This window comes from Dermacentor variabilis, chromosome 9, assembly GCF_050947875.1.
Source record: "Dermacentor variabilis isolate Ectoservices chromosome 9, ASM5094787v1, whole genome shotgun sequence".
Lineage (NCBI taxonomy): Eukaryota > Metazoa > Arthropoda > Arachnida > Ixodida > Ixodidae > Dermacentor > Dermacentor variabilis.
Genome location: NC_134576.1, coordinates 27,065,566 through 27,209,744, shown reverse-complemented (window position 1 = coordinate 27,209,744; position 144,179 = coordinate 27,065,566). Strand labels below are relative to the sequence as shown.

Genomic DNA, 144,179 nt, shown 5'->3' with positions numbered 1-144,179 from the left:
CGCAAAAAGACAAAGGTGACGCGTAGCACTCATGTGTGTTTCCGTTTTTACTTCAGTACGTTTTCTTGAGCTGCTGGTAATTGTGGTCAACACTTTTTCTCTTTGTGGCCGTAAGAAATAACGTGTAATTTAGGACATTGTAGAATAAATCTAATTTTTCATTTATTTTACATCAGAACATCACTGGACAGATAGATATGAAAACAGGTATATTAATAGAACTGCTTATGCGCACAAGGTTAAGAAAACTAGGAGCATCTCTTTTCCTCCAGGTGTTAATAACTGCTTAGAAGTCATTTTCCCGGGCTATAGATAAGCTTCCGCTTGCCATGGATCGCACGCGTACGTGGAAACCTTTGAAAGCAAGGCAAGGGAAGTAAATAAATACGCACATCTTTCTGTATAATAGGCACCGGTGGCCAAGTTACGGAACTCCCCGACCCTGTCAGTAACTTTGTTTTGAATTATTCATGGCATGTATTCTTGCACAAATTTGTGACACGCAATAGCATCCAGATGGGTGCGCAGTGTGTATGAGGCATCACGGTAGGTGTGCATTACGTCATAGTGTCCCAATACTGTGAAGTTGTCATTAAAGAGATGTGCGAATTTTTGAAAATACAGGTGCAATCAAATGATTTTTTATGCAAAAAGGAACTGTAAAGTCAGATATTGGTTGAAGAATCGTAGCTGAGTCACAAAATCTTTCTCGCCGGAAAATCGTTTATTCTTATTTAAGTCTAACCTTTGTTTTGTTTTTTTCTATGAATAAGGTCTGCGATGTTATCTGCGCAAAACCACAGTTTTATTATGAGGCACGTCGTAATGCGGGACTCCGGAATAATTCAGGTCACCAGTGGATCTTCAACGTGCCCCTAAGGCAGGAAACAGAGGCGTTTTTGCATTTAACCCCTATCAAAATGCGGCCGCCGCGGCCGGGATTTGAAGAGCGATCCAGAACGCCCTGCAGTGTGCGCCTATGTGAGTACGGTGTGGGAGATCACTTCCAAATAATGTTTATTCTAGCCAGACGACTATTTCGGTTCAGGTAACTGCAGAATATTAGTACATGACCAGCCAGTGGCACCGTATACACTCTGAAACAGCACTCACCATGACACAACATGTACACGCCCTCCCCCTACCCCTCACACACACAACACACACACAAAACCTACGCAGCACGCACGACTGTTTCTTTCAAAAATGTAGAAGCCTATACAGAATAGTGCACTGACGAGCTTCACTTTATTATTGCAGATATGAAGTAAGCTAGACGATGTGTAAACGTCAGGTTATATGAAGCATAGAAAGGAGACACGATCAGAATGACTATTGCTACGTTTTAAAGGAACAACAGGTTGGTCCCCACTGGTTCAGCTACAAGTGCAACTTGCACCCTCGCACTATCTTGGCCGTTTTCTTGGTTGTTTTTATGTGTGTCACCTATTCATGACAATATCAACAGCTCGTTTGTGCAACTATGGTTGAAACATTTTGTTAAACCATGCAGGCAGTTATAACTTGATAAAAAACGAATATGCATTTTCTCTGGTTACTTCCTCTTTTAGAACTCTTCTAAACGTATCTTACTGTTGACTTTAGGGCTCATCTTCAAAGTGAGGAATTGAAGCTGATCAGTGGAGAAGGGATACAACGACTTGATTACTTCTTGGGCTCAATTCTGAACTCAACCTGAACATTGCAGTCTGTCACTCAAGTACAGTTCTTCGTGTAATGCATATCAATAGACCAAATTGTGCTATTATGCTCCATGCGCGTTTTTATTTCTCGAATTAAAAAAAAAGGTCGCAGTTTTGCCCCAAAGGCTAAGCATCGGCGGCGACAGCCAATTAGTAGATAGCTATACGAAATAAGGATACTAGTTTTAGCGGCAGCATAAACTAGAAAACATTCGCTTATTAACTTAATCAACAACCGTTGTGTCAGGGCCACAAGCAAACATGAAGACATCACACTGGATGAGCGCGGACACTCGCTGTTAGAACGCCGGTGGCAGCAAGCGCAGCAACAGCAACGAGCTACGTGACATTCGCGCGATCTATCAATTCAACGCAAGAGCGGTGAGACCACAGCGCGCCTAAAGGCATGCGCCGTCAGGAGATCGCTTTCAAGATAGGCATGCAGTGGCGCGCGCGAAGTCCGCTCCCGCGCTGCCTCCGCCGGTGGACGTTGCACTCGGTCGCGAAATCATCATCAGCAGTAGCAGCAGCAGCAGCAGTAGCCTGGGTACGCCCACTGCAGGGCAAAGGGCTCTCCCATACTTGTCCAACTACCCCGGTCATGTGCTAATTGTGGTCATGGTGTCACTGCAAACTTCATAATCTCATCCGCCCACCTAACTTTCGGCCGCCCCCTGCTACGCTTCCCTTTCCTTGGAATCCAGTCCGTAACCCTTAATTACCATCGGTTATCCTCCCTCCTTATTACATGTCCTGCCCATGCCCATTTTTTCTTGATTTCAACTAAGATGTCATTAACGCGAAAGGGCGTAGGTTTGGGCATGTTGGTATTCCCTAACTTTTACGTTTTTAGCGCACGAAAATGAACGAATAACGATCAGGACGATCATTAGCTCACGTTTGTTCCCTCTATTGCACAGGGTAGAAAATGGTCCTGATAATTTAAAACAGTGGACACATTACGTTAGCTGTACAATATTAGTTACGTGATACAATGACACATGCTGCCTTTAACTTTCTTTTACTAAATTAGTTGCTGCAGTTCAATTTATGCAAGTTTTGACCGTTTATTTCTGATGTTTGCAATCCGCCATTCATACAGTCAGTTTTTCTTAGTCAAAGTACGGAAGTGAGGCTAGCAGACAACATGCGAGCAATCCTTCGTGGCCAAGAGCATGATGACAGCATATTATCGCTGTTCGGATACTAGCACCTGCCACGCTGTGCTCTTAAAATGCCCACATATTACACAAAGCCACGCAGTCGGTGTTCCGGCTAACTATTTTCAAAATGAAACGACTTAGCCAATGGACAGGCAAAATCATTTCCCGACGGTAACGCACTAAAACGCTCAAACCGCAGCTAACGAAGCAACAAAATCAATACTGTATACTATGTACCTTCATATGCGGTGGATTCATATGCCAGCATCAAACCAAATAAAATCTTAGACAACATAAAAATGGCGCGCCTTCGAATCATTTCAATAAACTAAACACTTGATCGTAACTAAGAGGTAATGTCGCTGAGTCAGCTTTGTTGGGAACTCACACATGCTTTTTTTTTCTCCCAGCCACAGCAAAAACGAAGGACATTCCGAAACGGCAAGAATAGACAATAATACATTTGTAAAGCCCACTGTGTATCCCTTACGGGTGCTGTAACAAAAATTTAAAGCTAAATTTAATACCCAAATCCCATGTTAGCTCACAAAGTGTAATGTACGCTGAAATAGCGGAAGACGTAGTTGCTAAATTTCTCACTGTCCGCCTGAATTTTCTTTGCCGGCTACAATGTAGTCCTGTTCTATGTCATGAACAAGCGGCAACTATAGGGTAAAAGAACACGTCGTGCACTGTTTGCAATGTACTTGAAAAAAAAAAGCACTCACCTATTAAGATTTTCAAAAACAGGAACGGAGCAGTGCCGGCATGCGTTTAGTTCAGTAGCCACCATCTTGATTATGACACAGGGCATCAAAGCAGTACCGCAAACACCGAGTTTTGTGTGATATATGCGAAAAATGGCGTGTATGAATAGAAAAAAACTAAAATATTATTTCATAGTTTTATCTACAGTTGCACTTATTTGAGACGGTCATATTTTAGTTTTGACTCTATTTACGGACTACAGATCAAGAAGAACCAAAATTTGCTTTTCTTTTAACAGGTCTTGCGTCATAGAGCCTTCACACCAGATTTCTTTTGTGGTAGAGAAAATATCTGTAAATTTTCTTTAAACTGACAGCTTTTTTTACAGTGTAGAATGGTGCCTTGGTGTTCATAAGGAGGCAGTGCTTGGCTGGCCAACATAAAGGACCCTTCATGCCATCTAGCACAGTGGAGCCTCAGACTGCAAGAGTTCCGCATCAATGTTATATTGTCGCGTTGTAGTGACGCCGAAGAACAGAGAGTACTCGCGGACAACTTTATGGGACTATGAAGGGAAAGCTACAGGCGCTGGCTGCTGCATGTTTTACCGCACCAAGTAGTCTGGCAGCGTTGACAGTGCTTTCGATTGCTCGGAACAGACGCTGTTTCCCCGCGCGACGGCTTCGAGTTTGCCCAGACACGGAAGGCAAAAGCAGCAAGAAAATTTTCGAGCACACTTAAGCTTCGCCTTTAAGAGTGCAACGCAATAGCAAACAAAGATCTCCGGCTGCTTCTCACGCTTCTGAGCAAGTGGAGCCTATGTCACCGTAAATTTTACCGGAAAACGCTGGCCGCGAACCCTATGGACGAAGGCGGCCTTTGTGGTAGAAGCGCGGCCTCTTTCTTGGGCCGCGATGCGATGGAGGCGAGCGCCAGTTGGAGGCATTAATGAACCGGGCGCGCCGCTCCGTAGCCCGTAAGACACGTGCGAGCCGGCGCGCGCAAATGGCGGGCGCCGCGGCTGGTCTGTGATTGGTAGAAAAGGTCGAAAATGATTTTTTTTTAACTTTTCGTGCAACAGAATTGTGTTTTCCCGTACATTCAAATTACTATCCCAGAGCTATCATGTCTTTAGGTTGCGCGTAAGTCATAGTTTACAATTTTTCAACGTATTTTGGCTTGTGAAATTCAATTAGTTCAATCAATTCCTTGCGTCACATAGAGGACCTTGGTATGGGTGGTACGAAAATATTTTTACCGAAACGACGTCCGACACCAGACACCCACGCCGGACTTTCTGCGACACGAGCTTCTCAACGGTGTCACCTTAATAAGCGAACTTTTACACTCATTGATTTCTTCCGTCTTATTTAACTGGTGCTAATAAGGTGTCTATGTTTTCGCTTCCCCCCCCCCCCCAGCCTAAACTAGCGCGCAATAAAACGTGGGACTCTTCAGAAGTACTGTTACTTGTACACGCTTTTCCTCTATAGCTTTCGTTTCATAGCCACAGAAAGTTGTCCGCGAGTATAGCATAACCGTGAATCACGAAACACACTCTTTTTCGAGCGAATATGTGCCAAGAAAAATAGGCTACACTCGAAGCACAACGATACCGGCGAGCGCAGTGGGCAATCGTCGTAATATCTCTGGGACAAGCGCGTCGCCTTTTAAACATATGACTCGTCCAACGTTCCAGCGAAATTGCTCCTGCATGCTTACCGTCCACGAAGTGGTGCACAATTAGTGTCACGCATACAGTCAGATTAGGAAAGGTTCGGGGACAACAGACGGTGGACAGAACTATCGATAGCATTCGAGAAACTTCTGATACACGTAGGCGTCTCTTGCACCGAACCGGTCACCAAAGAAAGACAAAGTATGCGTGTCAATGGCCCTATTTTAAGAGCGTCGTCCCCATGCTAGATAGAACACGAGAACGAAAAACAAAAGCGCACTTGCTAAACAAAAAATTACGAAGAAAAAACTATGTCCCGATGTTTCCTAGCGCTGGCAGAACGGCTTAAAGCGCACAACGTGGACTACTTAAAGTAGGCAGGCCGTGCCAACTACTGGTTGGGCCTTCAGCAGTGCGGCCAGAGGTTCTTGACGCCCTTCACGGTGACATGATACACGGGCATCTCGAAGTTTTCCGTACGCTCGCGAGAGTAGAGTCACCACCGGTGAGGCCAGCAGGATTGCTACAGGCGGTCAAGCGTCTTTGTCCGCCATTTTAGCAGATCGCGATAGACTTGTTGGGGTGCTTTCTGACGTCAAAATCCGCATACAAGTTGATCTTCGCGGTCACGGACTTCCAGTACGCCGAAAGCACCGCCCTGTACAAAGGCAGTGCGAGTGAAGTAGCGACATTTTTCGTTGAGAACATCCTGTGGCGGCCCGGTGCGCCAGAATTCATCATTACCGCCGGAGCAAGAGCTTATACCGCTGAACTTGCTCAAGCCTTCCCATGATACGGCCGGATAAGTCACCGAGAGTACGACCCCGTACCACCCACTGATGAGTGGCCCAATGGAATGCCTGAAGAAGACGCTAGCATACATGATAATGTTACGGGGTTAAAAACAGACGTGTATTTACAGAATTTTTGCAATAAATATAGCAGCTGACAAGATCGTAGACAGCGCGCCAAGATCAGAACATCGCCTTCTTCCGATGATGATTAAAACGTCTTCTTCGTTAACATGTCACATGACCCCCGGCGGCTGAAGCACCGGCTCCGTGCTGGTTAGGAGGCGGGCGAGTGATACAACTTAAGACGTGCGACGTGGACAACGTCGGAGCGATGCTGAGCCCCGGTTGGCTCAAGAGGGGCGATTTCGTACGTGCCGTCAGCTACTTGACGTAAGACACGGTACGGGCCGGAGTAGCGTGAAAGTAACTTCTCCGAGAGGCCAACGCATCGCAACGGCGACCAAAGGAGCACCAGGGTGCCCGGTGTGTAATGGGCGTCACGATGGCGGGAGTCGTATAAGCGCCGCTGATTGTTTTGGGACTCCACAAGTCGACGTCGAGCAATATGGCGTGCTTCTTGTGCTTTGAGAATGGCTTCACGGGCGTACTCGGATGCGGAATTCGGACTAGCAGGCAGAACGGTCTCGAAAAGTAATGTGGGGTCGCGCCCAAACAAGAGGAAGAATGGAGAGAAGCCTGCGGTATCATGGCGAGACGAATTATAGGTGAAAGTAACGAACGGCAGCGCAACGTCCCAGCCACGATGGTCATCGGAGACATACATGGACAGCATGTCAGTAAGGGTGAGGTTAAGGCGCTCGGTTAGACCGTTCATTTGTGGATGATAAGCAGTCGCAAGTTTGTGTTTTGTCGTGCACGAGTGTAGAATGTCATTGACAACTTTAGAAAGAAAGTTGCGGCCTCGGTCGGTGAGGAGCTGTCGAGGGGCGCCGTGGTGAAGGATGTCGTTTTCTAGGAGGAAGTCGGCGACATCGGTTGCACAGCTTGTCGGAAGAGCCTGTGTGATTGCACATCGGATGGCGTAGTCTGTTGTTACAGCAATCCACTTGTTTCCCGAAGCACACGGGAAACAAGATCAACACCTACACGGAAGAATGGTTCTGGTGGTACATCAAGTGGTTGAAGGCGACCAGCAGGGAGTGTAGTCGGTTTTTTGCGTCGTTGACAAAGATCACAAGCGGCGACATAACGGCAGACGTCACAGTATAGACCGGGCTAAAAGAAGCGCCAACGAACGCGGTCATAAGTCCGTGACACGCCAAGGTGACCTGCAGTCGGTATATCATGAAGCTGGGCGAGAACAGTCTGACGCAGACGTTCAGGCACAACGAACAGTAGGGCGGGGCTGTCCGGGCGCATGTTAGAGCGGTACAACATACCATCTAGAAGTTCAAACATGCGAAGGGAAGGATCGGGCGTAGTTGAAGTGAGCCGTTGAATAAGGTGTTGCAAGGAGGCGTCCCAACGTTGTTCGGCTCCAATGTCGCGAACCGCAGCCAGAGAGAGAACGGTGACAGGTATGGCCGGCCGCAGAAATGTCAGGAGGGTCGACAGGATGGCGCGACAAGCAGTCCGCATCTTGATGTAACCGGCCGGTCTTGTATACGAATGAACAGTTGTGTTCTTGGAGGCGCAAAGCTCAGCGGTCAAGGTGCCCTGAAGGATCTTTGAGGGACGAAAGCCCACACAGAGCGTGGTTATCAGTGATGACTGTGAATTGGCGGCCGTACAAATAGGGGCGGAATTTACCCACAGCCCAAACGAGAGCCAAATACTTGCGTTCGGTAATAGAATAATTGCTCCACGAAGAGGAAAGATGGAAGCTGGCCGAGGCAATAACACGTTCTCGCCCTTGTTGTTTCTGTGCAAAGATAGCTCCAATACCGCGGCCACTGGCATCGGTACGGACTTCTGTTGAAGCTGACGCGTCAAAGTGAGCAAGAATGGGCTGGGACGCAAGCAGCCCAATCCGCTCGGTGAAAGCACCAGCTTGCTCAGGGCCCCAAATGAATGAAGCGTCTTTCTTGTGGAGCTGATGGAGAGGGTACGCAACGCTCGCAAAGTTTCGGACAAACCGACGGAAGTAGGAGCGAAGGCGCAAGAAGCGGCGAACATCCTTGGCACATATTGGCACGGGAAAGTCTTTGACTGCCCATATTTTATCGTGATCAGGGCGTACACCAGAAGAGTCGACGAGATGCCCGAGCACCGAAATTTCACGAAGACCGAAGTGGCACTTCGAAAAATTTAGGTGTAGCCTCGCCTGACGGAAAACAGATAGGATCGTCGACAGGCGCTCGAGGTGTGTCGCAAAAGTCGGAGAAAAAACAACCACGTCGTCCAGGTAACAGATGCAGATAGACCACTTGAAAAACGTGTAGGAGGGCGTCCATCATTCGTCCAAATGTGGGCGGGGCATTACATAAACCGAAAGGCATCACTTTGAACTGATACAGGCCATCGGGAGTAATAAAAGCTATCTTGTCGCGGTCCATGTCATCGACGGCAATTTACCAGTAGTCGTAGCGAAAGTCGATGGACGAAAAATATTGTACTCCATGCAGGCAATCCAGGGCGTCGTCAATGCGTCGTGGCGGATAGAGGTCTTTCTTTGTTACCTTGTTGAGGTGTCGATAATCGACGCAATATCGCCAACTGTTGTCCTTCTTTTTAACTAGTACAAGAGGGGATGCCCATTGGCTGCAAGAAGGTCGATAATGTCTCGAGAAAGCATCTTGTCAACTTCGTGTTGGATGATATGTCGCTCAGTAGACGAGACGCGGTAGGTTCACCGATGGATCGGGCTCGCATCACCAGTGTTAATTCGATGTTCTACGACAGATGTTTCTCCTAGAGGGCGTTCTCCGACGTCGAAAATGTCCCAGTATAAGGAAAGGAGGCAAAGTAGTTCTTGAGCACGCTGGGGAGGAAGGTAGGGAGCAATCATTTTTGCTAGTGCATTCAAGTCATAAGGGACTGGCGGCGAAGCAAGAGTTGAACACGAGGAGCTGTCATAAGTTAAAGCAGAAATGTGGTAGTCTCTGGCTGGAGTTATTTACGCCAGGGATATTGCGCGCGGAATACTTGTGTACAGAGTCCAAAGTTCACAAGCTGAAGGTAGGACGTGTTGTGCGAAATGGTAACGACGGTGTGAGGAAAAGCGACGTTATGCGACAGCAGGACTTCCGGATTAGGACATACGAGGTAGTCACCGTCTGGTACAGGTGGAACGGGGGAGGCACCTATGTAGGTAACGGCAGTGTGAGGGAGGCGAATATGCTCTGTGGAACATAGCCGTATCGGAGCACTATCGGCAGGGTCAATAGCGGCAGGTAGAGCGAGTTGCACAACGCTAGCAGAACAGTCTTTCAAAGCGAAAGCTGTAGACAGAAAGTGAAGGCCCAGGATGAGGTCGTGAGAGCCCAGTGCTCTAGTACATAAAATAAAACAGAAGCATAATGTCCGGCGACACTCACGCGAGCCGGACACACGCCAATAACAGCTGGTGTTCCACCGTCGGCGACCTGGACCACAGGCGAAAGGGCAGGAGTGAGGACTTTCTTGAGACGATTCCGAAGCTGAGCATTCATCACAGATACGTGTGCGCCAGTATCAATTAGAGCCGGAACAGGTACACCATCCACGTTTACGTTAATGAGGTTCAGATGTTTGGGCAAGGTCAAAAGACGATTTTTGCGTCGGGTCGGTTTGGCAGCATCAACTCCAGGTACTGCACCCCTTAGTTTTCCGAAAGTGTGCGCCGGAAAGAGCTAGGGGACGGTGATCGGTGAGATGGGGGCGATCGGGAGAACCGGCGACGTGGCAAAGGAGAGCGGCTAGAGCGTGTAGGACGAGAATTGTCACCAGAATTTGTTGGCTGCGTTTGCGGGGCGAACCGAGGAGCAGCATGAGGGCCGTGGGATGGCTGATAGGACCAGGGGGTCGAATTCCACGAAGACCGGCAGTGACGTGAAATATGGCCGATACGGCCACAAGTGAAGCATATAGGCCTGTCGTCTGCAGTACGCCATTCCGCCGGGTTGTGATACCGCGTTGGACCATTCAGGCTGCGGGTGTGTATGACTAATATGGATGTGATAGTTCAAGTGGCGGATGAGTTCTATAGAGATTTGTAGAGTACCAGTGGCACCCACGACAATAATGGAAGAGAAAATAATCTAGAGGAATTCGAAATCCCACAGGTAATGCCGGAAGAAGTAAAGAAAGCCTTGGGAGATATGCAAAGGGGGAAGGCAGCTGGGGAGGATCAGGTAACAGCAGATTTGTTGAAGGATGGTGGACAGATTGTTTTAGAGAAACTTGCCACCCTGTATACACAATGCCTCATGATCTCGAGCGTACCGGAATCTTGGAAGAACACTAACATAATTCTAATCCATAAGAAAGGGGACGCCACAGACATGAAAAATTATAGACCGATCAGCTTACTGTCAGTTGCCTACAAACTTTTTACTAAGGTAATCGCAAATAGAATCAGGAACACCTTAGACTTCTGTCAAGCAAATGACCAGGCAGGATCCCGTAAAGGCTACTCAACAATAGACCATATTCACACTATCAATCAGGTCATACAGAAATGTGCGGAATATAACGAACCCTTATATATAGCTTTCATTGATTACGAGAAAGCGTTTGATTCTGTCGAAACCTCACGAGTCATGGAGGCATTACGGAACCAGGGTGTAGACGAGCCATATGTAAAAATACTGAAGGATTAGTACATGACCGGGGTTGTTGGAGAAGTATGGGAGAGGCCTTTGCCCTGCAGTGTGCGTAACCAGGCTGATGATGATGATGATGATGATGATGATGATGATGATGACAAAAATGCTGAACGGAGTGTAGTCAGGCCGATTAACTTATCAGACGATGGTCAAGCCAACGTTGGCCAATTCTTGACGCACGACGGACAGTATCAATGAGACGGTCGCCTGGCAATTGTAGGGGCCATGGGTTGGGGTCGTGACAGGAGATGCAGCTTCTATTTCACGTTGGAGGACATGGAGGATGTCATCAGAGCGATTGGGTGTGGGCGGATTGCGGAGGTTTTCGCAGGTGGACGTAGCAGCCGTGTAGGGAAGATGGGGAAATGGCTGGGCAATGCGGCGTCTCTTGGCTTCTTCAAACCTCCGGCATTCGGTAATGATGGCTTGCACAGTGGAAGAATTCTTGAAGACAAGTAGATGGAAGGCATCATCTGCTATGCCCTTAATGACATGTGCAACCTTATCAGGTTCCGACATCTTCGGATCCACTTTACGGCCTAGAGCGAGCGCGTCCTGGATGTACGTGAGATAGGATTCAGTGCACGTCAGGAAACGCGAAGCGAGGTCTTTTTGGGCGGCGCGCTGACGTCCAACAGGCTTGCCAAACAAATCTTTGAGTTTCTCTTTACAAATGACCCAGCTGGTAAGCTGGTTCGTCGGGGGTCTGAAACCAGACGGGTGCCGTGCCCACGAGGTAAAATTTGAGATTCGCGAGCATGACAGTCTGGTTCCAGTGGTTGTTGGCGCTCACCCGCTCATATTGTTAAAGCCAGTCTTCAACATTAGTGTGGTCGGTGCCATAAAAGCTTCCTGGGTCGCAGGGTTGTGCTAGAATGACGGTGGGCGTGGGTGCCGACGAGCCCGAAGCATCCTCGCCTTGAGCTGGCACTGTAGATGCAGCCAAGGAGCGCGCGCTGCGTAAACCCGTCTTGATAATGATCCCGCAACCTCCACCAAAAATGTTACGGGCTTAAAAACAGTGAGACGTGTATTTACAGAATATTTACAATAATTATAGCAGCTGACAAGATGGAAGACAGCGCGCGAACGCCAGAACATCATCTTCTTCCAACGATGATTAAAACACCTTCTTTGTCAGCGTGTCACAATAGCAATCTACAATCGTGGTCAAGATACGCGGCCCACGGCTCCGGGCGCAGGAGCGGCTGCGGGGCCAGACCGCGCCGCTATCTCCGTCAGCGCATGCTGCGAGGGTGCAACGAATGATGGGAAACTTCGCCTTCGCGCGGCCAACTTACGCGCTTCATGAATTTCAAATGCGGTGTTCGGCTGTTTCGCAGCTGACGGTCAGTTGGAAAGAGGGTTCGTCAGTGCGCGCTTGCCTTCCTCCTCGCACCTGTTGCATATACATGCACCGGCTCCGGCAGACGCGCGTTCGGCCGTTCGGCTGAGTGCACGGCGCGTATGCCTGGCAGTGTCCTATTCGGATTCAGGCTTCATGTTTACATCTGGCTCGCGCCCGCGTGTGTCGCGCTTCCGTGCCTGACGCTTGAGCGTACGGCGCACGTGCATGCAGGCTCTTAACGAAAGACGCCATGGCAAGGCCTTGGCGAATAGGAGCAGCAAGCAAAGAACCACCACTTTGTTGGTGTATACTACGCCCGTCCTGTCTAGTGTTACATTCTTGTATAAGGCGAAAGCGTTACTAGGCCCACATTGCAGAAACCGTCCGAACCTGCCAGCCGTGCCAAGAACTACGTCAGCACGGTAAACGAAGCAAAATGGAAGCGCCCCCTTGTGCACTGACCATCAGCAGTGAAACAGCTGACCGCCGCACTTCAAATTTATCAAGCGCGTGCCTTGTGCGCAGAAGAGTGAGGCCGAAGTTTGTCGGCATTCGATGCACCCTCGCAGCAGGCGCCCGATGGAGATAGTAGCAATAGGAGCGCCGCCGTGTGAGCCCTCAGCCGCTCCTGCACCCGGAGACGTTGGCCGCGTATTTTTGACCGCGATTGTACTTCCACATTGAACACAAGACGTGTCATGCCATGCTTCCGTATGTGACCTTCGCTAAAAAGACGGCAGCACAAGAGAGAACCGAGGTGACTCGGGAACACGGCAGCGATGCTAGCCGCCATGCTGCCGCGTGCCACCCACGATAACAACCTTCCCTTCCCCGCTGAACTTCACCATGCTGAAGAAGGCGGACATCTTGCCCGCGTGCGAGTGAAGAACCAGCAAATAATCAATAGCTGCGCTACAATGTTCTTCGACGCTGCATGGAGCACCATCATGGCGACGTGTTTGGGTTTGGACAATAATGCGCCAACGTGGACTATGTCAAAAGGTACTGTGATCTCATTTCGGACAATACAAGATCCTTCAAGGTAATGGCACACTTGACTACGAGGTCTTGCCAGACGGTATTAAACAGACACATCGGCGCCGCGCGCGACCTGAAGTCAGCCACACTGTATGTCTCAGGCCATTCCAGGCGCACTGACGAACTTTGGAACCTTAGTTCTGTTATCTTAAAGGCGAAAGCCTTATATATCCACGAAGGGAAAAATCCCGCGAGTGTCCGGCGTTAACATCGCATGGCAACAAAACTCACGTGACGAAGTGGTGACGTCAGGTTCCCATCGACGGACCTGCTGCGCCTCGCACTGCGTCATCCCACGGTGAATGGCCACGGCGCCGGACGGACGGCGGACCCAAGAAACCGACCTGGCTTACTCCCATAAGTATACTAAGATGGATGAAAGGGAATTAAAATTGGTACAAATTACAGCAACGTGTATTAACGTGAATCAATGTTAGTTGAGGTATATTAAGGTAGAATAAAGTCGAACACGGTTCGTACAAATTTGAGCACGGTTGATTAAGGTGCAGTCTTAATTCAAGGTGATAAATTCGAAAAATCATAATGCTTTCGCATTCAAATCAGGTAAAGATGGTCAAGAGACTCAATTTTTCTTACTACATATTCTTTTGTTTTATTTTTTAACCCTCGTCTTATATCCACTTTTTTATGCGGGGTACATTGACAGGTGGATAATTTTATATTTTTGGTCACTGCTTTTTACGAGCCAATCTGCGTAGAAACGTTATTGCTCAGCGCGAAACGCGCCTTTATTTAGCTCAAGTTTCGCGAATGTCTTCGCTGGTTTTATGCGTTGGCTGCTGTCACCAAACCTTGTGTGATCTGATTGTGTGCAAGCGATCAGTTGTGTAGCATTCTCTAGGAGGCACGCGGAAACGAGCTATTACGCTGGAACATTCGCCGAGTCATATATAAAAGCCGACGCGCTTGACCCGGAGATCAAATAGTCCACGAAGCGAGTGTACCTCACGCTAACATTACACTCAGTATTACTTGTTTTGCTGGGCGCAGGTTTGCCCAATAAACAGTTAGTTTCTTGACTGAGGTTGTTCAACTTCATCACATTGAGAAAATATACAGGCTGTCCCAGCTAAGCGTAACGAATGTTTCGAAAACGACCGAGTGTGCCAGGGGGCTAAAAGGAACTAAGTGGTGATGAGAATCGCACGGCCTAGTCTGCGGTATTTTTTAAAGCGCAGCTCTTAGGCGTCCGTTTCTGCGGCGAGCGTGGGCGTTCACGACGTAACCGAGGGAACAAGCACAGCGAAAGATGCGAGCGAACGCGGCGCGTAAACGCGTGAAAAGCTTAGTACGGCGATGGTCGCTACTAGATGGCCTCACAGTAGCACCCGTCATCTGGGAGGTTTGTCGGCAGCAGCTTCTGTGAAACGCGCCCGCTGGTCATCACCAGTACTTAAAACATGCCTTGAACCACAAATTAAGTATATTATTCTCTGTCACTATATGCGCTGCGCCTTCGTTGCATAACGTCACGGTGCATGTGGCAATGCCTCACTCATAAGAATTTTGAAAATCCACGCAACAGCAGGGCTCTCCATACGTTCCGCAAATACGGCGAGCACACATATATGCGCGAATATCGCGCGAAGACCTGCTGCGTAAGCCTCATCGTGCTTCCAGCTGCACACGACGACGCGGTCGTTGCCGCGCATTCCGCCCATGGCACATGCAGCGATGCCGGCAGATATTTCTCAAAACATCTGAAGTACATTCTTTTGCGAGCGATGATAGCATTTAAAAGTTTTGCATTGCAGTGTAGTAGGTTTCCTCATTTCCCCTCTAATCCTAACTGAGGTTGAGGCTATTCCGTACATACTGCGCGTTGTCATTCTAAATGTTGCGGGTGGAGTTTTTGTTCAATGATCATACGAATTGGACTCAATACGCTGCCAAAGTAACCACGTTAAAGTGTAATAAATTATTAGGCATTTTCTTTAGTTCTTCCATTCTTACGGTTTATTCATGAGTCACACTAGAGCCTCGCAACATTATGTGAGAGGTGCTAGAAACTGATTCGATGGCTTGGATGTTCTGGGCGTTTGGTAAACTGTTGCCTCCACCATCTACCCCGATGCATGCGTCACGGCAGCTTGTGACACATCGATCGAAAGTACTGGTATTTATTGAATATTTCAGGGCACATAATAGGCACCGCGTGTTTCAGCGTTGAGTAAAAGATAAACTTCGCAGACAAGCAGAAAACATTGAGGAATATTCTGCTCCTCTCATTCATGAACTATCGCGTGCAGACTCATTTCCCTAAATAATCGAGATGACTCCATTTTTTTTTTGCTATGATAAGTGTTATTGGCTTTTGACTTGCTCTCACATGTCCTCAGTCGCTATTATAACCAGTCGCAGAACATGACAAGACGGATGCAGCAGCAAAATCTGAACGGCTGTTGGGGGAAGCTGACCGTACCGAGTGTTATTCTCTATACTAACATAATTATTTATAGAGGACTTACATACACAGGGAGGATATCCGCGGAATATTTTGGGCCAAGCATCGTAAGGGCAGGTTTAAAGATGACAGCACAAAAATTCATATACATTCGGGAACCATGTTACGCAAGGGACATTCAATACACATAAGCTCACACTGACCTAAGCAGCGGGAACGATTAGTGTCGGTAAGGAGCGTATTTTACGTACACCTTTACATCGCGGACAATTATTCTCCCGGTGCCACTAGAATAATTCGCTAACTCTAGTGTCCATCTTTCCTTCAGTGAAATAAAAGTATTTACTACGCATATGCATCATAGATTTGCCTCGCGAAATCAGCGTACGCGCGGAAGGGCAAAACATATTTCATTCTTGGGTCCTTCCCATGCGCGATATTGTTTACAAGCTTGTTATTCCAAATACTTTTGTTTACAGGTAATGGCATTCGAGAATAATAAACAAAAAACTATTTAAATGACCACGCGAGCCTATCGCTATGACGCTTTCACCCATTGTAATTGCATGTTCTTTTTCTTCTCTTTACTACTATGAACAACCTAGGACCAGGTCCAAACCCTTCCTGCCTTCAAGGACCGGACTGCATGCCCATCGAGGTGCCCGAGAACGACGATTTCTACACGCAGTTCAACGTCACGAAGATCGGCATGATGCGGACGTACCCGTGCAACAAGTGCGGAAATGGTGGGCAGATAATCATGCACATGGCGGGTGTGTTCTTTACGGAGGTCGCATGAACTGTTAAACCGCAGAACACAAACTCTGCAATTTTTAAACATCAAAGAGGGAGTAGCAAAGCTATGTGGAGTCTCAACCCGGGTGTTTGTTAGCTGCACGTCTTTATAAGCTTTTCTCTAGATCAGGCGCCGTCTCTCTAAACGTTTACTAGATGACTGCGTGCTTTATGGTTTACTGGAAAGAACTATCGTCATGTAAGCTTCTCTGTGCTTCTGCTAAAATTATAATTTTATAAAGAATAGCCAAGCTCTGGAATTTTTAAAGATAGCTCTCGCTTCAGTAAAACGTGTTTTCACAAATGGGTTGCTATTTAATAACAGCATGAGACCTCAACCATGCTCCTCCATTTGTTTCAAGAAATTTTGCACAAAATTTAGGCGTATTACGATCCACAAGGTATTACTCCATTATGCAACACAACACTTGAATACTTGAACACCATGTGCTTTGGGCCATCCAGAAAGCAGGTTAATGAACTGCATGTTTAAAACACACTGCAGTGTTGGTTGGTGTACGTTCATAGCCTCAACCTGAGCACAAGAACAAGACTCGGCCAAACAGACAACTCGGCACGTGCGTTTCTAAATTTAGTTAAGAGTCGATGGAATTGCAGAGCGCGTTGTGTTCAAATTGCAATCAGCGTTTGCGAAGGAATTTCATTGATTTATAATTTTTTTCTTACTACGCATGTATTTTTATATTACGCCATTAGTAATAGTTTGCGTTGAGTCCGCCAGATTTTCTGGATTTTACGGTCAGCCATCGGGATCAGAACATGTTCCGAGTGTGAAATGATGATAAAAGGAAAGCAGCGCTTTTCTTTTTATTTATTGCAAATATTATCAGTAAGGATTGTATAATAAAGCTGGCGTTCATATTATCTTTGATGTAAGAGCAGATAAACAGATCAATAAAAGCAATGAAAAATAAGCAATAATGTCCTGCTACTTCGGGAAGAACCACTGATAATTGCGGCAAGGGCTTTGTGTTCAGCAACTGACGAGAACTTTTAGGTAGTTTTCATTGCATTTCATTTTATTTCCTGAAAGACCCATAGTATTGGTATTACAAGAGTGGGGATACAACGTATACGAACAAGTGTTATAATGCATTAAATTCTGTGTGTAAAAGTTGTTACACCTTGAATGAATTGTGAAGAGCAGGTGACGGAAGCGATTTGATGAGGAAAGCCATTCCTGTCTTTAGATGCTCAGTAGAAAAATGAGGCTGAAAATGTACTTGTGCGTGAATGTGGTTCTGCCACCTGCTGGAGATGGCCAATGCGTCATGACCGCCGCGTTAGGGGAACAATGCATGGTGGATGATTAAGCGTCGAATAGTAGAACCTGCGGAAGAGGGAGAGGGTGGCAATGCGGCGACAAAAGTATAGAAGCGATAAGGAACATTTTTTTTTCAAGTGTGATATGCCGACGTTGTTAGAGCATGTGGAATGAATGTACCTGGTGGCGCGGTTTTGAACTGCCTCGGGGGCATTGGCGAGATATGCTTAACGCGGATGCCAGATGGGAGATGCGTATTCGAGTTTCGTTCTTACCAACAATTTATAGCTTAACAGTTTTACATGCTATGAAGCAAAGCAAAGCTGACGTGTTAGAAATGCCACTGTTTTGTTAGCCGATGAAATAACATTAGTGACAAGCGCGTTCGAGGTTGCTTTCATATTAAAGTCAGTAATATGGCATCTCACTAAGGTATTTAACTAAGCATTCCATGGCAAAGAATATCGAGAACCCATAACAGGACGACAAGGAGACCCGTACTAGGCGAATAACATACCCTGTACAACCATCAAGCCAATTTCAATATATGTACTGACAAGTCTTCGTCCGAAGCTCGGGAATACAAATATGCTGCCCTAATGGTGAACTGTAAAAATCTTGTCAGGTGTTTTGTAATGTCAGGTGTTCTCTAAAAACAGCGATACTGTATGAGGCACACCTCACACCCATTGGAAGCACTAGGGCTTTGTATGCCGGATAATTTCCTCGGTCGAACATAGCAGCGTTTTAGCGCGGTCATCGCTGGCTGAATTAAAGGGAAATAATGAAGTCGTATAACGTGTTTGTAACTTAAAAATTCCTAATTGTGTCCGGCATATTATCAAAGTTAAAGAAGATACGCAGTCATGCACATACAGCAATATAATATCACATAAATATGAAGCAGACCCTTCTCATATTGTTTCTTTAGACAATACAGTTCAACAATATGCATTCATATTCGACATTTTACAATTATAAAAGCTTAATATCGTTTGATCTTTTCTTTCTATCCTTCTGTATTTTTTTCGTGGCCGTCCTCCACGCAAGCAACGTCGCAGCGCCACGGCGTCCTTTTGTACCCCCGCTGCCGTACAAAGTACAAAATTATTTCTAATACGGAGCAGGTGTAACACTACGTGAGAACGAAGAATTGTGGATTGTTCTTTACGCAAAGCATTCATACCAGTTGTTTTCTATTCAAGTGAGATATACGCAAGGTAACCTTTATTTTACAATTATTGATAGTTCAAAGAAAAATCCGGCTACCCAGATACGTGCATCCTATATGCGTTTGATATCGTCCCCGCCATTGCGAACTGGCATTGACAACAGCACGAAAACTATTGCGAAACACTCCTCAACAGCTTCTCTATAGCAAATATTTGTGTCTTGAAGAAATTTGGTAAGAACTTGAAAAATAATTCTCAAAAAAAAAGAAAGAAACGTACCGCCCGGAAATTATGTAAACGTACCGCCCGGAACTTTTATGTAAAAAACTAAGCATTCCGATAAGTGGTCGTCTGTGGTATACGCCTCAGAATTACACATTATTTACGTGATAAAATTGCGGAAGAACCTTGATTACTCCCAAAAGTGATGAGGAACCAATTGCATGACACTACAGCCCTTACAAAAATTTTTATAGAAAGTCCATAGACAGTCTATAGACATTTGTCTATGAAGTCTATAGACTGTCTATAGACATTTCTTTAGACTAGTCTATAAACAGTCTATAGACTTATGGCCATACACTTTTTATAGACTAGTCTATAAAAAGTCTGAGTCTATAGACTGTCTATACAGTCTATAGACAGTCTATAGACTTATGACCATACTTTTTATAGACTAGTCTATAAAAAGTCTGAGTCTATAGATTGTCTATAGACGGTCTATAGACTTATGGCCATACACTTTTTATAGACTAGTCTATAAGAAGTCTGAGTCTATAGACTGTCTATAGACGGTCTATAGACTTATGGCCGTACACTTTTTATAGACTAGTCTATAAAAAGTCTGAGTCTATAGACTGTCTATACACTGCCTATAGACAGTCTAGAGACTTATGGCCATACACTTTTTATAGACTAGTCTATAAGAAGTCTGAGTCTATAGACTGTCTATAGACTGTCTATGGACAAGTGTATAGGCTTACAGTTCTACTTTTGTAGACTGAAGTCTATAGAATGTCTACAGATGAGATTTGTCCGTAGACATTTTATAGACTTCAGTCTACAAAAGTAGAACTATATATACAGTTCTACTTTTGTAGACTGAAGTCTATGGAATGTCTATATACAAATGTATATAGATAGTCTATAGAGATTCTATAGACTTCAGTCTACAAAAACAGAACTTTATAGTCCGATACACTTTTTTTCTATGACATTCTGCAGAGATTTGTTAACAAATATGATTTTTTTTAATCTATAGGCACTCTATATACACAGACATCTTATAGACAAGTCTACAAAGAGTGTATAAGGCCATAACTCCATAGCGGCTATCTACAAGTTAGTATACATTTTTGTTTACATGCGGTAGCAAAAAGTTTTGAACGTATTTATGCATGTGCACCTGTTCTTTTTCATCTGCACTTATGCATTACCGTTAGTAGATTAATAATGCTTCTGAACCAGCTGTACTTTCATATATGTTGCATAAACAGAAAGAATTTATATAGTGCTGAATCATGCAGTGCGAAAAATAAAACAAATGCACCAGCAATGCATTCACCGTTTTTATTGCTCGATATAATAGATGAATTCCTTAAATTCATGTCGTATGCTATTATGGAAACAGATTAAATATTTACACTACTCCTTGGCAAGCATGGTCGCCAGGCTGGCCTTGACCTTTGTGTCATTAGTCCCAAAGGTGCTGCAGGTGTATGCTGCAAAAATAACAGGTGTATATTCTTTGTGTGTTCATTAAGCAGCTTAATATATTTGCTCAAATCATCTAAGTCAATACTTAATGCGGTTTAACTATGACTAATGGCTGCTTGTCAATACAAATCAGCACCTTTATACAATGTTTTATTGCACGGTATGGTGAACAATTAAACAGTCACAACTGCTGCTCGTGCCAGCAACAGTATGTTCCCTTTTATGACAAGTTCATATATGATGCATTATTGTACTTATCCCAAATGGTCTCTATATTTATTGCTGAAACGTTACCCAGTTGGGCTGTCTGTACATTTTTTTTGGCTGGTAGTTAAGTATGCCCGTGCAGAGGGATATTTTCAGAAGACGTGACTGGAAGATTCACAGTATCCTGCCTAAGATTGTAATTTATTTTGCTTAATACACATTTAAATGTCTTTCTCATACTTTTAAATGAATGGGTGATTGGCCATAACTTCAACGGAAGGCAGATGGGCTGATTGTATCGATATGGTCACTTAATTTGTTACAGGTAATGAGGGCTCTTGGGCGTGCTAGGAGTTTTCAAAGGCACCCGAAATACCACACGAGCACTTTGTGTCATGGCACGACAGATATGCACCTCCTAGGAAACAGAACTGATAGTATAGTTCGAATGAATTCTATTACAGTCAATTATTTAAGGTGCTTTGAAAGATGAAAATTTTTTCTAGGCTATCGAGGTTCAGGACGTTTAGTTAACGCAAAAAAAAACACATATTGAGTAAGAAATGCGTTGTCAGTAAGCTTGACTTTCTTTTATATTTCAATAAATGGAACCAATTTCCTTCAATTTTTATCAGGTGTGTAGTGGGTAACATGCATGTGGCGCTGTGCGAACTGCCACCGCTGCGGCGCGAGACCCGAGCTCGGGCTGCTGATACGAACGGCTAGGACTCGCGATCAAGAGCGACTTGCGATCCCTCGTACAAGCTGCAATAAACCCCCTTTCATTTGGTGGAGCTGCGGGGTAGACCTCGGAAACTGGAACTCCGAAGCCGGACGCTACCGACTGCTACGACCATGCCTGACGAAACCACCCAGGAAGATGCACCGCAGCCTCCGGCGGTCATCGTTTCCGGTGTGTTGCGCCAGCGTGATCCTGCCATCTTTAGCGGCACCGATGATCATGACGTGGAGGATTGGTTGTCATCTTACGAACGGGTGAGCCAGCATAACAAGTGGGACGACGTCACCAAGTTGCACAACGTGTTGTTTTACTTAACTGGCGTCGCGAACCTCTGGTTCCGAAACCACGAACACGATTTCGGAACATGGAGCACATTCAAAACAAGTTTCGCTGAAGTGTTCGGGCGCCCCGCTGTGCGCAAGCTTCGCGCAGAGCAACGCTTACGGGGGCGTGCGCAACATCACGGTGAAACTTTTACAAGTTACATCGAAGATGTCATTGACCTGTGTAAGCGCGTGAATCCGTCAATGTCAGAACAGGACAAGATCAAACACATTATGAAAGGCATTGATGAGGACGCCTTTCAGATGTTGTTAGCGAAGGATCCGCGTACCGTGGCCGAAGTTATCAATTTGTGCCAAAGTTTTGACGAGCTACGGAAACAACGCATCTTAGCTCGGCGCCCACCGCCTACGGAAGATTCGTTAGCAGCATTAATTATTGGCGACAACCACACAACTTTGCTGACGCAAATAAAAGAATTTGTGCGCGAGGAGGTCGCACGACAGCTCTCGATTTTGCCGACCACGGAGAAGCCTTCTCAATGTTTGGCTCCAGCGCTCCGACAGATAATTCAAGAGCAAGTGACCGAAGCTCTTCCACCTCCGTGTCAGCCGGCTCCCGTGGCCGCGCCTCTGACGTATGCTGAAGCCGTTGCACGGGCGCCTCGTCTACAGAGGTTCTCTCCTCCGCCTTCAGCGCCTCGCCCGCCGGTGTTCTCTCCTCCGCCTTCGCCTCGCCAGCCGGCGGATCCCTTTTTCAGTGCACAGCAGCAGGGTCCAAATCCTTCGCGCACTGCTGACAACCGCCCAATATGCTATGCCTGCGGTACCCCGGGTCATGTAGTGCGCTTCTGCCGCCGGCGCTTGCCGGCCTTCGTGGGCACCCCGCGACGACCCAGCTCCGACTTCCGACCTTTCCGTATGCCTTCACGACCACCACCGGAAGTCTACGCTGCTGATGACATACCGGCACCGCAGTCACAGCTCTACGGCACTCGTCGCTCGCCTTCCCCTCGTCGGCGCTCACTCTCACCCATGCGTCGTAGACCCAGTGCCAGTACTACTGAGGCGGAAAACTGATTTCCGCAGTTCCTGAGGCACAAACTGCGTCATCGTCGGAACATCAAAGTCCTCGTTTTTCCCCCGCTAACGTCATTGAAGTGTGCGTTGATGGCATCAAATCCCTTGCGCTCGTCGATACAGGTGCTGCTGTGTCCGTGATTAGTGAGAAGCTTTGTCGTGCATTGCGGAAAGTGACCATGAAGCCTTCGGTTCCATTGCTTAGAACAGCCAGTGCGCAACAAGTACAGCCAGTCGCTATGTGCACTGCCAGAGTGCTGATTCGAGACATTTTGTATTCCATTGATTTCTTTGTGTTAACTTGTTGCTCCCACGATGTCATTCTCGGTTGGGATTTTCTGTCGCGCCATCATGCCGTCATCGACTGTGCACGTGCTGAGGTTCAGTTCTCCGTTCTGTGCGATTTGCCATCTCGCGACTTTCAAGTTCACGATCTTAGCAGGATCTGTGTAGCTTCAGATACTGACCTTCCTCCTCACAGTGCTGTATTTGTCCCTCTTTCATGCGCATCGCTTGCCGAAGCGACGGTCATGTTTACACCCGCTGCCGTCTTCATTCGCCGCCAGCCTATATTGTTGCCTTTCGCCCTCCTCACGGTTCACCATGGTGCTGCAGAAATACTGATTTCTAACCCAAATTCGTGCACTTTGGCTTTGCACTGTGGCGAGACTATTGGCACCATCGAGTCAGTGGACGCTGACGCTATTGTGCACTTCCCCATGGCCGACGACGTCGATACTGCCAACGTAACAGCACTGACGCCCCATGTGCCATCTAACCGAGTCCCACCGGATGTTTTTTGTCGCTCCATTGCCGATGACCTCGAGCCGACACAACGTGAGCGGCTAATTACACTTTTAAATGAGTTTCACGCGTCTTTTGACTGGAACCAAGCATCGTTAGGCCGCACAAGTACCGTCTCTCACCACATTGATACGGGACACCACGCACCATTACGCCAGCGTCCGCACCGCGTGTCATCCACCGAGCGTCGTGTCATCACCGAGCAAGTTGAAGACATGCTTAACCGTGGTGTTATCAAGCCATCCTGCAGCCCTTGGTCATCGCCCGTAGTACTCGTTAAGAAAAAAGATGGCTCGATTCGTTTCTGTGTGGACTATCGTCGCCTCAACAAGATTACACGAAAGGATGTCTATCCTCTACCGCGCATAGATGACGCCCTGGATTGTCTACATGGTGCTGAATTCTTTTCTTCTTTGGACTTGCGATCGGGCTATTGGCAAGTGCCAGTGGATGAATCCGACCGCTCGAAAACAGCTTTCATTACGCCTGATGGCCTGTATGAGTTTACGGTAATGCCATTCGGCCTCTGCAATGCGCCAGCGACATTCGAAAGAATGATGGACAATATTCTGCGAGGCCTCAAATGGAAGACGTGCCTGTGTTATTTAGACGACGTGGTAGTTTTCTCCCCTGATTTCACCTCTCACCTCTCTCGTCTACGCGACGTCCTTACTTGTCTTGCCACCGCCGGCCTTCAACTTAACTTGAAAAAGTGCCGGTTCGGCGCCCGCCAGCTGACCATACTTGGCCATGTCGTTTCCAAAGACGGCGTCCTTCCCGACCCTGACAAACTTCGTGCTGTCGCAGAATTTCCGCGGCCGACTACACTGAAAGAGCTCCGAAGTTTTATCGGCCTTTGCTCGTATTTTCGGCGCTTTGTACGCAATTTTGCCTGCATCATCGCTCCTCTGCCGAAGCTCCTGGCTGGCCCAGGTGACCTTCGCGATTGGACTCCGGCATGTGACCAAGCCTTCACCACTTTGCGTCGTCTGCTTACCTCACCACCTGTTCTACGCCACTATGACCCGACTGCACCGACCGAAGTTCATACGGACGCCAGTGGCGTTGGTCTTGGAGCCGTCCTTGCGCAACGCAAGCCTGGCTTTCCGGAATATGTGGTTGCATATGCGAGTCGGGCCCTCACGAAGGCAGAAACCAATTATTCTGTCACCGAAAAAGAATGTTTGGCTATAGTTTGGCCGTTACACAAATTTCGCCCTTACTTGTATGGCCATCCGTTCGATGTTGTGACAGACCACCACGCGCTCTGCTGGCTTGCGTCACTGAAGGACCCGTCAGGCCGTCTTGGACGTTGGGCTCTTCGGCTCCAAGAATTTGACATTCGCGTCATCTATCGATCCGGGCGCCAACATTCTGATGCCGATGCACTCTCCCGATCGCCCTTGAGATCCGACGAAACGCCACCCTCCCCCGTAGAGTGCCCGGTTGCTACACTTGCTGTTACTGACATGCCGTCTGAACAGAGGAAAGATCCGTGGATTGTGTCTCTCATTGACATTCTTCACAGTTCTTCGACGGCTACATGCCCTCGAGTCCTTCGTCGCCAAGCCACCCATTTCGTGCTACGGGACGCCATCTTGTACCGCCGAAACTATCAGCCGGATGGTCGCAAATGGCTGCTAGTCATCCCTCGCCATTTGCGCTCCGACATATGCACGTATTTCCACGCCGACCCCCAACAAGCTCATGCTGGCGTCCTGAAAACCTACGAGCGGCTCCGTCAGCGCTACTACTGGCGCGGCATGTATTCTTATGTCCGGAAATACATTCGGTCATGTGTAGCCTGTCAGCGACGCAAGACATCTCCTCATACGACTGGCCCTCTGCAACCTTTGCCGTGTCCTGCACGTCCTTTTGATCGGATTGGCATTGACCTCTATGGGCCTCTTCCATCCACTGCTAAAGGAAATCGCTGGATAATTGTTGCAGCAGACCACCTCACAAGATATGCCGAAACTGCTGCACTTGCTTCGGCTGCTGCTCGCGACGTCGCCGCATTCATGTTACGGCATTTCATCTTACGGCATGGCGCACCGCGAGAACTGCTCAGCGACCGAGGCCGTGTCTTCTTATCCGAAGTTATTAATGAGCTACTCGCCGCTTGCCGCACTATTCACCGCACCTCTACGGCGTATCACCCACAGACTAACGGTCTCACGGAACGGTTCAACCGCACTCTGGGTGACATGCTCACCATGTATGTTGCGTCTGATCATTCCAATTGGGACGATGTCCTCCCTTTTGTGACGTACGCGTATCACACCGCCGTTCAGGCTACCACAGGCTTCTCCCCATTTTTCCTTCTTTATGGACGTGAACCATCCACTACCCTCGACACCGTGCTACCATATCATCCGGATGCCTCTGAATTCACCCCTCTTTCCGAAGTTGCTCGCCACGCTGAAGAGTGCCGCCAACTGGCTCGCTCGTTTACGTCGGATACCCAAGGTATCCACAAAGATCGACGCGACAACGGGCAGCCCACACAGTCCTTCGCCGTGGACTCTCACGTCTGGCTTCAGCTGCCCTTCCAATCCCCTGGCCTTAGCCCAAAGCTTGCTCCGAAATATCAGGGTCCGTACCGGATCGTCGCGTGTACATCGCCGGTGAATTATGTGGTCGAACCGGTGACGCCATCTTCGGACAAACGCCGCCGTGGCCGCGAGACGGTTCACGTCAGTCGCCTGAAGCCGTACCACGACCCCCTTATCGTGTCATCACCTTAGGTCGCCAGGATGGCTCCTCTTCGCCGTGGGGGCAATTGTAGTGGGTAACATGCATGTGGCGCTGTGCGAACTGCCACCGCTGCGGCGCGAGACCCGAGCTCGGGCTGCTGATACGAACGGCTAGGACTCGCGATCAAGAGCGACTTGCGATCCCTCGTACGAGCTGCAATAAACCCCCTTTCAGGTGAAACGTTTTAAAAATATATTTAACTCAGAGATTCTCTGGAAACTTTGTATGACATATAACAAGACAGCATACCTATGTGGCCATTTTAAAATTTCCCGATCTTTTTCCAAGCCTTCCCTGGCTGTTTTCATGAAAATTTTCTGGCAATCTATGACGCCTGCAGCTTAAGTGTAATAAAAAAAATATTGTGGTTTAATGCTTGCCAAGTACTGCCAGTCCATAATATTTAGATAAAACGAATAACACGTCAGTCAATTGACATGCAGTATTAGATTCAACTGACTTGAATCCCTTGATTAATGAAGCTGACAAGGGCTTCGGCAAGTTCGTAATTGATGGCCACACGAGTACAGCACGGAAGACACAGAGACACACGTAAAGCAAATGCAACAATGTGAGGAAAAACTATATAATGAGTTAACAATTAGTTATTTTTACGGTCCAATAGTAGTTTTCAATATAATTTGCTCTCATCACTTATGCCTCTAGTTAACTTTGTTTACCTCTGACTAAAGACTACATGGCAATATTAATCAGTACCATTATGATGTTTCGTTATACTACAGTATGATAAGCAGTTACACAACCGTAATGGTCGCCGGTGCCAGCAACGGTACGTTTCGTTTTAAGACAGGTTCATGTGACACACAGTGTACTTATAAAAATAAAAGAAATGCGAGAATCCCAAACGATTCCTACAATAATACTTGTTGAAACAAAGATAACCGGCTGGACTGTGCACATTTTTCAGGTGTTAATGCAATATGCCCGTGCCGAACGAACATGCTCAGCATACTGACTGCAGTTTTGAACAATCACGTTAAGATTTGCAATTTATTTCCGCTTAGAACAGTCTGCAATGTCTCTTTTCTCATACTTCGAGATGAATACAATTGCCACACTTTCAGTAGAATGCACATGAATGGGGGCGTACTGATCAGGTTACTTATCAACTAAAACATGTTACGATCTCTTAGGTGTGTTGATAAGGGTAGAGCAAATGCAATGCCCACTGAATTATTTGAATAATCTGTGCGTTATCTGTGCCGAAGCATCGGAAGCCGCTTAACGCTTTTCATATAGCTCGAAAGATAACTTCTGCTGCTAAATTGTTTTAAAAAGAGACAAAAACAAATCTTCCAACTACCGTCAAACGCAATGCCTTCAGTTTGAAACGTGTAAAGGTGTTCCCGGAGCGACTAATTTATTGTTCTCTAATTTTTTCGGCTAAGTTGCGAAGCTGCAAGTGACTGAGCTTTTCGCAGGTTTCATGCTCCAAAAGCGTTTGTGGTTGCATATAAATAGATTGGGTGAATCTAGAGATTTCTACTAGATATTTCTTCAAGTCTCATGTTTTGCTTGCTGTAACTTCCCAAAATTATTTAGATTGGTTGCCAGGAACCTTAAAAATAGTGCTACATTTAAACTATGCGAAAACGGCAGCGCACACACTGCTGATGCATGCCCCGCAAACACGGCCTTTCATCCGAGTACGCTAGCAGTTATTCAACTATGCCTGTCTGTTTGAAAATTCTTGATGCTAACACAATTTCGAGATATATACGTAAAGCGTGTCACGAGAATTTCACTACACATACGGTGCAGCATTCATCGCGGCCGGATCAAGCGCCACTAAATGAGATCTACCACACTGGCTGCCCAACACACACAATCCGCTTAGTGGTAGCTCAGTATCAAGTTAAAACATGGTGTACTTCCTTTTTTACGCACCTAAGCTATAATGATAAAATCAACAAGCACGAGCGATCGCTCGCCGTAAAACATTCCGTATAGTAGAAGCGAGAACAAGAGCGCGTTATCAAACCATGTCAACGACAAACCGACACTATACCCGAGTCGCCTGCGCTACATGCAGCCGGTTCGCGCTACGAAATGCGCTCACATAATCATGAGGTATTGACGCAAAACGTCTTTGATAAAGCTTACCATTCAGTGTAGTTGACGTGTGATGCCACAAAGAAGACACGCATACACAGACACCAACGTTCAGGGAGACACCGCACACCGGCACAACCGTTTACGTGCCTGGCGCACTCGTTGAGACGGCGCCCCGCCGCGCATGCGCAAGAGCTCCGAGCATGCGCAGGAGCTCCGCGCGGGAGGGCGTGCGCGCTCGGAGGAGTGTGAGCGCCTTTTCCTCCTTCATTTTTTTCTTTGTCTCTTTCTCTCTCTCTGCGCGCCATGCGCGCCGGAACGGGTGGCTTTTCTTTTCCGTTATGCATTTTTTTCGTGGACGAAGGATACGCGCTGGCAGGTTGTATGACAAACGCTGTGGGCTATCGTATGAGGCTGGAACGCTAACATGAATGCGCTGTTTGTAAAAGCCGTTACGGGGCCCTTCAGACGTTTTAGATGCATTATTGCCAGCGTCGATGAGTAATACAGCGTATTTGTAGCATATCTTCCAGCGTACCGCCAAATGTGATGCCCGCACGTATGTTAGTGCTAATTTTCTGTTCCGATGATAGGTCAAAGCAATCAGTACAGCATTGAGGTACTCATATGCGTGGATGCGCAGGCATACCGCCGGCGAAATACTGGGTGGGCTCAGAGAATTTGGCACCTATTTTAAGTGAATGAGAAACTTTGATGAGTTTATAGTGCAGGATATTAGGCAACAAAAGTCGCCCGATGTTAGTGACGCAGCCGAGATATGAAGACAATGTGAAAAGTATCCGAGAATCGGACGACACACAACGCGAACACCACATGCGCGACATCGGTTCATGGCACATTCACAAAGTCCGCGTTGTCAGCTACAAACATTACGAGTGTCTTTGCTGTTAGCTTGATGCCTGTTTCGAATCCACTTGTATCTGAAGCTGGCGTTCATAACATATATTTTAACAATTGCATCGGCGTTTTGCTTCCGTTATTCTACTGCCGCAAAAGTGATGCGACAACTGTGAAGACTGTCTTGGGATTGCCGAGAGCGACTACGTAGATCATATGTGGTCAACAAATGCGGAGGTATACACTATGCGTATACTAAAGTCTACAAATAGGCTCTACAGCAATCTCAGCAGTATACAACTTTAGTGGCTTATATCAAATGCAGCTATGTATTATCCACCGGTACCTGCGCTTGGTTACAGCGTACACGGGTTGGGCCCAGATTAACGATGTTTGTCTATTGTTAATCTATAGACATGCAAGACCACGAAAACTCAGAGGTGGTGAATTCACCACCTGGTCTGCGGGCTTTCGCCACTTATTCACCCCCTTTGCCACATCTTCACCATCTGACCTTCACCACCTGGTCTTCGCGAAGTGTACGTCCGGGAAGCAGCCAGGTTTAGGGCCTTCGGGTGCCTGGAAGACCTTGGTGACTCGGACGGTGCCTGCTCCGCCGCGATCCTCGTTCGGTGCAGCTGCACCGAACGCAGACTAGCAGTCTGCACGGTTTGCCCGCCGCGCCGGGGTTGCGGTGCCGTCGTGCATGAACCAGTGCCATATCATCGCGTTCGCAGAGGGCGGGGAGTATGGGAACTCGGAATTACTTATTATAGACTTTTTTTTATAGACATTCAATACACCAGGAGTAGAGAAAAAAATAGAAACCTTGTCGACTATTGTCCATATTATAGAGAGTCAATTAACAGACAAAATATGGACAAAAATAAATAGAAACTGTATCGGCTTTCGTCTACAGGTAGTCCATATAGAGGGGAAGTAGACAAAGAAGAAACAAACTCCTTATCGAATTTTTTCTATAGACCGTCTATAGACTGCGAGTAGACAAAAAGAAATAGAAATCTTATCGACTTTCGTCTACAGAAAGTTTATATACAAAGTATATGGACAAAAATAAATAGACACTGTATCGACGTTCGTCTAAAAGTAGTCCATAGAGGGGAAATAGACAAAAAGAAACAAACACCTTATCGACTTTTTCTATAGACCGTCTATAGACAACGAGTAGACAAAAAGAAATAGAAACCTTATCGACTTTCGTCTATAGAAAGTCTATAGACAAAGTATGGACAAAAATAGATAGAGACTGTATCCACTTTCGTCTATAGGTAGTCCATAGAAGGGAAGTAGGCAAAAAAGACACAAATACCTTATCGACTTTTTTCTATAGACCGTCTATAGACTGCGAGTAGACAAAAAGAAATAGAAACCCTATCGACTTTCGTCTATAGAAAGTTTATAGACAAAGTATGGACAAAAATAGATAGAGACTGTATCCACTTTCGTCTGTAGGTATTCTATAGAGGGGAAGCAGATAAAAAGGAAACAAACACCTTATCGACTTTTTTCTATAGACCGTCTATAGACTTGCGAATAGACAAAAATAAATAGAAACCCTATCGACTTTCGTCTATAGAAAGTCTATAGACAAAGTATGGACAAAAATAGATAGAGGCTGTATGCACTTTCGTCTGTAGGTATTCTATAGAGGGGAAGCAGATAAAAAGGAAACAAACACCTTATCGACTTTTTTCTATAGACCGTCTATAGACTGCGAATAGACAAAAATAAATAGAAACCCTATCGACTTTCCTCTATAGAAAGTCTATAGACAAAGTATGGACAAATATAGATGGAGACTGTATGCACTTTCGTCTGTAGGTATTCTATAGAGGGGAAGCAGATAAAAAGGAAACAAACACCTTATCGGCTTTTTTTCTATAGACCGTCTATAGACTGCGAATAGACAAAAAGAAATAGAAACCCTATCGATTTTCGTCTATAGAAAGCCTAAAGACAAAGTATGGACAAAAATAGATAGAGACTGTGTCGAGTTTCGTCTGTAGGTATTCTATAGAGGGGAAGCAGACAAAAAGGAAACAAACATCTTATCGACTTTTTTCTATAGACCATCTATAGACTGCGAATAGACAAAAAGAAATAGAAACTTTATCGACTTTCGTCTATAGACAGTCTATAGACTTTATATCAACAAAAGTCCAAATCTATAGAAAGGAAAGGTCGTCTATGAAAAGTCTATAGACTTTCTATAGACAGTCTAAAGTCATTTTTGTAAGGGAGTGGCGTTATATAGTAAATTGAAAGTGATACAACACTATAGATTTTAAGTAACAATGTTTATTCCAAGAGGGTCACTTTGTCGTAGAGTTTTATCGCTATAAATAGAATCATACAGTTTAGCTACTCAAAGTGCGAAAAGGGCAACACCATTCTCGGTGCTTATCGTTTTCGTTACTGGGTGCATTCGGGGCAGAACAATCACATCTGTCTGTTTTCTGCCTAGTCACAGTATTACTCTGCAGTAGCTCTCTTCCCACAGTTGAAGATGATTGCAAGAGTTCACAATTGAGGCGCTCTGGTTCTCCTACAAACATGACAACATCCTACGCCGAGCGTAAGGCCCTACCACAGGTCATATCCACCCACACTACCCTTCCGTCAAAATTTTCGAAACGCGCTTTTCAGGAAAGCAGTTACTGATGGCTCAGTGCATGCTTGCAGCACTTCAGCTGTTACTAGACGTCAGTTCAAAATGTCCCGAAGGAGCGTGCGTAAGCCAGCATGTTTTATTTCAAAACAAACCTCTAATGAATTTCGCCAGGTAGTCCATAGGAACCGACAAATAACTACTAGAAAGATCTTGAGTCAATGGAACTGAGGAAATAATTTAGAACGAGAGTGGTTTTATACTTTATTTTTCATTGTCTTCGTCGCTCAATATTCAATAAGGTTAAAACAGGAAGAAGCTAGAAGGAAAAAAAACAAACATGCTATTTCTACGAGACAACTTCCACATCTGACACCTTGTGCTTTCCTTTGATGCTGCTTAGTGCCTGCACGCTTGCAAACGGTGTCTAGCACGAATGGTAACTGAAAAGTAATGTATTCGAATAAAGAAATTTCAGAATGGCGTTGACTACAAGTGTTAGAAGAAAGCCACCTTTAAGCTTTTTTTATGACAGATATAGTAGGTCTAAAAACTGACGGCTCATTTGTACCTTTTGATACGTGTAATGCAGTTCCGAACAAAATGTACCGTGTGCTGAGGAGCGTACGAATATCGAATGATTGAAGGCTGCGCGTTTCTGGAGTACTACCAGAATGACAGTAGGCAAACGCTGGAAGAGCATGACAACGAAGCAAAGTGTAATACTGCCATCACCACAGGATCTTTGGAAAAGATGCAACGATGTCGAGATTGTGAAATAATACAGGTCCTAGGCAAAATCGAGACCACCAACTCAAACTTACTAAAGGCAAGACATTCGCGATGAATTACTGTAAATAATTTAGAAGAAACCAGCCATTATTATGCGCTCACTCAACAATTACTGCCTCTTCGCTGTAACCGCAGCTCCCCTGCGCCAGAAGCAAATCACGGCATTCACCGCTTTCAACTGTAGACTACGAAAACTTCTCTCAGAATAATGAATATTCGACAACTTTGAATAATAAGTTCTCGAATCGATTATAATGCGAAAACGAATGAAAACTTGATTTGTATTCAAAACTTCAAATGTTCACACGCCCCTAAAGAAAGCTATCCTTACCTTCCATTTAGTTGCCTATCCCCACTTTCGCCTTGTCATCTGTTAATCGCCATTTAGCGTACTTGGTAGAACGACTATAGGCAATACTGCTGGTTGCATACACGGGGGCACGTTTTTCTTTGACTGCGAATCTTGCTTCCTGATGAACCCGACTGGTTTCTTATTGTAGCCACCTGCCACTTACTCGTGGATAGTAACGTGGATAAGAGGACTGCAGCTGCATTGCGGAGTAAAACCGAAAACGTGACTTATGAACGCACAAATTGATCCACCTGCGCCATTCAATAGACAGGCGGTCATTGGTGCATTTGACAGCTTATTATTTGTACGTGCAGGCCCCGTGGACCAGCTGAACCAGCAGACATCGTATGCTGACCTCTCTCAAGTGTACGGTTACAACAGTCAAATCACGACCGCCGTGCGAAAATTCCGAAGCGGTACGTACGCAAAAAGATGAAAGTGGCAAGAGAGGAGGAGGGCGTGGGCTTCTTTGTCGCTGTTTTCGACATTTAAAATAAAAAAAAACTTACATAGCCTTACGGATAGCCGCAAGCGTCGCTATTGTCAGCGTAATGACGTCGTTATGGTCAGCAATATCTCGGTCGTATTCGCACTTACACATTGTGTAATGAAAATGTGATTTTAGGTTTGCTGTGGCGTGAAACTGTCGCAAAATTTAAAATACGTCAGAATCCTACTACACGGTTTCCAGCCCTTTCGCTGAAAGGTCCCGTTGTACATATCGACCTATTTACCGCATCTAAGCGTAGTCGCTGCTGTTTCAGACCGTAACACACACTGGCGACTCCGTCCCACCGCAGGAACCCACTCCACTCCGCCATCTAACAAAAGTTTCCTTCACTTAAAACGCCACGCACTCATAAAAAATGACATGCAAACTCCTCTTGGAGTTCTTTAAGTATGCGTAACCACTGGGCCACTTGCCCATCTCCGTGCAGCCCGGTATCATTATCATTGTTATGAAACTTGATCTGACCAACATAAGCCCTTATCAACCCTTTTCATTCGTTATTACACTTATAGGAATAGGTCCGACCCTTATCAATCCTTATCGGTTCTTATTTATTTATTTATTTGTATATTTATTTATTTATTTATTTTCAAAATACTGCAGTCAACACTGCTGCCTGTGCAGGAGAGGTTTTCTGATTTTATTTTTTTCACATCAAGTGCAATGACCGAGAATTCACAAAGGTATTTACATTTCTGCAAGCAAAAATAGACGCTGGCAGACAATTTCACTCTTAAACCGTGAGTCGAAAAAAATACTTTTGAAACATCTTCGTCCTCGCAAAAAACGGGCGGATAACATTCGAAAGATTAATTCTAGATTACCTGTGTTGCGCACGGGAAAGATAAGTTTCGCGTGGCAGACCTATTGTGTTTTGATAGATCAAATTAGGCATTTTTAGTCTCGCAATGTTTCGGCGGACACGGAGTGGCTCCAGATTCAGTCGCAGCAGCATGTCGATAACAGATCGGAAAGATACTCAGATACAATAAATCTAGCGCCGCGGCGCTGAATTCGTTCTGCCCGTGCAATATCTTTAACGTAGTGTGGACACCACGCTGTGGAATCGTGCTCAAGGACTGTGCGGACTATACGGCGGAATGCCTCCAGTTAACACTTGAGGGCAAGTCTTAATTTTCTGCGCAGAAAGCATAGTTTTTTAAATGCCGTTGTGCAAACGTTGTTCACATGCTTATCCCATTTTAAGTTGCTTGCAATAGTTAGTCCTAGATATTTGACACGTTGCTGACTGAATATTTTTATGAGCAATGCGATACATATGATACAGTCGCTTTTTCTTTGCGGTTATTCTCATAGCAATTGTATTATCAAAATAGATTTTCATGTCCTTTCATTCGCACCACTCCGCAAGTTTACAGAGGCTCTTGTTCGGTAGTGTTTGACAAGAGGTGCTATTACCAAAACTGTACATCACGCGGACGTCAGCGAATAGTTTTACTGTAACAGAGTGATCGATGTTAGAAGCAATACCGTTTCTATAAATGAAAAATAACAATGGGTCAAGTACGGAACCTTGTGGTAACGCTGACAAGACCAGTAGGTCAGCAGACCTGACACCTGCGCACTCTACAAACTTAGTGAGATTTTTCAGTCAGATAAGCCTACAAACACACTATCAATCTCTCAGGAAGCCCGGCATCCCTAAATCTGTGAACGAGCAAAGTGTGTTGCACGCGATCAAAATCTTTTGACATGTCAAAAAGAAGGGCATGTATTTATTTATTTATTTATTTATTTATTTATTTATTTATTTATTTATTTATTTATTTAAGATACCTTACAGGCTCTACGGGGGCACTGTGTAAGGGGGTTACAAAATGAAAGGGACATAAAGAAAAGAGTAAACAGCCTCCTCTAGTCTGGTACAAAGGATACGTACCAATGCAGGGCTCTTCAACATTACTAGAAAGTCCAATACAGGAAAAATGAATAGATCGAGGAATACAATGCTTCAAGGGATATTTGGAGAAAAAGACGCAAAAAGGAAATAATATACACAGGACATACAAGTTAACACGTGACCCAGCATAAAATACCAATTGGTAAGGGCGAGATAGGAATGCATTAATTAAAATGAAAACATCGCAAGTTCGAAGCACATTGCCAACTACAAGAAACAAGATAAAATTATTTGTAAGTGCTATTATGAAGAATGCTCGTGCAGGAGATGAAGAAATATTTCTTGTCTTACTCGGGGCAAAGTTATCAGGAAGATTGTTCCACAAGCGAATGGCCATAGGGAGTGCGGAGAAGTTAAAGGCATGCGTCGTATCGTACATGCGCAAGGCAGTGGTTATTTAATCGTGAAACATGGATAACAGAGCTATATTACGGCGAAGAACCAGAGGCTGGAGAAAATGAGGGAGTATGATTTGCGTTATGCTGGAGTGCAGGCTATAATTACATGAGATGAAACACGCACTCGGTTGTGGACTGATTCAAGCATGTCGATTAAGTAGGTAGAATACGGGGATCAAATGGATTATTTATGTTCAAGCTATGGACGAACAAATCTCTTATGAGCCCACTTGCGGATGTTGGAAAATTAATTACCCAGATTACGACGTAGGTGACCTAATGTCTTTGAAGCTTTTGCGCAGGTGGCTGCAATGTGGTCTGTCCAGGAGAGGTTTTCGGTTGGGTGAACACCCAAGTATTATCTAGAGCTGAAGCAAAATCATGTATAACAGAAATTAATTGCGTAGTTCTTGAGGCAGTCTCCGGGAAGCATGCTGATGATACTCAACGAAGAATTTTTTTTCGATTCTACGTGCCGAGATAACTGGTGCGCTATTACATGTTTAAACAATTTACAGCATGTGCTTATTAAAGAAATTCGTCTGTAGTTCCAAGCTGTTCGTCGGCTTCCTGATTTAAATACTGGAACTAATCTTTCTTTGAGCCAATCTGTGCATAAGGAGCTTTGATTTAGGGAAACGTTCAACAGAACATAAAGGTAATGCGATGCAACTTCTGAGTATCGTGCAAGGAAGGCATTCGGTATGCCGTCAGCGCCGCTTGACGTTTTTGTTTTGTTAACATTTAAAAGAGCGGAAACTATTCCATCACGAGCAAGAGCTAGGCCACGCATTTGGTTTGCAACGGCCGGTAGATCAGAGTGTTGCATTCGCAAATATTGAACGTTTGGCCTCGTAAACAATTGGAGAAAAGTAGTGTTCAATTCATTTACTGTTGAGGTGAGGTTTGTACACATGTTACAATCAATCTTTAGCTTTTTCACACACGGTTCCGATTCTGACATGTAGCGCCAGAATCCTCAGAAGATTCCTTCGAGAAAGCTGTATGAGCTGGCCTATAAAATTTACTACGCGCAAGCTTCAATTTAGTAACCAGTTGTCCTTTATGGCCGGTTAATGATGACGTAGTTTTACCCTTCCCTTGTCATTCAATACGCAGCTCAAGATGGATTATGTCTCGACTAATTCATGGGTTTCAACGCTTTGTAGCCTTTCTACGCAGAGGAACATACCTGTCAATGCATGATAAGACTAGTTTCTTGAACTCGTTCCAAAGATGAGAAACATCGCCACCATGCTCAAAATCAGAAAGCGAGAGACGTATTGCCTCCTGGACAGATTTACCATCTGTAGCATTAGTCACGAAAGTTGTTACCGAGGGAGGCATTTTTGTGTTATTAATTCTTAGAGCAACTTGAAGAATCTTGTGGTCCAAGATATCATCAGCAGTACTGACTGAGTTATATTCATGAACATGTTTCTCAAATACAAGTTTAAGGATCGATTGTGTAGTTACAGTGGCACGAGTCGGACTAGAAACTAGTTGCTTCAAGTTATGAAAAAATGAAGAATCAAGAAGTAGGCGTGCATTGTCAGCGCCATCGGGCCCGGAGATGATGAGTGCGTTCCAATGTATGCCAGGCAAGTTCAAATCGCCAGCGAGCGCCAGCTTGGGACATGGGTTGAACATGCGCTCTAGGTAAGCGGCCAGCACTTCCAGGTATAGCACACAGCTTTTTGATAGCTGGAAAAACACGCTAAAATAAGCAGAAATAATTCTGTAGTTGAATTTATACCAGATATTTTATGCTCTCGAATTCCCTCAAGCGTGACACATTGAGCTTCATTTTTGGTTATTATTGCCACACCCCCTCCTTGTCCCTCGCACACCTTATTTTGTTGGAAGCTGGAATAATTTCGCCATAGTTAATATTAGGTGTAAGCCATGTGTCGGCTACTGCAAGTATATGAGGGTTGTAAAAAAATAATGGTCACCAAGTTGATTGAAATTATTGGCAAGACTTCTTGCATTAAGTAAGGCAATTCTGAGTTGTTTCCTTTCGAGTCAGTTTGGTGTACGTGCAGGTCCCGATTTATGAAGCGTGACAATCTGCGCATTTACTTCGCCCCATACGTATATGTTGTGGTTTACACATCGCCGGTCATAGTCCAGGGAAATCATTCGCGCCTCATCTTGAAATTGCTTACCATACCACCAAAGATAAGATCGCTTAGTAAGCATAGCGTTAGAATAATCGTGACAGATCGAGACACCTGTTCTCTTGAGCTTAAAGGAGTTCTTCAATAAACGTACTTTTCTATTGTAGTCAAAGAAATTAATCGGCGCAGGCCTAGATTTATCGGTTATTCTTCCTATTCTGTGTATCCTTTCGATCGTGTTGCTTGTGAGAACTAGTTTTGCACAACACACCTTATCAAGAACCCGTATTCTCAAGTCACCAGGGCTCTCATTTGTCCCTTCCTCAAGGCCATTAATTATAATATTCCTTCGTCGACTTCGGTCTTCCATGTCATTTAACTTCTGTTGATCCCTTACAATTTCTTTCAGATAGCTGACCTCTTACCTTAACAAAGCAAGTACTGTGTTCGCTATGACAGTAAGCACGTTGTTTAGTTTATCGTACCTATGGTTCACTGTTTCTTCCAGAGATTATTGTGAAGCAGACACACTGGTTATCGATGCCTGCAAGGCTTCTTGCATATTTCTTAACATTTTCTCAATATCGAAAGGTCCAGGCATCACTTCTACGTCCTCTACCATCAGTAACAGAGTACATTCGACGCTTTATCAATCAATGACAAGCATACAGCTGGGCACGGCAGGACAATAATGAACCTATTACCTCTACACAAACAGCTAGATGGCGTTGCACACCAACCTGTACAAAAAGGAACAATGGATTCATCGTTGTGTTCACGAAGGTCCCGCCGTGCCCTCTGAAGTTGGCCCCGTCGGTGTATCCCAATGGCGGCATGGATTTCACGTCTTGCTGGTCTGTGTTCGTCATGAAAGCCCGTCTTCCATAGGTGAACATGTGGTCTTGAGTGTCGACTATCGTTGTTGGGATATTCGATGCATTGCACCTGGTATAGACGCAGTCCACAGCGTCTCCTGTACAAAAATCAGCAACGGATTCATCTTTGAGTTCACGAAGCTCTCGTCGTGCCCTCTGAAGTTGCCTCCGTTGGCGTGGCTTGTACTATTCAAATAACGGTGCTGATTTCACGTCTTCCTGGTCTGGCTTCGTCATGAAAGCCCGTCGTTCGTAGGTGAACACGTGGTCTTGAGTATCGGCTATCGTTGTCGTGATATGCGATACATTGCGCAATGGTATGGACGCAGTCCACAGCGTTATTTGTACAGAAAGGAACAACGGATCCATCGTCGTGTTCACGAAGGTCCCACTCTGCAGTGTCCTATGATAATCGCGAAATCTGAATTTAGCTGATGTCTACAATACTACAAGTTGGCTCTGCTTGTGGTCTTAGATCTGGCGTTTATCCAAATATTTCAACAAACCCTTTACAATAGCTATTTTCCTTTGGAATTTGTTTTCTACCCACAGTACAATGCATTCATATAGTACAGCTATACTCACTTTCTGGAAGCGTCGGTGTTTACCCCGGTGGATAAGAGAGTCGGCTTCTGAGCGTAGAGCCTGTTGGTTGGAAAATTACCACCGCCAACGTTTTTCCTTTCTAACTGGTTTTGTTTGATACATGAATTATTTTATCGCAGTTTGTCTTACGTGGTGTACGGACAGAGGAGTTTCCTCGTTAGAGAGGCCTAGAAATGATCGCGTATTTAGAAGTTTGAACCCTGTGATATTTATCTTATCCCACAACAAAACTCGTCTATAATGTCGAGAGAGCAATGTCACATTAACAACGCGCACGCCGTTCGTGACCTAAAAGTACCAAGCGCACAGCCTTAAAGAAAATAAACTCAAAGGGAGATGACCATTACCGTTGCTGAACACGATAAGTCCCAACGGGTGCAAACTTTTAAATGTTTAAGCATTTATGTGCCTATCCAAAGAAAAAAACCGTCTGTCAGTCCCCTTTTTCAAGAGTGCAAAGCAACATGGACACGTTCGAATTAGAATATCCTTACGCATGTCTTTAAATATCTGAGCTTTCGAGAATTTGTAAAGGAGCTTACGGGCATATATTTTGAAAGCAATGCACGCACTGAGTACTTAACATGAAACACGGTTTACCCTCGCATTCCCGAGTCATGCACCCACACTTGTACCTGAGCTCTTCTACGTACTGACGCACGTAGGAGAGCTCAAGTAGCTAACTCTGGACCGTGTCATTTACGCAATACGATAGCAGGTGTCAAAGCCTATGAGTGTTCACTACTGCTCTGCCTTGTAGTCGGCGACTTCATAGGTTAGTTTGGTTGGGTGCGAATAAAAGCAAGCTTAGGCATGTGTCGATTGTGACGCACGGGAAGCAAAGTGCTCAGCCTATAACTCATTTTTTTTTCTTGGCTTGCGTTGCGCAAGAATCCCTGCGTTACATTAAAACATTTTCTAATTAGTGCTCTGCTTGCATTTCCGGACAGAACAGCTTTGTGCATGCTGAATACATTGCTCTATATAACATATATAACATGCTGAATATATGTTATGTGTGTGTCAACAATGGCCCAATAATTTGTATGAGCAAAATTATGCTGTGATGGCGACAGTGATGTGTCGTAAGCACGCAAAGTGACAAGCGAACCAACTGCATTTTTTTTCTCTTCCTCATGAGTGCTCCGCTTCCGAGGAAGAAAAAATGCAATTGGTTCGTTCCTCTTGAGGCGACAGCATCTTCTGTCTGCTACAGCCCAGTAATTCGAAGCCATAGGCGTATTTACTAGTGTTACCAACTCGAAAGGGAGAATTGATGTGCTTGACTTCGATTTAAGAAATGTAAGGAGGTCATGCCATGGGAAACAATCACCAATATTGACACGTGTACTTGTCTTTATCGGTCGACATGTTTCACCGTCTAACAAATGTTATGGCACAGCGCAGGACGCGCTTGCACGTGTGGGAAGTTTCTGGAATGTTATCGATGGTTCCATCCACTGTCTGTGACCGAAACTTGTGTAATCTGATTGCATGTGTGCGCGACGCGAATAATGTAGAACTTTGTGGAAGGCGCGCGGGTCCCAGCGATTAGTCTGGAATATTCGACGATTGATCTATAAAAGCCGACGCGCTCGACCCGCTGATCAGATTTTCGACGATCGCCGACAGTGTTCGCCACTATCGTTGTGCTATAAGTGTAGCCTGTCTTGTGGGCACAGGTTCACCCAATAAAAGCTAGTTTTGTCGTTCACAGTATTGCTACTGTGTTCTTCTACGTCACCACCACGTGACAATATAGATTCCATAGATTACGGCGTGTTGTGATATAGAGAGTAACTTCCAGTAATAGCTAGGGCGACCTTTCTAATCTGCTCGTGTAATCCGTTGTGCCACTAGAGTACGTACTCGGAACTACGAAGTTCCTTTTGAGAGATGACGTTACAGTAAGGACCTGCCGAGTTATGAAAAGGGCTGCTATAGTTTCTGAATAATTGCCTGCTATCCTCTGCAGCCAAAAAGTCAACAGTCAAACGTTCCTAAATTGTTTCGTGCAAGCAATTTGTGCTTGGGGATACATATTCTCATAAAAAATGCTGAGTACGAGCATTTCTAAAACGAACCATGGGGTGTTTGCGCATCTGCACTTTTTTTAAATACCGTTGTTTGTGCTCTTTCTTTAAAACTTGATGCATATTTCAGAACACATTGCTAGTTCTTTTGACTGTAATGATGGCACTGACAACACAAGTTGATCACCACAGTGAAAAGAAGGAAGTGTGGTAATATTCAACAAGCTAGAAATAAATTTCAAATTTTAAACCCTTCTTACCACATTCTCACTGCGTTATCTAGGACCTACACGAGCAAGATGCAACACAAGGTTCAAACCAATCTTACGGCTGCCCGTTGCTAATGTCACGACTGAGTCAGCGGTGGTGTGGCTTCAAAGATAACGTCTTCACACGCTGTTTATGTGCGGGAAGGTAAAGATAGCAAGACAAATTTTTCTATCGTGTGTACAACAAGCGCGTCTAATTTATAGACTTCGCTCGTTTCTCAAAACCCGGTTTAGTACAACACTAAGCATTAGGCGACCCTTCTGTGTTGCCGTATGTAGCAATCGGTTCCTCCACATACTCAAAGCACTCATTCCCAAATATCCTTATTGCAGAATAGGACTGTCTTCATTCCAAATTGTTTTTTGAGATCACTACTGTAGAGGGCTTTTAAATAAAGGTGGAAGTGTTGCCTTATTGACATGTTGCATATTGTGCTCAAAGCACGGTGCACAATACGCTGTGTGCCTCGTCGTTTTAACAGCCTTACCTGGTTTCCAACATAAAAATTGAGTGTTTGAATTTGTGTATTGTATACTGCATCATCCGGCAATGTATGCATGCTGCGGCCGAAGAAATAGGCAAAGAAACAGTGACCGTGTGCATCGCAGAGATACAAATTGGCGTAGTTTTTTAATCTTTGTTTGCTAATGGTTTCATAAATGCATAGAAGACGTTTGGCTTGGCAGCGACAACCTTTGCCGTGGAAGGGCGCTCTTAGAGGCGCCTACTCAATCCTACAGTGCGGCGACACTATGGTATAAGTGCATTATTACGGCAGATTACTGCACGCAGCTGATTTATCGTTTGCAAACTATACATTCTCTCTATGTTCTATACCGTTTTACGGGGGACGCAGGTCTCATACTGACTAAGGATATTGGCGGTGCCGAATACATTGTGGACAGCCTTCTGCCTTACGCCGACAAGTGCAGTCTCCCGGAACAGTACGCCTTTTGTTCGAGAGGAGGTAAGTAGGCTTTGTGATCTAGTATTAGGACTCAGTGTGACCAGTACGCTTCGTCAAAGAATACTCCAATAGTTTGCAAGGGAACAAGCAGGAATACACAGTTTCATGTTTGCTCCGCCAAATTCATTTGAGCAATGTCGTGGCGACGGTGAAAATTCGAACACTGCCAATACTGTTACTTGAGAATATAACTGATTATGCGCCGAAGTAGTCACCAGAAAACAAGCAATGCACGAGTCAATATAATGGTGAGGACAGATCGGTAGAATACGAACGCTCGGTACATTTTCACCGACCATTTTTACGAGGCGTGCCAATTAATATATAACCAAGCTCTTAAATAATGAATAATGCGAACGAAATAAGTGATGTTGTTCCGAGCTTATTTGAGAAGAGATGAGTAATATCTTCTTGATTGCACTCAATTATTTAAATAACCGAATAATATAACTTGGTTCGCTACTGTGCTAATGAGACGACATCAATTAATAAATTGTAAACAGCTACAAGGAAACACTTACGAGTAAAGTTTCCACTAAAATTCAGTAAGTGTGCCTAAATATTCCACCGAAAAAAAAGGCACTGCAACACATGACAAATAACAAATAGGGCCACAGAGGCCTCTGTCCGTTTTCTTGCTGTGGACGCCTTCGCATCGCGTATGCCTGGGTGAAAAGCATACCTCCGACTACAACGGCTCACACCCCATCTTGCGCCATGTCCCGAAGGATACATCTGTGCTGTTGTTCCTGCCTTCCACGTCATCCGCTGAAGCGGCGATTGAAATGGTTCATGTTTCCGTCCAAATCCATATAGTATTAGGCTGCTCGCTCTTAGCCTAAGAATGAATTGAAGTGGGGATTTTACCTCCGGGAGGAGTGTGACGGATACGCTGCGTCTCGAGAAAAATGACGTCAGCGGCCAAGCTGTCACCCTGTGTTCATGATAACCTTGGTTATAGCCACAGTGCTATGTTCTTTCAGTGTTTTAAAACGATTTTCTAATTTGACCATTCACTATTTTCCTCTTGGTTGTCGCTTACTCGCCGGATATACTTGAGTATCTGGCTTGGAGCTCTTTGGCCATACCTGGCCCTTGCGCCGCTAAACACCACACATTCATTTTATTCATTCGTTCATTTCATACTTGAGGATATATAAAAAGAACTTGGGCCAGTTTATATGTGCTGGCTGTTTTCTTGCCAAGCGTGAAGTAGCCGGCTAGAGGCACTTCACTCAGGCCGACCTCTCCACGTTTTAGCCACTGTAATTCTGTCTCTTTGGTATATGCAAGAGTAGACAAGTTGCTGTTGGCTGCTCTCAGGCCTGCTAGAAAACACCGGTCAGTGGATGTGTGCCACAGGATATCTATCCTTATGCGCCCATTCTTTTCCAGTCACACAGGATGGGCCTGTTATTGCAACACAAAGGGTATGAAAACCTAAATAATACATAAGGAACCTTCCTTACTTTGCGCCTTACTCTGGGTATGGCTTCTATAGTCGTCTTCTAGGCTAGTAGGCACGGCGATCACGGAGAACTTGTCCACTGTCGATGAAGAATAAAAGCTTGGTGCTCGTCATATGACCGAAGCGCATTCTAACGACCGGAGAAGTAGCAGGCCAAGATGGTGCGTTTTGCTGAACAGGCAGTTAAACATTATGCCGTGAATCACGAAGGTGTAATGGTGTGCTAACGTATTGTGCAGATACAACGCACATGTTTTAATCCGTACGAACTTCATATAGATAACTCGTGCGCTTTCATAAGCATGTGCGCCGACGTAAGGTTGAACACCAAGAAACTTAAGTGCAAACATTTCACTAAGCTTTGCTTCGCATTTATGTTTGCGCTGCCTAATTTAATAAATGCACATTTAGAAGCAACATCTCCCCTAAGAATATCCTTCCTTCAGAAATTGACGAATTTTCACCACTTCATTACATTTTCTGCTTTCCCGTGCAATTTGTACACGGTTGTCTCTATATATGGCCAATAGGATTGACGAGCCAGCGCTAAGAAAGAAGTTACGATTGTGATGTGCGCACTGTACGATTCGGGCGCTGAAAAAGAGGAAGTGGAGACGCATGCTATAGAGTGTCCCGTCTAGCTGTCTGCCTTGCCGATGCTGTGCACTTCTTCAAGTGTCATTTCGGGATGACACTTGTGCGGGGGATAGTTCATCCGATTCCACAAGCCCCTCCTTGTAGCCTGAGTACCAGTCCTATTGTACTGGATACGCGTGTCCACCAGGCCAGCAGCTCAATCCAAGGATTGCCTCTGGAGCGTGAACATATTTCAGAAACAATGCGGTCGCCCCCACGGACTGGTATGGAATTACTTTTTTTCAGAAGGAATGTGGAAGTCTCGACCGAATGTTATACAAGGTACGGCACAACGGCAACTCATTACCGGCTTCAAAAACTACGACTGTTGAAACTCTTCCGCCGAGACATCTTCGAAGAGGTAGAATACTGATTCGCTCAGTTCAAGCGCGAGAGGAACGAGCGGAGCGACGCGACAAAGTTGAAAAGCGTGCACACCAGCTTGGAGGATGGTGCTCGCAATGGGTGCGAGAACCGAGAAGAGCTTACCAAGTCGCGGGTCGAGATCCGCCATTCCATGCTAGAAACCTACACCAAGGCTTATCGCCGCGAACGATCCGAACGGGCGCTCCACCCCCGCATCCATCTGCCGAATGAGAGCGGGACGTCATACGTCGAGAATGTGACGCGCTTCATTCGTCGGGGGAACGCAACCATGCCAAAAAAAAAAGAACCTATTCAATTTGATGCATCGAGTTAAAGAACAGCTATTTGCTGGCCTTGTTGGAAGCTTCCCGGAGACCGTGGCTGAATGTTTAACCGACCCACCACAATGGAGAAGATGCTACAGCTGCCCTGAGCTTCGTATGAGAGGCAAGTGAAAGCTGCTTCACCGACGGACCCGGGTGCCTTTGGAAACGTTGACTTTCTTCGGGACGTTATCCTCTCTGTGGTGCGTGATGATCTTCGATGGCTGTTCTGTTCGCTTCGGCCCACGCTGCAGTTGCATTTCTGCTCTCGTGAGAAATTAAGTTTCGCAAGCGAACAAAGGTTCCGTTCCAAGTAGCACTATGCCGCCTGTGGCAACGCAACTGCAGCGTTCATTGTATTCGGAAGTTTTGACGCGAAGCTCTGTCACCCTGCGACGCCTTTAGTCACCACCACGTAATACGTCCAGCACCAGTCAGTGCAACCGACCCAAGTTAGAGAGGATCTACGCCTGCTCTACAGGAAATCTGATATCAGGCCTTCACTGCCGCGAAGCCGGTCATGTATACCGAGCGTGTCCCTACCGGTACCTCCGACTGCGACGTTTTGCAGCGGATTCACCAAGGTCCAGATATGTCGAAAAGCCTAGGGCGATTAATTAATACTTGAACTAGGAGAGCGTGCTACTGCTTTCGCGGTGGCAGTTGCGTTCGCTGTCTTACAGGTGATCTTACTCAGCTCCTCGATGCCCTCCAATGACAGCGCAGGGATGGTCGCCAAGCCCTCGCCGGTAACACCGACATTCGGGGGTGAGGCCACTGAAAATCGTCCGTGCAAACACCTCCAGTTGGTGCGAGTGCAGTCTATTCAACGCACTTAAACAACAACAGCAGCTGAACTCAGTGACCGACTTTCGTTAGACGTAGCTGTTGGGCTCAATGGGCACCCTGTTAGTGCGTTATCGGACACGGGTGCCGATTACTCAATCGTTTACGGGAAACTAGCGACGGAACTTTGAAATGTTATCTCTCCTTGGTCTGGGACACTAATTTGTATTGCTGACGGGCTCATTGTAGAACCGTTGGGTATGTACACGGCCCTAGTACAAATCCATGGGCTTACGCGATTTCTATTTTGACCTGATCTTGGTCGTCTACTTTCTGCGAGAGTATAGAGCCACCACAAACATCCGGGAGGTACCAAGGAAGGAAACAGAATCTACAGTTGCTGTTGCAGAGTGCTTAAGGTTTACGCTGCCAGTGTAACGTTACCGCCACGCGCAGGTATCCTGGTAGCAATGATGTGCGACGATCTGCGTCAATGCGAAGTTCCTTTAAAGGGCAATTTCTCTCGAATGCTCATTCACGGCGTATGTACGGCCCGCAGTCTCGTCATGCTCCGAGGTGGACGTTGATAGCTCCTCGTGACGAAATTCAGCGAGGAACATCGGCACTGGTTCCATCGTACTACTATATTTTTCCCTGAGCTGATAGTTGACGTTGCTGAATGCTTTGTGTCTTTTGGTGAATTCCAATGGCAGATTCGCAACAATAGCGGTAGCAGTTTTTCTGTTCCTTCCGAAGCAAGTCTATTGCATTGCGAGATTGAGAGTGCCTCCCGTATATTTCATTGCTGGATTGGGAGCATCGCCGCCGTTAGATCTACTATACAGAGCAGCGCTCTCTACTGCGTAAAAGATTGAAAGGGTCGATCAGAAGTCGTACGATGTCAAGCCACCCACAGCCTACGCAGTGCTATAGCGCACGCGCCCGCGAACAATAATCGCGGTCTCTTGGAAACAATGAGTGGTGCTTCGCATCGTCAATTTACGGTGTTACTGCTTGCTGAGAGCGATGATTGACCTAGCTCAAGTTCCGAATCGACCATCGGCGACTCAAGCCACCAAAAAGCTTCTGAAGCTAGTGTATTCAGGCAAGCTCTCGGCAAAATGTTTTGGCCGCCGGCCAAAAGAGACCGAAATTTTCGCGCTTTGTTGACGATGTCGTTCGCCAGTACTCGGATGAAGAGGCAACAACGGCTTCTTTTCGGAAGTTCACATTTTAAAACACTTTGCTTTTTTGATGAAATGCAGTTCCGAAAGCACTTCAGGCTGCCTCGATGTATTGCTACCAAACTGATCATGGGCTTTCCTGCGTCTGCGATGTGCCCGACACACAATCATGGCGGACGAGCGAGAGAAGCAGATTTAAATGTGGTATGAATTCCATTAGAGCGCAGGTGCCGAAAAAAATACATGAAGCTTATAAACACAACGCGCGCGCGAGTTCAAGCCGAAAACGCCGCAAACGAGGAAAAAAACTCCAAGAATACTGGGTGCTTTCTGGCACGAATGTGTGCTAGCGTCCAATGCCAATTTCTCTGACGGGAGTGCCTCTTTTTGAATCGCAGATTACATTCTGTTGCCTTCCGTCATAGCGGATTGCCCCGGCGCAGAGTTTGTCGGTCTCTCCGAATCTGCCATTGGAATTCACTATTTGGCAATAGACGGTCGTCTGGCAATAGCTCGGTCGTCTGCTTCTGAAACCACGTTTACAATATGCACCCGCCAGTTTCGGTTGTATTGTAGCACGGCTTGCAGCGAATATCGGGCGCCGAAGATTTTCTTAGGGGTGGCACGCTGCGTAAAGGCAAGAAGTTATGCAACGCCGAATACGTGTACGCCGTTCAAGAAATAAGCGGCGAAGTTTTAGCGCTTTGTCAATCGCAAGTGAAGCGAGTCGCATACGAAGTTTACCTTCAGGTAAGGTTTGCACGCTGCTAGATTCAGGCGCACAAACGCGAGGAAATGCTTGCTATAAATGAATTCACAGCAGCGCTGAGCACACATCATGTGTACGGAACTGCTCGAGCGCACGACGGTACGCGACGGCAGTGGTCTTTTCGCATGCCGAGATGTATACGAATTTCTCGAGCGCACGATCGTGCGCGCCTCTACGGCAGCGGTCTTTCGACATGCCGCGAAACGGCGGGCCTCCTGCAGTCTTTGTTGACTGCATGTCGCTAGACAATAAGTTATGCCTGCGCTATAGTAGCGGCCATCTGTCCCTTTGGCAACTGATAAATAACTGATGCAATGCATATGAGCTCGCAATAACATCCGTGCGAATCGCGCTGTAGCGCGAGTTCGTGCGCTCCTCGTTGATGTAGCTTTTAATGACAGCGGTCGGACGTCAATTAGCTGCAATCAACACTATCTGGCTGCGCTGCGTCAACGTGGTGGCTTGAGGTCAAGAATGATCACATTTAACTCTCTAATCTGTGCTGCTCGTAGTGGGGCAGTGAATTGTCAACGAGTCAGCCCGACCATTTGTGTTCACTTGCACACACCTGGTCACTTCACCACTTTGCACCGGTCGAGTTGTCAATTGTCGCTGTGGCCGGATCTCGAATCGCGAATCACCAGCCATGCCCGCTGCTCTCTGGGTCTGCTATTTATAGTGATTAACTGGAGTCAGATGTTGAACTTGACCTGTATACTGTAGGCACACACGCGGGGTGGCTGGCCGAATTGCTTTTCTTGTTGGGCACAAAGTGGAGACAGCATATCCTGGTGTTCGGCGCTGGTTCCCACGGTTTGCCGTCGGGACTCTAGGCGCAAAAGACCGAATTTTAGCAACACAGATAATCAAGCAAGCTTCAAGACAGGCGAAGCAGTCAGCATGTCGCGAAATTTCCCTTACCCAGCGCGACGAACTGCAGTTATCCAGCGCGCCCGATGCTCCGCTTCGTGTGGCCTTGAAGGAAAAGAATACAATCTGATGTTGGCATTCAGGCCTTCTTGTTCATGGCAACACACGACGCAGCAATAATGATGGTGACGCTTTTTCGAGATTGAGCTAGGTTTCTCCGGATCGGCGTCGCCCATTACTTCTGCTTCCAGCATTACGTCGCAGAGCACACGGAGAGTCCGTTTTCGTTAAACTATAGGCTGCGGCCAGCTCGCAACGTGGTCTGTGAAAAGTGACGAGCCTTTTCGCGCTCGCAACAGGGCAGAAAAAAGTGCGAATTGACGCAAAACTCGCGCTAGAAACGTGCTTCGCCGTAGCCAAGGCTCAATAGTACCCAAGCTAGCGCTACCCAGATAACTTTTCTCGCCGCCACCAGGCGCGGCTACTCTACCTCAAGCTCCAGCACAAGATGCCCATACAACTGCCTAACCACGTTTCGGGGAAAGAACACAATGTGATTAATGCACAAGTCAAATAATTGCTTGATGATGGCGCCATACAACCATCTCAATGCCCTTGTTCGTCGCTGGTGGTCCTCGTCCAAGAGGACAAAATGCTTCGGTTCTGCATTGTGGACAGTAACTCGCCTAGCGTAACAAAATAAGACATTTATCCGCTTCCGCGGATTGATCCAAGTTAAACCGACTGCGGCCAACAAGGTATTTTTTATTCCACAGATCTGAAAAGTGGATATCCGGAAATCGAAGTTGAAGAACGAGATCGCAAAAGAATAAAATGTTACCCCCGATAGCCTGTATGAATTTAAAGTGCTCCCATTCAGCCTGTATTCTGCACAAGCCACATGTCAGAGAATGATGGACACTGTTCTGAGCGGTCTGAAGTGGCACTGTTGTTTAGTGTACCTAGATTATGTCGTCGTGTTTGCGGCGGCCTTCAAAGAATATCCGAAGTATTTAGAGGTAGTACTTGAGGCCACTCCGCTCCGCCAACCTCACGCTAAAGCCAGAGGAGTGTCATTTCGGTTACGAAGAGCTTAAGTTTCTCGGGCATGTCGTGAGCGCCGACGGGATTTGGTCTGACCCTGACAAAATATCTGCTCTTCCTGCTTTTCCGGTTCCTCGTGACAAGAAAGCTGTACGCTGGTTTCTCAGTGTGTGCGTGCTATCGCCGCTTCATCGTTAATTTCTCCTGGATAGCCGAACCATTCATGCACCTCACGCAAGATCACATACCATTCGTTTGGACTGATGAGCAAGATGGAGCTTTCAAGAAGCCACGGCAGCAGCTGCAAGAGCCGCCCGTTATTACTCACTTTGACGAGGACGCTGCCATCAATGTGCGTACCGACGCAAGCAACATCGCTCTTGGCGTTGTACTTGCTCAAAACTAGGAAACCGCTGAGCGCGTGATTGCTTACGCCAGTAGCACTATTTTACGCACCGAACTCAACTACTCCACCTCCATCAAATAGTGTCTAACCGTCATGGCCCACACATGGTGGCTAGAAAATTTCGACCTTATTCAACGGTGTTTGGATCGCACCGCTGGTACGATCTGTTGGGAACTCGGCGCTGACGCCCGTGGTTGTACCTGGGTCGCAAGCCCCAAGGGTAGCGTTGGCCTGGCGGCCTGGGGTACAACTGGAAGCATCCGAAGGTCCCGGCAAAGCATGAGTCGACTGGTAACAACAAAACAACTTGTTTATTTTAACATCGCAAAGAGTTGGCGGTCAGGTTTGACCGAAGTAGAGAGACGGGAGAGCACTTCACTCAACAGAAGAAATCGGAGCCCTCCTTTTGGCGTCCGGGGGCAGCTGTTTTTATACTCTCGCAGTTGAGGGCAAGAAGGAACCCCTCAAAAGACGAGCACGTGAATGTACAATGGGCTAATGGTGACGCACACTGTCGTAGCGCTGCCGTAGCACCATGTCGAGCACGATCTCGTAGCACCCTGTCGTAGCGCTGCCGTAGCACCATGTCGAGCACGATCTCGTAGCACCCTGTCGTAGCGCTGCCGGTCGGGCACAATGACTGTAATGAGAGGATGATCCCTGCTTTCGCATCGCCTGGTTCGGGCACAATGACTGGAATGAGAGGGTGATCCTTTGCGGTCGCATCGCCGCAGTCGCGCCTGGAAACACCTGCCGATGAGCGTTGCGGCGACGACGATCGGGCCAAAATGTCTGCCGCCCCGCCGCAGTCGCGCCGGCAAAACCACGTGTCGCAGGCGAAACGCAACAGACCGCCCCGCCGGGGGAAGGAGATCCCGATGGACAGGGGACTGCATCCGCTGTCCGGAGGGATGTCGCTCGATGATGCTCATAACCGAAGTCGGGCGTCCCTCGACGTTTCTTGAGCGCAGCGCACAGAGAAGGCCTCGTTCTCTCGTTCAGGTTCGCACGGGACACTGCAAAGTGACTTCGGGAGAGTTCACATTTTTGTTCTCGTTCCCGGCAAGCGTTAGAACTACGCTGAAACTCAACCGCTCAGTCAGCAAGCACGGCACAACCCTCACTAAGCCCTGCCAGGCTCTTTCCCCTTTTTATACCCCTGCCTATTTCCTTACAGTAGTCTAGCATCACTCAGAACGCGTCCACAAATTGAAAAATTGCACTAGAAAGCATATCATCACTTTGAAACACTAAACAAAAGCAATATGTTAAAAAAAATCCTGCCTCAGGAAGAAAAACATCAGTAACAAACAATTTTGAGGCTGATTCCCACGTTAGGGGCTTCGACTTAAGCCATCGGCGTTACCGTTGAGACTCCCCTTTTTGTAACGCACCTCAAAGGAATATTGTTGTAAAGCGAGGCTCCAGCGCAGGAGGCGGCCATTTTTGGGAGAGATGGTCTGCAGCCATTGGAGAGGGCAGTGATCCGTCTCAATGATAAACCTCGAGCCGGCTAGATAGCATGACAATTTCTGAACGGCCCACACGAGACACGCACACTCTTTCTCGGTGGCGCTATACGCCTGCTCACGACTGGACAGCTTACGACTAGCATACAGGACGGGGTGTTCTACTTCTCCATTTTCCCGTTGGCACAGTACAACGCCCATGCCTCGCTCACTATCATCGCACTGAACAACGAACCCTTTTGTATAGTCTGGCGATCGTAGCACAGGCTGGTTTGTTAGGGCACTCTTTAGGGCGCTAAAAGCTCTTTCCTTTGTCTCGTCCCAGACGACTGTTTGAGGCTCTGTTTTTCTTAGAGCATCCGTCAGGGGAGCCGCGATATCAGAGTACCTAGGGATGTACCTCTGATAGTAGCCGGCGACACCCAAGAACGACCGAATATCGGTCTTGGTGCGCGGTTGCGGAAAGTCTCGCACAGCGGCCACCTTTATTTCAGAGGGGCGGCGACGACCCTGACCAATCACGTGACCGAGGTAGACAACCTCGGCCTGTGCTAACTGGCACTTAGGAGCCTTTACTGTCAAGCCCGCTTCGCGCAGGCGGGTTAGCACTGCCCGCAAGTGTGTCCTATGCTCAGACCAGGATGCGGAGAATATCGCTACGTCGTCTAGATACGGTAAAGCGAATTCTTGCTGTCCCCGCAACACTTTATCCATGAGACTTGAAAAACAGTATGGCGCGTTCTTCAAACCAAAACTCAACACTTTAGGACGGAATGTTCCCATTGGTGAAATGAACGCCGCATACCTACTAGCCTCTTCTGTAAGTGGAACCTGCCAATAACCCCTGACAAGATCTAGGGTGGAAATAAACTGAGCGCTACTAACTTTCTCAAGGTGCTCCTCGATGTTAGGGATCGGATAAATTTGATCCTTAGTGATGGAATTAAGCCTGCGGTAGTCGACGCAAGGACGAGGTTCCTTGCCCGGTACCTCAACTAAAATCAAAGGGGAGGTATAATCACTCTCACCTGCCTCAATAACACCGAGCTGTAGCATTTTCTTTACCTCAGCCTCCATAATATCGCTCTGGCGGGGTGACACCCGATACGCCTTGGATCGTACTGGCTCTGTGGAGGTAAGTTCTATATCATGAGTAAGTACAGAAGTCCTACCAGGCCTCTCAGAGAACAGACCTTGAAACTCTTGTAATAGCTGGTGTAGTTCGGTTTTCTGCTCGGGCGACAGCGGTGCTTTACTGATAAGGTCACTAATGACTTGACCGGTGTCTTCCCTGTTCGTCACTGAGCCTAGTCCCGGAAGCTCGACCGGAAGCTCTTCAGGAACGTTTACCATCATGCACACCACTGCTTCCCTTTGTCTATAAGGTTTGAGCAGATTACAGTGGTAAACTTGCTGTGCTTTCCGCTTTCCTGGCAGACTTACCACGTAGTTAACGTCCGACAGTTTCTGAACAATTCGTGCTGGGCCCTCCCACTGCACGTCTAGTTTGTTGTTTAGCGATGTGCGCAATATCATGACCTCATCGCCAACCTCAAAACGACGGGCCCTGGCTGTCCGATCATAATAAACCTTGGCCCTCTGCTGGGCCTTTGTCATTGCTTCACCTGACAACTCCTGTGCCCTTCTTAAGCGTTCGAGGAGCTTAAGCACGTACTCCACCACGACTGGGTCGTCGCCCCTACCTTCCCACGATTCTCGAAGCATGCGAAGCGGAGATCGAAGCGAGCGACCGTACACCAGTTCAGCTGGCGAAAACCCCGTAGCCGCATGCGGCGCGGTCCTTAAAGCAAACATCACCCCAGGCAGACACAGCTTCCAGTCAGTTCGATGTTCAAAACACAACGCTCTCAACACGCGCTTCATGACGGAGTGGAGCTTCTCAACGGAATTCGACTGTGGGTGGTACACTGAGCTGTGTAACAGCTTTACCCCACACCTTTCGAGAAAAGTTGTCGTCAAAGCGCTAGTAAACACTGTGCCCTGATCTGATTGGATTTCCGCAGGGAAACCAACTCGCGCAAATATGGACAGTAGTGCATTAACTATCTCAACTGAGCTGAGTTCTTTAAGCGGCACTGCTTCAGGGAACTTTGTCGCTGGGCAGATCACAGTCAAAATGTGTCTGTACCCCGTGGCTGTTACCGGCAGAGGTCCCACAGTATCAATAACGAGCCGTCTAAAAGGCTCCGTAATGATAGGTACCAATTTCAACGGCGCCCTCGATTTGTCCCCTGGTTTGCCCACCCGCTGACAAGTGTCACATGTCCTCACGAAATGGTCTGCGTCCCGAAAATACCCTGGCCAATAGTACTCTTGCAAGAGACGGTCCTTAGTTTTCTTAACTCCTAGGTGTCCGGACCACGAACCCCCGTGTGACAAGCGCAACAGATCCTGACGATAGCATTGAGGCACGATCAGCTGATCGAACTCCACTCCTCGGCGGTCTAGATACTTCCGGTACAGGACTCCACCTCTTTCCACAAAACGCGCAGTTTTCCTGGCGATACCTTCTTTGACATTGCAGCGCACGTTTTCCAGGCTGCCATCCTTTTTTTGCTCGGCTATCAAAGCCGTCCGGCTGACTTTTAGCAACCTATCAAGTCCGTCTGACGTAGGCGCGATGAGCAAATCAGTAGATAGCTCTTCTAACTTTCCCGTGTCGGGCGTTTCCTCTCCAGTATCTGGCGCCTTTAACGTTACAGACTCAAGTTTATTCAGTTCGGGCGTGCTCTGAATATCAGCTTGCTGCGCCTCTGACCCTTTTTCGTTGTTTGATAACGTCGGCCCCGCAACTACCGCCTTTGCAGCGAGCTCCCGAACCTTCGATCTGGTTAAGGCCTGAACACTAGCTTCACCAAACAAAAGCCCCTTCTCGCGCAGGAGGTGATCGGACCTGTTTGAAAATAGGTACGGGTACTGGGGGGGCAGCATAGATGACACTGCCGCCTCCGTCTCAAGCGCTCCGAAAGGTCCTTCAATAAGCACTTTTGCTACCGGCAGACACACGCTATGAGCTTCCACGGCTTGCTTGATCCATGCGCACTCGCCCGTGAACATATGGGGTTCTACGTAAGACGGGTGAACTACATCCATCGTAGCTGCGGAATCGCGAAGCACTCGGCACTCTTTCCCGTTCACGAGGAGGTCTCGCATGTAAGGCTCGAGAAGCTTCATGTTCTCGTCAGTGCTGCCTATTGAAAAAAACACAACTTTTGGTGTTGTTTCCGGACACTGCGCCGAAAAGTGACCCGGCTTCTGGCACGTATAACAAACGCGCGCTTGCCTCATCTCGAACCGCTTTCTGCGTTCGGCTTCGGCTGCTGCCGTCTCCTTAGGTTCGGTCGCACTGCTTCCACTCGCATCCGCACTACGCGTGTTCCCCTTTGCTCTCATGGGTGTGAACTTCGGCCTCTCAAACTTCGAGCCAAATTCACCCTTTTGACCGTCCTTAGCTCCGCGAGCCCGACGCGTCACAAACTCCTCGGCTAGCTCAGCGGCTTTAGCCACCGTACAAACGTCTGGCCTATCCAAGACCCAGTATCGCACGTTCTCCGGTAACCGACTATAAAACTGTTCTAGCCCGAAACACTGCAGAACTTTATCGTGGTCACCAAACGCTTTTTCTTCTTTGAGCCACTCCTGCATGTTTGACATAAGCCTATACGCAAACTCTGTATATGACTCACTTTTGCCTTTCTCATTTTCCCGAAACTTCCGACGGAACGCTTCCGCAGACAGCCGGTACTTTTTTAGCAGACTCGATTTTACTTTGTCGAAATCCTCTGCCTCCTCTCTATCCAAGCGAGCGACTACGTCGGCCGCCTCGCCGGGTAACAAAGTGAGCAAGCGCTGTGGCCACGTTTCCCGAGAGAACCCCTGCTTCTCGCACGTTCGCTCAAAGTTAACCAGGAACAAACCAATGTCCTCTCCAAGCTTAAACGGCCGCATCAGGTCAGTCATTTTGAACAATACTCGTTCTCCTGCACCGTGTGCCTGACTTCCATTACGAGCGCGTTCCATCTCTACCTCGAGACGCTTCATTTCCAAAGCGTGTTCGCGCTCTTCTTTTTTCTCTTGTTGCTCTCGCTCTTTCTGTTCTTTACGTTCACGCTCTTCTTTTTCTTTCTGTTCTTTAAGTTCACGCTCTTCTTTTTCTTTCTGTTCTTTAAGTTCGCGCTCCTGTCTCTCTTTTTGCTCTTTAAGTTCGCGCTCCTGTTTCTCTTTTTGCTCTTTAAGTTCGCGCTCCTGTCTTTTTGACCTCTCCTCAATAGTCTCAAGGCATTCCGACAGCTCGTCATCCTCAGCCTCTAACTCAAGAATAGCCTTTAGCAGTTCAGGTTTTCTTAGTTTGTCTGAGACATCCAGACCCAACTCTCTTGCAAGCTCCAACAATTTCGGTTTGCGCAACGACTTCAAATCCATGGCTGCTCTGAATGCTGCTTTCTCTACTGCTTACTATTGTCTTGCCGCAAACTAACCCGGCAGCAACGACAACCACAATTACCAGCTCTGTTTCTGACACTAACAAAAAGCCTGGCAAAGCTCAGAAGAAGAAAGTCCCGCACTCACCAAACTTCGCAGGCAGGAATTCCACGCAGTCGTTCCGCTGCAGGCAACCAGTCGTCACACAGGGCTCGTTGCACTGCTCCCGGATCGTCGTTGAGCTGCTCAGCATACAGTCAACTGCATCTCTTCGCTGCTGGCCTCCGTTGTCGCGATCTCACCGCTGGCAGACAGTTGTTTGAAGTCGGAGGCGATCTCACCGCTGCCAACCAGATGTTTGGATCGCACCGCTGGTACGATCTGTTGGGAACTCGGCGCTGACGCCCGTGGTTGTACCTGGGTCGCAAGCCCCAAGGGTAGCGTTGGCCTGGCGGCCTGGGGTACAACTGGAAGCATCCGAAGGTCCCGGCAAAGCATGAGTCGACTGGTAACAACAAAACAACTTGTTTATTTTAACATCGCAAAGAGTTGGCGGTCAGGTTTGACCGAAGTAGAGAGACGGGAGAGCACTTCACTCAACAGAAGAAATCGGAGCCCTCCTTTTGGCGTCCGGGGGCAGCTGTTTTTATACTCTCGCAGTTGAGGGCAAGAAGGAACCCCTCAAAAGACGAGCACGTGAATGTACAATGGGCTAATGGTGACGCACACTGTCGTAGCGCTGCCGTAGCACCATGTCGAGCACGATCTCGTAGCACCCTGTCGTAGCGCTGCCGTAGCACCATGTCGAGCACGATCTCGTAGCACCCTGTCGTAGCGCTGCCGGTCGGGCACAATGACTGTAATGAGAGGATGATCCCTGCTTTCGCATCGCCTGGTTCGGGCACAATGACTGGAATGAGAGGGTGATCCTTTGCGGTCGCATCGCCGCAGTCGCGCCTGGAAACACCTGCCGATGAGCGTTGCGGCGACGACGATCGGGCCAAAATGTCTGCCGCCCCGCCGCAGTCGCGCCGGCAAAACCACGTGTCGCAGGCGAAACGCAACAACGGTCGCAATTTCAAGGTGGTGACATGTGACTACGCCTTGGGATGTTTAGTCAATTTAGGTGAGCTGTCCGGGTGACTCACGCGACGTAGCCTTCTTCTGTAAGAGTTTGATGTTACCTTCACCTAAATATTAGGCTGCAAACATGAAATTTCGGACACGTTGTTGCGCACTCCCATCGGACCTTGTAATGATGGCATGGACGAAGATGGCAGATTCCTTGAGGCTCTCACTGTATCTGACCAGTATCGGTCTTACAGCAGCACAAGATCACCAAATTATGCCCTCTCATTTATCACCTTGAAGGCAAGAAAGTTACAGTACCTCAAAACCTTTCTTGCAGTCTCTCGACCTTCTGCCTTCAAAAATGTGTCCTGTACAAAAACAACTCTACTGCCAGCGGCAAAGAGTTCCTGCTGGTTGTACTTGTCGAACTACATGATCACATTCTCCTTTCCTGCCATAATGGCTCCCCATCGAGACATTTCGGTTTTTCACGTGCTCTGGCCAGAGTAAGCCAAGCGTACTAGTGGCCCAGACTTTCCAGTCAAGCGTTACGTGAAAAGCTGCTGTGAGTGTCAATGCAGAAGATCACCGTGTATGAAGCCCGGGTGTTTAGTCCAACCCATCGCATCACCTAGCGCGCCGTTTAATTCAATCGGCGTGGATCTGCTGGGATTGTTTCCCTTGTCAGCCAGCGGAAACAAGGCGATAATTGTCGCTACAGACTATCTAACACCCTGCATCGACACGAAAGCTGTAATACGCGCCACGACTTACTAAGTTGCCTAGTTTTTTTTTATAGATTACATACTCCTCATACATGATGCCCATCATACGACATAGCGGCAGACGAACTGCCGTTGGGCAGAACTGATTCGGGACGTCTTCAAGTTGAGCGGCACACAGCCTCGTAAGGTGAATGCCTATCCTCCGGAGACCAATGGACTGACAGAAGGGTTAACCAAAAGCATTGCGGACATGCTGTCTATGTATGTAGACGTTCAGTACAAAACATGGTATCAAGTCGTGCTGTACGTTATATTCGCGTACAACACTGCCGTTCACGAAACCACATGATTCATGCAATTACGTCATCTCTACGGGCGTGAGGTCTACATCACGCCAGACGCAATGCTTCCAACGACATGGACGCTTCACTTCCGATGCCGAGCAACTTAACACTCTGCGGAAGCTCCTCAACTCGCGCGCATACACATGACGAAGCAGCAGGGTACAGACACCCTAAACTACAACCTTCGACATCGGCAAGTCGAACACCAGCCAGGTGCCCTATTCTGTGTGGGACTGCGATCCATCGCCAGGTGTTACGTGATAGCTCCTTAGTCGATACTTTGACCCTTACAAGCTGCCACGCCGCGTTAGTGAAATAAACTACGAGGTCGTTCCGGACGGTGCCACGCAGACTAGGCGTCGATCGCACCACTCAGAGATACTCCACGTTGTTCGCATCAAACCGTATTTCGTGCGTTAAGGCAGCGCAGTCCCGACCTCACGCGATTTCTGCACCTTCGCTTCTCAGAGCGCCCAGTGCTATCCTGCGCTTCATGTGCGCCCACTACTCTGTTGTTCTTTTCTTTCTAGTTTAGTAAGCATCAGGTTGATCTTTTTTTTGGTGGGGGAATACTGCAACTAGGTGTCACAAGTCATCGTTAAGAAAGGAGTTACGATGGGGACGAGCTCTCTGCAAGATGCGGGCTCTGATAAAGAGGAAGTGGAGACTGAAAGCGCAGGCTTTAGAATATCCAAGCCATTTTGTCTAGCTGCCTATATTGCCGACGCTGTGCAAATCTTCAGGTGTCATTTCGTGACAAGTTCCAGCAGCAGCTCCACAAGATTGTGGAGGTGCTGGATTGTGGAAATACTTCTCGTCGATGGACCTCAAGTCTGGCTATTGGCAAATAGAAGTCGACGAACGAGATCGCGAAAAGACCGCGTTCATCACCCCAGACGGCCTCTACGAGTTCAGGGTTATGCCATTTGGACTGTGCTCGGCGCCTGCAACGTTCCAGTGCCTGATGGACACGGTTTTAGCAGGATTGAAGCGGCAGACCTGTCTCGTTTACTTGCATGACGTCGTTGTCTTTGCCGTGAGTTTCGACGATCACCTTAGGCGGCTTGTAACACTATACAGGCCAACAAGTCATCAGGGCTCACTCTGAAGCCAGAAAAGTGCCGCTTCGCTTACGATGAGCTTGTGTTCCTAGGCCACGTCATCAGAAAGTCTGGAGTCCGCCCCGACCCGCAGAAGACAGCTGCCATCGCAAAGTTCCCACAGCCCATCGACAAGAAGGCAGTGCGTAGATTTCGTGGCATGTGTGCTTATTACAGGCGATTTGTCAAGGACTTTTCACGGATCGCTGAGCCGCTGACACAGCTAACTAAATGTGACGTCGATTTCAATATGGGAAACGCCGCAGGCCGACGCATTTCAACAACTCAAACGACGCATGCAGTCGCCGCCAGTACTTGCGCACTTGTACGAGCACGCCGATACCGAAATACACACCGACGCCAGTAGCCTAGGCATCGGTGCTGTCCTAGTCCAGAGAAAAGATGAACATGAACACGTGATAGCTCACGCTAGCCGGTCGTTGTCAAAAGCGGAAGGCACTTATTCTACAACCGAAAAGGAATGTCTTGCTATCGTTTGGGCTACAGCAAAATTTCGCCCTTACATATATGGCAGGCCATTCAAAGTGGTCAGCGACCATCACGCGTTGTGTTGGCTAGCTAACTTAAAGGACCCTTCAGGACAGCTGGCACGGTGGAGCATCAGACTACGAGAATACGACATCACTGTAACATACAAGTCCAGACGAAAACACTCAGATGCCCATTGCCTATCACGCGCCCCCATTGACCCGCCGCCGCAAGATGACGAGGATGACAAAGCCTTCCTTGGAATAATAAGCGCGGTAGACTTCGCCGAACAGCTACGAGGAGACCCGGAGCTAAAACCCTAGTCGACTATTTGAAAGGGCACACCGACGTTGTCCCTAGAGCATTTAAGCGCGGACTATCTTCGTTCAAGCTTAAAAACAACCTACTCGCGAAGAACTTCTCACCAGTCCGCCCAACTACCTTCTTGTTGTTCCGTCGGCGCTGCGTCCAGAAGTACTGCACGCCCTACATGACGATCCGACCGCTGGGCACCTCGGTTTCTGCCGGACGCTATCGAGGATACAACAAAGGTATTACTGGCCACACCTAACCGCCGATGTCGCCCATTACGTCAAGACATGCCGACACTGTCAGCGACGCACCCACCACCTATGAGGCCAGCGGGATTAATACAGCCGATCAAGCCTCCTTACCGACCTTTTCAGCAGATCGGGATGAACTTGTTGGGACCGTTTCCGACATCCACTTCCGGAATAAGTGGATCGTCGTGGCGACGGGCTATCTCACCCGCTTTGCTGAAACTAAAGCTCTACCGAAAGGCAGTGCCGCCGAAGTGGCGAAATTTTTCGCCGAGAGCATCCTGCTGCGACATGGTGCTCCAGAAGTCCTCATCACCGACGGAGGAACAGCTTTTACAGCAGAGCTCACGCAAGCCGTTCTGCAGTACAGCCACACAAGTCACAGGAGGACGACTGCCTACCATGCGCAGACGAATGGTCTCACTGAGCGCCTCAACAAGACCCTCGCCGACATGGTAGCAATGTACGTCGACGTCGAGCACAAGACGTTGGTTGCGGTTCTGCCGTACGTAGCATTCGCTTACAACACGGCGGTGCAAGAAACAACACAGCTCACGCCATTTAAGCTGGTTTACGACAGGAACCCGACGACGACGCTCGACGCCATGCAACCGCACGTCACTGACGAGGAAAATCTTGACGTCGCTACCTATCTCCAGCGCGCCGAAGAAGCCCGACAGCTCACCCGCCTGCGGATCAAGAACCAGCAAGATACCGAGAGCCGACACTACAACCTCCGACGACGCTTCGTCGAGTACCAGCCCGGCCACCGTGTTTGGGTATGGACCCCGATACGCCGACGAGGACTCAGTGAGAAACTACTGCGACGCTATTTCGGACCCTACAAGGTCATCGGACGTATTGGCGCACTGGACTATGAGGTCGTGCCAGACGGCATTTCGCATTCACAGCGACGCCGCGCACGATCTGAAGTGGTCCACGTGGTGCACCTTAAACCCTTTTACGGACGCTGACGAACTTCCTTATTTTGTTGTTTTCTTTGCTACGAGTGCTTTTCTTTATTACTTTTGTTTGTTTGCAGCATCGGGTCGATGATTTTTAAGAGGGGGTAATGACACGTGTACTTATCTTTATCGGACGACCACGTTTCGCGGCCTAACAAATTTATCGCACACCGCAGGACGAGCCTGCATGTATCCGAAGTTTCTGGAAAGTTATCGATGCTTCTATTCGCTGTCTGTTGTCGCCGAACCTTATGTTATCTGATTTCATTGCCTGACGCGAATGGCGTAGAACTTTGTGGAAGGCACGCGGGTCCCAACGATTAATCTGGAATATTCGACGATTGATGTATGAAAGCCGACGCGCTGGGCCCATCGATGAGATTTTCGACGATCGCCAACCGTGTTCGCCGCTATCGTTTTGTTATAAGTGTAGCCTGTTTTGTGGGCACAGGTCGCCCAATAAAAGTTAGTTTTGTCGTTCACAGTCTTGCTACTGTGTTATTCAACGTAAACACCACGTGACATTATGATCCACATGGTAAGGATGGAAATGGCGTTAGAGCGAATACCGGGTTTATTTTTTCATTCAATTAGACGGGGAGAATGGTAGAACAGCAGCGTTCAGATTTGGTTTATGTGGACGACAGTCAAAATAAGCCAATTATGAAGTTGTGACGTTCTACGTCTGGCTAATATTTGTGAACAGGAAGGCGAGAATTTAGGTCTGAAATTTAGCGTTAAAAACCAGGTGTTATGGTACTCAATGAAAACAGTGAACAGGCAGTGTCAATACAGGCCTGGAAACATCTCGAGTAATAGAAAGTCGCTGTTTTTTCTGAAAAGCGAAGCATCGATTGCGATAGCTAATTGGCAGGCAGCCGTGTGAATTAAGGCTAGTACTTTTATCGGCCTTATGAACTTATAAGCATTCGCTTGTTAACTAAATGAATTAGCTAGGCGTTAGCACTCACAGTAAACGTAAATACATCACACGCCATGACTAGGCACACTCGCTGTTAAAGCGCTGGTGTGACGAAAAGGGGCAGGAGCAGCGAGCGAAGTTATCTTCGTGCTGTCTCTCGCTTCAACGCAAAGTGAGCGCCGGGAACACTCAACGCGCACAAAGCTACGAGCCGCCGACGCACCTAGACTGCCGCACGGCAGATCGCTCTCAAGATACGGCTGGGCGACCGCACGCAGTTGCCACATGGGCAGTCGCAGCCGAAGTAGAATCATCTTAGTCGCACGATGACGGAACGTAAGGCGCATGACATATTCGCCTAATTAATGCGAGCATCATGTAAAAACGTGCGCGGTGAACGCGGAGCTTCCCAACTATTCTCGTCGTTTCGTTGTGACGCTGGCATCTCCGTATGCAGGGAAACTGGTCCTCCACCTTTATGAGCAATTGGTGCCGCTGGTTCTAGAGCGCAAACATCACAGTGGAACCTCCCGTTCATTTGCAAACAAAGCCTGTGTTAGACCTAAAGTTACACATCAAATTGGTTTGCATCAATGAGCACCTTCCTCCATCTTTTTACGCAGTTTTCAAATCAGTATTAGGCAACAAACTCGTGGACCACTTTATTCTGCAGAGAAGGTGAAGGGGAGAAAGCCTACGCACATTAGTCAAAATCAGTTACACTTCATAATCAGCAGCTAAACCTCGCAAAATATATTTTCTGCGCCTGAAAGAAGCGTGCACTGGCAATGCTACGCACTCTCAGTACTCCAAGAACAGCACGTCTTACGTTTTTAGCACCGCATAGGACAGCATACAGAGTACGCACTGCATAGTTTTATACAAATGTTGACTATAGCACAATCAATAAAACAAATCTGAACGAGCACCAAGAGTATCACTCATGCATAAGCTTACCGATGCGTGAGCTCCGTACACCGTTAATAAAGAAAGAAGCTCAGTTTAAACGCATTCACACCTCAGTTCCCTTAAAATTATTGTGTAACATAAAACAAAACAAAAGCAAAGTTTTTCAATGACGTTGCTAGCCAGGAATTTTAGCCATAACATGAGAAATCAATGACGAATTCCTCGCCGTGGCAACTCGGCGGCCAACTGTGAAAGGGACAAGTGTGCTGAGTTGCGGAAAAGATGAAAACATGAGAAAAGGGCACGAAAAATACCACGTGACGACGCTCAAACAATTGGTAGACGCTGACGTTCTCTCCTACCTCTTCTGGTGCTCCTCGTCGGAGGGCATCAGTAGGGTAAAAGTATACCGGTACCTTTAGCTTTATTGAGGTGGCTTAGTATTATCGCCATTGTAAGTTATACGGAACCTCACGGCGACGCCTTCGCCGACGGTAGAAATTCACCTGGAGTGTCCATAAAACTGTATCGCAATAATATAAATACCTTTATATACGGATAAATGAATTCACTAGATATAAGGAAACATTGGAAAAAACAATGACAGTAAAGGGGAAGAGAAAAGCGGCCATAATGAAGCACAGAGCACTACGGAGATACAATGGACACGGAGGCTCCGGGGTATGCAAAGATGCAGTGGCTCCAGAGCTTACATTCTGGAAATTAGATGGTTTCCTTGAAATCAGGATTACAATCAGGACTCGATGGCAACCAAAATCAGTGGTACACCTCGTAGTGGGCGCTCACGGGAAGACTACAAATGAAGCTGTACATGGATCTATGGGCTTTCCAAGTTATGAAATGAAGGAAGCTCATAGTAAAATTGATTCTCAAGTAAGACTGAGGGATATAGTATAAAGTAAATGACTGGGAGAGTGCTCAGATATTTGTGCAGGAAAAACATTGATTCACAGTGGAGGAAAAGTACTAGGAAGCTCAGCAGCAAGTATGCGACCACCATGGTGGGCAACATGGAAACAACGACAGCAAAGTGGAAAGTCCGAGAGGCTGCTACAGTAAAAAAAAGCAATTTATGACAACTCAAACGGAAGGTCATTACTTTTCGAAGCGAGGTAAGGATTCCTTAGGACACGCACCTATAAAGCGAGATATCAGAAAGAAGGAGCATGTGCTTGCAGCCGTAAAGCCAGGGAATCGATGGAGCATGTTTTGTTAGAATGTGCAAATATCTACCCTGCGGTAAATTTAGGCACATGTGGCCTGCTTGAAGCCCTGGGGTCCTGCGAGAGCAGGGGGAAAGCAGACATGTCCGCAACAGAGATTTGTAACAGCCGATAGGAAGATTGGTGGAAGAAAAGCAGGGAAACGACAAACAAAGGAGGCGTACAAAAACAAAGTTCCCAAATAGCGCTTCAGGAAGTTTGCGAACGCGAATTTATTGTGTTTGTGTGTGTGTGTGTGTGTGTGTGCGCGTGCGTGCGTGCGTGCGTGTGTGTGTGTGTGTGTGTGTGCGTGTGTGTGTGTGTGTGGGGGGGTGTGTGTGTGTGTGTGTGTGTGCGTGCGCGTGTGTGTGTGTTTATTTACTCATACTGTTGGCCTGTCGGCCGTTACAGGGTAGGTCAAAAGCAGCAATTCAAGAATTAGTACAACACATGAATATTCCAATATTACATATAGCACAAAAAACAGGTTAATAGCAGCATTTCGGCAATTAGTACATTACATGAATAAGGCAGTACATGAATTCGCGAACATAAGCGAACAAAAAAGACACATAAGCGAAATATTCTGCACATACTCCGATCAATAATAGAATAGTAAATGTAGTGTTAACAAACGATCTCGTACGCCCCTAAAATAAAATATTAATACACCCCTAAAATAAAAGCGGTGAGCACGTATGCGTGAGTGCATCTTTCAATGTAGCTCTAGGTTTTTCTCAAATTGTTCTGTACAGGTGCTTTCTTGCGTTAAAACGGGTAATTCATTCCATTCGTTAATGGTTCTTGGGAAAAGGGAAAATGCGTAAGCGTTAATGTGCATCTGAAGGTGCAAACTCTACTTGGTTTGTCTGAAATCATTGGGGTCCACACGCGTCCCTACATACCACAGTGTACAAATATAGCAGCTGGTGTCGTATCTGATGTGGACTTGGATCTCAAGGACGACGTTTTTAAGAACATGATCGTTTGCACGCCACCATGCAAAATAATTAGCGTTCGAAGGCTAGGCTCGTCAAAATGTATGAAGATACTTTTCGCCTCTGGAAAGCTGCCTAGTCATATTAAGGCTGGACTTGTGCGCTATCCTGTTCGACCTTTCGTACCACGGCCTTTGCAATGCCATAAATGTTTTAAGATTGGTCATGTTCAGGGCTTTTGCACCAGAGATCTGGTCTGTGCCAAATGCGGTGGGAATCACCATGTAGATTCCTGTGAAAGTCAGGCATATCGATGCCCTAACTGTAATGGTGAACATTTGGCAACAGATAAAGGATGTCCCTCATTGAAGAATGAACTAAAGGCACTAAAAGAGAAAGCCAAAAAGAAGGCAGCAGGAGATGAAAGCTCCCGTCGCCGTAGTGCTGCCCCAGCGACTGGAAAGGCAGCGCGTTCAAAGAGTGACAAAGACACAACGCATCGGAAAGTAGGGGGGCGGAACTTCTGCCTCTCAGACACATCGTGGCCAGCGCTTCCATCGAAACCGTCGGAACAAGTATCTACAAAGACTTCGACCACGGTGGAAAGCACTGCAAACACATTACCTAAACCGGTATCAGCCAACGACGATGTGCAACTTGTCAATCTTCTAAAGATGCTTGTCAACGTCATCAGATCTCTAATCGCCGGTCGCCAGACACCAGCAGCGTCAGCAGCAGAGCAACTTTTGGAGGCACTCGTTCCTGTCCTCGATGGCCTTCGCTAGACGTTTTACCGGAAACAATTCCAACAGTTGTCAGCAGCCTCGCCCCTTTGTGCTGCAATGGAATGTCAGGTCGACGCGACCGCGGCACGCGGATTTAGTCCTTCGACTCATCGCTATGAAGACTCCCCGAGACGTTATAGCGCTTCAGGAAACTAACGTAAGGAAAGACGAATATCGATTGTCAGGCTTCGTGGGTGTCCACAGTAACACTCGATGCGCGGAACCAGCTTGTGGCTCTTTCCAGTGTGTGGAGGAGGCGCATACGCGCAATGCTTCAAAAGCATCAGTGTACGTTCGTGCTGACTTGGACTTCGCGGTTATTGACACAGCCGGCATCTGTGACGATGAGTTTGAGTGTGTAGCTGTTACTGTGAGCCTCATAGGTGTGTGTACGACGGTGGCAAGCATATACAACAGGCCTACGCGTTCTTCCGATACCTCGCTACTTGAGAGCTTAGTGTCTCGGTGTGGGGCATCGTTTGTGTTATGCGGAGATTTTAATGCCCACCATCCACGATGGTGTAGCCGTCCCCAAGACAATCGTGGGACAGAGATTAACGAGATCATTATCAAGAACGATCTCCAATTACTGAATGACGGTTCACCTACATTTATAGGTAGAGGAAAGGAGCATTCCACTATAGACCTTGCGATTTCAACGAGAGATGTGTGCTTAGCCTGGTCATGTGAACCCGACCCGTGGGGCTCAGATCACCTACCCATTTGGTTAACACCAACACATACTGCGGGTCGCCAGGATGTCGTTTATACAGTGACTAACTGGGACAAGTTCCCACAGCTCATCTCAGAGGCACCATCTCAAGACAGCCTATTTAAATTTATGAGTGAGTGCTTACGAAAAGCTACAGTACAACGACGACGGAGTATCGGCAAACCAAATCCCGATCTAAAGCTTTTGCGGCTCCGCGCATGTCGACGGCGCGCTTATAGACGGGCACAGCGCTCTAAACGACGCACCGACTGGACTATATACAATCGCATTGATGCAGCCATACGGCGGCATACAAAACAGCTTCGTCGAAAGAGCGGGGAAGCTTTGTGTAGTTCGTTGCACACTGGAAGTGGTTTTGGAAATGTATGGCGCATACTGAAGGCTCTCCCACTCCTCAAATCTGCAAGAATCCTACGGCTGCATTGAGCATAGCGACTGACCAGTCACCAAAAGTCATAGCGGAGGCATTCGCAGACATTTTCGTCTCTTCTGCATCCAGTGACACCACAATTAGCGACCTTCGTTCTTTGACAAGTCACAGCACCATAACCGCTTCCTACGGTCCAGCCTGCTAGATGGATGAGGCAGATTTCACTTTTGAGGAACTGCGACACGCGCTGAGCCTCTCCAAACGCCGTACTGCTCCAGGCGAAGATGGTGTGACGTACCAAGCATTGCGGAACGTTGATAAGAGTTTCCATGACCGTCTATTGGACGAATATAATGAAGTATAGAGAGCCGGTGTAATCCCTGCTGAATGGAAATCGTCCGTGGTAATACCAATTTTAAAGCCCGGGCGTCCTGCAAGGCACCTAAAGTCCTACCGACCAATATCGCTAACTTCAAATGTCATCAAGTTAATGGAGCGAATGGTCTTGTTTCATTTAGATGTCAGGCTAGAGGAGCTGAATTTTTTCCCTGATGTCATGAGTGGCTTTCGGCGCCGCCGTTCGGCTCTGGACAGCATATCAGACCTTGTCTCAGCACTCGAATTTGCTAAAGAAAACAAGCACTCTGCCTACATGCTCTTCCTAGACATACAGCAAGCTTTCGATTCAGTTCCGCATAAGGCAATTATTTTCGCTCTTGCAACCGCGGGAATTTCGGGTCGTCTGCTACAATTTGTGCATAATTTTCTATCGGAGCGCCGTATGAAAGTGCGTGTCGGAGGAGTAACTAGTGAATACCGAAATGTGAAGTGCGGTGTGCCACAGGGCAGCGTATTATCGCCGCTTTTGTTTAACACCGTACTCGCCGCACTTCCAAGTCGTTTGCCTCGGGACACTGATTTCCCTGTGAGCATAGCTGTCTACGCAGATGACATTGCTCTGTGGATAAGCGGCCCTTCGCACCTTGGTCCGCGGCTTCGTGCAAGCTTGCAAAGAGCTCTCAACGCTACTTCGGAGTATTTGGGTGAAGTTGGCCTGCTCATATCACCTGCTAAGTCGGCTGCAATAGCATATCACCCTAAACAACGCGCTCGTCAAACAATGAGCCGACTGTTTCTTGACGAAACGCCTATAAACTGGGTGCGACAACACCGTTATTTGGGGTTAATTGTGGATGATCGCATCTCTTGACGTCCTGCCGTTAAATCTGTACGACGCAAATCGCACTCCCTCCTTAAGTATGTGGCCGCCTTCACTGCTCGAGGTGCTGGCTGCGACGAAACAACGGCTCTTCATGTGTACCAGTCATCTGTACTCTCAGGCATGCTGTACGCATTACCAATTTTGAACATACCACATAGTTTGATGGCCCAACTGGAGCGAGATCATCGCGTTGCCCTTCGACTAATGCTTGGATTACCTCGTGAGGCGCAATCTATTGCATTACTCACTGAAGCGCATCAGTTACCCCTGAGGCTGCAAGCAGATCAGAGAGCTCTGTATCATATTGAGCGTCTGCACCGCGCATCAAATGATCAATCGCTCCTTGATCGTCTCATTAACCGCCCGTTATCTCGAATGGGAAAAATGGCGGCTTTATTTATGAATATCACTACCATTTCTGAATATGCTGCTTCAGATACGTCTCCGCCTCCAAAAGGTATCACGAAACACGTACTTCCCATTTACCTCACAATCCCTGACATGCACAAAAAGTCTGATATGGCTGTTTCGGCAATATTCCAATTGGCTCAGTCTCACATGTTCGAAAAGTTTCTAGATTATCTTCAAGTTTTCACAGATGCATCTGTACACAATGACGGGCAAGGCGCCTCTGCAGCTTTTTTCTGCCCTTCAACTAAAGTACGACGTATATTTCAAATACCTCATCCAGCTTCGTCAACAACTGCAGAACTAGCAGCGATTAATGTTGCTGTAACGAAGAAGAGTAGCCGCCTGCGCCACAGCACCATCGCCACCGGCATGAGCTCGTGGTTGCTGTCTTTCGCCGGACGCTTGTGACAGCTACCCGTTCGCGCCCGTTGCTAATAAATCTCTTAGCAAGTGGTGGACGTGCTGGGTTTCGACCACCCTGGAACTTCGGAGTCGCACTCTATCCCCCATCATGCCCGACGACGCACGCACTCCTCCTGCTCCTCCAACGGCGCCGGCCACCTTGGTTTGTGCCGGTGCCTTGCGTCAGCGAGATCCCCCTATCTTCTCCGGCACAGATGACAAAGACGTTGAAGATTGGATCTCGTCTTATGAGCGAGTGAGTGCCCATAACCAGTGGGACGACGTTACCAAGTTGAGAAATGTCGCATTTTATCTTACGGACGTTGCGAAACTATGGTTTCTAAACCATGAAGCCGACCTCACTTCGTGGTTGGTCTTCAAGACCAACTTTACCCAAGTTTTCGGTCGGCCTGCAGTAAGAAAGCTTCGTGCTGAACAACGTTTGCGCACGCGAGCCCAAGAGGCCGGAGAAAACTTCACAAGCTACATTGAGGACATTGTCGACCTTTGCAAACGGGTGAATGCGTCGATGTCAGAGGAGGAGAAGATAAAACATATAATGAAGGGTATTCAGGACGACGCATTTCAAATGTTATTATCGAAGAGTCCTCACACTGTCGCTGAAGTGATAGAATTGTGCCAGAGTTACGACGAGTTGCGCAGGCAACGGCTTCACACCCGACGTCCCACCCCACCCGCCGACTCTCTATCAAGCCTTGGAGTCGACGACAACCATGCTGCTCTCTTCGTAAAAATCCAGGAATTCGTTCGCGCAGAGGTCGCCCGCCAGCTATATTTGATATCTTCTGTCCAGGAACCACCCCCTGCTTTGCATCCTACGATCCGGGACTTCATTCAAGAACAAGTCTCTCAAGCCGTTCCTCCAGCCGTTGAGCAGACACCAGTCATGGCTCCTCTCACTTACGCTGAAGCAGTTTCCCGATCTCGTCCACAAACGCCCCTGCCGCCCTCTATGCATCGACCACCGACATTTTTGCCGCCATCTATGCCGCATCACGACCGCCGGAATTTTCCTCCTATGCCGCTTCCCGACCGACAGCATTTTCCGAATCCTCAACCGCGACTCGGACCTTACCCCCACCAGTGGCGCACCTTCGATGACCGCCCAATATGTTTTGCTTGCGGTGGTGCTGGTCACGTGGCGCGCCATTGTCGTCGTGGCATGCTTCCTCTTCAGAACATCCGGCGAACGCCACCTTTCCCCGCTCCGTTTTCCTCTTCGCCTTCCAGCCTTCCTACCTCTTCCTTTTCCCCTGACCGCCCAACCGCCTCTACTCGCCGCTCACCATCTCCCCGTCGTCGCTCGCTTTCTCCGATGCGGCGTCGTCCCGTGTCCACCGAGCAGGAAAACTGATGGCCGCAGTTCCCGAGGCACGAACTGCGTCCATGTCGCATTGCCCAAGTCCTCGTCCCTCTCCAGCCAACGTCATTGAAGTCTCTGTCGACGGAATCGCCGTCCTGGCACTTGTAGATACAGGAGCCGCCGTATCCGTAATTTCCGCCGAACTCTGCCGCACACTACGAAAGGTTTTGACGCCTCTCTCCGACTTCTCCCTTCGAACCGCGAACGCTCAAAATATAACGCCTCTCGCTGCCTGTACTGCTCGCGTCTTCATTCAAGGTCTACTGTATACCGTCGAATTCGTCGTGCTGCCCACTTGTTCCCATGACATCATATTAGGCTGGGACTTCCTTGCAAATAATAACGCCGTTATTGACTGTTGCCACGCCGAACTCGAACTTTCTGCACTTCCCGACGTCGAGCCTATCGAAAACGACCCTTCCAGTGTTAAACTGTTTGTGTCCGAAGACAATTCCGTCCCTCCACGCTCTTCCCTGCTTGTGCCTGTGTCGTGCGCCGCTATTTCTGATGGCACTGTTCTCTTTACGCCCTCTGAGCTGTTCATTCGCCGCCGATGTTCTCCGCTGCCCTTTGCTCTCCTTACTCTTCGCGATGGCGTCACGAAAATGGTCGTCGACAATCCCACAGCCTGCCCTTTAGCTTTATCCCATGGTGAATGCCTAGGCCTTGTTCAACCGGTCGACACCTTTTGCATCTTTGACACTCCTGCCGTTTCTACTTCTGCGGGACTTGGCGCACTTACTTGTGACTCTGCGATTGATCAGTCACTCCTCGACGCTTTCCACTGCTCCATCGACGATGGCACGTCATCTTCAGAACGAAGCCAGCTTATTGCTCTCCTGCAGAGGTTCAGCGCTTCTTTCGACAGCCATGCTTCCGGTTTGGGCCGCACATCGACCGTTTTTCACCAGATAGATACCGGCAGTCATGCACCTTTCCGGCAGCGCCCTTACCGCGTTTCCGCCTCTGAGCGCCGTGTCATTGACCACCAGGTTGCTGACATGCTCAAGCGTGGCGTTGTGCAGCCTTCCAACAGTCCCTGGGCATCACCGGTCGTCCTCGTTAAGAAAAAGGATGGCTCTATTCGATTCTGCGTCGACTACCGACGTCTGAACAAGATAACGCGCAAGGACGTTTACCCGTTACCGCGCATCGACGACGCCCTCGACTGTTTGCAGGGAGCTGAGTTCTTTTCTTCGCTGGATTTACGTTCCGGATACTGGCAAGTCCCCTTGGCACCATCTGATCGACCTAAAACAGCATTTGTAACACCTGATGGATTGTACGAATTCATCGTAATGCCTTTCGGCCTGTGCAACGCCCCAGCCACTTTTGAGAGAATGATGGATAATATTTTACGCGGCCTCAAATGGAACACATGTTTATGCTACCTGGATGACGTAGTTGTCTTTTCTGCTGATTTCCGAACCCATCTCAGCCGTCTCGAGCAAGTTCTCAAATGCCTCACTGACGCGGGACTTCAACTTAACTTAAAAAAATGTCGTTTCGGCGCCCGAAAGCTCACTATTCTTGGCCATGTTGTATCACGAGACGGCGTCCTTCCGGATCCAGCCAAGCTCCGCGCTGTCACCGACCTTCCGCAACCAAAGAAGTTAAAAGAGCTTCAAAGTTTCCTTGGTTTATGCTCATACTTCCGACGTTTCATTCGAAATTTCGCTTCCATAAGTGCACCCCTGACAGCCCTTCTAAGTGGCGACAAAGAACTTTCCGCTTGGTCACCCGCCTGTGATGACGCCTTCACAAAATTACGCCACCTGCTAACCTCGCCACCTATCCTCCGCCACTTCGATCCTGCAGCGCCCACAGAGGTCCACACCGATGCCAGCGGCGTCGGACTTGGCGCCGTACTCGCACAACGAAAAGCGGGCTTTCATGAATATGTCGTTGCCTACGCGAGCCGAACTATGACAAAGGCCGAGGCTAATTACTCTGTTACAGAGAAAGAGTGTTTAGCCATTATTTGGGCCCTTGGAAAATTCCGTCCTTATTTGTATGGCCATGCTTTCGATGTCGTCACTGACCATCACGCCCTTTGTTGGCTGTCTACCCTTAAAGACCCATCTGGCCGACTTGCTCGCTGGGCCCTTAAGCTACAGGAGTACGACATCCGCGTTCTCTACCGTTCCGGCCGCAAACACACGGACGCTGACGCCCTTTCTCGCTCACCGGTCTCCGCTGACTGCGCTTGCCTGTCCGCCCTTGAGCCCACAGTTCCATCTCATGCACTGCGCAACATGCCGTCGGAGCAGCGCAAGGATCCCTGGATCAGTGCTCTCATCAGCATCCTTTCTGATCCATCCACCTCTTCACCATCTCGCGCTCTTCGCCGCCAGGCTACCCACTTCTGCATTCGCGACGGCCTTCTTTATCGTCGTAATTACCTCTCTGAAGGTCGCAAGTGGCTTCTCGTGATACCCCGCCATCTCCGTGACCTTATCTGCGACGCTTTCCACACAGACCCTCAGTGCGCACATGCCGGCCTCTTCAAGACCTATGCTCGGCTACGCATCCGATTTTATTGGCGCGGCATGTATAACTACGTCAGAAAGTTCATTCGCTCCTGTGCTCAGTGCCAACGCCGAAAATTCCCTCCCGGACAAGTCTACCCATCACAACCCCTTCCCTGCCCTCGTCGGCCCTTTGATCGTGTTGGTATAGACATCTACGGACCGCTACCCTCCACTCCAGCAGGCAACCGCTGGATTATTGTTGCAGTGGATCACTTGACCCGCTATGCTGAAACAGCTGCTCTGCCGACTGCCACCGCCCGCGACGTTGCATCGTTTCTGTTACGACATTTCGTTCTTCGCCACGGTGCCCCTCGCGAACTTCTGAGCGATAGAGGCCGCGCCTTTCTTTCCGAGGCTTTGAAGGCACTACTCGACGAATGCCGAATCGTTCACCGCACCAGTACAGCGTACCATCCGCAAACTAACGGCATGACCGAGCGCTTCAACCGTACTCTTGGCGATATGCTCTCCATGTACGTCGCCTCTGATCATTCAAATTGGGACCAAGTTCTCCCTTTCGTGACGTATGCGTACAATACTGCGACCCAAGCAACTACTGGTTTTTCCCCTTACTTTCTCCTATACGGACGAGAACCTTCTACTACTCTCGATACCATTCTGTCATATACACCTGACGCCTCCGAAAGTACTCCGCTATCTGAAGCTGCTCGCCATGCCGAGGATTGCCGCCAGCTTGCCCGCTCTTTTTCCACCGAGGACCAGTGGCAGCAGCAATCCCGTCAACCTGCCGGCCGTTCTGCACCAACTTTTTTGCCTGGCTCTCTCGTATGGCTTCGGGTACCCACTACTACACCCGGCCTCTCCTCAAAACTTGTCGCAAAGTACCTAGGACCCTACCGCGTTCTCGAGCAAACGTCCTCCGTCAATTACATCGTAGAGCCCCTCACGCCATCGACGGACCTACGCTATCGTGGCCGCGAACTTGTCCACGTCTCTCGCATTAAGCCGTACTACGACCCAATAGTAGTCTCTTCGCCTTAAGCCGCCAGGATGGCGCCTTTTTCTGCGGAGGGCGATTGTAACGAAGAAGAGTAGCCGCCTGCGCCACAGCACCATCGCCACCGGCATGAGCTCGTGGTTGCTGTCTTTCGCCGGACGCTTGTGACAGCTACCCGTTCGCGCCCGTTGCTAATAAATCTCTTAGCAGTTGCATTGAAATACGTGCAAGAGGAGTTAACTTCAACGAAAGTTGTCATCTTTACGGACTCCCGTGCTGCCCTTAGCAGGTTACAACGCAGTGAGCTTGATTGCCCACTTGTGCGCAGCATTACTGACTCTGCGAGCAAAATTACATCACGTGAGGTATCTGTCGTCGCTCAATGGATACCTTCACACGTAGGAATCGCCGGAAATGAGGAAGCTGATCGGCTCGCTTCAAGTTGCGCTCATAACAACTGTGACTGCCCAGAAATTCTGTGCAAGCTTGATGACGCTCGTCTCCTGATACGTCGCCACCTACTTAAGCAGCATCCAGATCAGCGTATCGCAAATGGAACGTTCCCGCCCCGTGTTCGTGGTCGAGGCTTGCCTCGTCGCGCTAGAGCACAACTGCGCAAGCTGAGGGTTGGTTGCGTGAACGTGCACGAACGTTTATACAGACAAGGGCGTGTGGCAAGTCCATTCTGTGCGTCTGGTGGCTGCTACGAGACACTTCAGCACCTTATATTTGAGTGTCCCGCTTTCAGTGCGCAGCGCATGTCGCTAGTGAGAAACTATCACCTGCTTGGCCTGCGGTGTGCGACACTCGAGGAATGCTTATACCCCAGTGGTTGTGCATCTAAACGTGATCAGGCCCATCGCGCCCTACTAACCTTTCTAGAGCTAACTAACTTAGGTTCACGTTTGTAGCGTGAACGTTCAACATTCTGTAGTAGCGTGACCTTCAGTGACCGGCCCTACTGTGTGTGATCTGTACTGTGTCCTAACGCTTCTTCCTTCGAAGATGGGAAGTGGCGGGTTCAAACACCTTGTAGTGTATATTGTGAACCGACTACCAGTGAAACGGTGATTTCGTGCAGCTATACTTGGCGTCTCATCGTGGAGCGCACAATTAGCCGCGTAGCAAACTAGCCATGGATGTGATTGATAATTGTGGAGGCTGTTCGATGCGGCGTCACTTTAATTCCGGCTGCAGAGTCGAAACTCGGCGGAACAACGTGCTAGTGTAATGTGTTCTACTTTAGTCTTTAGATTTGTCCTGTTGCTCTTCCTTTCCTCCTTCCTCCCTTCCTTCCTATCTTCCATTTCTGTGTTGCTGTCACCTCCCTTCAGAAGAGTAGGCAGGCGTTGTGCCCCTTCCGGTGGCAGTTGCCAGCCTGCTCCTCGGCTTCCCTTTCCTGTTAACTGTATATATGTGTATATGTGTTCAAATCAAATAATAATAATAATTTGAAAAGTATTACATTTGCTTTTCCGCAGCGTTCTACCTTTTCGTGCTGTCAAATACTGTTCACTGTTGATGTTGAATGTGTTTTTAGTGAGAAGAAAAAAGAAGAAAGAGCTATATTAACAGGAGCTTGGCGGTGCAACCCACCACCCCTTTCCTAAGGGGACGCTCATAAGATCTATCCATCTATGCAAAGAGGTGCCCTCTAGTGGCCCCCCGTTTTATGCGTTCCTCTACTGGCATGGTCAAAAATACAGCAGGGTGCTACTCCACAAAGCCACATGCTGGCATCACAGCAGTCATGTGCAGCCATTCATCGTATCGTCCAAACGTAGTAAATCCGGCTAAACATATGCATTTGCGTGTCATGTCTAAGTTGGCATAATCCTTTATGCCATCTGGTTAACTTTATGAACGTTGAAATCTAATAAGTTTCTGCAAACCTTGAACATTTTATTCCACAGCGGGAACGTTCACAATGTTGCGGGGCAGGGTACCATGCTTATATGTAAGTTTGAATAGTTGATGGACAGGTCTCAGTTAATAGTTGGTATAATCACCAGCTTATGCCGACTAGAGTGAGAAGAAAAAAGAATAATTTTGTGCAACATCGTTGCGCAGTCTGCCCTGTCGTGCTCATTACCAAAGGATCTTAAAGTCGGCAAGGCGGTTCCAATATTGAAGTCTGGCGAAGTGCATTCACCTTTAAATTACAAGCCGATTTCTCTAACAAATGTGCCTTGCAAAATTCTAGAGCATATAATGTACTCTAATCTCCTCAATTTCCTAGAAACAAGTCCACTTTTTTTTCATCTCGTCAGCATGGGTTCCGTAAATCGTTTTCCTGTGATACTCAACTTATTTCATTTACAGATGAAATCTCTGCCGCGTTGAATAATGGATTTCACATTGACACCATCTTCTTAGACTTCTCTGAAGCATTTGATCTCGTCTCTCACCAATTACCTTGTCTAAAATGAAATACCCTCAACATTGACCGTAATATTATCTCATGAATTGAAAACTTATTATCCTGTAGAACACAACATGTCTCAGCTAACAATTTTGAATTGTCGCCTTGTACTGTCAGTTCCGGGGTGACGCAAGTTTCTGTTCTCGGACTGTTGCTTTTTTTCATTTATATTAATGATTTGCCTAACTCTGTAGCGCGCTCCAAAAGGTTATTTGCAGACGATTGTATCATTTACAGAGTAATATCATCAATTTTTGACACTTTAAAGCTACAATCTGATCTAGACATGGTAACTAACTGATGCGACACTTGGAAAATGCGACTTAACAGCCAAAAGTGGCAACTAATGAGGATTTCCCGCAATACTGCTTCGTCTAACCTATCCGACTATCACTTGATGAACTCTGCACTTCAAGAAGTCACTTCGTATAAATACTTATGCGTCCTCGTAACATTTAATTTTTCCTGGCAAACACAAAACCACATCACTAACAATGCTAACCGCACGCTTGGTTACCTCGGTCGAAATTTCTCTATGGCAGCCGCTAACTTAAAGTTACTGCTGTACAAAACGCTAATACGTCCTAAAGTTGAACATGCCTCTTCTGTCTAGGACCCTGGCTTATATTACTTAACAAATGCAATAGAATCTATACAAAATCGTTGCGCACTTTTCGTTCTTGCTGCCTATTCTCGGACATCAAGCGTAACATCTATGAAGGCTACTTGAAACCTCCCTCTCCTCTCATCCTGTAGGAAGTTAGCACGCTTATCACTGTTGCATAAAATTTATTAATACAATCCGGCATTAAAAAGTGAACTTTTGTCCGAACCTGCCACGTGTCATCTCGTACTGACCATCACCATAAGTTTAGCGTTCCACACTGTCGCACGAACCTATTTTTTTATTCATTTATTCCTAAAACTACTGATGAATGGAATCATCTGCCAGCCTCAAATGTTAACTTAACCGATAGATCTGCTTTTAGAACTACTATTGAACAATACTTTTGTTAATCCGCAGTTCCTATTTTTTTAATATTATACCCTGTTATCTGCACATCCTCTGTATTTCGTTCCACTCTCTTCTATAACGCCTTCGGGCTTTGAAGGTATAATAAATGATTAAATAAATAAATAAATAAACACTGTAGACATTGATTTCCTATTTGTAATCTTTCGTACTTCATACATCGGTGTCACTGGTTCCTAAAAAAATTGGAGGACGCCTAAGCTTCGCCTTCATGAGGGAAATACGATAGCGTCAACGCACCCCGTTCGCAACGCCCACTCATTCGCTCGGCATGCTCTTGAGTCACACAAAGACGAAACGTGCGCCTGAGCAAGCGGAACAAACCATAGAACTCGGTGCCTCGGAGTGAGAAACGATCTACGCGAGCCAAACGTCGTGATCGGCACGGACAGCCGGGCCTCCACGCGCCATGAAGGCGGACGCGATCATGGGGCTGACGCCTAGATTGGATCGCCCTCTATCTCGCTTAGGAGCACCACGCAGACGCATGACTCATCGGCAGCAACACGGCACACATCGCAAGGGGTGCTTTCCCACCAGACGCGCTACGGCGCAGCAATCACGTTAGAGGCGTCCCGCATCAGTCGCTGCATCTAAGAATCGCGCTCTGAGCAGAAAGAGGAACCGCGTCGCGCGTACGAGTGGCGCACCACCTGTGGGGGCAGCGCCGTACATAGCGAGGAGGGGGTCTTCCGTGTTTGCCGCAAGAGGCCTCTGCGTACGCGCCAAGCGCAGAAGAAATTTAGCGGAAACGTACTTCGCAACGCATTTAACTGTGACTTCTGTAATTTACATGCCCATAATTACCGATATGCACCGCAGTATAACTTTATACGGCACGTATTTAAGTCAACACCGCATTCAGTAGAGACAACCGCACGCCAAGTTTCATCCTAGACGCCAGCGCTCGTTTCTCCCCTGGCGGAACGATTTCATCTCCAACGGGTGTAGGCTTCCGCCGCCGCTTCCCTTCACGGTCGCGCGCGCGTTCAGTTCGCGCTGCGCGCGAAACGTCTCGTGTTCGCGCCGGCGCCTCTTCGGATGACCGGAAATTATTATTGTGTTGTTAACTGTCACGACAGCAATGTAAATACGAAAGGGTTCATTCCACCAGTGAAATTCTGCCGATTCACAAGAAAATGGTACGAAAAATGCAGACGACAGACATGGATTACTGCGGTGCGCCGAGCGAAGTAAACAACTGGCAAACGAAGCGACCTCGTTCATTGATCACTCCTGAGTGTATGACGGTTTTTATATGTAACCTACATGAATTTAATAATTACTCGGTACATAATCCTTTTATTCATATAAAAACTAAGTTGTTCGACGAGCGCTCGTCCTGTCTTCTTTCTCGTGTTTCGTTTGTGTGTGCGCTGCCCAAGAATGAAAACCACTTCAGTTGTATGCGCTAGCAGTGGCCGAAGCTCACGCGTCCCGAGAAATTGAATATGTGCACGATGCATTGAACATGACCGGAGTTCGTTCACGCTTCACCACTGCACCGATCGATCGAGTTACTGGACGATACGCGCCCGCGTCTTGGTCGCGTCGGCATTGGTGAAGCAGGAATGATTACTAATACTTTCAACTTCCGTCTCTTGAGCACTGTTAAAAAATGGCGAAGCTGTCTACATTGCTGTCTATATTCCATATTGTAGGGGACGTACTAGTTAAAGTTGTGTGCGCATGTCGTACTTGTGCTATGCAGCGATATATTTTGTTTATTTCCGCACAGTGTCGATGGAAGTCCGTTGTCGCCATCAGAGGCAACACAGATTTGTAGCAAACATATTGTGAGAAACTGCAAAAATGACTTTTTCCGGCGGCACATACTGACGATTTTTCCGGCGGCACATACGATGTCGTTTCCAATTACCTGCTCAGCGTCACTTACATGGTTAAGCAGACGCTGCCCTTTCGCCGCATTGCAGCCATAAAAATATACGTCAAGCGTACCCATCTTCTTAAAGGCAAATAGAAGCGTGTACAGTCTGTTTCACACTTAAGGGAAAACTCGGAACGTATTGCATCGCGATGCGGCAAGGAATTGAGTCGTGCGGCGGCAGCAGCTCGAGCAGCCGCAGACGCTCGAGAGGCGGAGTCGTGATCTGCGTCGTCTGCTACGGCGGCGCGCGTTGGCCGCATTGTCGGGAAGCGTGCTACTGCCAGGGGCAGTGCACCGATTTCATCGGTACTGCGGGAACTGAGCTGATATTCTTTACTAAACGTTGTGCCTCGCCAAACTCTGAACCTTCATCGGCGATAAAGGAGTTCCACAAACTTCTTTTGACAGCATGCTTCGTTTGTTCTTTCGAATGGCCGGGGTACTGAGCGCGTGCGCGTATTTCTTCACTGTGTGTGCTACCGTAATAAGCAGCGACAAGACGCACTAAGATGCGCGCGCAACGTGCTCAGTCTTTGTTTGACTCGAAAGGAAAACAAAGCACTCAACAATGATAACTGTGGGGGTCGAACACGATAAAACAAACGGATACGATTAAAGGAAAGGTTTAGGTTAAGACAATGAGCTGGAAGTGATTTTTCTCGACAATCATTCGCGGCACCAGACAGACCCTGCTCGCCGGCGGGGAATTGGACACGTCACGCTCAGAACTTCAGTTAGTATCTCGTCATGTCCCCAGCGGCAACGATGACAGCGCTCATCCTGGAAGGCAGTGAAGTGTAAAATGACTTGATCAGGGATGTGTTCATTCGCAGCACGTCTCAGTCGCTGACGATGGTGGATCGAACCCTATCCGCGGGCGACTGATAGAGGGGATGGTGCGGCAGCGATACTTTCAACGAGCCCCAGACATTTTAAATGATGTTGGCGCCCGGGGATCGAGGCGGCCACTCCAAGAGAGTGACTGCGCGCTGCTCTTCCAGCAGATCTTGCACAACACGAGAAGTGCGGATCGGCCACCTATCGCGTTAGAATATATAGTCGTCTTCCAGAAACGGGCCGTCAAGAATGTATGGAATCAGTACGTCATCTATGACTGCCCTGCAGCGATGAACTTACCTTCGAGGCGTATCAGTGGGCGTCGCACAACGCTTAGTAAAACATACTGGCTCATTTCACGCAGTAACGATGAGATCGGCGCCCTGCAACTGACAGTAGAACGCTTCCCGACAAATGCGGCCAGCGCGCGTCGCCGTAGCAGACGACGCCGTTCAAGATCCCGCCCCTCGAGCACCTAAGCGAGCTGCTGCCGCCGCCTGACTCAAGCGCTCGCCGCATCGCGATGCAATGCGCTCCGAGTTTTCCCCTAAATGTGAAACAGACTGTACTACACCCTTCGAATGAAATGTCCACGCGCGCACACGTAGGCACACACCGCGCGCCGCACGAAACGTGCCCAAACACGCGCAGTGCAGGAGGCAATCAAGGCGGTGCGAACGAGAGGTGGGAGAGGGGTACCACCCGCTAATAGAATTTTGCTTCGCATGCGGCGCTCTCAACGCCGGCGCAGCAGCGCCGCTCTCGGTGCCGTTCTTGTCCAGAGGCGGTGTACGGGTGTTATCGCGCCTGTTTTGACTGAAGTATACAACGAGGCTTACCCGAACAAACATCTACCGCCGTCCTTTTTGTCAGCACACACGGTCCTAATACCAAAAACTGAAGACCCAATCAAATTACATAATATCACATCGTATAGACCGATTATCCTGAGAAATATAGACTATAAAATATTAATTGTGGTGCAGAGGAAGCCGAAGAAGGCGCTTTTGTGTCGGCTGTGCGCGCGATCAGCGTTCGCCTACTGTCAGTGCGACTAGACTGTGCCTAGTGCCTTATAATAAATAATCTTATTACATTTGGTGGAAGGTGCTGCACTCCCCGACCTCACACTGGAGCTTCGCTGCCGAACTTGAACATCTGCTCCAGCCTCTACTATGAACGACGCTCCCACCAATCCGCTTGGCGCATCTGCCGCTCCTGTCATGTGCGGCGCCGTGCAACGGCAGCGGGACCCTCCTGTTTTTAGCGGATCAGTTGAAACTGACGTAGAAGATTGGCTCTCTACATACGAGCGCGTCAGTGAACAAAACACGTGGGATGACCCGACGAAGTTTCGTAGCGTGATCTTCTACCTTGCTGACGTTGCGAACCTCTGGTTCCACAATCACGAACGGGAACTGCAAACTTGGTCCGCTTTCAAAACTGCATTCGCGGAAGTCTTCGGTCTCCCAGCCTTGCGAAAACTCCGTGCTGAACAGCGCCTCCGCCAGCTCGCTCAACAGCCCGGCGAGACTTATACTAGTTACATAGAGGATGTCGTTGATATTTGCGCCCGTGTCGATTCCACCATGAATGAACAGGCCTGCACAGTCACCTCGCAATTTATTGGACGTTTTGGTGGAAGGAACCGCCGCAATTGCGCTTATTGATACTGGGGCTGCAGTTTCTGTTATCGACGAAAAGCTTTGTCGCAGCCTCCATATGGTCACAACGGCGTTAGCTGGTATGCTTCTAAGCACCGCGACTGCGCAGCACATCGCCCCGCTTGCTCAATGTACTGCAAGGGTGGTCATCGACGGCATTGTCTATGTTGTTGAATTTCTCGTGTTGTCATCATGTTCACATGACATTATTCTCGGTTGGGACTTCTTGTCTCACCATCGTGCCATCATCGACTGTGCCCGGGCCGAAGTGGCGCTCTTCCCGCTTGCGGACGCCCCGCTGCCTGACCCCTCTGAACAAAAAGCCTCCAAGCTCACTATTGTGTCCGATACGGACATACCACCCGACATGTGTGTGCTTGTGCCCGTCTCTTGCTCTACCGCGCCAGACGCTACAGTACTTTTTACACCGTCGCCGATTTTTCTACGTCGCAAGGCCCTACCTCTCCCATTTGCCGTCCTCACCACTGTGTCTGGATTATCCTCCATGCTTGTGTGTAACCCGTCTCACTACCATGTGACGTTACTGCGCGGCGAATCACACGGTCGTGTTCAGCCCCTTGACCCGCTTCACATTCTCGATGTTTCCGACGACACGGCCTGTTATGAACTCGACGCCCTCACTTCTCCCGTGCCGTGCACATCATCATCATCATTGTCGTCGTCGTCAGACGTTCTTCAATCTGTCGTAGACGCCGATCTGCCGCCTCCATATCGCCAGCAAGTCCTCGCGCTTCTTCAGACTTTTCGCTCGTCGTTTGACTGTGACCAACTATCTCTGGGGCGTACGGCAACCGTCACTCACAGCGTCCACACTGGTTCCCATCCTCCTTTACGCCAGCGACCATACCGCGTGTCGGCAGCCGAGCGACAGATCATTAACGAGCAGGTCGACGACATGCTGCACCGTGGCGTCATTCGCCCTTCCCACAGTCCTTGGGCGTATCCTGTAGTATTAGTACGCAAGAAGGAAGGGTCGATACGCTTCTGTGTGGATTACCGTCGACTCAATCAGATCACTCGTAAAGATGTCTATCCGCTGCCTCGGATAGATGACGCCGTCGACTCCTTGCAAGGCGCGGAGTACTTCTCATCTTTGGATCTTCGCTCCGGCTATTGGCAAGTGCCGATGGCAGAAGATGACTGTGAGAAGACAGCTTTCATTACGCCCAATGGCTTGTACGAATTTACCGTCATGCCATTCGGGCTCTGCAACGCGCCCGCTACTTTCGAACGTATGATGGACACCCTCCTTCGCAACGACAAGTGGAAAACATGTCTGTGCTACCTTGATGATATCGTGGTGTTTTCGCCAGATTTCCCGACGCACCTCGTTCGCTTGCGTGAGATACTGACCTGCCTTACCTCTGCTGGCATCCAACTTAACATCAAAAAGTGCCGTTTTGCTGCTCGCAAGTTAACTATATTGGGTCACGTTGTATCGAAGGACGGTCTGCTTCCTGACCCAGCCAAGCTTCGCGCGGTCGCAGAGTTTCCGACGCCCACTACTCTTCAGGCGCTCCGCAGCTTTACAGGGCTCTGCTCTTACTTTCGGCGTTTTGTGCGCAATTTTGCGACTATCATCGCACCACTGACCAATTTGCTTACCGCTACCAACGGCATCTCCGCGTGGTCAACTTCCTGTGACGAAGCCTTCCAGCAACAACGTCGCCTACTTACTTCGCCACCGATTCTTCGACACTACGATCCCACAGCGCCTACAGAGGTACATACGGACGCCAGCGGTATCGGACTTGGTGCAGTCCTCGCACAACGGAAAGACGGCTATGACGAGTACGTCGTCACATATGCGAGTCGCACTTTAAAGAAGGCAAAGCCAACTACTCAGTAACTGAAAAGGAGTGCTTGGCCATTATTTGGGCGCTCGTCAAATTTCGTCCATACCTATATGGTCGCCCTTTTGACATTGACCCGACCACCATTCACTTTGCTGGCTGTCCTCGTTGAAGGATCCGTCTGGTCGCCTAGGCCGATGGGCGCTCCGCTTACAAGAATATGATATCCGCGTTGTCTACCGATCGGGCAGAAAGCACTCTGACGCTGATGCGCTTTCCCGATCGCCGCTACCTTGTGATGTGGCTTCAGTGTCTCCGCTTTTCGCATCCATGTCAGCCTTCAACGTCGCTGATATGCCGGACGAGCAGCGTAAGGATCCCCTGCTTTCAACTATGCTGAATTTCCTCCACGACCCATCCGCCACACCCTCTTCTCGAACACTTCGTCGCCAAGCCGCTCACTTTACTGTCCGCGACAACGTCCTTTACCGCAGAAATTATTTGCCTGAAGGTCGCAAATGGCTACTGGTGATACCACGACGCATGCGTTCTGACATATGCGCTTATTTTGATGTTGCTCCTCATAATGATCACGCCGGTGTTCTGAAAACGTATACTCGGCTAAGGCAGCGTTTCTACTGGCATGGCATGTATCACTTCGTGCGCCAATACGTACGCGCTTGCACGGCGTGCCAACGGCGTAAAATCCCACAGCACCCTCCTGGTGAGCTACAGCCGCTGCCCCGCCCGGCTCGGCCCTTCGATCGCGTCGGCATAGACCTATATGGGCCACTTCCCTGCAGCTCCTCGGGTAACCGATGGATAATTGTAGGTGTCGACCACTTGACGCGCTACGCCGAGACTGCCGCACTCCCGGCGGCCTGTGCGCACGAAGTTGCGTTCTTCATCTTGCGGAACTTCGTTCTTCGACATGGCGCAACACGCGAACTGCTCAGCGACAGGGGACGTGTCTTCTTGTCCGAAGTCATCCAAGTTCTTCTCGCTGCATGCAGCATCGTTCACCGCAAGTCTACAGCCTACCACCCGCAAACGAACGGCTTGACAGAGAGGTTTAACCGCACACTCGGTGACATGTTGACTATGTATGTCGCCTCGGATCACAGTAACTGGGACACTGTTTTGCCGTTCGTCACGTATGCCTATAATACGGCCACACAAGCTACCACTGGCTTTTCGCCCTTTTTTCTGCTGTATGGACGAGAGCCCTCGTGTACTACGGCCACAATGCTCCCATACCGACCCGACGCTCCCGAATGCACGCCTGTGTCTGAAGCCGCCAAATACGCCGAGGACTGTAGGCAGCTCGCGCGAACCCTTACGACCGCTGCTCAAGGTCGTCAAAAGCTGTGGCGTGACAGTGGCGCGCTTTCACCAGTTTTCCCGACTGGTTCCCTTGTTTGGTTGTGGGTCCCGCCTCACAGCCCTGACCTTTCGACCAAACTACTTGCACGCTATGATGGCCCCTACCGCGTCATAGACCGTACTTCCGCTGTCACCTATGTTGTCGAACCTGTGACAGCTTCACCCGACCATAGGCATCGCGGGCGTGACTCGGTTCATGTCAACCGACTTAAGCCGTACTATGACCCCCTCATCCTACCTACACCGTAAGTCGCCAGGATGGCTCCTCTTCTCTCCCGGGGGCCATTGTGGTCAAGAGGAAGACGAAGAAGGCGCTCTTGTGTCGGCTGTGCGCGCAATCAGCGTTCGCCTACTGTCAGTGGGACAAGACTGTGCCTAGTGCCTTATAATAAATAATCTTATTACATAATGAAAGTATTGGCTAACAGGTTGCAGACAGTAATGAAAGATTTAGTCAGTCCATATCAAACGTGCGGAATGAAAGGAAGTACAATTATGTCAAACATACACATAGCACGATCAATCCTTGAATGCTGTGACGCAATGCAACTCAGTGTCGCTATGCTGCAAGTAAACCTTGCGACGGCATTCGACCGCGTGCCGCACGATCCGCCTCTATCTATACTTGAATACGTGAATGTAGGCAATGTGATCAGCAAAGGTGTGCGGATGGTTTACGCCGCATGTACGACGAGATTGATAATAATCAGTAGATGAATACATACCAGTACAGCGCTCAGTCAGAGAGGGGTGCCCATTATCACCGCTTCTTTTTTTGCATATATATTGAGCCCTTTTGTCTAAGCGTAATTAGGAGCAACGCGATACGAGGATTTCAATTACATCAAGCCGAGGTAAGCCTTCTTGCTTACGCTGATGACATTGCAATTTTCTGTGTTGATCATGAAAGTATAATGCATACTGCCAATGCTGTTAAAAGTTTCTGTCAAACAAGTGGTATTGCAGTAAAGTGAGACAAGTGCGTTGGTTTTTGGCATGGGGAATGGAACGTCGCACCAAGGATGTTTTTGAACATTAAATGGCAAGAAACACCGACAAAATACTTAGGAGTGCCCCTACAGCACTACTCTGGCAACGACCATTATTGGAAAAAACAAACAGAGGTGTTACGTGAAAATGCACAAAAGTGGAAAGGATGGGATAAGTCGATTTTCGCATGAGCCACGACGTGCAACCTATTTCTCGTAAGGAAGCTATGGTATGTAATGCAAGTTTTTCATTGCAGCAGGTTAAATGTACAAGAAATGCACAGAGTGTTCGCGGTGTTTATCTGGAACTCTCTATGGGAAAAAACGAGCCGAACAAATTTGTTTAAAAGAGGGAGTGATGGTGGGCTTGGTTTAGTGCATGTGTACGTGAGACAAATCGTCAGTCGATTTGTTTTTCTCAGAGATGCAGATGATACCTTTCTCAGAACTATGATTCGACTGAGGCTGGGTAAAGTGCTACCAGAGTTTGTTGTGTCTTCGGTGTGTCAACAAGGACCAGTACGGGCATATCTAAAAGAAGTGGTGTCATCTTTACACTTCTTATCAGTGCGTTTTCTTTACAATATTTTACTGAAATGTCACGTAGTAAACTGTACAAGGACCTTGTGGATGTGCTATTTCCTGTGCCATTGTACCGTGAATTATACTGTGCAGGCAAACGAAAAGTTGTTTTGAAACGCGTTAAAAAATGCTAGTTGCACCAGGCGTTAAAACCTTTTTTTTAAGCTGCACACGGGAACCTTACCCGTTAAAACATGATTAGAAGGAAAGGGTTTATTATTCCGTGGGGTACTCATTGTTCGTTATGCAAAGAACGAGAGGCAATTGAGCACTTGTTTTTAGATTGCTGGGGTGGAATGTTCTTCTGGGACATCTTACAGAGAACCTTGAAAAAAGAGTTGCCATTAAGTCCGCAAGGAATCCGTTATCTCACGGTCGAAAACGACGATGATGTGCCTTTCGATCTGGTTATGCTCCTGGGACTGCACAGTATATGGCGAACTCGGAGTTCTGTACACAATGCGGATATCGACGCTAGACCAGTTCGCGAATATATTTGCGAGTCGGTGTCCCATTTTGTCGTAGTGCAGAAGGTGCAGTCATATGTACCAGAGTGGGCCCCAAGATTAGAAATGTTGTTGCAGATGCCGAAATACTGATGACTTGTAGTCAGCAAACAGCTGACGGTTCTCGGTACTATGATCTTGTTAACCTGTTCTTCTGATCTCGTAAACTCTGTGACGAGCGAGGCAATAAAGAAAAAAATCTCGTGGCTGAGTGGTAGCGTCTCCGTCTCATACTCCGGACACCTTGGTTCGATTCCCACCCAGCGTATCTTGCAAGTTGTTTTTATTTATGAATTGTGTGTCAGCCATCTTTCGCTCACTGCCAACGCCGACGACACCGGCTTTTCTGCTGCAAGAGTTCCTTAACGCTATCGCGTTCAAACAATTTCAGGATAGTGCTGCATATTCAAGAACTATATCTGTATTATGGCACGTGATCACGCTACTGCGTTGCTTGTTTGGGAGTTGGGAGTAGTCTTGTGTTTCTTTTAGTACTTACGCCCATATTTATTGTCGGTATTGGTTTAGCTTGCTTTATTCTTTTTTTTTGAACTCGTGACTCGGTGCGCGTGTTATCATATCATTTTCATCTAGGATACTGCACCCATGCCTGAATTTTAGCACAATGCTCATCGGATGGCACCACGCACATATGATACCAATTCGTTAATGCAAGATTATAATAATGCGGGACATGGCGACGATATTATTTAATAGTATCTATGTTGAAGGGTTTATCATTTAAGTTTCTGTTAACTTTTTCTGTGATATTCCTCTCATCAGTATTCCCGCTCCTGCTATGCTTAACTTTGAAGCCTACGGTGTGCGAGTAAACACGTCGGTTTCCTGTGCCATAAACGCGCGTTGCGGGTTCCATTTCCTGTGTTACCTCCTTTGTTCATATTTAGCTTTATGCAACTCTATAGGTTCCTATGCTCTTGTAACTCGCGTGAAGTGAATGAGTAACTCTGTACCTCAACAGGAGACGTCCGGGCCAACCAACAGCCTGGCATACTATCGATGCAAACACTGTGGATGAGGGAGCACAACCGCATCGCCCGTCAGCTGACATGTATCAACCCTCATTGGAACGATGAGAGGCTTTTCCAGGTCACCAAGTAAGAAGTGCAATTTTTCGCAAAGAGTTTGCAATTAGTAGCAAGAGCCAGGAAAAACTGGAATTAAGGCAGAGCACAGTGATACCTTGTTTCGTATGCCACGTTACGTGCACGCGGATAAGAGCACAGTTATTGTGGCCAAAGTGCTCGGATGCAAAAATCATGATCCGAGGACTCCTTGAGCCTTTTAGGTAAGTTCCTTTATTTCTTTTAGGTCAGTCAAGAAATTCATCAGAACTGTACATGTCTTGGAGGCCACTTTTCTTTTAAAACAAAATATAAAATTTAGTAAACAAATTTTTGAATGCTCTTACTGCGATATTTTGATTAGCCATGTTTTATTTTTATTTTTAACGGCATCCATGCGTGACGCGCATTCATTGTAAAGGAGTTCGCTGAAAGTGAGAAAAGGCTTCTGATAGTCACATTAGCAAAGAAAACGAAAAAGAAATTTAAGAAGTTTTAAACACGTAAAACATTTTTAAACATTTGCAGTTGCGCCCTAGGGGGGAAGCACTGAGTGCAATTGCAAAGTTTAGCGTAGAGCGTGAACTTTTCAGCCGCTGTTCTAGCTATACACGAATCTGGATAATGCGGACGCAACATACATGGGTGCGCCGAATTTCTGGCAACAGAAAAAGCTTTGACACGCCGTATATGCCGTGTAATGGCATCCGACAGCCACCAGAACGCTTCCCCTAAAACGACACACCAGAATAATTACATTATCTTGAAGTTCGATAATTCATCATGTTTTGCACTTCTTTATTTATTACACTGAGAGTTGCCTCGTAAAAGCCAGGCACTGCGAATATCATGTTTTATGGCGTTTTTTACGGGCTGTCATTCTGAAACTTCTGAAGAAACATTTTGTCACGACCGTAAGACTTCATTTTAGCAACGCTGACAGGTAATTCTTGCATATAGGGCATGTGTAAGCACATAAATATAGATGGAGCCCCATGGCGAAACCGACGTCAACAGCGACGACGGCGGCCAGAATATACCTGGATTGTTTATACATTTTTCTATCGGAATACTATTGAATAATGCAATAATTTGCAGTTATTTTTGGCGTCGCGTTATGGCGAAAACAAAGCTGGCAGACAATGTCGTGGTGCTAGCGGTGGTGTTTCAGGCGGTTTTAGCCTGACAGCTGAGGCCGGCGATTTCTCCGTCTGTAAGGCCTCTTTCTTGGTTTACAGTTTGTCACCATGTCTGACACTTCAGTGTCCCTAAGAAATGCAAGAAGGCGCAGTCCTTCATTTCGAACTCTCAGGTGACCTACTGGAAACACCAGACATTCTGCACAATAAGCTGGGACACCTCTTCTAATTGCGTCAAGTAGAATGTCTCGCTGCTGTTATGACTGGCCTGCGTGGTGAACAATTTGTGTCGCGCCGCCAAAGCCACAGTAAGGGCCCACACTTTTCAAAAGCGCCGCGCCACCCGCAACCATAGAAAAACTCATAGGAGGCCGCAGAGGTGAAGTAACGTTAGCTCTTGTGAGCGCATTCTCGCCTCCTTCCTTATGGCGCGTGCGACGCCCTCACGTATCGTAGGCTCGTCAGTGCTGTCTCTCTCCCGCAAACTGGACTGTTAAGAAAACGCAAAAACGACGGTTTCACGCACCTTGGGGGCAAGTCAAAGATCCCATGGTGGTCAAAAACTTATCCGGAGTCCCTCGGTATGGCGTGCATCATGAACAAATTCTGGTATCGGCACTTAAAACCACACAATTCGTTCATTGAAGCATTATATGTGCGTTGCCTCTTTCTTCCCCTCCTCGGCGAGGGAGAAGCCGGCAGTATCTCTGTGTGCATGTAGGCGCGTCGTTGCCTTTCGCTCTGCTGGGCCTGTGGTGCTTACAGAAACCGTTGAGCTGTCTTCCATTTACCGAGCGGCGGCCGCAAGCGTGTTGAGCACTGACTCTCTCCTTCCCTTGGCCGAAGGTGTTGGCCGCCCGCTTGAAAAAATATGTGCTACCTAGCACCAAAATTCAATGCTGGAACTGAGCAGAGTCTGCTTGGAGACTACTCGGGAAAGACTACTCGTTGCCTTTCGCTCTGCTGGGCCTGTGGTGCTTACAGAAACCGTTGAGCTGTCTTCCATTTATCGAGCGGCGGCCGAAAGCGTGCAGAGCACTGACTCTCTCCTTCCCTTGGCCGAGGGTGTTGGCCGCCTGCTTGAAAAAAAATGTGCTACCTAGCACAAAAATTCAATGCTGGAACTGAGCAGAGTCTGCTTGGAGACTACTCGGGAAAGCGGATTAACGTCGTAGGCTTTGGACGTGTTGACCGGTGAGTAAAAAAGCAGTGCTTCGCTTTTTCAAATTTGAATTTTTATGCTTGCGAGGCGGATAAAACATGTCCCTGTTGCCATTTCCCAAAAGCAAACAATAATAATAATAATTGTGCAGTTATTGCTCTTTAAAGGCAATTCAAACGAGGCTCTTTGTTATTTTTCCAAGTTTCTATAATTCCCAACGTGGAGTACAGGATAAATAATAAATAGTTTTGTCTGTTTCTACATAAATGATACATTGCGATAAGTTCACTGCACATCCGTGGCAAAGGCACTTTGACTGAGTCAATTAGCATGATTGCATTTCATACATAACAAGATGGCTGTTTATTACGAGCACCTGACAGAAGCAATAACTGTCTAATCGAGCCTTGACTAAGCGCTGCCCACACTAAGACACCTTTGAAAGAAATTCGCACGCAAAGAAAAGCGCCGTGTGTTTTTGTGCTTTTTAGTCATGGAGAACTTTATGCACTGTATTTAGTCAGAAAGTAATAACAAACTCATCGGAATTTCCACGATAGTAATTGAGGCTCTTTTTTTCTTTCGACCCCAGCCTCCAAGACGATGCTCATATTTGCTCTCCTTGTTGCACTCTGTTGTTTCTGGATTGCAAGTCAACAGTGAATATACCAGCTCAGGAAGTAACATCAAGGCCCAGAATCCTCCCAAGCTATGTTTTTGAAAAGTTCTACTGGAACGATGATTTGTTCATTTATTGGACTAACTTTTGTTAAACGATTTTTTGTTTACACGTTTGTGAGGCTTCATCATTTCATTTTCAGGAATATGGACAAATGGGACATTATAAGTCTGCCAGCTGCCAGTGCCAATCCATAAGTAGCTCAACGGTCACCATATATAATGACAACAGGTTTTATTGAGCTATGTGTGGCACCAAGAAATGTTGCAAGTTTATGAAACAGACAAATGTGAGCCCTATCAGGAAGGCAGGAGTACACAATATTGCATCATACCGAGCGGGAAGGCTGAAATTTGTCGCTCAAGTTTAATTGCTTTAAGGCCGTTTTATGACAACTGCATGAGTAACACATGAGTTGAGTAACATAAGTTGAGTCCCAAACCGTTTCTTTTCTAGTCATTACAATTATGATAACATGAAAGGAAACGAGTAGTAAGCTTGTACCTGGTGAAGCACAAACTCTATCATCTGCTCTGAGCAAATCAGCTAGGCGGGCATACCACCAAGTATCAAATGCTCCCTCACAACGATAATTTGTTAGAAACAAATTCAAAGAATTTCAAAACGATCAAAAGTGCTCAATTCAATTTTGAGAAAGTGACCCTTGATGGTGACTGAATATCCTGCTGTCACTCTTACATGATTCACGAACATTTAGTATTGAATAAGAACTTAGCAAATCCAGCACAGTAAGATAAGGGATGCTAGAAGCGACAAGCCCACACTACTCGCCTGCTTTCAATTTCACAAACATGGCAAATCATAAAAACCATTATTCTTGCTTTTCCAACAGCAGATGACAAATCTGAGCACAGTGCGTTCCCCAAAATGTTTTAAATAGTAACTTATACAATAGTAAGTTCTGCTTACCATTCAGCCAAGCAACCGCAGGCGAGCAAGAGAAGCTTCAGTCTGGCAACTTTTCGCCGTCTCTGTCCTCCCAAATGTGTTTTCTTGGTGAAACGTTGGCGTCAGGCTGAAGCGTCACTTGCTTCTCTTTGTTATTCAAATGAAGTCATCATCTCCTTGCAACCTTTTTTGTCGATTCAATACAAAAATCGAGATGTTTTTTCAACATAAAACCGTAAATTACATTTTCCAACGACCTGCGAGAAATAATTAGGCTTGCTTATATGTTTATTTAGTGTCCGGTTTTTCACACCATCTTTGCAGAAGTCATTGTAAGCACTGTTGGTTCCGTAAAGTTCCTTGCTTTCCTTCACTGCTGCGTGTGAACACTATATGTGAGCAGACATATCAAGATCAGACAATAAATCTGCTGAAAGATTTAGCAAAACGTTTCTTGTTTGTTTTTTCTGCAATACCTGCCTCTCGCTAATGTGTTTGGAAAATAATGAGACATTGCCGCTCGAGCTTATGTCTCTGACACTATATCTTTTCCGAGCTCATTTTATGTTTCTTTCTTTAATCGACCTTAGATGGTCGAATGGAGACTATATACGCATAGTGTGAAACACTACAGTTCGAGGGTAGGCCAGCCTAAATATATTTGTCTGGTGCTTCGTTTTTTCTGCTCCAAGTGGCACGCTGAACACTATGTTAAATCTTTGCTCAATTTCAGCTTCCCATTCCAATGAATAGATGGCTGTCTGTGTTTCTCTATATTGCAAACTCAGTGACTGACAGCATTAAGCCCGCCTGACATGTCCGAAAATTATGGACATCTACAGCTTCATTCACCGCTGACAATAAGCAACGTAAGCTTACTTGTTTGAAGTGATTTTTTGCCACTTGAGGCCACCCGATCCCCCGTCGACATAATAAACATAACTGGGGTGCTATAACGTAAAGGTATTCGCAACTTTTCTATTCCAGTTCTGCAATCGGCCTCCCGCGATGGGTCAAAAACTTGTTCCACCCGCCCCCCTCCTTCACCTGCGTCCCGAAAACCGCGATATTTTGCCGTCTGATATGACGTGTACGCACTGCTTCTGAATGATTGGACCGAACTAAAGAAAAATACTCATTTCTGATTGGACGCCTCTTTGCCATAGGGCTCTATGCCATTGGTCAAAAATTTTCCGGCTGCACCCACTGCACCGGCCTGTCACGCAACGTCACAAAACCGCGAAAACTGAGCGCGTCAAAGTGGCGTGTAGGCGTTAAAGATGCTATAATAGGGTGAAAAAAAATTGATTTTTTTATGAATAGCGCCAGGCTGCCCCGTTCTGAATGGAATAAATGATGGCTGCTGTTTATCGCTCACACACTGGCTACTCGCGCCTGCCGTAGAGCATAGGTTTATTTGCCTATAATGAAACTTTTAGCGTATCCGTGTAATGTTTTCAAACTCCTTCGGTACGTTTGCAACCTCGCTCTTCCAACCCTTCTTTGCTGAGAATCCGTTTTAGCGGGACTCTTAACCTTCTGTTGCATGCCGCCTCGAGTTCCGACCAGCCACCACAAGCTAAGCAAGGGAAAGCAGATCAGTAGCAGATGCGAACACCACCCTCATTTCATTTCATTTCATTTATTTGTTGTTTGAGACATACGGCTGTCTCAGGGGCTGCAGCAAAAGGCAATATTCTTGCCTGACAAAGGCTGCAGCACCCAAAGCATGTTGACAGTCTGAAGCAAACAACAGCATAACAAGTGTTACAATTTTCGAAATATGATAACATATAAAAAACGATTAACAATTCGAATCTCGATCAGAACATGTTAAAAAGGAAAACAAAACAGTAACATTGTAGTACATAAGGAAGTTATACAATAAAGCAGCGAAGAAAATACGTTTTAACAGATTTCTTGAACCTCAAGCTTGATTTCGTGGTTTGTAATTGTTCCAGAATTGTGGGATTATTGTTAAGTAAGGTTGATATTTGAAAGTGTAATGCCTGTTTCCCGTAGTTCGTGCGAGTAAGCGGTATAGAGATTGGGTCATGTCTGAGATTATACGGAGTTTCTTTTGTGGCGAAGGTCTGATTAAACTGTATGTGATCAGCCTGACGGAGACGGAACGCCTCGAGCGATAGCTTATGTAAAAATAGGTGGTCTATATGGAGTATGCCAAGCTTATCAAAAACGGTTTAGTGTGTGCAAGAACAGGTAGGTTACAAACTGCCCTTACGGCTCTTTTTTGCAGCCTATATAGTGACATAAGGTTAGTTTTGGTAGTAGTTCCCCAGACCAGAAGAGAATAGTGTAGACGAGAGTGTATTAGTGTGTAATATAGCTGTTTCTTTAAATTCGTTGGAATAAGATGCTTTAACATGTTAATCATTCCCGTTGCTCTACGAATGTCAGCTCTGAGGGTCTCCACATGAATGGACCAATACAGGTTCTCGTTAAACCATACGCCTAAAAATTTTACGCACTTCGTATTTTCTATAATGCGCCCCCCAAAATTTAACTCCTAGTGACCCATCAGCTGCTTTCCTTTTGGTCTAAATATGACGTACTTTGTTTTTTCGCAGTTCAGTTGTATTCTATTTGAATTTAGCCAACAGTTGAGGTCCCCCATCCATCTATTGGCAACGTTAAATGCTTCTTGAATGTTATGATCAGAGAAGAAAACACTGGTGTCGTCTGCATACAAAGTTATGCACGGTGTGTTTGGGATGTTAACAATATCATTGATATAGATAAGAAACAAAGTTGGGCCTAGGATTGAGCCCTGAGGAACACCGCAGTTTAAATCAAGATGTTGGGACTTAGAATCTTTTTGGCTAACAAACTGTTTACGGGAGCTGAGATAGCTCTTAATTAAAGTATATGCTACACCTCTTATGCCATACCAGGGTAACTTTCGAAGCAAAATATCGTGATTAATAGAGTCAAAAGCCTTTCGGAAATCCAAAAGCACTCCAATAGTGTAAGTCTGTTTTTCAAAGTTCTTAATTAAGTGGTCTTTCGCATGCAAAAGCGCTTGCTCAGTAGACTTTTGTTTCTGAAACCCGAATTGTGCTGGTACTATTGCTTTGTTTTTTGTCAAGTGCCCAACTATTCTTTTATTTAAAATGCGTTCAGGGATTTTAGAAAAGATAGGAAGAACTGAGATGGGTCTGAAATTATTGAGGTTATCTAACGCACCCCCCTTATGCAGTGCCACTACTCTCGCAATTTTCATGAGCACGGGAAATTCACCAGTCGATAAGACGAGGTTGCAGATATGCGAAAGCGGGTGACATATTACTTGCGCTACACTCTTTATAGGCTTTGTACTTATTTCGTCCGCTCCGCATGCGCAGTTATTCTTTAGTGTAGATATGACGTCTGCTATCTCTGCTGGGCTTGTTGGGTACAGGAATATAGTGGGCATATCAGAACATCTTTTGTATGCTTCACATCGGCCCACAGGAGCATCGCTACACTGCGCAGCAGAAACCTGGAAATGAGAGTTAAACTTGTTGGCTAGGCATTCCCCAGATAATGTTATCCCGTCGATAACCATTGACTGAGGACAGTTCGTTTTGTTGCCCGTCAATAATTCTCGAAATGTTCTCCAAAGCAGTGAGGGATTGTTTGCAGCTGCGGTGAACTTATTCTGATAGTACTCGCGTTTAGCCTTCTTCATTTAGAGTTTGTTTTATTTCGAAGCTGCTTGTAGGTTTTCAGGACGTGTGGATCTTTCGATTTAATGAATCTTTCAAATAACTTTTTGCGGCGTTCAATTTCTTTATATAGTTCGTAGGAGACCCAAGGCTTTCTAATTTTTCGGTGCGTTTTGCGCATTTCTAGTGGGAAACAAGTGTCGTAAATTTCTTTAAAGAGTGCTATAAACTTACTCTAAGCCTGGTCAACATTTTTTTCTCTCTCTATTACACTCCAATCGGTGTTAGTTACAAGCTCCTGGAACTTCGTAATGTTATTGTCAGTTATTTTTCTACTTGCTCTCGCTTCTTTCCCATTCTGCGAAACACTACGATGGTTAGAGCGTGGTATAATGCAAAAGATTGGTAAGTGGTCACTGATGCCGCTAGATATTATGCCTGAGACCATTTCGTCACTTAAATGGTTCGTTATACACAAGTCTAACAGTGTACTTGTTTCGACATTAATTCTTGTTGGTGCTTCGATTAAATTCCGACAGCCATAAGAGTGAATAACATCATGTAGATCATATTTAATAGAGTTCTCATGAAGGAGGTCAATATTAAAGTCACCAGTGAGTAACACGGGCACTTTCAACAATAAGCTGTGCTCCAGGATCCCTTCAACAACTTGCAAAAAAATATTCACACTACCTGCAGGCGGACGGTACAGGACAGCAAGAAGCAGGCCATCACACTCAACCATAAGTGATTCGCAATCATCGTTAACCATACTGTACTCTGTTAACTCGTTGTACAATACGTCATTGCGAAAATAGATTGCAACGCCACCACCTCTTCGTTGACATCGCGAAATAGACACACAGCTGTAACCTTCAAGTTCGGGAATAAAATCATTAGAACTGTACCAGGTTTCTGTAAAAGCCAAGACATTGAAACTATAGTGCAGAGAGTCAAGAAGCATGTTAACTTCGTCAAATTTGTTCCTGAGGCTTCTAGCATTCATGTGAAAAACTGAGAAGCATTGCTTGTTATGAACATAGTTGCCCACATCTACTCGGAACGTTGCTTGACTATAGTATTGGTTGTCTCTTTGGCTAAGTAGTTCTGCCATTTTATATCAGTGTTACTGACATTGTCAGCTTCTATTCTATCTTGGACAAGTCGTCTTCTGATTGAATTCTAATTGCGCGTTCCCCATGACGTTTCCTGACGAACAGCTTTCCTTCCTTTATCCATGTAAACATGTAATCCTTTTCAGTTCCCTTTGCTTTCATTAGCCAAAATAGTCGCTTGTTCGTAGCTGTAAGGTTCTCACGCAAACCCACGTTTGATTTCTTCTCCCTCAAGACAGCTCTCTTTCTGAGCCATTCTTCCTTAGTAGTTCGAGACTGAAACCTCAGTAGTATTGGCTGTGTCTTTCCTTGTTTCGCTGGAAGTCTATGAACAGCATCAAGTTCCCTTGTAGTTACAGGCTGCAGACCGAGTTCACTAGCAAGGATGTTAACCTTGCTGAGCAAGTCCTCATTCTCGGTGAACCTTATGCCGTGTATTTCCATATTGTGTCGTCGTCCATACTGCTCAAGTTGGTTAAGGTCATTTCTGAGTTTTTTCGTTTCTTCACAGTCCCCTGACGCTTCAATGGCGGCAACTCTTTTCTCTAACGTGCCAATTTTGTTTTCCTGAGCTGTCACCTTATCCAGTAGCGTATCATACCTCTCGGAAACAAGTGTCACCAAGGACTCGATGCCATCCACAGTGGCCTTCAGATCCAGTAACAACTCTACATTTTTCTTTATTACGTTTACTTCTAGCAGCTTATGATTTATGACAGCTAGCTCATTGAACACATCAGTGATAGAGCGTGCATCTGCTGAGCTGTCAGGATCAATCGTTGCTTTAGGTTTGCAGGCTTCACAGTTCCACTTTTTTTTCCTTTTTCGAGTCATGGTTATTTCGTCCTCCCCCGAACAACTTTCTAAGTGATACCTGCAACCACAACTGACGCATAAAATGGAAGGTGCATCGTCGGGAAAGGTTAGGCTACGTGAAGTACACTGAGCAGTATTGGCCATTGCAGAAAATTTGTACACATGCAACAAGAACACTCGCGGCAGCAGCAGCAGGCGGCAATATCAAGTAGCGGCGGAGGAGGCCCAAGTTGTGGTGTATACTGACCTGTGTTTACAAAAAGAATTCCCCGGTTAGAACCGTAGCCACAGGACTAGCGCCACGCCGCTGCTGCCGCAGAGTGCAAATGCAGTCGGTCTTCAGTCGACGTGGCTTCATATACTCGTTCCCGAGAGGCAGCTGCTCCGCGGACAGGCGATGCACTTCACAGCAGGTACGTAGGGCGCACCAGTAGATAGTCCCGCCCAACCGCAGGCACCGCGAAGGCAGTCAAGGCACGTGGCAGTGATGAAATTCAGCTTGCAGAAGGAAAAAAAACTGTACGCCTGGCAGAGATGCGCAGACGTAGGGACCTGTGTTTACAGAAAGAATTCCCCGGTTAGAACCGTAGCCACAGGACTAGCGCCACGCCGCTGCTGCCGCAGAGTGCAAATGCAGTCGGTCTTCAGTCGACGTGGCTTCATATACTGGTTCCCGAGAGGCAGCTGCTCCGCGGGCAGGCGATGCACTTCACAGCAGGTACGTACGGCGCACCAGTAGATAGTCCCGCCCAACCGCAGGCACCGCGAAGGCAGTCAAGGCACGTGGCAGTGATGCAATTCAGCTTGCAGAAGGAAAAAAAAAACTGTACGCCTGGCAGAGATGCGCAGACGTAGGGACCTGTGTTTACAGAAAGAATTCCCCGGTTTGAACCATAGCCACAGGACTAGCGCCACGCCGCTGCTGCCGCAGAGTGCAAATGCCGGTTATCATCCGGTTATCCATTTTTAGCGCGCTGGCTCGGCCCCATTGAAACCCTCTCCACCTCAGCTTGCTCTTCACCACCGGGTTGCCATTTACAAACGAAAAACCGCTCAATGTAGGTAACGTTATTCATTTCTAAAGAAAAGTGACCTTTAAAAACTAAGAGAGCGTCTGATTGCGGTGCTAAGTCAAGCAACGATGCAGGTCACCACTCAATGCTTGCGTCGGCCGTTACACATATTTGACGTCAGGGTGTTGTAATAAAAACATATTGGAGTAGATTTACAATATAGGGCCCCTGTGCACACGTATACGGCCCCAACAGCGCTACCAAAACGCCGAAAACAAGCAAGCGGTAAGCGCGACTAGCCGCTACCACAGTGGCTATACTGCTCACTAAGTAAGGATGCTTGTATTAGTTTTGATTAGGACAGCACCATCTCTGAGTCGTATACTTTAGGTCTCAATGCCACCGTTACTTTAACTTCCATTGCACTGTGGAAGGTGCAGTTTTCCTTCTTTATTAAAGGTATAAGGACAGAGGTTAGGTTCACTACAACAATGTGTGAGTCAGCGAGCTAAAGGCCAGAAAACTACTCGAAACGTTTGCAGTAGCCGAAGACGCTCTTCTTCCAAATCTCCTTCTGACCTCGCAGTACGAGGCGCGGCATACCCGCGCTGGAGCGCACAGTATATCAACGGCGGTCGAAGAGGATGGCTGCCCCCTGTTTAGAAGAACACCAGCAGGGCAGCTATGCCCGAGAAACAACCTTTGATACTGGGCGATCGGGTATATCCGCCGTACCCGCGGTTGTAGAATCGTTGAAAGCGGATAATGATGACACGGCCACTAAGTAGGCTACTTGGACTTTGTCTATCGCCATGACTTGGCGACTTCTTAACATCCGTTGACGTCAGTGGTAAGTTTTTTCTGTCCACTTTAGTACCTTGAAAGGGCCGTCCTAGGGCGGTCCATGAGATGGTTGGATGCCTTTGCCCCATATAAAAGCGTGGCTTTCTGCAGGTATGTCTTTTCTGGCAAAAATATTACTTGATGATGAAACCCTGTTAGGGTAAGAACGCAATCGTGCAAACAGAAGGCGAAGCTACTGAATATGACCGTCTGGGTCGGGCGTGGCAACAGTGGCTGGAGCGAAAAATTCATCGAGCACCCGCAAACTTTTGCCGTTGACCAACTCCTCTGCTATGCAGCTGAGGTCTTTCTTGAAAGAGGAGTGCACACCTAGCAGGACCAGATAAAGGTTTTAAGTCTAAGAAGACTGAGCCTGGCGGGCCATCAGGGCGGCTTCAAATTGACCGTGGTGACATTGAAAATGAGTTCATTTGCCGATGTGGGATAAATGGTAGTATGTATATGGCGGACGGCAAGCAGGCACGTGAGTTTCTGGAAGAGACCACATTCGAACTGTCGGCCGCGATCAGTCTAACAACGCTGGGGCGTCCGAAGCGCGAGGTCCAGCCACTGACAAACACGGAAGTCACCGTAAGTGCCCTTACGTTGATGAGAGGAAAGGCTTCAGGCCAGCGGGTATAACGGTTTACACAAGTAAACATGTAGCGAGAACCTCGCAATAGTGGCATTATGCCAGTGATGTCGATGAGGATTTGATCCTACCGGGCGTCAGGTGAAAGAAAGGAATGAATTGGCAACTTCGTTTGTCATGTCGTCTTGGAGCCTGCATATATAAGGCATTCGCGAACCCAGCGGCGCACGTCAGAGTTCACACTCGGCCGCACAAAGAGCGATGCAATGGGGCGCTGGAAGGCACGAATTCAGGGATGACTTGCGCTGTGTAGCTTGTCAAATACTTGATTGGGTAGTCGGAATGGTACGAATGGGCGTGTTCGACCCCTTGAGAAGTGGCAAGTGATAGTGCCAGCATAAAATCGAAAAGACACATCGGACAGCGCTAAGGGCCGGAGATACCGAAGTTGAACTTCTGAAAGCTGCGCCGTGGCAATTTGTTCGATGTGTGGTCTTGGATATGCGTCGATGCGGGAGAAGCCATCCACGCCTGCGGTGACTGGGTGTTCAAGGCATCGTATGTTCACGATGAACGCGAAGATGAAACTGAGGTGCTGCATCTCTCGTGCGGTTTAAGTGTTGTGATTATCGTGAAAAGCCAACGTCAAAGGCTTGTGATCCGTAAGGGCGTGAAAACTTGTTTCGTCCAGCAGTTGTTGGAAATGTCGAATGCCCATGTATACCGAAAGAAGTGACGACCGAAAGTGCTGTAGCGCGTTTCTTCAGGCTTCAGCGTCTGGGAGAAAACTCCAGTGGGCACCAGGAGTTGCGCTGGAACTGTTGTAAAACGGCGCCGATAGCAGAACTACATAAATGGGTCATAGGACGTATTGGTGCAATATGTAGAGGATGTACCAGCAGGGTGGCATCTGCGGATACATATTTTACAATTTGGAAGGACTCTTCGGTGTCAGACTTCCAAGCTAGTTGAGCGGATGGCACTTTAATGGTATAGAGAAGCTTGGTCGCGGTATAATAATTCTGGAGATGTTAGTAAGAAAACGGAGGTGGAAGTTGAGCAGCCCAAGCAACTCACGGAGCATTCGCAATGACGTTGGGCATGGAAACTCGCGCCAGGCTTGAACTTTCTTTTCCCGAGGTCAGATTTTTTTTCGTGTCATGGATATCCAAGGAACCGAATGTCGTGGATATCCAAGACACATCTTGCGGGATTTATGAGAGGGCCGTGTTCCTGGAGTAGAGAAAATAGCAGGTGCAAATGGTTGCTAAGCTACTCGGGGAAAATTCTAGCCACCGGGAGGTCATTGAGGTATGCAAAGGCTAAGGGGAGTGCCCATTCGGATGTACTCGAAAATCCTGAATGTTGATTCAATTGCGACCTTCGAGATGACCAAAGGCTCGACAGGAATTTGATGGTAGGTATTCCCTAAATCTATATCGATGAATATTACCGTTCCAGCTAGGTTGGCTGGAAAGTCATGAATGTGAAGGAGTTGATAGCGATTAGGGACGGTCCGCGCGTTGAGCGCAGTATAGCCGCCGCACGGGAGCCAATAACCGGGTTCACGCTTTGGTAACATGTGGAAAACTGAAGATCAACTGCTCGCTACAGGACGGATGATACTCAGTTGCAGCCTGTGGTCAAATTTTCTCCTTGAGATGGCAAGGAGGCCACCAGCGTAACACTAGGGTCGGCAAACAATGGGGAGTCTGTGGTGGCAACATGGTGCGTGAGGTTGTGACATAGTGGCAGGTTTCTTGATGGCTGGGCAGTCTAACCGAATTCAGGCGAACGCAGATGATGGAAGCTGGAGTATGGATGGATGGACGCAATTATTCATTAAAACTTCTTTCTGGGCGAGTTGGTGCATACTTGACATGAAAACTGTTTACAGCGCAAACACATGCAACCACAAAGTATAAGGGACAGCGCTTGTGTCCTGTCCCTTATACTTTGTGGTTGCATGTGTTTGCGCTGTAAACAGTTTTCATGTCAAGGATGGACGCAACTTCACTGAAAATCCGGCGAAGTTTAACGATTCTGGTTCAGACAGTCCAGAGGGGAATTCGAGGCCTTGCCTCATTGCCGCCTTTAGGGCCCGCTTGACTGCTCACTCTTGTCCCTTAAGGTTGGAGTTGCGCATAGCCGCGGCCCACTTCGACGCAAGAGCCTTCGAGCTACAGCCATTTTAGCTGTTATAACAGGACACTATCACAACATGTGTGACAGCGTCGCTTTAGTTGCCTGACAAAACTTGGAAAGAGCCCTCCAATATTGCACGGGGAAAATGGGCCGCAGTCGCACCAGATTGGGGATGGTGTTTGTCTGCAGTTGTTTTCAGTTTGGGATGAGGCTGGGGCAATATCCGCCTGCCTAACTGGTACTGCTTGGTGATGTATCTTAGCGTTCTCGCGTGTTTCGCACCAGTATGTTTGAACTGGAAGAGGGGGTATTCGATTCTGCGCGCCGGGTCAGTTCTCTCGCAGAAGGGGGTGCTACCTTGTTCAAGTTCTGGGGTACCACTCTCGCGGGTGATGTCATAAGCGTGAGAATTCCTTGTATAGGCATCTTAGCTACTGTGTCCACGAGGCGCCGATCGCAGAGGTGAAGGCTAAGATTGAAGGAGGTCAGAAAATCCGCACCCATTGTGGCCATGCACACGTCTGCAACAATAAACGACCATGGAAAGGTGCGTCGGAGACCCAAGTCGATGGTAAGAGAGTGCTGACCATACGTGTTGAAAGAATAGTTATTGGCTGGTTGAACGGGCGCGGTTTCTTTGGGCACGCTGCCAGTCTAGTCGGGCTGCAGGACGGAAGCTGACCTCTGCACCTGAGCCCACGAAGTCCTGCGATCCTGTCAGTGACGTAGAAGAGGCGGCCTGTCATATAGCAAGAGTCACCGCCCGCCATCAGTGACTCTGTGCCATGTTCACCGCCAGCTGCAAGGGCAACGGCAATGACGGGAGTTGGCAGCGAACTTGTTGTGATACCACTAATATGCGCCGTAATGAGGGTGATAACGTGAACTGGGCCGAGACAGGAACCTGGAACGCGGTGGTAGCGCGATCACCGCCGTATAATAATGGTCTCAGCGAATTCGCCAACCATTTGTCGAATGCGACAATGCTGATCTTCGAGGTGCAACAGCGGAATGGCAGTTATTGCCATAGTAGCTCTTGCTGAATAGTCAGGGATGCGGTCGGCCAGCTCGGCAAGATAATTGGACTAAATGTCTTCTGTTGTGTAGCCAAGGCGACTTCCAAATTCTGAGGCAGGCGCTGTAGGAACAGTTCACGCGGCAGGGGGTCGTTTGCGTTCAGCCTAGGAGCCCGCGGAGGAGCCCGCGAATACCCAGGTGCCCGAACCCGACGAGGAGCCCGCGAATACAACGTAACAGTTCCGACGGTCGCGGAGCTTCTCTTGCTTGAGAAGCGGCTGGAGGCGCCTGCGCACAGACACAGATATGCGTTACAGCACCATCGTTTTGAAGTGCTCTTAGAGGGTTGTGTCGTGGGGTGTGTGCACAACCTCTTCGAATTCCTCAGCTGCCACTGTAGGAAGTGCCAAGTCACATTGGAACTTACTCGCGCTCTGCGAGGCAAGGCACCGAAGGTCGAGGGTTGCCTTCACCTGAGTGAGCCAAGCTGCAGGAATTTGTGGCCAAAAGGGCGGTGGGTGGATGTGCACGTGGCGAGGCCTTCTGCTCTGGTCATCGTTCTCTTGTTCGTGGACTCATCCATGACGTCTTGCTCGCCGTAAAATAACATCCGGCTCACCAGGTTATAGGATCCAAGGTGAAGTCCACTACAACAACGTACGAGTCAGCGGGCGAAAGGCCTGAGAACAGTTCGTAACAATCTTCGGACGGAAGATCGGGCCAAAGCTCTTTTCCTTGTTCTCTTCTTCTGACCTCGCAGCACGAGGCGCAAGACAAATGCACCAGAACACGCTAAAAATAAAAGGCGGCCAAGGGAAGATAACAATTGCAGCTATAACAGGTACTCTGGTACTCAGTCTTAAGCAGACTTCAGCGTAAGCTCGAGTGCGTGTCGTCCTACGTCAGGAAGTTTGTACACGTGACCACTTCAACGCGAGGTAGCTAAATATTTGTCACTCTCTACATAGATTGTCTCACGTCTACGCCTGTCCCTCTCCATGGTGGCCAAGCTCCGGACCGCCAGGCCCATGCTACCTCCAGAGTCCTGGGTGCACTGTCTTTAACAAGTGGTGCCAGCTGTGGGATCCGGTAGCCACTGGTTGTCTGTGTGATACGCAGCAGTGCGTCGGGATGGTCTACCCAAAATTCTTTACTGCGAGGTTTCGTGAGTGTGACGATATTCTCTTCTGAGTTTTATCAGGCATTTTAAGAGTCTAGGTAACAAAGCCGCTAAAAGCTATTGTTGCCTCCTGCTGTGTGAGAGCGTCAAGGCAGTAGTGCGACCAGTTGAGAAAGCGCCACTGAACTGAGCCATGAACTTGAAGTAGTTGCGTAAACTGCAGTTCTTGGCGCTTGCGAAGTAGTTGTGCCTGAATATGTCCGACACACTCAATGAACCAGAGCTTATCGGGGCTATTCTCGCCTCGGAGGCCGATGATGTAGCGCTTTCGGAATGTCTTGACGCTAGCGGTGCTATGACCAGCAATAGAGGCGAAAGGCATTGTGGCATTCCGGAATTATGCTGGCATTTCCATGGACACCTTCCTCGAACTTCTATCCTCCTATCTCAATGCAACTGTCAGTTGTGTTGGAGAACAGCACTACATTCAGAGAAACGGAGTCTGCATCGGCTTGCGAGTCGCACCGTACTTCTGGCCTTTTCCTCGCAGCAGCGGGCAGACTAATTCAGGATGCCTTAAGCGACCACCACGTTAGCCACGGATGCCTTAAGCGACCACCACGACAAGCTAGAGCTTAACAAATGTAGGGCAGGTGTCCTGACCACTTTGCATGACGCATGTCTCGATTTAAACTTCACCTTTGCATTGCCAGAAAGAAAAATAATTAGGTTCTTTGATTTGGTCAGCACCTTCGAAAAGCAGCACACATGCTGGAATACGAAACACGCTCATGCAACCGTTTCCTGCCATACGTTTCCGACAATTCCAAGAATGCAAAACGAGCCATCGTGACAACAGTGCTACAGGCCGCCCTAAAGAAGTTGTGTCATCACGTAATGGAAGAGAGCTTCATGCACTGTATACCAGGCTCAACAACGCTGGCCATCCCAATGGCCTGCTTACAGCGGTCACTGAAGGGTTGCTAACGAAGACGAGACTCTTCAACAGCAAATGTCAAGAGAAAGCAAACATTCTACAGAAACGGAAGAAGGTTGCCGTTGTGCCTTATGTAGAATTAAGTGTTAACCACAAGCTGAAGGAGATAGCCCGAAGGAAGACATCATGGTTGTATACTCAGCACAATACAAGGCGTATTCAATGTGCGCGCGAGTCATTAATGGCCAGAAAAATAAGCAATGCACAATAACCCAGAAGAAGAAGCACACTAACTGTAAAACAGGAGTGATATATGATATGCCCTTATCATGTGGCCGACGATATATAAGACAACCAGGCAGGAGTATCAGTGATAGGACAAGACAGTATGCCGCATCTTTGGAAGGAATATCCACTGGGCATCTCGCTTTTCATTATCGCCAGCGCCATTGAACCGTTCAATTTCACGAGATGAAAGTTTTAAGAAAAAGTAAAGACAAGCTGACGCGCGAAATTTTAGAACTCATGGCCATTCCCAGAAGCGGTAAATCTTGCATCAGTACACCATCAATAGTACTAACAGAAAAATGAAGTAACTGCTTGCTCAAAAAAGACATTTCAATTTAAGGAGTCCCGTAATGAGGATGACATGAAAAAAGTATTGGCTGTGTTGTGCTATGAAAAGTGTAGCAAATGGATAATAAACATTTCGTTGCTAGTCCAGCGGGTTTTGTGGTCTCTTCCTGTCCGTGTCAGAACGTTCTGCTGGAAACCAATTGTGCTATGTCTAGCAGACACAAGCTGGTGGGACAAGCCCCTACGGCTACGACCACCAGTGCAATTCGTGTGAACAGTGAATGCCTTCCCCTCCTCATCGGGATCTCTCTTCTCCGGCGCGGCAGTCTTTTGCGACTTTCCTGCGTGCTGAAAATTTTTTTTCACTCTGCCAAAGCCATACCGAGGGTCCGGAGCTTGAATTGCGCCGTGCCGGCCGCAACCGTTGACAGACTCCTAGAAGGCCGCAACGCCGAAAACGCGTTAGCCTTTGTGTGTGCATTTTCGCCTCCATCCTGATGACGGCGTAGGTTCGCCAGTGCTGTCTCCCTTCAGCGAGCGGGACGGCTGAGCTTCATGTATCTCTCTTTCTTCTGCAAGGTGAGGGAAATGCTGACGGTGCCTGTGTGTGCATGGGTGGTTGTCAGCGCCTTTCCCGCGTCTGTGCCTGTGGCATTTGCAGAAACCGTTGAACTGGCTTCCGTGTACTGAGCCGGCAGCCAAGAGCATGGACAGTATTCGCTCTCTCCTTCTCCTGGGCCAGGGCGTTGCCAAATAAAGGACGCTGCCGCTCCACCAACGCTGGAACTTCCAAGCCGAAGCCTTCAACCATCTCGGCCCATGCCGGACAATCCTGCCCAGCCTTCTCGAACCATGCCTGACGATCGAGCTCAGCAAGTTGCAATCACGGCACCAACTGTCATCTGTCCTGGCGTGCAGCATCATCGGTATCCTGTTATTTTTGCGGCTACCGGTGATCAGGACGTCGAGGACTGGCTCGCCTCGTATAATCCGTCCAATGTGACGAAGGCGGTTTTGGAGCGGTCAACCTCTGCCATAGGGACTTGCCAATATCCAGACCGAAAATCCAAAGAGGTAAAGAACTCGGCACCTTGCAAACAGTCAAGAGCATCATCTATGCGCGGTAGGGGATATACGTCCTTGCGCGTAATTTTCTTAAGGCGCCTGTAATCTACGCGGAAGCGAATAGAACTATCTTTCTTTTTTACGAGGACGATTGGCGACGCCAACGGGATATGGGACGGTTGAATCACGTGACGCCGAAGCATATCCCTCACTTGTTCGTCGATCACACGGCGTTCAGAAGCTGAGACATGGTAAGGACGCTGCCGGAGTGGGGCGTGCGTACCGGTGTCGATGCTGTGTGATACTCTGGTGGTGCAGCCGAGGTAATGTTGATGCCAGTCGAAGGAGGCGGTAAATTCGCGTAGCAAGCTGATAAGTTGCGCGCGTTGTGTGGTTGTCAGATCACCGGAGATTGACGGGTGGAAGCACTCCAACGCCGGTCGATTGGCACTGTCGAGGGCGGCGAGCGACGTCGAATGTGCGTCCACAGGAGCAACGAAGAGCATTGAAGCATCCACAGTTTGCAAGCGACCGAGGCACTCTCCGCGATGCAATGTAATCGGCCGATAAGACACATTGCACACACACATGACACCACGGCCAGCACTGAGCGCGATGACGGCAAAGGGCAACGGAAGGGAACGGCGACAAACGAAGTCACATGGCGTGAATAGCACTGTTGTCACGTGCTGATGCGCAAGATACGGAGACGACGGTGGCTGACTGAGAAGGGATATCAGTAACTTCAGTCACAAGCGTTTTTGTAGGGGTCACAGGATCTTCGTCCATGGCTGCATCGGCAAGGAAAGGTAACTCCACCTCGGCGGGGGCACAGTCAATGATGGCATTGTTTGACGGAAGGAAATCCCAGCCTAGGATAATATCTTGAGAGCAGCATGGCAGCACAATGAATAAAATGACATTAAGCGACTCCTCGATGAAAACATCTGCAGTGCAGGCTCCCAATGGTTCGACAGGTTGTGCGCTCGCTGTACTCAAAAACACTCCGGAAAGTGACGTCGTTACTTTTCCTATTCGTCAGCAAAGTCTTGCGCGTAACACCGAAATTGCTGCGCCCCTATCGACCAGTGGGAATGTTTGAACCCCTTCGACGTATACCTCAATGATGTTGTAGGCGTTAATTCGAGGCCCATAGCAAATCGAAGGGGACGTTGTTCTCGCCTCGGGAACGGCGACACTTAGTTGCCCTGAGGTAGAGGGCTTGGCCGGCGTCTTGTCGGTGAGATGGAGCGGCAGCGTGGGGATGAGGCACGACGAGCATGGTTGAGAACAGGGGTTTAATCCGGCGGCACACGAGATTATAGCTGTCGAGGGGCGTAAGTGCTCATGGGTCGGCGGTTATCATAAATGTACAGCATACGGCGTCGACAAAAACGGGCAACGTGTCCCGTAATACCACAATGGTAACATATTGGACGGTTGTCCGCGATGCACCAAGGATTTCGCTGACGTGGTAGCTGTAGTGCAGGCGGTGAGAAGGGAACCGGGGGCGGTCGCGCAACAATTTGGAGAGGTGCACGTGAAGCGAAGGGCGGCCTTGCAGCGACGTCAGCGTACGTCAGGAGCGCCGCGACGGTAGGCGGTTGAATAAGAGCTGGCAAGCACTTGGCGACTTGCTCCTTGATGACGCTCTGTAACCCCGGTGTCCGTGGAGAGTATGCTTGCGCGTTTGTAAAGCGCACCAGGGAAAGCTGCCGAGCAGCTTCTTTTCGTGTGAATTTCTTTATCTGGAGCATTAGAGGCGACTCGTCTTCATCTAGCGTGAGGTCTGAGACAGCGGTGAGTTCTGAGAACAGATGTCGTGTGACTACTCGCTGCCTTAGAAGTTCTTCGTAACTCTGACACTGCGCATGATAGACACTGTGGTCGGGTTTCGGGCGACCAACATTTGAAAGTGGTCGTCCTCAATTCCCTTGAGGATCTTCCTCATCAACCAATGAATCTCTATTTCGGACATAAATACAAAGTTGTAGGCATGTCCACGAGGCGTGGAAAAAGGAAACACGTACGTTTTCTTACAAGGCCTTCGCGTCGGGAGTACACATCAGGCAGCATTCGCAGTAAATCAAATTCAGTGTGCAGTCATATAATACCAAACAAGTAGAACAAAACAGATATAATACATAGGGAACAGAAGGAAACGTACGCTTGACATCGATTATAATGAACTGAACATACAAAGAGTAACAAGTCAAACAAGGTAGTGCAGTACGATTGTGTCACTATATAGATATGAATATAAAGGGATGAACGCACTACATACAACGATGAATTTCATTACCTATTACACATAAGCCAAGCACCAAATAAAATCATGTAAAATCGGGTATTTTTAACAATAGTAGTTTTATTTTCCTTTTGTAATACCAAATAGTTTTACTGTTGAGGGCGTGAGCAATTATAGAAGGATCTCTATTACAAAGGGATATTATTTGATTATGTATTGTTTGGGTACCATAGTTGGTCCGGTGTCTATGTCCACCTAATATATTCATACGTAAATTATATAAACTGCATCCCGCTTTAAATATTTTTCAACAAGAAGTATGAAGGTATTTTTGATTTGACTCTGAATTAAAATTCCTAGGCAAGAACTGTAAAGGTCGGCGTAAAGTAATATATTTAGAATCTAGTATATGCAGCGGTCTGGTACAGATATTTAAGAACATATTAAACGCAAAGCTCTTTTTTGAAGTGCAAAGAGCCGGTCCGAGTAAGTCTTGTTGCCTAATCCCCAAACTAAATTACAGTACCTAAGATGCCAATGAACTGGCGAATCGTGTCGGCTTCTGGCATCGTTGCATCGACTCTGTTGCACAGATTAACGACGTCTTCGATGTAGCTGGTGAAATTCTCACCTTGTTGCTGGGTGCGTCCACGCAGGCGTTCTTGGGCCTGGACTTTGCGGACAGCAGGACGACAAAAGACTTCGGTGAAGTTGGTCTTGAACGCCGATCATGTCGTGATGTCAGATTCGTGGTTACGATACCACAAATGTGCAAAGTTGCTCAAGTAGAAAATTACGTTGTTGAGCTTTGCCGTATCGTCCCGGCGGTTGTGCGTGCTGACTCTGTCGTACGAGGCGAGCCAGTCCTCGACGTCCTGATCACTGGTACCCGAAAAAATAGCAGGATCCCACTGACACTGCACGCCAGGACAGGTGACAGTTGGTACCGTGACTGCAGCTTATTGAGCTGGATCGTCAGGCATGGTTGGAGAAGGCTAGGCAGGATCGTTCGGCATGGGCCAAGATGGTTGAAGAGTTCGGCTTCGAAGTTACAGCGTTGATAGAGTCGTACCCAGTACTCTCCACCAAATCTCAAGGTTTTTATTGACAGAGTACGCAATAAGTGAGCGGTCGAACTCGGTGCGGTAGTCAAAACCCTGCGAGCAGTCAGAACCGGCCCCGAGCGTAAAGCGCTGGCGATGCGCCGGACTGACCGGCACTTCTCCGTCATATTTCACACGCTGGAGATGAGCCGGGCTAACCGGCGCTACACCATCGCTAAAAAGTGTCCCACCATGCACAAAAGTGCTTTCGCGCACTGATCGGTCCACTTCTCTGTGAATGTCAATGACTAAAATTCATTGCCTTAGGTAGTGTCCAATTTTCTCTACTGCAAGCACTGCCCTTTCAGTTGCATACCCCTGTCTCTCAAGCTCTGGCATGGTGCACTAAGTGATTTGCACTTGCTTTCAAACCTTGCGCAGGTCGGTGGCCTCTTTTGCTATTTTATTTGCTTCGCGATCCCTGTCCCTCGTCCGTGCACTACGTCAATCACTCCGCCCATTGTCACCAGTAGGTGTCTCCTCCATTGTATCCAGCGAGTGTTGCTTGGATTTCGCTATCACTTCCTTAATCGGTTTCCCCGGTAGCGCGCTAATCTCAACTTGCTCGTATTTCACCTAACCTCTCTATTATCACAGGTTCTACTTTTCGCCTGTTTGAATTCCCAACATCGAGAACCCAACAACTTCCCTCCTCCTCGCTAGCGACAGCTGCCCCGGGGCCGCGATGCCCCTCCCCGATGTTTCATCCTCACCCATCGCTTTGTGGTCTGCGGCCGGACGTCAGTGGTAGCCCCTTTGTGACCATGCCTAACGCGTCCATCACTGCTTTCCGGCCTGGCGGTTTCGGCTTCCTTACCCGCTCTCGCTTCTAAGCCAGCCCCATTCGCCGTGGTCGCAACGAAGAGTTCACCTTGCTTTGCAGAATGATGGCCCTCAGGGTCGTCCATATGATGGATAGCGTGTCCTCTACCACCTTCCTCTGCTGATGCTCGCTTTTGAGTTCATTTTTTACCTTTGCAATGCACTTAGCTAGGTTACGTTTCTCCTGCTCTAACCGGTTTAGTGGCGACCTTACCACACACATGCAACAGATAAAACTGCCCCGTTTGCTTCGCGTACTTACTCAAACCGCGTTTCTTCCAAAGCGTAGGAACACTCGCACTCAGAACAACGCACGTGTGGTTCCCTCCTAGTACAAGGCGGAGTACAACAGTAACTCTACTTGTGGGGAAAATACATTTATTCGTTAACTAAAAAGACCAAGAAACTGAAAGGCATGAAAATGAATATACATAGATTGCTCGGCTAACCCAAATCTTTTAACAAACAAATGACCTAAAAATTAAAGAAAAAGCTTATCACTCTGGCGCGCGGCTTCTGCTGCGCTGAGCAGGCATTTCCCCACTCGGCACGTCTGTTTTGCTCAGCGCCACTCTCTCGAGTCTGCACACGCTCTCAGACGAGAAGCATGGCGCGCCGGCCCTCATGAACGCTGATAGCTGCTGCCTCACTTGCCGTACATTCAATGACACGTACTCAGTGACCCAAGTTCATCATCATCATCATCATCATCATCATCATCATCAGCCTGGTTACGCCCACTGCAGGGCAAAGGCCTCTCCCATACTTCTCCAACAACCCCGGTCATGTACTAATTGTGGCAATGCCGTCCCTGCAAACTTCTTAATCTCATCCGCCCACCTAACTTTCTGCCGCCCCCTGCTACGCTTCCCTTCCCTTGGGATCCAGTCCGTAACCCTTAATGACCATCGGTTATCTTCCCTCCTCATTACATGTCCTGCCCATGCCCATTTCTTTTTCTTGATTTCAACTAAGATGTCATTAACTCGCGTTTGTTCCCTCACCCAATCTGCTCTTTTCTTATCCCTTAACGTTACACCTATCATTCTTCTTTCCATAGCTCGTTGTGTCGTCCTCAATTTGAGTAGAACCCTTTTAGTAAGCCTCCAGGTTTCTGCCCCGTAGGTGAGTACTGGTAAGACACAGCTATTATATACTTTTCTCTTGAGGGATAATGGCAACCTGCTGTTCATGATTTGGGAATGCCTGCCAAACGCACCCCAGCCCATTCTTATTCTTCTGATTATTTCCGTCTCATGATCCGGATCCGCCGTCACTACCTGCCCTAAGTAGATGTATTCCCTTACGACTTCCAGTGCCTCGCTGCCTATTGTAAATTGCTGTTCTCTCCCGAGACTCTTAAGCATTACTTTAGTTTTCTGGAGATTAATTTTTAGACCCACTTTTCTGCTTTGCCTCTCCAGGTCAGTGAGCATGCATTGGACCCAAGTTGGCGAGATGTAAATTTAGGAACGGAACATATCCAGAGCATTACTTGCGCGGCTCTCTGTAGCGCTTCCGGGACAGGCGTTCATTTAAAGCGGCACATATCCAGTACATGTGCGGTGCAGATAACGAATATGTCGGGTAGGATTCCTCGAGGATCCCTATTTAGATGGGTTCGATTCCTCTCACCATCTAATAAATTTCAGTCATCTTTTCGTCATTGTAGAGAGATAATTCGGAGTGGTACGTACCTAGGTTCCCAAATTGGTGTCAAAGACGTTCATTGGAGACTGGTACACACCTACTGGCAGATACCCACTGGCCCAGTTGGCATCAAAGTGAATCATTGAAGAGAAGCAACGACAGAGTGTTTCATTCGCAGTGCTCCAAGTCCTCGTCAAACAGCTTGTTCGAACAGAGGCGCGTACCCAGCAGCGTATCTACAATGACTCATGTCGGCGTTAAAAAGGTTATAGTTTTCGAGTGGCACATATGTAAACATTGGCACATATTCACTGACCGAAGTCCTCCGACAGTTGCTTTCCAACCCTGTTACCTCAGCACAGCGCTCGGATGCTCACTTATCAACCGCGGACTACCTAGTGACCCTGGAATGCAGGAAAATGGTTTGATACAAACATATATATATATATATATATATATATATATATATATATATATATATATATATATATATATATATATATACGCAGCACCTGGAAAGTGCGTGAATTATCCAAAGAATGGCAACGCATTAAAAATTGTCGCAGGACCCATCGCACGAAGACTGTTGACGGTAATGTATTAGCATTGAATCATTATAGCGGCATAACTTATTGCCACCGTCGACACAAGTTACGTATGAGACGCGTACTGCAGCGCGACTATTCTTTCGTGTCCCTAAGAACAATAGGCGCCATCTAGCGCCACCGATGCGAATCCTGCACGTGGCTCCTGAAATCCTGCCGAGCCTATGCTTGCTAACACTGAGAAAGGCATCATGCGGCAACTGTGCCCACCTTTTACACTTCATTCTGGACAAGCAGCGCCATCTGATGGACATGCCTAATAGTTCGCGCGTGGCCTCCGAGATTAGAAGCGTTGTACGTCCGTGCCTGCGAACGTTGAGAATTGTTCCCTCGCTTGCCGAATACTCAGTGGCACATGCTCAGTGACCGAAGCTGCCGAGTGGTTCACAGAAAATCGACACATACCCATTGCATTCCTGGCGCTGATGGCTCAAGCATTGTCGTGAAAGGAGTTCTTTAAAGGGAGGCGCATAGAAGGAGGCGCACATACCCAGTACTCCATGTCGGCATGAAAGAGCCTAGTTGAAGAGCGGCATGTATGTACGCATTGCCACACACCCAGAGACCAAAGAGGGTCCGGTGGTTGAATTCAAACCCTGTTACCTCAGCCCAGCCCATTCGACCTCTAACTTACCAGTTGCCCAGGTAGGTGGAAAACTATTGTGTACAAACTTACAAACGTACACATAAATTTAAATAGATAGCTCTTGAATGCGGGCGAAATAGGACAAGAACACTAATGCATCAGTAGGCTGGAAATAATGATGAGTATAATAATATTGCTACGGAACAGCCGCCACAGTGTGGCTGCACTGAGGAGGAAGAAGAAGACGACGTGGTCCGGCTTGATATAGCACCGCCATTTTGGCCTTCCGTTATCTTCCCTGTAAATAAATTGTATATAGCTTTGGGCTTCAGTTACACGTAACATTATTTTGGTGGAAGTGGACGTTCCCCGTACCCGTCATTGAGCTTCGCAGCGGTCGCAACGGCGACAGTGCAACTTCGGCGCCTGCTGGCGGCACTTCATCTACACAACCGTCTCCGCCTGCAACCCCGACCTACGTCACCGTTTCCCCCCCCCCCTCAGTATCCTGGTGTTTTCGACGGAGTCGGCAGTCCTGATGTTGACGACTGGCTCCGCTTATACGAACGTGCCAGCACCAGACACAGGTGGGATCAAACTATTATGCTTGCGAACTTCCTTTTCTACCTCGACGTAGCTCCACTTGCATGGTTCCAGACTCACGAAGAGGAGATCTCGAGCTGGGATCTCTTCAACGAGAAGCTCCGCGACCTTTTTGGCAATCCGTTCGGTCGCCATGTCAATGCCAAGAAAGCCCTTGCCACACGTGTGCAGACGTCGACCGAGTCCTACGTGTCGTACATTATTGACGTCTTGGCCCTTTGTGCCAAGGCTGACCCGACCATGTCTGAGGACGATAAGGTTAATCGCATCCTTAAAGGCATTGCTGACGACGCCTTCAATTAACTGGTGTTTACGAACGTCACCAGCATCGATACGATCCTCAAGCAGCGCCGCCGTCTCGAGCATGCTAAAATCCGCCGGGTATCCCAGCACATCACGTGACTTCCCAACAGCTGCTACGTCATCCTGTGACTACCTCTTCCACAAGCCGTCGCCATGTGACAACTTGACCCGCATCATTAGTCGTGAGGACGAAGTGGCACAACCGGTGGCCCTCTCATTCCCATCAACTGATCATTCCCCGGTGACAATCTCCTTGATCCAGGCCGTCGTCCGTCAAGAGTTATCCAACGTCGGCCTGCAATCCATTCATCCCGTACGCTCGGAACCTCTCTCTGCACGCACGTCTCCACTGCGCTCTTTTTACTCCTCTTATGGACAGCGCAACCCCTCCGAATGGCGAACCGTGGACAACAAGCCGATCTGTTTTAACTGCCGACGCATTGGACATGGTCCTCGCCACTGCCGCAGCCACTGAACTTCTCGGACGCGCTATACTGATTGCCACCCTCGCTCCTCTAGCGCATCCTTTTCCTTCACCCCTCCTATGCCCGCTCCATCATCTGACCATGCGACGCCTTTGACACGACCCCGCTACTCCCGCTCGCCTTCTCCCTCCCGTCGTCAATCTCGTACGCCCCCGTCACGCCGTGTTCTTTCTCCGACCTACTCGCTGCACCCCCGACCGGAAAACTAGACAGCGCAGCTTCTGGAGGTGAAGCTGCAATGACGATATTGACACGAAATCCTCGCTTGACCTTACCCACGAACAAGGAATCTTTTAGACGTTCTCGTCTACAATGTTCGTGTGTGCGCGTTGATTGACACCGAGGCGCATGTGTCGATCATGAGTGCTGCTCTTCGCCGTCGGCTATATAAAGTTCTGACGCCCACCCCGAATCGAGTTGTACAAGTCGCCGACGGAGGGACTGTCGCTATTGTTGGCATGTGCATCGTAATGGAGCATTGCCCTCATGAATTCATTCTCGGTCTGGATTTCCTTGCCAATCATTCTGCCCTCATTGACTGTTCGGGCGGCTCACTTCGCCTTGACTTGCCCCTTCTGGCCGACCCTGTGGACCCGCCTCCAAGCCGTTTGAACTGCATGAATTTTATTCGCCTACCGCCTCACTCTGTGACACACGTCGACTTGTCCTCACCAGCAGTACCTGACGGTAATTACGTGGTCGCACCAATTCCGGCAGTTATACTTACACATGGTGTTACCGTGCCGCACACTGTGCTGACATTTACTGGCAACCGCACCTGCCTTCCCCTTGTCAATTTGTCCCTTGTCAGTTCTGCCTCAGGGGATTTCATTGGCTATTCTTGCAGGATGATGAGGTCGAGCCATTCACAGTGGAAGATCGTCACAGCTTAGCCCATACCGTGACGTCATCGCACGGTACGGACGTTGACATTGAGAAGATTGTTTCCTCTGACCTTACACCTGCTCAAACTGAAGCTCTTTGCCGCGTTCTTGAAGGCTATCGCGACATTTTTGACTTTGACAATCGACTCTTAGATCAAACGTCCGTCGTGACCCATCGCATAAACACTGGCGATGCGAACCCTATTCACCGACGTCCGTATCGTGTTTCTGCGTCCGAACGAGCCGTTATCCAACAGGAAGTCAGAAAGATGCTTGCAAAGGACATTATCGAGCCTTCCTGTAGTCCCTGGGCTTCTCCCATCGTACTTGTCAAAAAGAAGGATGGAACGTGGCGTTTTCGTGTAGATTATCGCCACCTGAACAAAATCACAAAAAAGGACGTGTACCCTTTGCCACGTGTTTATGACGCTCTAGACTCCCTGTACGGTGCCACCTATTTTTCTTCTATTCACTTACGTTCCGGCTACTGGCAGATATCCTTCGACGACATGGACGGAGAGAAGACGGCGTTTGTTACCCCTGAAGGTCTTTATCTGTTCAAGTTGATGCCTTTCGGCCTGTGTAACGCGCCCGCCACCTTCGAACGAATGATGGACTATTTGCTTCAGGGGTTCAAGTGGTCCACTTGCTTGTGCTATCTGGGCGACGTCATCGTTTATTCGCCCACATTTGACACGTATCTAGAACGTCTTTCAGCGATTCTTGCCGTGTTCCGCCGCGCCGGTCTCCAGCAGAACTCGTCAAAATGTCACTTCGCCCGCCGCGAAATCACCGTCCTTGGACACCTCGTGGACGCCAGATGCGTGAGACCTGATCCGGACAAAATTCGCGCCGTTACGAACTTCCCTGTTCCGAAGTCTACCAAGAACGTTCGTAGTTTCGTAGGGCTGTGCTCTTATTTCCGACGCTTTGCGAAGGACTTTGCGACCATCGCACGTCCCCTTCCCGACCTCTTGAATAAAGACGCCCCATTTACTTGGGGACCTGACCATGCCGCATCTTTTTCGGAGCTCACTAGTCTCCTTACACGCCTCTCATTCTGGCCCACTTTGACCCGTCGGCCTCAACGGAAGTTCGAACTGATGCCAGTGGCCACGGCATAGGAGCAGTGTTAGCACAACGCCAGCGTGGACTTGATCGCGTTAAAGCCTATGCCAGCCTACTTCTATCACCCGCCGAGCGCTATTATTCAATCACAGAGCGCGAGTACCTCGCTCTTGTGTGGGCTGTTGCGAAGTTTCGTCCATACTTGTACGGACGCCCCTTCTGTGTCATCGCTGATCATCACGCGCTCTGCTGGCTATCCTCGCTTAAGGACCCCACGGGACGACTCGCTCGCTTGGCGTTACGCCAGCAAGAAGATACCTCCGCCGTGGTATATAAGACGGGACGCTTGCACCAAGATGCCAAATGTTTTTCCCGCTATCCCGTCGACGAAACGGCTGATGCGGACGCCATCGCTTGTGTTTTCTCTGTCTCCCAGTTGCTTCAAATCAGCAACGAGCAACGCCGCGATACTTCATTACGAGCCGTCCTCGACCATCTGGAGTCAACGCCTGGCGACATCTCTCTCCGTATGTTTCTCGTTAAGGAGGGCACATTATACCGCCGCAATCTCGATCCACACGGCCTTGGCCTTCTGCTCGTAATTCTATCGCACCTGCGTTCGACTGTCCTCCAACAACTCCACGACGCTCCCTTGGCTGGACACTTGGGCGTCTAGCGCACATACGACCGTGTACGACGTCGATTCTTTGGGCCCGGTCTCGCCCGCTCCGTGCGGCGCTACGTTGCCGCTTGTGAGCACTGTCACCGCCGGAAGAAGCCCTCTACACCTCCAGCTCGATGTATCCAACCGATCGACATCCCACCGGAACCCTTTTTCCGTGTTGGTCTAGACCTGCTTGGACCGTTTCCTCTCTCGGGCTCCGGAAATAAATGATTCGCCGTCGCTACTGATTATGCTACGCGGTACGCAATCACCAGAGCCCTCACGACAAGTTGTGCTACTGACGTTGCTGACTTTCTGATCTATGACATCATTTTAGTGCACGGTGCTCCGCGCCAATTACTCACTGACCATGGCCGCACCTTTCTGTCGGCTGTCGTCAAGGAAATCCTCCGCTCGTGCTCGACAAAGCACAAGTTCAGCACGTCCTACAACCCATAGACCAACGGCCTCACGGAGCACCTCAACCGGACCATCACCGACATGCTTTCGAAGTACTTTGCAACCGACCAGCACGACTGGGATCTTCACTTACCATATGAGACGTTCGCGTATAATTCCTCGCGTCACGACACCGCCGGCTATTCACCATTCTACCTCTTATGGCCGCGAACCCGCGGTGCCTTGAGACACTTTGTGGCCCTCGGCCACTGAATGCGCCCGCGAAGCGATCGCACATGCCGACCACGCGCGCCAGCTCGCCCGCACCCGTCTCGAGGCCTCACAGGAGCATCAGAGACGCGTCTATGATTGCCACCATCGCGACGTCCACTTTACTCCGGGTTCTCTGGTGCTTCTCTGGTAACCCATTCGACGTGTGGGCCTTTCCAAAAAGCTGCTGTCGCGCTACACCAGCCCATACCGTGTGGTGCGACAAGTGATCGATGCCACGTATGAAGTCATCCCCGCCCACCTCTCAGCGTCATCGTCGGCTGCAACTGACATCGTTCACGTGGCAAGACTAGAGCCATACCACACACCTTTCACCGCGGGAGTGTAGGTTTAGCACCGGGACGGTGCTTCTTTTGCCGGGGGTGATGCTACGGAACAGCCGCCACAGTGTGGCTGCACTCAGGAGGAAGAAGAAGGCGACGCCGGCTTGATATAGCATCGCCATTTTGGCCTTCCGTTATCTTCCCTGTAAATAAATTGTATATAGCATTGGGCTTCAGCTACACGTAACAATATCATTTCAAGCCACAATAAGGCTCCTATTGCCCATTTATTATGTAGAACGGTGACTTCCATAGTGATCTGCAATGTTCTTGTACTGGAAGGGCAAAGCGTTGTATTTTACACCGAATATACAACAAGACACTTCCATGAGGAAAAGGATCGATGATATGGTTTCCATGTGCTACCTATCCTGACATTGACAATCCTTGTAGTAGGCCAGCTGCAGAAAGGGCGAGAATCGGAAACGGAAAATCTCGCAAGAACAATTTCAGTTCAGCAGCACGGCGCAATTGCGCCACTTGCAATTGCGCTGCAGCACTGCCTTGAAATGTTTATCTAGGTCGATCATTACTGCTAGGACAGCGTCTACGACGATGGACTAGCCTTGAGTCGCACCATTAGATCGTTGTTTTCTTTCTCGAGTACTTAATGCCTCACGTGTGTCCTTCTGACCAGCCGCCAGCTCGTTAAAGCCATGATGGCCATTCACGAAGTGACCCGAGCGTTCCACGCATTCAGAGCCTTCCTAGATTGTTGCGAAGAGACGGGTGATTGAGGAGCCACCGGCCTCAAGTAAGGCGCGTACGTTTTCGAATCTGCCGACTTCCTGAACGGCTGAAGTGAGAAACGCGCTAGAGGAGTGATAAAAGAATAGCAACCACTGAGCGCATTCGGCGTGGGTTGCAGTAATTTCGTTTTCTTCCGTATGCTCCTTCAACCCGTCCTTACTATTAGCTAATGAATTACCATGCAATTAATATACACAAGGAATATCCACCGCGGTAGTGCACACATCTATTGCTCTCTGGCCGTCAGCTGTTATTTCTTCAGTAAAAGAAGTGTAAGAAAGCCCGCGAAAAGTTTGACTTTAACTAGCTATCCGATTACGTTGACAATCTCGTTAGGAAAATTACGAAAAGGAGCAGTCCCAGGACGCTGCCCTGGAACACAGAAGACGGAAATGGAAGAACTGATGCATGCCTGTAAACGACAACATACTGACTGCAACCATGCGAATAAGCGGATACAGATGATACACAAAAGTTTCGCAACCTCATAATAACAAAGTCATGCATCAGTTGCACATGGGAAACCCAATCACATGCTTCAACGAAATCATTAACGTACCATCGGTTTGACCTGCTTTATCAAAAACGAATGCAAAAAAAATGAATTATGATTGATAAGTGTTCAACAATAACTAATACTTTTTCAAAACCATGGTTTAGCGGTAATTAAATGGATTGTTTAGAGAATTTTAATGAACAGAGCCACAACATGCTCAAGCATCGCGCATGTAAAAAATTTCGTAATTGGGCATAATATTGGCTAAATGACGGTCTCCCTCCTTAGAGAGGGGCACTACACGTGTCATTCTCAAATCCTTCGAGCAGTAGCTGAACTAAGCGATGCTTCAAATGTTAAGAATAACATAGGTGGTGACTTGCATAACATCGGAGTAGATTTTTGTGCGTCATTGGGTCGGAGAGACGATTTAATCTTAAGCCTTAGCAGCATTTCCATGACAACTTCTAATGATGCCATGCATTCAACATTAACAAAACAGGCTTAGCAGATAAATCCAAGGTAAGGAACAATAAGCATTATATGTTTGTGGTGATACAAAGAGCTACGCCACTGAATTCATCCGCTTGAATTCGTCTGAAGACGGCGCCACTGTGATGTTCATGTTATAAAATTAGTAAAACGTGCCTGAAGGTAATCGAGTGCACCATCGTCATCCCCATGCCTGAATGCTTTGATTTTTCTATGCGCAGGCATAGAATTTTGAGCATCAACGTTAACAAAAAAGTTACATAGCCCAGAATGTCATAAATGGTCTTGATCAAATGGAAACCATAAAACAAGGCAAGGAGTGAGACAAAACACCAAGCCTAAGAAGGAACGCAAGTTGGGTCCAAAACGTATTCGTTTATTAACACTCTGAAGGATATCATTTTGAAACACTTTGCGAAAAAATATAGTAACACTTCTACAATAAGCAAAGTGAGCTTTAAGCCCTCACCTGTCGATGGCTGGTAACTTAAAATCACCATCCACAATTATGAGGGCGAATCAGAAAGTCTTTGCCCCTATTTTCATTAGCCAAAATAAGGCCCATACAGGTACTATTGTACGTGCCTTACACTGTTTTCCCCACAGTCTCCAGACCAGTTGAGAAATTTGACCCATCGCAGTACTAAATATCAGATGCCCCTGTGGTAGCATTCGTCCGGCTGTCTGTGGAACTACCGTCTGACTGCAGTCTTGGCTTCATCATTGCAATCGCTGTCTTGCCATGAACATCTTCAGCAGACCTGAAATGTAGAAACCACTGGGGGCGAGGTTTCCCCGTGGCTTTCGGATGGCTTTCAACTCTTGCTTCATGGAAAACGAGTCACACTTTGTTGCTTGTATACCGTCGACGTGTGAAGCACAAACGCCATCTTTAAGAACTTACAGCAGCGCCGTGCCTCGGAGCTGCCTGCAGATAAGACCGGGTCGGTCCAAGAATAGATATGAATAGGCTGTGAATAGACATGTTGACTTCGTAATTAAAACCTTAAATTCCTCAAAAAAGTAAGGGCAAAGACTTTCTGATTCGCCTTCGCAGTTTTCCCTTAGGGAACTGTGCCGTATATTAATATATTTGAGTAGGAATCTGAAGTCAGAGTCTGGTGTTCCGTAAGCAGCAAGCACAACGATGCCTTGACCGTATACTTTAAGCTTCAAGCACAATATTTCACTGTTGTCTATCTATTTTAGAACGGTTGCTTCAACGTTCGGTTTAACTTCAATGGCTGCTCCGCCAGCCATACTGGCTCTGTGCCTTCGGAATAATTTAAAGACAGAGGGTACTACGTCCTCATCACATATACCACTTTCGTGCATCCTCTCAGAGATTGCAACAATATGAGGGCTCAATGATAATGTAATTGTTGGAAGCTCTTACACCTTGTTCACAATGTTTCAAGCTTGTATATTTCCTACATGGATTATTGCATCATTGGGTAGTCAATCTGTCCAGCGCTTAAGAACGATAGCTGTAGATTATTGTGCTCATTTGTCTCGTTGTTCTGAATAAACGTTCCAGTATATATGCGCCGGTTGTCATGAATTAGCGATGCCTTCTTTTTGAGAGTTCCCAGATTTTGTGATTTCCTAAAGTAAGAGTTGCTATTCCACATTTCTTAGGATTTTTGGAATTCGTCCATTAAGTCCTTTCACTGAAGTCCCGGAAAAAGGCTTTAACGGGCATTTTACAACAGAATAAACCAAGGCTGTCAATGCATGACAGATAGTTATTTAACTAAAAAACTTGAGGTAAATATTCCTGCGATCACATTACACTTGACATCTGCTTCTTACTCCCCGTTTTCTACAGGAATATCAGAGACTAGAATTTGCGCGCTTACTTCTGTCTTGCAGTTCGATAAACATGGTGGCCTGAAAACGTAGAGTACTATGGACGCCTTTCTCGTATTTTTAAGTGCACCTATTTCGGCTGTATTTGTTCGAAGTTGTGAAACGGGGCTTTGAATCTGACTTACTCAAGTACTTGTACCATTAAGCACTTATATACCATCAGTGAGACAGTGAATTTCAGAGAAGCGTGTTGTGTACAAAGAAAAATTATGGTTTGTAATGCACCTAACTCTGTTGTTTGAAGTACTGAATGTCCCAAATATTGCAATTGTAATTTCATGAACAGCAAAAAGGAAATTCTGAGACAGGGAGAGCAAAGTAAAGCAGTACTGCAGCTGTTTCTGAAATGCCCCGTCGACATTAGGAGTGTAGACCATGCTTCAAGAACCTAGCTCTGGCGTTTTTGACTCTGCCAAAACCAATTACAAGCTCGAGAAGTGCAAACACCCACCTCGGTAGCGTCTGTATGGTACAACTCATGTGCCGCGTGTGCTAACATGACGCCTTGCTTGCTCGGTCCAGAAAAAAACCCTTACACGCATCAGGTCAGTTCGCAGTTGAGCAAACCTGTGTACACTTGTCTAACAAAGTACTTAATCAACATAAAAAGTGCGAAGAACCTCGATTGGCCTTAAGAACATAGCAGGACGAAGCTTCATATTGTGTACGTGCAATAGAGGCGGACCAAGGCTCTCTTTCTTTTCTTTTTACTATTATATACGGGTAGCCAATGCAGCCAACTACGTCCCTGCGCATGCCGGCAAATGGACAGCAGGAACACAAGGACCACATGCCTGCTTATGTTCAAGGACGCTAGCAGCTGTTTCGAATAAAAAAATCTGCTGCTTGAAGAATCGTGTAAATGACATGTAAAACAAAGAACTGATTAACAAATGCACGAAATTCCGGAGAGCAGTATAAATACACGTACCAAATTATTCTTTTTTTTGCGTTCGCGTTACAGGAGGATCCAGGAGGGGCGTTACCAACACATCCTCTTCTCGGAGTGGCTGCCATGGCAATTAGGTCAAAAGGTGATGGAGGAGTACGACCTGAGTGTCCAAGATAGGGGTCACACCTCTTACGACGACACGCTCGATGCTACACTGAGCAACGAATTCTCGTCCGCCCACTTTCGCTACGCACATACCAACGTGCCTGGTGGATACTGGAGGTATGCTTCATATTTGGGTGTATTACTTGAGCACTGTAGCACTGGTGCGACATTCTGTTTCCCTGGCAGATTCTTACAGCTAGTTTATGCATCAATACCCAATGTGGATTTACATGAAATGACACTCTAAAGCCAAGTGCCCACTCTAATTTAGCTATAATCTAACTATGGAACGATTACAAGTAGAGACCGCAGGCAGAGCCTCGTGTTTGCTTGAATGGCATTATTATTATTTGTTTCCAACTTAACAACCTTAACACTGTAGCAGGCCACCTCCTGTACACAATGATGACTAGAGTAATTGCTTTCAGCCCATAAAGGCACATCGCAAGTAAATTCAGCTTTACTTTTCGCACACGAAGATTTTCTGCGTGCTTTCCTGGAAAGTAAACTATTTAGTTGGTAGGAAATTCATGGCTAAGGAGTGCCCTTTTTGTGATCCCATTAAATTGTCGCCAAAGCAAAACAACGGACATCATTCATTCAAAATGCGACTGCGCCACACCAATGGGCTTGGAGGATGCACTTTTCGCGCTTGATGAATAAGCATTCTTTATTGATTAAATGAGCTTGACGAAGTATTTCGCAAGCGAATGCGCGCATATGTAAGGCCACAGAGTTCTCTTCCGAAAAAAATTCCGTAGTGGCAAACTCTCATTTTAATTTCTTCTCAGAGGCGACATACATACTTCTTGATATGAAGTGTTGGGTACTTCTGAATGCACTGGCTAGTGTATTTACGACGATCAGATCTCGTTGTGCATTTCTAATGTAAAATAGTACGATTTTACAGTCATACATGCATAATCTCACTTACGTAGTTTTGCTCAAAACAAGAGCAGTACTAGAAATATGGTGCAACACCAATGTATTCATTTCGCTTCACTTAATATTATTTGCATCTAGTGTCACACGTCGTTAATAGTATTCAATATTTGTATTGTGGTTTATATGCTCGTAAATTAAAAGCCACCTTTTTATTTTGCTGATTCTTCTGGACCTGTACGACCCGCTTATGGAAGGCCCGTTTTATCTGGACGGTATTTAGGTGGTCAGACGGGGTCGCACTTTAACAAAGGAACGTTTTAAATACTGCCGGCGGCCGGTGGTTCCAACCAAGTCAACTATATATCTGCTGGTCACGTTTGTCGCATTGCGAATAGAGAGAGAGAGAGAGAGAGATGAAGAAGAAGGGAAGGCAGGTTAATTAAGGTTACGAATAAAATTTCCTCTCGGGGATAACGAAGCTAACTGACGTTTACCTTAAAGATTTGCAGCAGCGAAAATTGAAAGCCAAGCGTATCGTTTCAGACGGTAGTGACGGTGCGTTTGAACGAACACTAGCACAAGTGAATGGGAAATTGCGACTGCTTACTGAGTGCACCTATGCCTAGGTAGCAAAGAAGCACTTATATAACTGCAATAGCAGTGAGCACGCTCAGACATTGTCAAATAAAATTACAGGGCGCAAATGTGCCCACTGTTTCAACATGCATGACTTGCCTCCCCGAGCGGTGACATGCTCGCTTGAGAATTGAGAAATGTATAGCATGACTCAATTCGTATGTAGAATATGATTAGGCAAGGGTTTGCTTATAGCAATTTTGCGACACAATCCACAACGTTTCAGATATAGCGCGTTCTTTATGCCCAAAAGCAAATCAAATAGCAGTACTAAATCTGGAACTAACGAATGATTACAACCAAATGTAGAAAATAAAAGCCTGCGTGGTAGTATGTTAGAAGTAAGACAATGTGCTTCATTAGCATCACTTTCATGATCAAAATTCTCGCCGACACTTAACATGCATTCCAATTGTTATAGTCGGAAGGGTTGTCATAAAATTTAATAGCTGCTTAGTAGCGTGTGATACCAGATAATCCCAATAACCTCCGAAGACCCTTTGTACTTTATAGTGCGCATTGCCTTCAACGATTTATTTTTCAATAGTAACTCGCAAGTGATTACTCAGTTTATTTATCCTGGATATGAAATCGAGTGCATGTGCAACTACTCGGAAATGGTTTACTTATATTCTTATCCGCTTTCGATATATTTCGCAGTAACTTGATATAGACCTATGTGTTTTCACTGACGGCGTAAAACTATCTTGAAGCGTGTTTTGAAAATCCCGAGATTACGGGAAAATCTAGGATGCAGCAGCAACATGAGAATGTTCGCGTTGCCATATTGGGCATACCGAACTACACACAGCTCCATCTTGATCTCTGAAATTAAATGAAGTTTTTACCATAGGAAGCACGACGAGATGGTTATTCCTTCCACGCATATGAGCTACAGGTTTTGCCCTCTTAGCCAGGTATCTAAATTTAAATAAAAACCTTTCATGTACGTATCGTAGCTGCACACAATAAAAATCAGCTCGAAAACTGTATATACCCCATAGCTGCACTCGAGTCTCACGAGAGCAGTCCATCAAAGACGGTACTCTAATTTTTTTCATTACCCAATATCCAGACAGAATTAACTATGAGTGGCTGACAACGCAGTATCTCATAAATTTTGACTGAAAGAAAGAAATAGAGGCGGTTATGTGAAAACTAAGGAGCGAACGCCTGCCGCAATTTCGCGCATCGAATATTGTTTTCGCAGGATTGACCAGAAAGGACAAAACCTAACTATTCTCAAACTGAAAGACGCCTACTTCGTGCCACTGAATGACAGCTACCATCCTGTCGACGATGTTCTCCGGGGATCAGTTGAGCAGCCAATGGAACCATTCAACCGGTAGGTGGCTCAGGGCTTCGAAATCTTTGCCTCTGATAACGAGGCCGTGGGTTCGATTGCCAGCTACGATGTCGGTATTCTAAAGGGGCATCCCTAAAGCGCGCTGATGAACTTGTATCTGCTACCAAATTTTCGTGTCTTGTTCTTTTTACCTATAATAATAGTTGTTATAATAGCTTCCGAAACATAGCGCTAAACGAATTTTTCTAGTGAACTTCTACCACAAACAGTTAAAAAACGAATTAAGTCTTTCGGACTCGTTGGCTGTAACATCACAGGGCTACCTCTTTTTAAACACTGTATTTCCATGTCGATCAAACTTGCAAAAAAAAATTATTCTTCATCTTCATGACTGTTCATCTCATTAATACTGATATGACTTTCCACGCATCTTCAACTTTGTCGCTACTTGCCCTCGACGAAAGAGTTACTGATGCTACTAAGATTTTTTTTTGCCGTATTCGGGTGTTTTGAGCCTGTGTGCTCATATATCTGGCCTATTACGCTGAACCAGTGGCTCATGCTGTCTACCAGCTTTGGCAAAAGGTATGTGCTTGTGGTCGCGATGCCATCCTGATCGTTTCATCGTTTCTATTCTGGTTTCGTCATCTGATTCTCGTCTTGCCGTCGTCGTCATGCCTTCTGCACCGACCCAGCGCCCAAGTTACGTAATGGCTAGTTGCCACTTGGTACGCTACAATAGTCGTGATGCTGTCGGGATTGTGGCATCGTCATCCATCCTGCCTTCCTAACATGCCCCCATCACGCTACTGTCATCACGCCATCCTTGTCATACAGTCGTCATGGTCCTTCCATGGTCATCTCTCCAGCTTCTTCATCTTACTCTTGTCATTCCAACAGCGTCACGCGATCGGTTTTATATAGACGTCGTCATACAGTCGCATACTAATCATGCCGTTGTCCTCACAAAATTGGAACGCCACGATCATCATACAGTCTCCATGTATTTGTCGCCGTACCGTCGTCGCCATGCCATCGTGGTCGTCCGATCGTTGTCATTCCAACTTCTCCATAGAGTCTCGCCATACCATAGCCGTTAGGACATCGTCGTCACCAAAATGGTCTTCATAGCATTGCTGACATGATGTCGTCGTAACGCTGTCATTTTACTATCGTCTTCACTTCGCTGAATTCATTTATTTGCCCCCATGCCACCGTTGTCATACCGCCTTCGTCGGGCCATAAGCACCATTCCTTATATTATCGTAATCATGATGTCATCAATAAACCGTAAATATGCCCTTGTTTTCATGCCGTCGTCGTCCTTACATGGTCGCCTAACAGTTGCTACCATGAAGCCGTTATCACACCGTCATCGCAATGACTTCATGGTCGTGCAATCGTCGTCATCCCAGCCGCGTCATCCCGTTGCCGTCATATCGTCGTGGTTACGGTATCGTAGTCATGCACTAGATGTTATGTAATTATCCTCATACCATCCTCATGCTGTCGTCAATAAACGGTCGTCATTATTTCACAATCGTCACCTCATTGTCGTAATGCCCTCGCGTTGTCCACATGCCTAATATTCACGGGCGGCATTATCAAGCGGGTACCACAGCAAAGTAGGCCAATGCGGGGGACTGTGTAGTTGTATAAATCCAAAGTTCTGGAAGTCTAAAAATTACTGAGAGATTTTGAATTTCGGTTCAGCAATACGGTGGACCACCACATTGTTTGAATTCGAATCGCATTGCCATTGACAATCATCCGGAGATCCATTCTGGTGCAACTTATTTCTGTTTTTAATATAATAAAGCTTTCTTCTTACGGCTGAAGCATAGGAATAAAATGGGGCAGGACAATCAAATGGTGTTATCCACACTGGAATAAGTCCTACCCACTGGTATTCCGTACTTCTAACAATATTAATGTTAGGGCTTGGGGCTGTCGTGCCACAATAGTCTAACCTATGAAGTAAGGTGTGAAAATTAGGGCACTAATATTTACGATGAGAAGAACTAAAACACACAATTATTATGCAGTGGTGGTCTTTAACACTAAATTTTCCTCTTGACACTTTAGTGGCCCTCAGAAGCCTAACTATAAGCCCTAAAGATAATCGCACTTACAATGCCCTACAGCTGCCACTTTAACAGCTTTCTGTATTGAGACGTGTTCATGAACGCCTGTCATTCACTTCCTGATTTTACTTGATTCAATATTGCTTTTATTACTTTTATTGTTTTAACACATTGTAGGTTTGGTGATCACGGCGTCACGCGTTATCTCTTCCGGAAGCCCTGGCTTCCATACGGCGGTGACCTGTTTGCCATCGACATTCAGAGGGCCCGAGACCACGGCGTTCGACCTTACGTTGACTGGATTCAGGAGTGCCAGAACATCACCATCACCAATTTCGATGACCTCAGCCAGGTGATGCCCGCGGAGACGGCCCAGCTTTACGAGCAAGTCTACGAGTGAGTGCACGAGTGAGGCCACTGTGAGAAACATCGTTATGTGGTTTACGCAGTACGCGGTTCGGCGACGTTGTGGGCCAGAAATTTTACAGCGTCAGTTACACCTTTAGGAAGCTCGAAAAATAAATGTTTCCCTTCTACAGAATCAAGGCACGAAAACGTTGGTGGCTATGCAAAAGTTTCACGCATCCCCTACCCTGTGGATGCGGCTGCTGACTGCAGGATCTTTCGAAATATCGAGTATATTGTCTCCGCGAACCATTTTGATGGAAGTGGCTTGTAGTAGTCTTTATGCTTGATCACTTGGAGACGTTCATTACCACAGGTAAAAAAAAACTATAAAAACAGCCTTAACTATACGAGCCTCTTGGTCACTATTTTGGTGCAATTCAATGGTGAATCTTGGTATACATGACACCTCGGGTACGTTTAGTGTTGGCCATATTTCCGTGAATGCATTTTTCGTGTCTGTCTTCTTTTTTCTTAAATATACTGACGTTTCAGAAAGGAAGGAGCAGGCTGGTGAGCAGACTTGAGGTGTCTGAATGTCTCCCTACTCTTTAGTATGGCACAGAGAGAAAAATCTGAAGGAATGATGTGGTGACTGGAGGGAAAGAGGAAGCGAAGAACGCGATTAGAGATGTCAAGTAAAAAAATAAAACAACCACCCAGAAGAGGGGTTCGGGGGGAGTAAGTGGGAACAGAATGTTCACCGCAAATCGCGTGAATTAAAGAGTGACGAAAAACAGACCACCATAAATTGAGAAAGAACATTTTCCGAAGTCCCAACACTGCTACATACTACTGCATATAAGAGAGTTCCAATACAAGTCACGTGCATTGCATTTTCCATTAAAAAATATCCTGTTTCGTCGCAGTTGTTTCCATGTCAACTTTTTTTAAAGATGCTCGTATACGACAAACAGGCATTCCTTTCATCGCGGAATCTATTGGGTGTCGTTTAGCATACCGTTTGAGGATCACTGACTCGTCTACGTAGGTAATGCATTGTACAGGATCTTGTAAGCAGCTTCCTGGATATTGCTGGGCTCTCGCTATATGTTTATTCAGATAATTGTAGTTCGTGGTTTGCAAGGTTAAAATGTGGAGCGCGCAAGTTCCGAAGTCCTCCTACATCGGTGAAAGCGCTTCAGTACCGCTTCGGGTTTCGGTACTTGCCATGCACTGTGCGCTGCAGGTTGTCTTTCTAGTATTGTTCCTATCAAGACTAGTCTCCACTGAACTCGACACCATACCATACGACTCCATACTTTCGTCAGGCCGCTGTTAGGGCCTTTCAGATGGGAATGGTGGCTCCCCAGGCCCTACGTATAATCCAAAGTGCTAAAGACATGCAACATCACTCTTTGGCCTGGTTCCTTGCGCACCTTGGAACCATCGAGGGTGCCTCGATCAACCGCAACGAGGAGGCACACTCGGCTGCACGAGGTTTGACTGACCGTGCGCTGGGTAACGCGTCAAGAAGAATCTGTCAAGAAGACTCCTGCCTTTCCCGGACTCCTCGCTGTGCACGGCCCAAGCAGTCACTCTCATACTTCTGCAAAAAAGCATTTACACGAGCCCCGCGGCGCTCCACACAATGTATCCCGAACGGTTCCCAAGGCCGGACTGCCCATTGTGCGGTGATTATGCGGACTTCGAACATATCCTGTGGGGCTGCGCGTCTGCCGGTCCCCCTTTCACCCAAAAGGAAATGGTGAGGCTAATTAGGGCCCAGGATCAGACCTCTCAAATCCTGGAAGTCCAGAGGGCTCGCGACAGGACCATCAGGTTTCACCTGATGGTCCCCGAGTGGGCCTAACCAAGTGACGTTGAGTTTGCTACGTCTACAGTGGACCAAATAAGGTTGTTTCACTCACTCACTCACTCACTCAATCACTCACTCACTCACTCACTAACTCACTCACTCACTCACTCACTCACTCACTCACTTACCGATCGAGAAGCTACCAGTGTGTCTCAAAAGTCAATCAGCAAATGAACTGTAAGTTTCAGTACAACGGTGCAGTTGCTACAATTAAGAGTGAATAACTCTGGTGAGACCAACGTCTAGTTCTTTATAGATCCCTAAGAATTTGACAGTATATAAGTTTCTTACAGGACACAATGCTGCCGCATAATTTTTATTGCAGCCGCGATTTCATGACTCTATGTATGCGAAATTCGTTTACAAAAATTTCCGGAGTTGACAACGTAATAGACCAGTTTAAGACTTGCTTGTGACTGGAGTGGGCAAGTCGCGCACCGCTGTGGTGTCCCGGAATCGTCTATTCTTACCAAATGTGGCTGGAAGTAAACCGGATTGGAAAAAATTCCTGCTTGCGTTAGCGCTTGGGCAGTATGTGCTAAGTGTTTTACAGCCAAGTTGTTAGCCTCTACTTGGCCAGCATTTCTCCTGACGTGCTCACAATAAAGAACACGGCAGCTGGAAAAGAAGTTTGTGTTTTAGTTTCCGCGTAACAGAATTATGCCTTCTGGTATATTCGAATTACAATGCCATGATATCATGTCTCTAGCGTGTGTGTATGTCATACTTTACAAACTTTTTTTGTTATTTTACTTTGAAAATTTTTAATAGTTTAGTAATTCACTTGCACAGGCGGAATGCCTTCAAAAATGCGGAGGGACTTCAAGCGACAACTAGGGAAAGGGCTTTGTCTTTCAGTTTCCGCGCAATAGAATTATATTCGTACTATATACCGAAGCTATCATGTCTGCAGCTTGTGACTAAATTGTAATTTACGTATTTTCCTACGCAATTTAGTTTTAAAGCTTAACTTAGTTCAATAAGGCACCTGCGCTTGACGGACAACCTTTAAGGATGAGGATGTATGCTGCGCTTCCGAACGTGTGCGTGCGCCCTTGACGTACGTCACTTGTGGTGGCAGTGCTTGCCTGTATTAGCGGCGAGAATTTGGAGTGGCGCCCTCTCTCGAGTGACGTCATGGACAGGACGCCGCTCGCTGCGGCTCGCTCGGCTGGCGCGCGCGCTCGTTCCCTTCGTGTATGCCTGGGGAATGGGTGGCTCGTGCCGTACTTATTGAAGGGTTTGTCGGTCTCTTTCTGCTGTCATGCCTGAACCACAGTTCCTTCTCGAAAAGCGCGTGAGACGAGAAAATTTACGGCTTGGATATCGCAAGTTATGTAGCGTTGAAGGGGTCTAGTGGTTTTACACTGCAAATGTGCGCTGACTGTCCATAAATTTTGCGAACAAGAATATGTGCAAATTCAACAAGCGAAGTTGCGTATGATGCTTCTCTAAACACTTAACACTCCCTTAGTATTTAGCTATGAGAGACATTCCATTTGACATGGAAGAAAAATCTTGGTAATTGGCGTCAACATGTTATCCGTGTTAGAAAGACACTGCCCAGCGAAGCTGTCATCATGATTCTTATTACTCTGGTGAGTCGTTCTAATCAAGTACGGCCATTTATTAATGCGTAAAGAAAGAGTTAGGCGCGCATTAATTCGCGCCTATCTCTTTTGTTTACGCATTACAAAATGGTCATACTTAACTATTTCATATGCAAAAGTTTGTTGCTACTTCCACACACCTTTTCTGCAACAGGCCTCCAAAAAAGGAAATGCGAATGGCTGCTAACATGACGGCGCTTCATTTAGATTATTTACATAAGTAATTCACAAATACCACAGTAGCAATCACTTGAAAGAAAAGTTTCGTGGCTAAGATCAAGAGCCAATCAATTGCAAGCGATGAAATGTTTCCAAGTGGCCCTCAGTAGTCTTTATCGACATTGTGGCATACCCCACACGCAACGGTAGCACCCGACTGTCGGTATGGCATGCACCCATTGTTCGTGAAACACATCAGTTCACTGCAAATTCGAATTGAAACCATAAAGCATCTTTACAATGCCAGATGCAATGCCTAAAGTATTCTCGAGGTACTACAGCGCAGCTTAGATTGCATAGAAATGGAAAATTCAAGCACCTTCTGCCTCAGCGTGTCTCCGTTCCACGTGGTTTAATTATACAACTGGAGAACTATTCGCTTCGTCGGTACATAAAAGAGAACCTCCCAAACCTTCATAAAGAAAACACTACAAGCCTTACATATTTCACTTGATTTTTCACCCTCCACCGGGGAATTATGATCTTTTCAATATGTCCCATACTACGCATGATTGACCCTTCCACTTCCTTCTGACTGCAACCATACGGTCCAAAAGGAGTATTTCACAAAAAAATTTGGGCCGAGCAGCCTGTGCCAGTTCGCCAAACAGATTCGTCATGTATATTCCTCAAGCAACAGGCACCAGTAAATTTCTCAAGTGCTCGAGTTGAACGTGTAGCACGGAAAATGGAATCTGTATTGGTACATTCCTTTTCCTGCTTGTTCTGCAAATAGCTGTAAGCCTTCATTAGCTTTCTTCAAATTACTGCCACTTAAAATAAACACGTGAAGAACCGCCTAATTTTCAGAAGCAGATACGGAAGCAAGTAGTGCTTGTAGAATGTAAACAGTAGTGTTAGTTATGTCCTTGTGTTACTGCCGAGCCTTTCTCTGAAGAAATGCGAAAATTCGATATTATACCATGAACCATTCGTCGTGAGCAAACCTGTTTGAGCAGATTAAAATCAAAGTAACTGTTGTAGAAGTTGTGTAACTGTTGTGAAGTCGTGTAAATCAAAGTCACTGTTGTAGAAGTTGTAATGCAGAAGTCGTTTGTGACATACTTGTTGCACCGCAGCAGGTATGTTATCATAACTGGATTCTTATGTACTACGTGATCGCAAATGATTGGCAATTCGCAAATAGAATTCGCAAAGATCGCTTACGATTCGCAAATAGAATCAGAAACACCTTAGACTTCTGCCAAGCAAAGGACCAGGCAGGATTCCGTAAAGGCTACTCAACAATAGACCTTATTCACACTATCAATCAGGTGATAGAGAAATGTGCGAAATATAACCAACCCTTATATATAGCTTTCACTGATTACGAGAAAGCGTGTGATTCTGTCGAAACCTCAGCAGTCATGGGGGCATTCCGGAATCAGGGTGTAAGACGAGCCGTATGTAAAACTGCTGAAGGATATCTATAGTGGCTCCACAGCCAGCGTAGTCCTCCATAAAGAGAGCAACAAAACCGCAATCAAGAAAGGCGTCAGGCAGGGAGATACGATCTCTCCAATACTATTCACAGCGTGTTTACAGGAGGTATTCAGAGACCTGGATTGGGAAGAATTTGGGTAAGAGTTAATGGAGAATACCTTAGTAACTTGCGATTCGCTGATGATATTGCCTAGCTTAGGAACGTAAGGGGACAAATTCAATGTATGCTCACTGACTTGGAAAGGCAAAGCAGAAGAGTGTGCCTAAAAATTAATCTGCAGAAAACTAACGTAATGTTTAACAGTTTCGGAAGAGAAAAGCAGTTTACGATAGGTAGCGAGGCACTGGAAGTGGTAAGGAAATACATCTACTTAGAGCAGGTAGTGACCGCGGATGTGAATCATGAGATTGAAATAATAAGAAGAACAAGAATGGGCTGGGGTGCGTTTGGCAGGCATTCTCAGATCATGAACAACAGGTTGCCATTATCCCTAATGAGAAAAGTGTATAACAACTGTGTCTTAGCAGTACTCACGTACGGGGCAGAAACTTGGAGGCTTACGAAAAGGGTTCTACTTAAGTTGAGGATGACGCAACGAGGTATGGAAAGAAGAATGAAAGGTGTAACGTTAAGGGATAAGAAAAAAGCTGACTGGGTGAGGGAACAAACTCGAGTTAATGACATCTTAGTTGAAATCAAGAAAACAAATGGGCATGAGCAGGACATGTAATGAGGAGGGAAGATAACCGATGGTAATTAAGGGTTACGGATTGGATTCCAAGGGACGGGAAGCGTAGCAGGGGGCGGCAGAAGGTTAGGTGGGCGGATGAGATTGAGAAGTTTGCAGGGACGACTTGGCCAGAATTAGTACATGACCGGGTTAGTTGGAGAAGTATGGGAGAGGCCTTTGCCCTGCAGTGGGCGTAGCCAGGCTGACGATGATGATGATGATGATGTACTACGTTTTTGCGGTTGTGGATCCGTGCATGAAAAACCCTCAATTGGCTGGTGTGCGCTCCTTCGGCTGGCACTGTAGCGTTGGCTTGAGAGCTACATTGTCGTCTAAGAAATGAGTTCTTTAAATAAATTTTCGCGAATGAAGACATCGTAAAATATATTGGAGGCGGCTGCCATAAGTATACAAGCAGAGAGAACGACGGCGAACAAACTAAAACACCTCAGAAAGCACCCGGACACCGCCCGAATTATAGTCATGTACCCGAACTGTAGCAGACGACAGGCGCGATTCCGTGCCCTAACGTCACTCGAGCGGCGCTCGCAGCGTCCCTGTAGTTAGTTCTCGGGGCTAATAACGTCGGTTGGGGTGGTTGGGTTGGGAATAACTTCCGAACCAGCTCACTGTACGTGAACTTTCGCAGCGTGGAATGAAGGCGGACACTTTTTCCTTCTTTCACCCTTCTTTTGACGTGAAACGACTTTGAAAATGGTCCGATGGGGTGGATTGCTGAAACCGCATCTAAAGAAAACATAATATCGTTTATAACTTTGCAACCGTACAGTCTACGCAACTTTCTTGGTATCGTTGCGTAAAGGAAAGAAGCCATTACATGTTGATGCATATGTGTCGTGCACAGATGGAGCCATTCTTGCGCCAGTCATAATGCAGTTGCAGCTGAATTTAGCCTGTCATGTGCGCTCAGGGAGGCAAAGGTCACCACTATTCCTGAGGAACAGAACGAGAGTGTTCGCGTTTGAATGATCTGACTGAGCCACAGTTGGTATAAACAATCAAACTCAAGCCTGCTTATGAAGATGTATGAAAGTGTGCAGCAGAAATTTCACGCTTCCTCACTGATGGTGCCAGCGTGTTCCACACGCAGCGTCCAGAAATGGAGTGAAGAGACTCGGGCAGCAAGACGCAGCTAGGCACTTCGTGGTCACCACATTTCACCACTGTGGGCCCACTACAAATAGGCAGTTGCAAGTTTGGCCGGCAGGATCCCTATTATATGTTTCATGAGCTAAGCATGTGACCGTTTTATTGTGTACGTTTGCCACTTGCCTTAACTCAGGGGTCGTTGTGCACAGGAGTGACCATTCTTCAGTCATGCATGTGTCGCGTGCGACGACGGCGTCATTGTCTCGCCGTGCATGATTAAATAATATCTAAATTAAGCCTCGCGCGTGGCTGTGAGACATGCATAGCTCGGCAGTACGTTTGTTCATCAGAGCAGAGATGGTCACGTGTGAGGGAGCTCCCTATCTCATAGTACGCATACTTCGCCAAACTGGCGCTCATCTGGAGTTATAAGGCAGGCCTACAAGTGTGCCATTTCGTGCAGAAATTTCTCGCTTGCTCAGCTTTCACGGGTTTTTCGACACGCAGCATCCATAAATCGCGTGAAGGAATTCAGGCAACAGGGCCGTGGCTTATCCAATCCCTTTTCTCTCTGTACTACATGTTCGTCTCGATAGGAAGCGTGAACGCAAAAGACTGACAAAAACGCGGGATCCCTGAGACGGCGGCGGTCTCGAGTGGCGCAGTGTCGGTTACCACCATCAGTGCGATCATTTCTTTAAGTTAGTGCCCGGACACCCTATGGAAAAAATTTGGACCAACTATTAAAAGAGAGCGAGCACAAATGCAAAATTACACCCTAAAACCCTCGCTATAACTGTAAGTTAAGGTAGTTATATAAACTTTCAAATGTGTGAATCGAAGCAATATATATATGGTTACATTATTTCTCTACCCTAGTGCCCATACAGCCTCTGCATCATGCAGAAGATGTTTCACATACCCCACTGCGGCTGCGTCCCTTATGAAACCTAACCGAATGTATTTCCTTTGATATGCTAAAAGCACTCATAACAAACTATCTTACCTGGTTCTGCTGATCGCTGTGACCTTTGGAATTGTTTCTCTTATGCACAGATGGAATGTTCATAGGGCGATCTTAGCATGCATGAAATAAGCAATTATACCAAACTAGTATTGGCAAAAGTAGATTCCACGTGTTTCTGAGACTCCCATTGCTTCTTTCAGCAGACTGCCCTAGCGTCTACCGGTGGCATAGAGCAGAATTTAAAGAACTTCGCCGATTTCTGGTTTCGTGTTAACGTTATTTACTACATCAAAGTGCAGACTTCTGGAAGTATGCGTCTGGAAGCGTTATTCTTCAAGTCTATTTCTACATTATACTAATTAAACCGTCACCTGAGCCATTTCACCATTCAGTACCGGGAACACTGGAGTATCACTGAAGTTCATATAGTATCACCTGAAACACGGCCAACACAGCGTCGTGCGGTTAAGAGAAAGGTTGTCTCCGCCGAAGGGGCGTTTGGTTTGGTGGAACTTCCAAAAGGTCTGGTTCTCAGCAACTCCTGCTGAGATTTCAACCTGCTGTCTAACTTCAACGTGACTTATCTACTACATCACATTAAGCATACAATTTGGTCCATAAGAGTGTTAGAGAACGCCACACCAGGAAGAGACCTTGGAAACCGAATTGCAAGGCGTATCCAGCTCGTGCCCACTCCACGAGCTGCGCATCTTTGACTGAACGAATTCTGGGGTTTCAAGTGCCAAAATCACACTGCAATGGGGGACACCGGATTAATTTTGACCACAAGCGGATCTTTAAGGCGCATCTAATTTATAGGACACAGACGTTATTGCATTTCGCCCACTGAAAATGCGGCCGCCGCAGCCTCGATTTGATCCCACGATCTCGTGCTTAGCAGCACTACACCATGGCCGCTGAGCGACCGCGGTGGGTGTGCCACGCGTATCTTTATTCTCTTCCTTTTATGCATGCTAGTTGTGCAGGCCTCGTTAAGCTGTCCAGAGAGGGCGCAACAGGGCCCCTCGCCTATACGGGACGCCGAAACAAACACAGCAGCAATGCAATATGAAGGACTGTACGTGGGTACACTGTGGCTGGCGTTGTGCGTGCCTGGGGGTAAAGAAGTCACACGGAAGCGGCAAGCAGCGCCGAAAACGAGGTCAGCTGCTAACCAACCACATTCTTCGCGACAGACAGCTAGCGGACCAAGCAGTACAATGGGAAAATTGTCAACCTAGTGTTCGCCGTTGATGTCTGCCGTAAGGGCAGTCTTCAGCTGTCGATGTAACCACTCGACCATGCTATTGGCACAGGTACGGTGGGCCGTGGATAGGCAGTGAGTCGTACCGACTAGATGAGCTAGGGACGTAACTATGGCGGATTCAGAGTACCGCCCGCGATTTATCGTGACACTCGTGGGACCCCGCCGAAGCGTGTGACCCATGTGGAGACGAAGGATTGAGAAACAGATTGAGTATTGATGTCGGGTTAGGGCGCGGCCTCAGGACAACGCGGTTTCACGAACATTACACACGCAGTTGCAACCGCATGAAGAAGCAAGTAGTCCTACAACGTCGATGCTCACCAAGTCGGAGCGTCGGGCGGGTGGTAGGAAAGGCTGACCCGGGTACTTGGTGTGACGCGTAACATTGTCGAATTGGCAGGGCGTGCAAGTATGAGGTCGCTTAAGCATGTCGGTGTTCATGTGAGGCCAGGACGCAGCGTTCCGCCTCGCGTCGCAGCGTTGCTCGCGTACCGGCGAGATAAACAATGTGAATATAAGTAAACAGAGCGCGTCGGCACTTCACTCGGGTAGGAAATGCTGAGGTAAGTTCACTGGGATGTCGCACCAAAGTTATCTTGTTTCACACGGATGACGTAACAGCTGCAGTCAGAGAGGACGGAAGATATTACGTAGCACTTGCAATTCGCATCTTCGAGCTGTGTTGTCGTGATCCGCTCCAGGTTTACGGCTTGCGTAGGAGAAGTGATGGCAGCTATCCGTGAAAGTGTGCCAGTAGCTTTCCTTCTCCACTACTCCCGGTCACCAATGTAGGAGCAAACCAAGAGGACAAGACGTCAGACTCCGAAACCTAACTGCCAGCCTTGTCGTGCACGTGTACACGCCACGAACCGCGCATCCTCATTCTCTATATATTTTTCTTGTTCATTGTGCAAGCCACCTTAAGGTAAGGAAGGGGCCGCGGCAAGCGTATCTGCAGGAATAATTTTTTTTTCTCCCAGCAGTCGCACATTAGTATCTTAAGAACAGGGAAGTTCACTCTCTCCTGACTTCAGCACAGAAGCTCGGCTTCAGTGGCATCGCTATGTAACATTAACAAAAGACATACTTGCGCTGTAACACATCTTCTGCATTTCAATTTGCAGAACAGAGCGTATTTTTGCCGCCATGCATGAAGCGTCTGCTTGACTTTCATGTGCCGTGCAGAGATGTTCGAGACATCGATCTTGTTTCGGGAGCTCTATCGGAGACACGCCTCGACGGAGCAGAGCTTGGTGCCACCTTCGGCTGCGGTGTGGCCAGGCAGTTTCACCTACTGAAATACGCAGACAGGTTTTACTACGAGCATGCCAACCAATCAGGTTCCTTTAATGAAGGTAATAACTTTGAAGTATCTTGGAAAAGCAATCAGTAGTTGAAATGACATTCTAAAAATATAGAGAGCGGTGATAAATGAGTACTCGAGGAATGACATTCTAAGGTTGGTATTCTAAGATGTCGTGCACTACTTGAAATAAGTATTGGCTTTTACGCAACAGTAGCAACAGTTCCTTTAGTCTATCTAATTCGATCATACGGGCAAGGCACCGTTCATTTGTCCAGTAATATAGGGTATTTAACCTCATGCATGCAGTCGCGTGGTATGAAACAATATGATGGACGAACGAAAAGCTTTTAATCTGCGAAATGCTAATTGTTGTGTTTATTTTCGTTTAATGTACGCAGACATGGACGAAAACATAAATGAAACGGGGGAAGTTTAGTGCGCACACATAATAAACACACTTGCTGCCAACAAGAGTTTGTCTACTCGACCTTTAAGTGACACTGCAGTCATTGCTGACGCCTCAAACGTCAGCAGAAGCTTGCATGAAGACCGTTTGAAATTTCTAGAAGACTGCACTGTTAAAAAGTTTTGCACCCTTATGGTTTATTTTGCCTTACAACAACAAACGTCATCTGCCTTGCCTAAGTTTCCATTCTTGCTGTGTCAAACTCAAACCACACATTCTGCTCGTGTCTTCGAAGACCTGGTGCACAACGTTAAAGAATAAAACCAGGGCAAGATACATGATGATTATTTGTTGGAGAACAAGGCAGTCCGAAAAAGGACGAACCTTTTTAAGGGTGCACGGAACCTCCCTTATGTCCGTTCCCTCTAATAGATTTTGTTGCGAAGTTGTAAATTACGCGCTTGAAGTGAGAAATGTGCTGCTTATGAGGTTTTGTATGCCGTAAGAAATTTCTCTTACCAGATGCCTTTAACATGGAAACACTATCACGCGTCTGATGTCAATTCTGCCAATACCTACACGCTAATGTGTTTCTCTCTGAGGTCGTCTCACACCTAGCGCCATGGTACAAACCGTATTGCAAACCATTGTATGCATATGTCATGAGCTTTATTTGGATGTGTGCTGGAAACTGGATTTGCCTCGTTCGTATCTCCATTCCGTTACACTGAAGGCGACCCCTGACATCATTGACGTGTTCTGGTCGTCGTCGGGCCAGCTCGTGAACCCGGCTTCACCGTCACCATAGAGAGAAAACCTCACCACTGGAATTAAAATCCATGCCCCGGCAACAATGTACACTTGAAAGTCGGGCGCGATAACCACGGCGATACATCGCAACAACAGCGCCGAGTAATTACGGCCCGGTATTGGGTGGCAGACTGAGTGTAACAGCGGCTGCATCTGTACAAGTATTTCGAAGGCCAGGACAAGCAATAGAATAGCGGACGAGGTGGACAATATATGCACCTCATGAAAATTGTTCTTTACTAGATTGCGTCGTGTTTGTATGTAATTTTTCGTTCGCGAAAGCGGTGTGGCCAGCACAACCGATGGGTACGGGACAATGACGAGGATGAGGCTCGAGCATGGTTCATAGCGGCAATACAGGACCCGCCTAGAATCTGCCTATTCGTAGAAAACAATGTCCAAAGCATCCTCGGTGTCATTGCCCAACAAGAACATCGCAACACTAACTCCATGTAGTTATTTTTATTTTTATTTTTATGTTTGCATGGTAGCTCGCAGGATTCACTGCACCCCTGTGCCCCATACAGCCCCAACAGAAATGTAAGGGAAAAAAATACCCTCTCAGCTCTTTCACCTGAGACGTCGGTCAGTTTGAATATTTCTTTTTTTTCCTATTTGAGAAAAATAAATACTCGTATATGTAGAAGCATAATTTTCATCTAGGACTTCACAACCTTTTTAAAATTGCAAAGTAAAAAAATTTAAACACAAATATCACAAATCTTTAACTGTGCATCGAAAACAGATACTGCAGTCCTGTAAATCGAATCTGCTAGAGCATATAAAGGGGAAAAATTTGATATCTGACTGCAACTTTCGTAGAGTTCATGCGACTGTACATAAGTGTTGTGAAAGTGCTACTCAGAAATTATTAATGTGTATAAAAGCCACTACAATACATCAGTTTCGTCCGCTCAATGTACCTCAATGCGAGAAACTTGCAGAATGTAGACATCGTAATTTATTACTAAGCTATAATCTTGAAAACTTGGTACTTCAGACTTTCTTGGACTCAGCAATCTTTAACAATTCTTTTTAATATTGACGGCATCAACAAAAAAAATTGGATTGCTGCAGTCACTAGATAGAAACAGCGTTTTGCATGTGAGCGGCAAGAATTTTCGTCAAACGCATGCCGTTTATGGCGCACAAATCAATTTCTCTGTTCTCAATATTTAGACCACAACTCCGGAACTGATCGGTTGCTTCACAGAAATCATCCAACTGGAAAAAAGACATTTTATTACCAGCAGACATTCGCACTGATTTGCAATATTTACATCCACGTAAGGTTCAAGCTACTTTGTGTTTATCGTATTTTTATTCTTTCTTCAGATCAATTGGCTACCATTCGGAAAACCACACTGACGAAGATTCTCTGCGAAAATGTATCAGGAATGGACACCGTCGCAACTAATCGAAATGCCTTCTTGCGCCCCACAAATGAGTAAGCAAAACTCAAGCTGCGATGCTGTTAGCTAAGTTTTTCTCTGTCGTTCGTAGAGCTGTGCAATCCCCAATGCTCTTACCGTAGCTTCAAAAATTTACATGATGTAAGTGTCGCTTCCCACCCAACATTGTGCAGAGGGGCTGCCTTTTCATGTTCTAGGGTATTCTTTTTTATCGTATACTGGGTGGTCGATTTGAGGTCTTCCAGAATTTTTTTTTATATCGCCTGTGGCAGAGAGCATAATTCATGACTTTGAGCTGGATTATTCAACGAGGCGGACATTTGTAGCAGGAGAAATCAAAACACATATGCAAATATTTAACGAAAATTTAGTATTTACCTTCCTAATTAATAACTTCCTGCAAATTTTAGAATTTACAAATTCTAGCCGGTAAGTTTCCAAGACGCATCCACCAGCATCAACATACTTTCTGTCCACTGCAAGACGAAGGTCTCTGTGATCTCCAATTACCCCTGTTCAGAGCCAACCGATTCCAAGTAGCGCCCGGAAATTTTCTAATTTAGTCTCTCCACCTAGTCTTCTGCCGTCCTCGACTGCGTTTCCCTTCTCTTGGTACCCATTCTCTAACCATAATGATCCAACGCTTACCAAACCTGCGCATTACATGACCTGCCATGCTCTGTTCTTTTTTTCTCTTAATGTTCATTAGAATATCGGCTACACCCGTTTGCTCTCTGACCCAAACCGCTCTCTTTCTGTCTCTTAACCTCATCCCTATCATTCTTCGTTCCATCGCTCTTTGCGCGGTCCTTAACCTGTTCTCAAGCTTCCTTGTGAATATCCAACTCTCTGCCCCATGTTAGCACCGATAAAATGCACTGATTGTACACCTTCCATTTCAATGATAATGGTAAGCTTCCAGTCAGGAGCTAACAGTGTCTGCCGTATGCGCTCCAACCCATTTTTACTCTTCAATGAATTTCCTTCTGATGATCAATGTTCCCTGTGATTACTTGACCTAGGTAAACGTAGTTCTTCACAACGTCTACAGGCTGACCCGCGATCCTGAACTCCTGTTCGCTTGCCCGGCTATTCATCATTATATATGTCTTCTGCATGTTAAACTTCTACCCCACTCATACACTCTTTCTGTTAAGGTCCTCAATCATCTATTGTAACTTGTCCGCAGTGTTGCTGAATAGAACATTGTCATCGGCAAACCAAAGGTTGCTAAGATATTCGCCGACGATCCTTACTCCTAAGCCTTCGCTGTTTACTAGCTCGAATACTTCTTCCAAACACAAAGTGAGTAGCATCGGAGAGAGTGTGGCACCCATCTCACCCCTTTCTTTATAGGTGTATTTCTACTTTTCTTGCGTAGAATTAAGGTAGCTGT

At 47.3% G+C, this 144,179-nt stretch overlaps 1 protein-coding gene across 1 annotated transcript; it reads left to right on the top strand.

Moving 5' to 3' along the window:
* The first annotated feature begins 42,815 nt into the window (after positions 1-42,815).
* Positions 42,816-142,822, top strand: LOC142558280 (chorion peroxidase-like). Its single transcript, XM_075670433.1, has 7 exons — positions 42,816-42,867; positions 88,774-88,909; positions 124,275-124,484; positions 127,099-127,233; positions 129,456-129,674; positions 140,035-140,204; positions 142,707-142,822. Exons 2-7 carry the CDS (start codon positions 88,812-88,814, stop codon positions 142,820-142,822), a joined length of 948 nt encoding a protein of 315 aa, XP_075526548.1. The 5' UTR covers positions 42,816-42,867; positions 88,774-88,811.
* The last annotated feature ends 1,357 nt before the right edge of the window (positions 142,823-144,179 follow it).

Coding starts and splice junctions, on each gene's coding strand:
- LOC142558280 (XM_075670433.1), top strand. CDS start 88,812: ATGCAAACACTGTGGATGAGGGAGCACAACCGCATCGCCCGTCAGCTG. Junction 88,910..124,274: donor AGGCTTTTCCAGGTCACCAA/GTAAGAAGTGCA, acceptor TTCGCGTTACAG/GAGGATCCAGGAGGGGCGTT. Junction 140,205..142,706: donor ATCAGGTTCCTTTAATGAAG/GTAATAACTTTG, acceptor TTCTTTCTTCAG/ATCAATTGGCTACCATTCGG.